Raw genomic sequence first — 144,179 nt, 5'->3', positions numbered from 1 at the left:
TTTCTTGAAATGTGGAACCTTTACCACACTAGTCTTTGATTATTTTTTAATCTTTTTTTTTTTTAGTTATGTTGCTTGCCCGACCTTTCAGGTCGAAATCCAGTCCTGTAGTAAGTTGCAAACTCTCTTTGAATGTACTGAAGATCGTTAATATCAATAAGTATTACTGGATTTCATCCACTTGCAACTGCTTGTATTGACTTCCCTTACATTTCAATAATCCTCCTTATATCTAAATGGAAGTCATTAATTTCCATTAATTAAGCCATTTCTGCCAGGAATTTGAATTAGTTTCAATAACATACCCAATTAATGTGTGTTATCTGCATTTCATCTCCATTGATTCCAACAAGGCAGTGGTGTGCCTAATTGCCACCATAGCAAATGCAGGTTCACCATAGGGTCTCCATTTAACACCAACAGAGAGCCACACATTCTAATTAATCTTCTATTTGAATAAGTGACATTTATTATGAATCAGTAGGAGAAACCAGTGGTACCCCGAGCCTGCAATGCAAATCAATGCTCACTATAGAACTCAATCAGGACTGCCTGGCGACTTTGAGAGCCTTGGCACCAATGGATTATTTAAGCATCCTCTCTGTGCTCACTATAAAACATTTGATGGGACAAAATCAAATTGCATTAAAAGAAGGTGTCCACTAATACAGCTCATCCCTTTTATTTTCCCAGTCTGTTCTAGTATATTTTCTGAAATTGGTTAACTTTGGGGGGGGACAGCTGGCTAGTCATTTGAATCATACTAATTTTATTCTTTTCAGTAAGACATATACTGTATGAAGTTTTCAAAACAAGTATACCACAACCCAGATATTGTTCAGATGCTTAATATCTGAAAATTGGATGGTCTAGGGGATCTTTGGTTGCTCATGTTTTATTTAAGAAAGCCCAATGTTCATTCAGAATTATAGAAGAGCAAAAGTGTTCTAAAATTGGATATTTACTTTTTTCTTTTTGTACTTTATAAAGTGAACATTACTACATTTAATCTTTTGTAGAGAGCAAACTATAAACAACAGAAATGAACACACACAGAGAATCGTCATTGTTATGTCTATACAATACAGGCATATTTTCATTTAAATATTTTAAGCAACACATTAATCAGGAAGTCCTTATTTCATTTATTTTCCTTTTGGTGTAGGTAAGGAGTCATGCAGGTTGTTGACTGAAATGTAAGCTATAAAGTTGGATATTTTATTGGTATCTATTGTTCCAGCACACAATGAACAGAGATAATATTTCCATAAATCTGGTTGTTGATCATAGGTTTTCCTACAGCATGTTAATGTAATTAGTGCCACAATAGACAAACATTCTTTTTGAGGCATGGAGACGAGAACTGTATAGAGTGCAGTCACACAGAGATTTGTACAAGAGCATCATACCAGCAATTTTATTTCCAGTCCTTTTCCTTAAGATCGCTAGCATGAAAGTCATCATTTTATTGCCTGTTCAGTTTGGCGTAATTGTTTGGGAGCTCCTCATAATCCCCTTTTGTTCTTACTACCCTGAACCATTTAGTGTCATTGGCAAAGTTGGCCATCTTACTACCCAACCCTAAGTCCAGGTCATTTCATTCACATATACTGTATATATATTCAACAGTAATTAAACATACTTTTACATCTTATTCAAATTTTTGACTTCCATCAATCCTGTCTGAAAATTTTCCAATCTAATCTTTCAGTATGCATTTCTTATCTTCCCTATTACATTTCAAACTCATAACCAATATCTCTATCTTTTTCTACTTTGTAACACTTCATATATTTCTCCTTACAAAACTTCATATAATCCTACTAGCGTAATTTGTTGATTACAGTTGCTCTTTGAATAATTCATATACTTCTTCCAATCTTCTGTAAATCTCTGGTCCCGCAGGTTTCGAATCCTTCCTGTCATTTTGTCCAATTCTGCATAGTCCATTAATTTCGTCTGCCATTCTTCTTTCGTCGGAATTTCTTCTTGTTTCCATTTCTGGGCTAACAATACTCTTGCCGCAGTTGTTGCATATAAAAACAATTTAACATCTTGCCTATTAATGTCCTGACCTATAATACCAAGTAAAAATGCTTCTGGTTTTTTTAAGAATGTACCTATATTTCAACATAATATACATATAAATATACAAGTCCAGGTCATTTCTAAACATTTATGAACAAAAACACAGCTCTTTTGCTTTCTCTTGCAAGCAGGCTTGGATATATGTCTCATGTATATTTTGGTCTAGTTAGATAAATAATAACAACAGCAATATTACTACTGCATGCTGCAGTAGTTTTATAGCAGCCTTCCCCTACCTCCAAATGCTTTGTCCTAAGTCTCACGAGCTTCAGCTAGAGTATCTGATGTCTAGGAATGATGGATGCTGTGGTCCTAAAACATTTTAAGGGTACCAGGTTGGGGAAGCTTGTCTTAAAAGAACACAATAAGGCAGGTAAGCACTATTACACCTTAATTTAAGCCCAGGTCTCTCTAGTTCACCTTAAACTGCACTACATCAGCTTTCTTGGAATTCCTGAAAATTGTCCAGTTCTGTTCTATTCTCATTCTGTCTTTGTTAAATATTACACCAAGATGGGTCACATCAGATAAATCACACCTTTCCCCATAAATTCCACTTTGATGCATAGTTATGGTGCTTAGCTGAAGTTCCTACCTGTGAGAAAATGTACCGGTATATTAGTATAAGCTTTTGCTGGTCTTGCAGGCACTGCTGTGTTCCTGTGAGTTCATTAACTCTGACACCTCATAGCTTTTTGTTCCTGTGTCATTCTGACAACTGCCTATATATAGTTCTACCCTGAACTATTTTAATATTGAATGTTTGTTCTGATCAACATAGGCATTGTATTCTCACCTAACTAGTTGGTTAAGAAGTGCCATGAAATGCTAATCAAAAGCTGATAAATCAAACATTATGTTTTTAAGAATATTTTTTCTCAGTAGTAGTTCCTTACTCCTGTGTTAAGTGTTTATAGGTTTGTAACCTTACACAGTCTCTGTTTTGAGAATCTAGTACAGGAGTAACCAATATGGTATTCATCAGATGTTGTCAGAGTACAACTCCCACAATCCCTGACCATTGGCATGCTGGTAGGGGCTGATGGGAGATGTAGTCTGACCAAAATGTGGAAGGCACCACACAGGGGGTACTCCTGATCTAGCTAATTCTTGACATTGCAAGTATGAAGTTGGTATTTCAGCTCCCCATAATACACTAGTGTAAAGGTTGGGTTTCTAATTAGAATATACATAATATGTACAACTTGAATATAGAATACACACAAATTGTCAGAAATGGTCAGAAGTCAGAATATGCACTGATGGTCAATATATGCTGTGTAACTGTGAACTGAGACTTCTTTTAAGAAGGAGGAGGAGGAGGAGGACAACAACACAACTATTATTGTTGTTGTTGTTGTTGTCATTACTATTATTATTATTATTCCCCGCTGCAGTCACTCTGGATGACTCACAGCATATATAAGAACATACTAAAATATCAAACATTAAAAACTTTCCAATACAGGGCTGCCTTCAGTGAATTGTTTATTTCCTTGACATCTGAAGGGAGAATGTTTCACAGGGCGCATGCCACTACTAAGAAGGCCCTCTGCCTGGTTCCTCACTTCTTGCAGTGAGGGAACTGCCAGAAGGCCCTCGGAGATGGACCTCAGTGTCCGGGCTGAACGATGGGGATGGAGATGCTCCTTCAGGTCTACTGGGCCGAGGTCATTTAGGGCTTTAAAGGTCAGCACCAACACTTTGAATTGTGCTTGGAAACGCACTAGGAAGGCTTTATTTGTATGTTCTTTTCAATATTCACTGTGTCTTCGTGTTTTTGATCCATACAAATTATCTTTACATATGGATGTTTTCAGCCTCTGTGCATGTAATAAATTACTTGAAGGAGTAATATATTATCTGTATAGCATATTGACTGTTGAATGGTTCATTTTGAACAGAGCATACTGAGTGTCTTTCACACACAGGAAATGAAATCTAAAGAAATGGCAAATATTGACAAAATATAAAGACTTATTAGAAAGCAAGACCCCGAGGTGGTTATCACCAGTGGAGGCCAAGGCTCGGAAAAAACCCAATATGGAGGCCGGCTGGCCGACATATGGGGAAATAATAGAAAAAATTGGAGACAATTGGAGGTTACAGAGTTTTGAAAGACTAAAAAATAAGGTGCAAGATTGGTTTCATTATGCTCAAATCCAGGAGGTGTTTAAGATGGATAAAAAAACAGGTTTCCAGGTGGAAAAATCGAAACTAGAGACAGAATTGTTAGAACCAAAGACTAAGTTATTATCAAGAATGTATAACTTGCTGCTTAAATGGAATACTCAGGATGAGACAGTTAAATCAGCCATGATAAAATGGGCACAAGACATTGGGTACAACATTATGTTTGAAGACTGGGAAAAGTTATGGACCACCGGTATGAAATTTACGGCATGTAATGCCTTGAAAGAAAATATTATGAAAATGATATACAGGTGGTACATGACCCCAGTCAAGCTCGCAAAAATATACCATTTGTCGGACAACAAATGCTGGAAATGTAAGGAGGCTGAAGGGACATTCTTTCACCTATGGTGGACTTGTCCAAGAGTGAAGGCATTTTGGGAAATGATCTATAATGAGCTAAAAAAGGTGTTTAAGTACACCTTCCCTAAGAAACCAGAGGCCTTCCTCTTGGGCATTGTCGGCCAAAAAGTGTTAAAGAAGGACAGAACGTTTTTTATGTATGCAACTACAGCAGCAAGAATTCTTATTGCAAAGTACTGGAAAATGCAAGATTTACCCACACTGGAAGAGTGGCAGACGCAATTGATGGACTATATGGAATTAGCCGAGATGACTGCCAGGATCCGAGATCTGGGAGAAGAAGCAATCGAGGAGGATTGGAAAAAATTTAAGGACTATTTGCAAAAGTTTTATAAATTATATGAATTATAAGAATTCGCATGACTTGGAAAGATTAGCTCCAGCAATGAGAGTGGATGATACATGAAACTAAATAATAAATAATGAAAGGACCAATGTTTAAATGTTTAAAATGATATTATATTTGTTTTATAGAGTAAATTGACAATAAGTAATTTAAACTAAAATGTAAGTTTTTGAAAGCAGAAAAGAAACGCATGAAACAAGGTCATAATTTGCTGATATTTTTATTGTTAAGAATGCATTGTGAGGGAGATGTGAGGGAGAAGACTGAAATAAGCTTTGAAATGATTCACTTTTTTTCTTTCTTTGTTGTTAATGTTTCTTTGTATAAATTGATTGCATATATCTATTTGGAAAAAAGCAATAAAAATATTTATTAAAAAAAAGAAATGGCAAATATTTAGCACACCTGTTCACTTGTTTAAGACTTTACTCTTGTTTTAAATGTATTTGTTGTTTTTGTGTTTTTCATGGTTTTTAATTATCTTTTGTGTCAATCACCTTGAGATACTAGTTTAGAAAGTGAATACTAAATTATTTGTAATAATAATAATGATAATAATAAATTCAAAATACCTAATAGACGGCCACAGTGCTATTAGTATTTTAATATTATTTTGAAAACACCCATTAACATCCATAGAAGTATTAAAATAAATACATAATAACAATGGTTTACTGGTCCCCCTCCCATTTTAATTTGGAATAATGAGGATAGCAAAACTACTTTAAGTTACTGATTGGCCAGTTACAGATTGCCAAGAAAGCAGAAATGTATTGACAAAAATAAGGCACAAATATGCACAACATTTGTATGTGCAAAATGTATATGTGGAGATGCAAATTTCAACTGAAACACAATAGATCTTATCATAGCAAGGAACTGTGCCCAGGTGAGCTGTGTTCTTGCTCTGTCTGCTGCCCGGGTGCTACTGATGTGCAAGGCCCCTCCTCTCTTTGCCTTCTTATAGCTCTTTATCTTTAAATTGGACTTGGACCAGACTTCAAATAGAGGAACCTTACAAATGGAGAGCTATCCTATGACACATCACCATATAGAGGACTCTGTAAAAGTCAGTAGAACAGAGCATATGGCCACCCTCCTGTTGTTTCATGACTAGAATAACTAAGGCCAAAGGGTTTGCTTGTAGTGTTGTGGCTAAACATCAGCTTAAACAAAAGGTTCCTACTACCATAAGTCTCCACGTGGAGACTTGTGGCCCTCTTTCCTTGTTTTTCTAGCAGTTTGAGGAAAGGGTGTATTTTTTCAAATGAATACAGATCTGTTGTATTTGTTATTTTCCTCATTGGCCTTAAAAGAGATCTCCTTCAAAGGCATCCATTAGTGGGTGATCATGGTCAATCCATATTTCGCATTCCAAACAGGAGGAGAAATGCCAGAAAGTCCAAATTATGTCCTTAGCCACATGCGGCTTGACTCAAACATTACTGATCTGTCAATTTCCTTCTGTGACTGACACAAATGATAATAGTTGCAAAAGATTTATTCCTGTTAGACCAAAAGCATGCCTGGAATTTTATAAAGCCGTTGGAAAATTATAGTAGTTTGATCTGAATGACATTTTGTACTTTAAAGGATCACTTGCCTTGAGAGGGAGATATAAATAAATAGGTGGCAGAAAATTACAAATTTGGCTAGATCCAGTTCTGGGGAAATGGTAAAGCAGAGCACTTCTGTGGTTTAGGCTTTTCTTCTTGCCTCCCCCCCCCCTTTCACATTCCTCTTTCTGGTTTTGTTAATTCCAGAAGGAAACCAGTAACATTTCTAAATTGAGCTCAGCAATATTTCGCCTTAACCCTATTTTCTTTTCTTGTTTCAGCTCAAAAGCACCCACACATTTTTCGCTACCATCCGATATTCTTCAGAGTGAAGTGAAAGTATTGATATTGCCTCTCACTTTTACCCTTAGGATTAAAAAACTGAAATGGTAACTCCAGGTGGGCATACATGTTTCTCCCTCTCCCCTTTCAGCTTCACAACAATATTGCAAGGTAGATTAGCCTGAGAAGTGACTGGTCCAAGATCACCTAGTGATTTAATGGCTGGTTGTGTGGATTTGAACCCAGGTTCCCCCAGGTGTGATCTGACATTCTAAGTGCTACATCACATTGTCTCACTAATGTAGGAGGTTCCAAACCATTTAAAATTACTGCTATTGGAGAAAAATGCCAAAGGCTTGAGGAATCAGGTTGCACATATTCTGCAGATATGCCATGTTACTTGTATTCCACTAAGCACTGTATAGATTTCTTCCATACTTAGAAAGTCTATGGTTTCTCTAGTTTTTAATAGCAGACGTCATGCACTATACACTTTGCTATGGGAAAGGAGGAAACATGCTCTATATGATATATCGCAGCTGAAGTTTTACAAACGGTCCATTTCCCATAAGTTAGCTTAAAAAGATAGGTATCACTTTGGGCTCAACAGAATGCTCATAGTTAATAGTGTTTCTGGTGACGTTAATAGCTGCCATGCGCAGCTTCTTGAGCTAGCTTGATTCCAGAAACAAAGGTCCTCTATGATTTTGCAAGCAAAGTTACCACAGGCATTTACCAAACAATGTGGCCAAACAAACTAGATAAAAGGAGTGCATGGCCAAAAGCCCTCAAAGGGGCCAAATATGAATCTTACAAAGTCTACCAAGGGGTTTCAGAACTGGGTAATGTTATTCATAAATGGAACATTTGTTTCGAAGCTAATCCCGTCACATGCATGAGGCTGAAATGCATGGTTGGTGTGCAACCATGGGACACATTTTTGACGGACCTTTTCTATAGTTTTTCAAAGTACAGAGAGCTGCCATAGGCAGTTGTTTTGGGGGAGGGGTCTAACATAGCTAACATCTATTACAGTGGTACCTCGGGTTACATACACTTCAGGTTACTTACGCTTCAGGTTACAGACTCCACTAACCCAGAAATAGTTCCTCAGGTTAAGAACTTTGCTTCAGGATGAGAACAGAAATCGTGCTCCGGCGGTGCGGCAACAGTAGGAGACCCCATTAGCTAAAGTAGTGCTTCAGGTTAAGAACAGTTTCTCAGGTTAAGAACGGACCTCTGGAACGAATTAAGTACTTAACCCAAGGTACCACTGTATAGTCTTGTATGGTTTAATATACCTAATGCAGCTTTAATGTGGTCTATTATAGCTAACAGACAATCATACAGCAGATGGGGGTGAGCCTCAAACTCAGGAGCCAAACACAATCCTCCAAATCTCTCTCTCTCTGGCCCTCATTTCTCTTTCTGGGCCTAGGGCTGCCATACGTCCAGATTTTCCCAGACACTACCAGGATTTCAAAGGTGGAACTGAAGAAGAAGAAGAGTTTGGATTTGATATCCCACTTTATCACTACCCGAAGGAGTCTCAAAGCGGCTAACATTCTCCTTTCCCTTCCTCCCCCACAACAAACACTCTGTGAGGTGAGTGGGGCTGAGAGACTTCAGAGAAGTGTGACTAGCCCAAGGTCACCCAGCAGCTGCATGTGGAGGAGCGGGGAAGCGAACCCGGTCCACCGCTCTTAACCACTACACCACACTGACCTCTGGGAGGAATTTCCAAAAGGCGGAATCCTGGATCTTAGGCAAGTCAATCGAAAAAATCACATTTTGGGGACGTTTTTAAAGAAAAATGCTAAATCGGGTCATCCCTTAAAGAGGGCATGTGTTGCGGTGAGACCTGGCAACCAAACCCTGTGTTGTGGGTGGGTTTGATTGATTAGCCACAACACCCAATTGGTAGGTCCCTTGATGCAGGGTTTAATCAGGCCAATGGGACGCAGGCTGAACAGATCAAGGGACCTATATATACCCATGCACGTGACCAAGAGCTTCCTCTTTCGGTGCGTGCATCGGAACACCCGCCCACCTCTCCCTACTTTTAGGGCTTGTGTGCTTGACCTTGCTATGCCGTCGTGTGTCGTCTGTCATTGGGACAGGGACATGGCAGGAATTTTCCCCACTTGGCTGATTGGCTGGTGCCATTTGGGTTTGGCCTGCCGCGTAGCAAATTGTCACAACTTGTAAGGTTGCAGCTAGGCTCTGGTTCAGGTGATAGGGATGGGAGAACGCTCTCGCCATCCCTATGTGAAGGGTATTCCGTTAGGAATCCAGGGACTCGATGGTTTGGTCAACTCCTGAGAGGGGGTTGTGCCCGTGCCTGAGTACAGAGGGGCATTTGGGTGGTGGAGATAGCCTGTTCCTGGCTCTCCGCTTATCCAGGTGTTCACCCTAGGCTGACCTATGCTGGCGCCCTGGGTCAGCGCTACCTGCAACGGTGCAGGGAGCTAGTCGAACCAGAGCCTATGCAACCAGTCACTTTCTGTAATCAATAGAATTGTGGCCTAAATTCTGCCAAAAACCAAAGATTTGAGCCTGTCTGAATTTATTTAAGGGGGAGGTTTAAAGGTCTGAACACACAAACAACATTGGGGTTTTCCTTTAAAAGGCTCCACAATTTGGGGATGTGCTGGTTTTTACTTTTTGAAATATGGCAATCCTATCAGGCCCCTTCTTCTCACCAGCCTTGCCTCATGCCCTCCTTTTGCCAGTCTGCAAGGTATCCTTGCTTGGAATGTGGTTTTGCCTGGCTGGAAAACGTGGAGTGTCTATACAGCCACAGAGCCCCTGCCTTAGTGTTGCCCATTTGCCCTCCCAGACCTTTCCCATCCATTCCATTGCACCACTTTGGCAGAAAGAAGCAAAAACCACTGGAATTCATAAGACGTGCACATTCCCCTCTAAAATGCTATCCCTCTTGATCTTACTTTGTAAATATGTTATAGTGGGCTGGGAGCAGCTGGCCTGCATATTTGCATTTGTTTAATACAGAAGATTATAGGAAAACATCTCAGTGTAATCATTGTATCAATCATACTGCTTCTTACAACTACAGATCACTGCTTCATGAAATCATCCTTATTAATGCAAATCATTCAGAAATGATCAGAAAACTTTTCAGAATCAAGGAGTATGCAGACTAGTGAAAGCCCTGAAGCCTGCAGCTGTAGGTACGCTTACTTGGGAGTAAATCCCACTAAACTTACATTAACTGTAGAATTGTGGAGTTGGAAGGGGCCAGAAGGGTCATCTAGTCCAATCTCCTGCAGTGCCCAACTTGGGGCTCAAACCCACAATCCTGAGATTAAGAATCTCAGGCTCTACTGACTGAGCTATTGATCTGATGTGTTTAGGGTTCAGGTGGGCTCTCTCTCTCTCTCTCCTGCTGCTTCACAAAAATATCCCACTAAAACTGCAGTCCTAAGCACTTACATAAGCTACATAATTTTGCCATGGTGGACAGTGAGACAAATAACACTGATTTTGGCAGAAGATGAAGTGCAGCAGAAAAGAAACAGTGCTGCATGTGATAAATATGGAGTGGAATGGAAAATGATGCCTTCTTACATTCCAGGTTGACAATATATAGATACTTTTATAAATGTTTCAGTACCATTTTCCTTTTGGGTGACAGTGGAGAACTCAGCTCTGTTTTGGTTTGGTCCTCTGTGTCTGTCATTTGGGCTTGGAAGTCAGCTGTTTGTCATTGTCAGGGTTACTTCCAGATCCTAGCTCACAGAGGATCACGCTAGCCAGCGATCGTTAAATAAAAGTCTTTATTGAGTTACAGTCTCCATTCTCGAGCTGCTGCGTGCAACCCTACGTCTTATGCTTAGATCGGCGAAGCTCCGTCTGAGTCTCCGCCCCTTGCGCACCAACTTAATATCCTAGCCCTGCTCCACCTTTTCCGCCTGACAGTTCTCCTCTGGGTCCCTCTGCCCCCCTGGGTCTCTTCCTTCCGGGATTCTTCTGACGCTGACCCCCCGGACTCTCCTGTCTCCTTGCGCCGGGCTTTAGGACCTGGCTCCCTTTCCGGGCTGCCTACTGCGCCACCTTCCTGTGCATTTGAACTTGGCGCGCGCGCCCAACCTTCCACTTTCCGTCTAACCGTCACTTCGCTCCCCGATGAAGGTGTGGCCACTCCTGACTCGTGCCCTCCCTCCTGTTGCGAGCTGCCAGCGCTTGATCCCTGGCGCTCTTCCTCTTTCCTACTCTCTGGCGGTGACGCTGGTCCCGATTTCCAACTGCTCCCCTCTGAGTCCCCTCTGGCTCTATCTTCCTGGGGTGTCCCCCTAGTCTCCCCCCTTGCCCTGGCCACTGGTGCTCCTTTTTGTGAATCTTCTGATTCACTGGAAAGACTCGGAGATCTCGGGTCGTCGTCATCACTCATCCTTTCTTCTGCCTCCTCCCCCTCGCTCTCTGTTTCCTCCCTTGCCCTCGCCTCTGCTCCTGAACCCCTGACATCCATCCCCCCCCTCGAAGCCCCCTCTTCCCCCCTCCCCTCCTTCCGGTGCGGGAGCTGGGTGCTGCAGTGTCAAGGGGACGAATGTCGGGTACAGTTCGCTTCCCGTGGCGGGCCTCCATCTGAAGTCTTCCGGTTCTTCCTCCCCGCTCTCGTCGACGACGGTCACCTCTGCTTCCATCTCTGTGCCGCCGTGCTCGAAACCCTGGTCGTCCCCGAAAACGTCCATGTCCGTCTCTCCCTCGCTTCCTTCTGGAGGCGTTGCTCGTCCTGGACCCTCCAGCCACTTCCTGCGCCACTGCTCCTCTGGTCGATCATCCCACCAATACGAGGGTTCTGAAGCAGATCCCGAGGGTGACCCCTCCGGGGAACAGGCGTCTCGTGTCGGTTCCTCATCCGAGTCGAACCCCCGGAACGTGCTGGCTGAAAGCGTGGGCGTGAAAAGCCAGTCGTCGAAAAAGTCCGCTGGCATTGGCCTATGGGGGAAGAGGGCATGAAACTCTTCCTTGAGCAGAGGTTCATCTAAAGCGTAGCCCGGCACCCAGCTGTTGGCACTGGCCAGGGTGCCCTCCTTAGCGAGAAGGTATTCTACCCCCTCTTCCCCCCATCTGGAGTCCAAAATCTCCGTGACTTCGTTGAGGCGCACCTCCTGTGCCACTCCCCGTTGCCTGGTTCCCTCTCGGAGCGGACTCGGCGCCGTTCCGGGTTCCTGAAACCTGTGCAGTGCCTTGTAGGGAGTGAGCACCGATCTGTGGAACACCGGATGCATTCTGGAACCCTCCGGAAGCGCCAGCCTGAAAGCCACCGGGTTGACCTGCTCTTCGACTTGGTAGGGCCCCAGTTGCTTATGCCCCAGTTTCTTCTTGGCCAACGACCTGGCCGGCACTGCGTGGGCTGCCAACCAGACCCAGTCTCCCACATGGATCTCTTCGCCAACCCTTCTGTGTTTGTCCGCTTGTACCTTGTATGCGTGTTTGGCCAGCTCCAGGTGCCGCCGCAGCTGACCGTGGACCTCCTGCAACTCCGACGCGAACGCATCTGCTGTCTGCGGCTCCCCCTCCACCAGTCTTTCCAGCCCCGGGAAGGTTCTGGGGTGCCTCCCGTTGTTGGCGAAGAACGGCGTAACCCCCGTGGACACGTGCTTCGTGTTGTTGTAGGCGAACTCGGCGAGCGGCAGGTAATCCACCCACGTCGCAGGCTGTTGATTCGCATAGCATCTCAGGTACTGCTGCATGATGGCATTGACCCGCTCCGCTTGCCCGTTGGTCTACGGGTGTCTCGCCGACGCCAGGTTGATCTTGACGTTTAGGAAGCCCATCAGCTTCTGCCAGAAATTCGAGATGAACTGCCGCCCGCGGTCGGACAGAATAGACCGTGGCAGACCGTGAACCTTGAACACGTGGTCTATGAACAGTTTGACGGTTTGTTCCGCTGTGGCCACCTTCGCACACGGGATGAAATGTGCCATCTTGGAGAACAAGTCCACCACCACCAGCACGGCCGTCTTGCCCCTCGAGCTGGGCAGATCCGTGACGAAGTCCAGGGCGACCCTCTCCCATGGTTCGACCGGAGTTTGCAGCGGTTCCAACAGTCCGGCCGGCGGTCTGTGCACTGGTTTGGCCCTCTGGCAGGTGTCGCACCTCGCCACGTAGTCCGCGACCTCCCCTCTCATTCCGGGCCACCAGAAATCCCTGGCGACTAATTCCACCGTCTTCTCCTTGCCAAAGTGCCCGGCAGTGGGCGCGTCGTGCAGCTGATGCAGTACCTTGGCGCGAAGTTCGTCTCCCGGCACGTAGATGGCGCCTTTGCGGATGAGCAAACCATCTCTCAGCTGGAACCCGTCGGTCGCTGCCGTGCCCCTTTGCATCTCTGCCATCTTTGCTTGCGCGAAGGAGTCATTTTGCAACGCTCGTCGCACCGCCTCCAGGTCCACTGTCGCCGCAGCGCACGCCCACACTGTTGGTGCGAAGATGTGCATGGCGGCCGCTGGCGTGGCGTCCTCCAGATACTGTGGCTTACGGGAGAGCGCGTCCGCCATGATGTTGGTGTCCCCCGGGACATACTCTATTCGGAAGTCGAAGTTCGCAAAGAACTCAGCCCAACGTATCTGCCTCTGGTTCAGGAACTGTGCCGTGCGCCAGTGCTCCAGATTCTTGTGGTCCGTGCAGACCTGCACCGTGTGCTTGGCTCCAATCAGGAAGTGCCTCCATGCTTTGAACGCTGCATGAATAGCCAGCAACTCCCTGTCCCAGATGGTGTAGTTCTGTTCGGACTTGCTGAGCTTCCTGGAGTAAAACGCTCCCGGCCTCCAAACCCCCTGCGGGTCCTTCTGCAGCAGGACTGCTCCGACGGCCCTGTCCGAGGCGTCTGTTTCAACTCTCATCGGCCTGCTGGGGTCGACATGAAGCAGCTGCTCTTCCGACGCGAAAAGACGCTTGAGTGCCTGAAAGGACTGCTCCGCCTGCGCTGTCCAGATGAACTTCTTTTTCTTGGAACTGAGCGTGTCCGTGATGGCCGCTGTCTGCATGGCGAAGCCTTTGATGAACTTGCGATAGAAGTTCGCGAAGCCGACAAACCGTTGGACCTCCTTCCGGTTGCGTGGGCTTTTCCAATCCAACACCGCTCGAACCTTGGCGCTGTCCATGGCGAGCCCCTTGTCAGACAACTTGTAGCCCAGGAAATCCACCTCCGTCACGTCGAATTGGCACTTCTCCAGCTTGGCGTAAAGCCTATGTTGCTGTAGCCTGCTCAGCACTTCCCTGACGTGTCTGTCATGCTCCTGCTGCGATTCCGAAAAGATCAGGATGTCATCCAAGAAACAGACGCACGTCTTGTAGAGGAGCCCCGCCAACACGTGATGCATGAAAGCTTGAAAAACGTGGGAGCCATTTTGCAATCCAAAAGGCATAACTCTATATTCGTAGGTGCCCAGGGGCGTGAACATGGCTGTCTTCCACTCATCCCCTTCCCGCATGCGAATGAGGTTGTACGCCCCTCGCAGGTCCAACTTGGTGAACACGCTGCCCTTGCATACTTTTGCGAGGAGGTCGTCGATTCGGGGCATGGGGAAGTCCGATGGCTTGGTCACACTGTTCAAAATGCGGTAGTCCACTACGAGTCTTTTTTGGGGCGTGTCACGCTTCTTAACAAAGAATACAGGACTGCCCCCCGCTGCCTGGGAGTCTCGGATGAAACCGTGCTCCAAATTATGATCTATGAACTCTTTGAGTTCCTGCAGTTTGTCTTCAGACATGGAATACAGCTTCCCTTTGGGCAGCGCCGCCCCCGGCAGCAGGTCAATTTTGCAGTCATATGGTCTGTGGGGGGGTAGCTTGTCTGCCTCCTTCTCGCAGAAAACCTCCAAAAATTCTGCGTACTTGTGGGGAATCGCTTGCAGCGTGCCTAGCAGCAGCTGTGACTCCTCTTGCTCCCCTTCCTGCTGGGGCATGATGCAGTGTTCAGCACAAAAGGAAGAGCCGAAGGTCAGCTGCCTCTGGTACCAAGCCAGCGTTGGGCTGTGCTTGTCCAGCCAACTCATGCCCAATACGATAGGCGTGTCCGACAGTTGCGTGACGTTGAAGCTGATGATTTCCCTGTGATTTCCAAGCCGCAGCACCATAGGTGGCGTCTGCTTCACCACTTGCCCCCCTAGCAGCTCCCTGCCATCCACCGTGACAACCTGCAGAGGCAGCGTGGCAGGCAGCAACTGTATAGCGTGCCGGTCGACAAAGTCCTGCCCTATGAAGTCTGCATTGCTTCCCGAGTCGACGGTGATTGGCACGTCCATGGTGATTCCATTGGGTAGCTGGAGCGATGCGGTGAGCCTCACTACTGGCTTGGGCGGGAGGGGGTCCATGGGCGGTAAAATCTCTGGGGACTGCTTCACTGACACGTCTGGCTGGGCCCCAGTGCCTCTTCCTCCAGCCAGACATCGTCGTTTCCCTGCTGTGGTTCTCCGCGCTGCGTTGCTGCAGTCACCATTGCTGAGGCTGCAGTGTGCTTGTGGAGCCTCCGGGGACACTCTTTCGCCATATGCCCTGGATCCTCGCAGATATAACACTTCCTGTTCCCTCTAGGAGGCTTCGCTTTCACTGCTGCCGGTGCTGGGGCTCTGGCTGCTGACTGAGCCCTTGCACTCCCAACCTCCATCGGTTCCACCCCTCCCCCTGTTGGAGGCGTGGATTGCGCACGCGCTGCTTCTCTGGGAAGGAAGGAGGAGCCCCTGGCTGGTTCGCGCCCGCTGCGCCCTTCGTCCCTGCTCCACGGACGTTCTTCCAGCCGCACCCCCACCGCCAGCGCCCTCTGAACGATCTCCTGCGTGGTCCGGGGTCTCTCCCCCCTCGCAATCTCATCTTTAACCGAGTTGTGCAAGCCCTCCCAAAAAAGGTCTCTGACAGGAGCCGAATCTCTGTCCCATTCCAGGGCACTGACCAAAGCGAAAAAGCGGGCATGATACTGCCTTACGCTAGCCCTCCCTTGCCTTAGTCCATGCACCTCCTTTCGGGCAAGATCCACGTCAATGCTTGATAAAAAACACCCATCCATCGCTTTAATAAAGGCGTCCGCATTTTGGAGCGCAGGATCCTTATCTCTCCACAAATTGCGCAGCCATGCTTTAGCGTCTCCGTGCAAATGGGACATGACGAACCCCACTTTCTCTTGTTCATCTCTAAAGTCTTTGTGCAGCAGTTGCAGTGCACACATTACGTCTGCTCTAAAGTTGGGGTACTGTTGCAAATTCCCATCGAAGTGAGAGACCAGACCGCCTGTGCGTCTCCCCAACCCAATCCCCTCTGATTTGGGTGTCTGTTGCCCCTGCTTCGTAAGCACGTCCAACCTGACCTGGAGATCCCTGTAGGCGGCAGCTGCTTCCTCCTCTCTCTTCCTGGACGCCAGCGCCTCGGCATTCAGTCGTGAAACTGCTTCTCTGAGTTCCGTTATTTGCTGTTCGGCCGTCATATTGTCTGCCGTTCGTGAGCTCTCTTGTAGGCACCCGCTTTCTCTCCTCTCCGCGAGGCCGTGGATGCCCACAATTTGATGAGACGGAGCTTACTGTCAGGGTTACTTCCAGATCCTAGCTCACAGAGGATCACGCTAGCCAGCGATCGTTAAATAAAAGTTTTTATTGAGTTACAGTCTCCATTCTCGAGCTGCTGCGTGCAACCCTACGTCTTATGCTTAGATCGGCGAAGCTCCGTCTGAGTCTCCGCCCCTTGCGCACCAACTTAATATCCTAGCCCTGCTCCACCTTTTCCGCCTGACAGTTCTCCTCTGGGTCCCTCTGCCCCCCTGGGTCTCTTCCTTCCGGGATTCTTCTGACGCTGACCCCCCGGACTCTCCTGTCTCCTTGCGCCGGGCTTTAGGACCTGGCTCCCTTTCCGGGCTGCCTACTGCGCCACCTTCCTGTGCATTTGAACTTGGCGCGCGCGCCCAACCTTCCACTTTCCGTCTAACCGTCACTTCGCTCCCCGATGAAGGTGTGGCCACTCCTGACTCGTGCCCTCCCTCCTGTTGCGAGCTGCCAGCGCTTGATCCCTGGCGCTCTTCCTCTTTCCTACTCTCTGGCGGTGACGCTGGTCCCGATTTCCAACTGCTCCCCTCTGAGTCCCCTCTGGCTCTATCTTCCTGGGGTGTCCCCCTAGTCTCCCCCCTTGCCCTGGCCACTGGTGCTCCTTTTTGTGAATCTTCTGATTCACTGGAAAGACTCGGAGATCTCGGGTCGTCGTCATCACTCATCCTTTCTTCTGCCTCCTCCCCCTCGCTCTCTGTTTCCTCCCTTGCCCTCGCCTCTGCTCCTGAACCCCTGACAGTCATGAACTTTGATGCTTGCCTTCTGTTAGCCTTCTTTCCCTTGGAATCAGACACACACTTTACAGTATTGTTTGGAAACATATAAATAAGATATTAAGGTCAACTAGTACAAGTGAAGTTGTTCACTAACCTCATGTGTCCTGCCCCTGCTCAATATAAGTGATTCCATTGTGCAAGCAAACATGATGCAGACCCTAAAGATGGACTGAAAAGTTAAAATTTGACTGGCATGTGTTTAATGCAGGCAAAAGATATGCCTGGATAAAATATGTCTTGGCCATAAAAAATTATATTGGCCATTATCTTCTAAACATATTGTTGACCTTTTTTAAAAAAACAAAACAAAAAACACCATGCATTTCTCAGGGGGGCTCCTTTTACTAAAAGCAAATGCCTGAGATGTTCTTATCAGTCTCATCCAAATCGCTAGCTCCAATAGCAATTCTGCTCCAGGCAAAATTCAGTCTTCTCTCATCTCTCAGCTTCTGCTCATCCCTTTAAGAGTGTTTAATTAATCTTCAGTTAACTGAGGCTTCTTCCATGAATCAATGATTTCCTATCAATCCTTGTTAAAGGTTTTCATGTTCTTAAATGTTCTGCTTATTGATAAGTTATCAAAAAAGAGCAACCCCCGGCTGATTGTCAAATAAGTGTTAAATTAATTTGACAATCCAAAAAGAGATTGCGGTGGGGGAAAATAAATCTCTTTACTATGCGCCCCCATCTTCAAAGAGGGCTTTTAATCTGTTGCTGACATCCATTTGCTTGAGATTTGACAAATAAAAATATATCCTTTAATGGTCAATCCTAATCACATTTACTTGGTATGGTTATTATGAGTGTACAATTTAGGGTTGCTTAGCTTGGTTTCAGTTAAACCTATGGTATGAATAGAGGAAGTTTCTATAACCCAAGCCAGACAAGAGGTCCATCTATTTCAGTATTCTTTATGACAACTGACATTAGCTTTCTAGGTTTCAGACAAGAGTCTTTCTCAGCTATACCTGGAGAACCCAGGGACTGAATCTTGACCTATTTTTGCATGCAGATCACATGCTCTGCCTCCTCAAATGCAAGTGCATTTATGATCTGGCATCTAAGCCATCCTCAAAATTATGGATGAGACCGTCTATGTGTGTGTACCAGCAAGATATATATGTATGTAACATAGTGGAGGAGACAAGATCAATACAGCTAAGACTTGACTTAGGCCCCACAATTCATTGGTTAGCATTTGCGTTAAGTCCATAACATCTAAGGACCTTATTGTTATTGGTGTTAAAACTATTTCTAGACTGCATCACTGCAAACAGCGGATCACTCTTGCTTCCTTATAGCTGCTGACCTACGAAGCCATCATGTTAAAAAGAAAGGTTCAGCCTAGCCTTTTCCCTGACAGGATGTACTTCTCCATGTGCAAGCAAACTTTTCCCGGGGGAGTATTTCAACCTGCAAACTTTCACCTGCATGTTTGAAAAGGTACAGTCCAGAAAAGTTTTACCACTTGATTTGGCTGATTATATAAATTGGCCTTTAAAAAGCTAGTATTAAGAAGTGGTGAATGATAAACACAAATGCAGGCACGCAGACAAACACGCACACTAAAATAACAGCATTATCTCATAAAAGGCCACATCTGATCTTGTGCAAAAGGCATGTAAGAAATTCAGATTCCAAATTACCTTGGGTTTTCTACTCCTTTTGGAGAGTTCTTTGCTTTGGAATGTGGATGTGCTTAAGCATGTTTTTAGAAACTGTGTTAGCTAACCAGATGTTGACTGCAGCCTTGCGGTCAGCATGCGTTGGTTGGGATGCTTCATATGAAGTACTGGTAATTCACACAGCACTGCACTTTGCCTCCTGTCATGATGGTATATTAAATTGCCTGTTATTAAGTGACAATTTGTTTCTCTGCAATATGTATGGATTTGCTTGTCATCGTTAACATGTTCTATTGTTTTGGAGGAGTTGATGCACATGAGATGGTGAGAAAGAGGTCATATTACTTGTATGTTCCAGAAAAATTAGATAGATGCGCCCCCAGTTATAGCCTTTCTCAACTTTGGTTCCCGAGATGTTCTTGAACTACAGCTCCCATCATCCCTGATCACTGGCCATACTGGCTAGGAATGATGGGAGTTGTAGTGTAACATCTCGGGACCCAAGGTTGAGAAAGGCTGCTTAGGGCATATTTGTTGTGTAGATGAATGAGTGTCCCACTTTACGGAGGACCATCCTCTCTTTGAAGAGCTGTCTGATCTAAGTCCAATTAAAACATAACGCTTTGTATCTGTAGCTGAGCAAGCAGGGTTACATCCACAGAGTGAACTTATGTTTCTTCTCCTCTGCACACAGAAGGCTGGAGTGGACAGGAGAGGAAGATGCCTCATTGTGTGCACAGAAGTCTGTTACATAAGTGGAGCTGCAGTGTTAGATATGGTTGAAGAACCTTAAGAAGAAAGAGCAGAGGCCTTGAAGTTGACCATCAACAGTCAGAACCTGAACATCAAACTGAGCAGCCAGCATACAAGTGACCAGGTCACATTCTTTTTTAAAAAAAATATAATTTTTATTAACAGGCCAATCAAATCACATTACAGTGGTGCCCCACAAGATGAATGCCTCGCAAGACGGAAAACTCGCTAGACAAAAGAGTTTTCCGTTTTGGAGGTGCTTCGCAAAACGGATTTCCTATGGGCTTGCTTTGCAAGACGACAATGTCTTGCGAGTTCCTGCTGGTCCCCCCTTTTTCTAAGCCGCTAAGCCGCTTATCAGCTGATCCGATCAGCAGATAAGCCGCTAAAAGCCGCTAAAAGCCGCTAATAGCGCTAATCCACTAATCTGTCAATGGGCTTGCTTCGCAAGACGAAAAAACCGCTAGACGAAGAGAATCACAGAACGGATTCTTTTCGTCTTGCGAGGCACCACTGTAATTCCAAATTATACAGCCAGATTTTTAAAATTTTTGTTGGGGGTACCCATACATCAAGCTCCGAAAGGGGAGCAAACATCACTCATGTTGCTGCTTTAATTAAACAGTTCTATCCAGTTCTGTCCAGATAGTCCCTTTGTTACCTTCCTCATCTTCTTGTTGTTATCATATATTCCTTTCTTTGTGATCTCTGATAGTCTTCACAAGCGGGTTGAAAACAAACATCCTCTGTGTGGGTTTTACACTCTCCAAAAATCATATCACATAAAGAACAGACGCCATTTCCACACCTCCGTAAAGAACATTCCCTCCGACTGTCCGTTGATTTCCCCAGGCTTGCCAAACATATCTCAGGGGGCCCTGCCAGGTCAAAATCACATTCCGATAACCATACATTCACATTCCGATGACCCTGGTCCTCCTCCCCCTCGTCCTTCTATAGGCAAGCCTGTCTTAGCGAAACACCATTTGTAACTGTGTCATAAAACTTTCCATTCCCCGATGTTTCTACCAGTCCTCTCTTTGAGCATTTCCACACAGTTCTTGATCTCCTGCTTGTGATTAATAATTTGCAACGATTCTTCTCTCTGGAGGGGAGGGTTATTGGTACTCACATAAGATAAAAAAAGAAAAGTTCCCCCCTTTCCGTTTCACTCCAACGTACCAGTCTTTTAATGATAATTCTTTACTTGATTTATTGTTCAGCCCGTCGCTCCGCTCACAGAGATCCATTAATCAGCAGTCTTTACTCCCGATCTTCACTTGATGTATGTGCATTAGCTTCTTTCCAATTATATATTTCCAATTATATATTCCGAGCTAATGCGAACCAGAGCGCGAATTAGAGACAGCGTCCGGGAGAGCTGGCCTCACTCGAGGGCTTTGTGCCAAGTGCCCACACCCCCTTCTTTCGAATCCAGGGGTGAATTATGGACACCGCTGGCAAAGCAGTCCCCCCCATTCCCTTGGGGGGGGGTAAGGGAGGCTGCGTACTCCCATATCAGCCTCTTAATTACCTCGTGTGGGTCGGAGAGATGTTATTGTCGGCCATCTTCCAGTGCGCCCCCTGGTGGCCCAACTTGGTCACATTCTGTTCCTCTACCCCATTTGATGGTGAGATGGATTGTATTTCTATTTAAGTTACAGTAATTGTTTCTAAATTTGCAACTACAGTGGTGCCCCGCAAGACGAATGCCTCACAAGACGGAAAACCTGCTAGACGAAAGGGTTTTCCGTTTTTGAGCTACTTCGCAAGACGATTTTCCCTATGGGCTTGCTTTGCAAGACGAAAACGTCTTGCGAATGTTCCGATTTTTTTCCACTTCCCCCCTTTTTCTAAGCCGCTAAGCCGCTAATAGCCTTTTAGCCGCTAATCCGCTAAGCCTTTAATAGCTGCTAAGCCTTTAATAGCCGCTAAACCGCTAATAGCGCTAATCCGCTAAGCCGCTAATAGGGTTGCTTCGCAAGACGAAAAAACCGCTAGACGAAGAGACTCGCGGAATGGATTAATTTCGTCTTGCGAGGCACCACTGTACATCTCGAGATACCAGAGAATAAATCTGGGGTCTTCTGCATTAAAAGTTCTCTATCACTGAGCTATGGCCTCCTACAGAGAAGACAAATTTTTCTTCTCTGTATTTTATAGGCATGGTACACAACAACACCACTCTTCATGCTTTATAATTTACAATTTCACCTGCTGATAAGTGACATGATTTAAATATCGCCACCATAAACAAGCAGCAGTTAGTAGACATGTCATACTGCAATGTTTTGTGATGTTCTTGTGGACAAAATCATAACTTGAGTTGTGAAAAACATGCAATACTAATCTTGCTACTCCTTAGGTAGTGGCCTCCCATCACCTTTTCTCTCTATGTCTGATTAAAATCCTGACTCTCTGAAGAAAGGGAGGACAACATTTCAATGCCTTGAAGAAAGCCCAACACACAGTTAGCACTAAATACATATTAAACAGAAAGAAAGGAAGATAAGGAGCATGAAACTCATTCTTGATTTTCAATGTGACAAAAAATGAATCAGGCCATCTTTTTGACTTGTTCTTTCCAGTCCTTAACAGTCGTTTTAGCATACTGAATATCAAGGATTCAAGGACATCACCCAGAAATCTTCAATTGAGGTCTACCTCCTGAGGATTGTGGGTAGGAACTCAGTCTCACAGAAAGGAATAGAAATCAATCGCCCCCAGTAATTGAAAGTCAGTATGAAATGGCTAGACCTTTTGTCAACAAAGCAGTATAGTATACTTAGGGACGCGGGTGGCACTATGGTCTAAACCACAGAGTCTAGGGCTTGCCAAACAGAAGGTTGGTGGTTTGAATCCCTGCAACGGGGTGAGCTCCCATTGCTCGGTCCCTGCTCCTGCCAACCTAGCATTTCAAAAGCACATCAAAGTGCAAGTAGGTAAATAGGTACTGTTCCAGCGGGAAGGTAAACGGCATTTCTGTGCACTGCTCTGGTTTGCCAGAAACAGCTTAGTCATGCTGGCCACATGACCTGGAAGCTGTACGCCGGCTCCCTTGGCCAATAAAGTGAGATGAGCGCCACAACCCCAGAGTCGTCTGAGACTGGACCTAACGATCAGGGTCCCTTTACCTTTACCTTCTACTTACCACACAGCTCCTCAAGCCACTGATATCACAGTTTCTAATCTGGATTTAGTATGCCCATACCTAGATTTAGTATCCAGATCTAGATTTGTTATTACAAGCTTTTTACTTTCTCCTGAAAAAGAAAGCTATATGCAGATATTCCAGACACCTCATGCTTCAACCAAACCATATATTGTCTACGGCTTAACTACCAACAGTAGAATTATGAGTCTAGGCCCTCTAACTTTATAGCCAGATGCTTTGTTCATTATAAAATATCTGTCATCCTAATAATCATGCTTTAACAACATTAACTCCATTTTCTTGGCCAGCATTCCTTATCTAAGATACCCTGCTATCTGTATTACACCGGGATTTCAGGAATGGTCAGTGGTTAGAAAAATTAGTAAAATCTCTTAAGTACAACCATTTACAACCTGGAAATGATACTCTTACAAATGACAATGCCTGTGGGCTATCAGGAGAATGAAGAACCTAGAAGTGGAAGAATGTCATTTCAGTGGCACAAACATTTCCTAGTTATATTTTTTTTAAAGGAAAAGGTTTGCTTCCTGAGGCCCTTGGATGAAGAATCTTATTATTGACAAGCAGTGGGTAGCTGTTAGCATCTCTAAAGATTGGCCGGATGGTGCATACACACCAAAGTAAGTAATTAGAGCCTCTGCCCAACTTGGCCAAGAAGAAGGCTGCTCATTTTAACAAGGGCAGGGCCTTGTTACAAAGAAGTGATAATGGAGATGCGATTGACAACAGAGATATACGCAGGAGCCACAAAAATTCCTCCTTTTGTCTCCAGGCAGATCACAAGAACAAGAACTCATTCACACCAAGAAAGACACAATTGCCAAATGCTTGCAGGAAGTTCTCACTACTGAATTCTCGCTGGTTCAAACAAAAGAGAACCAAGTGACTTGTTTTTTTTAAAAAAGTGGCACCTGAAGATGCACAAATTCCACATTCACGCAGTTTCTCTTCCACAATTTCCTACTGGGTTTTTTCTTCCTGAGGTTATCCTAATGTCCTGTCAGATCTCAGGTCCAGCCTTTAATAAATAATAAGAATAATTCAAGTCTCTACATCATCTACATTTCTCATTTCCACCCACATTAGATAATTTCATATATTTTCCCACTTTGAGAGAAAAAATTCTCCCCAGTCCTAGCTGTCACTTTGACCTCTTTGGGAGGCCTGGGTAAGTTGTGAAAATTCTGGGCCACAATTCTTAAGAAGGAAACTTCAAGTTCTTTCCGCTTCACTTACCCTTCACATGTCTGAGGCAGTTAACGCGGCCGCCCCATAGTCTGTGTGGCAGGAGCTGTGTGCTAGCTGTGGCACCTATTGTTTGAATTTTTCCTCTCGTTAGTCCCCTTGACCTTTTATTGTCTTACTCCTAAAGTGTCAGGTCAGATTTAGTGTAAGGTCTCCCTTCACTAAGGACTCCTTTCCTTTCGTGGATCACTAAACAGGACAATTGCTCTATCCATCTTTTCAGGGCCTATTGTGGAACACCCCCCCCCTGAGCAGAGAAAGGTTTGATTCACTGGGAAACCATTTTGGTCAAACAGAAGCCTGACTATGCGTTCTTTAAAGAACTTTGTCTTAATCACTGACTTTTTTTAAAAAAAAAATCTAGGATATGAAGAGGATTCAGGAGATCAAAAGGCTTGGGAGTACATGGGTTTGACCACAATTTTCCTACAAATAATGGGGAGCCTCCGCTGAAAAATGAGCTCTGTTACAATGCCCAGACAAGGAGGAATGCTACATAGTGCTCTCAGAACTTTTAAAATAATCAGGTCTTTCCATGGGCGAAATAAATGGAACATTTCATTTGGAACTTTATAATTAATGGGCCGAACAGTTTCATTTGCTCTGTACATAACGTGAGACTTTTTTAAAAAGATGAATTGAGAAGTTGGGCAATCAATTCAGCAAACAGAATATTATTTAGATTGATTGTTTTATCCTATGGAGATATCTATGGCTATTCAGAATATGTTGCTATCAGGGAGACAATGAAAAAATACAGATGATTTCTTTTGCAGTTTTGCCTTCATCTTTCGCCTTAAAGACCACTCTTATAGATGAAGCGGTGTGGAGAAAGTTCTCCCTCTGTCAAAATACTAGAACCCAGGGCCATTCAACAAAGCCAAAGGTTGGATAATTCAGTACAGTGGTACCTTGGTTGTCAAACTTAATCTGTTCTGGGAGTCCGTTCGACTCCCGGAACTGTTCGAAAACCAAGGCGCAGCTTCCAATTGGCTGCAGAAGCTTCCTGCACTCAATCGGAAGCTGCATCAGACTTTCAACTTCCCCAAAACATTCGCAACCCGGAACATGTATTTCTGGGTTTGCACGTTTGGGAGCAGATTTGTTTGAGAGCCAAGCCATTTGACAACCAAGGTTCCACTGCACAGACAAAAGTAAGTGCTTCTTCACAACGTGCATAGTTAAACGATGGAATTCACTAGCAGAAGATGTTGTGATAACCACCAACTTGGACAGATTTAAAAGAGTTGTAGACAAATTCATGGAGGATAATGCTAGCAATGACCATGAAGGCTGTGGAATGCCTCCAGCAGTGAGGGCAGCAAGTGGGGAGGATGTTGTTGTGCTTATGTTGTCCTGCTTGTGGGCATTTGGTTGGACACAGGGCACTTGGTATGATCCAGCAGAGCTCTCCTTCTCCTTCTCCTCCTTCTCCTTCTCCTTCTCCTTCTCCTTCTCCTCCTCCTTCTTACAGTTTTAAATTATTTTCATGTCATCTAATCTATTGCAGAATACAGATTTATAAAAGAAAAGGTAGAACATGAAGGGTACAAGATGGCACTTTCCATGACCTTGTATGGGAGGTTCCAATCACCACTCACTGTCCCTCTTTGATACAAATGAACAGGACAAGGGCATATGATGTGGTCCCCTTATTGAAGTCAAGCAAGGCTGAGTCTGTGCAGTGCCTAGGTGGGACACAGCTGGCTCCCCTTTGTTCCAAGAAGGGTAGGATGTAATATGTTAATGAAAAAATAAACCACCATGTTCATTTTCAAGCTTCCTGCCTCTTTTGTTCCCCATTTTCTTCTTCTTTTATTAATTATTTTGTTACTTGTCCCTTCTTTTAGTTGTTTAATTGCTTAGGTTGGGAACTTATTCAAGTTCTAATTTTAGGTGCTAAATCAGTGCAAACAGCCTTAGTAATAAAAGAAGTAGTACCGGTAATTCTTGTCCTCAGCTCCTTCACATTGGGCTTCGGTGATACAGTTCCCGTTCTGTTTCTCCGGCCACTACTTACTTCTCCGTCCGTTTTTGGCAGCTCTTCATCTTCTGCATACCTCTATGACCACTTCCTTCCCTATGTTCCATTGCAATCCGGACAATGTGCCAAGAGTTAGTCCCTTGATGAGTCAGGCACTCTTTGTGTGTGTCAACTTTGGAACTCCCTTCTCCTGAATGTCTGCCAAAGCCCTAGCAGAGCGTTTCTGGAGGCAAGACAACTTTTTATAAAAAGAAATAAAAACAGGCAATCATTTGCTAGCCAAGAATAAGCTGATAATTATTTTTCAGAAGCCTTTCTACATGTTTTATAGATACATTTTTTTTATCATTTCAAATAGTGAAACTACCCTGAGGGCACAAGACAGGGAATCTGTTTAATTTAGTAATGAAGCACATCCACTCCAGATCGTGAACCTACAGACATAAGAAGAACTCTTCTAGTTCAGACCAAATGCTCATCTTTCCTGCATCGTGTTCCCATGTGCCCATCCAAACGCCTACAGGGAGCCCACAAGCAGGACCTGAGTGCCAAAGTAAAACCTTGTGATTCCCAGCCATGGGTTTTCAGATGCATGCTGCCTCTGACAGTGGAGGTACAATGTAGACGTTGTTCGGGTCTCACTGGGCACAGTCTTTTGCTATCCACTTTCGCTACTTTGAACTTTTCATCCTCCTTGTGCGCTTATTTACTCACTTTGAGTTTTATGTGGACTTCTAAATGTAAAAAGTGGACAGCAAGTTGTTCCATGAAAGAGTTGGTGCATCCACTCGTTGTGATTATAGGCAACTCCCCCAAATGTATGCTAGGGTGTTAGCGGTGTAGACCAATTTTTACATATTTGAGAGGTAAAACTTAAATTTGCTGAGCAAGAGTTGGAAAAGATATTTAAAGAAAGGAACGCCATATATTTAAACACTGCAATCAGAAAGAATTTCTGTATAATGCTCAGATGGTATAATACCTTCGAAGTTGAATGGAATCAATTCTGGAAGTCCGTTCGACTTCCAAAGCATTCGACTTCCAAAGCACAGCTTCAGATTGGCTGCAGGAAGCTCCTGCAGCCAATCGGTAGCCATGGAAACCCTGCTGGATGTTTGGCTTCTGAAAGAACATTCGAAAACCAAAACAGTCACTTCCGGATTTCAATCATTCGGTAGCCAAAATGTTCGAGAACTAGGCTGTTTGAAAACCAAGGTACTACTGTATTGTTATTGGTCATGATGGGTCCTTTCTTATGATTTATGTTGCTATAACAGAGGCCTAATTTGGTATCAATTTATATCTTAATGTGAATTTATATCATTTATATTTTTATGATTCTTTTCTTTCCATGTTTTAGTCATCTATTCTGTCTTTTCCTATGGTCTCAATTTCAACTTTTTGCTCTGTGAACAGAAGGATCTTTCATACGGAAAGAGTTGTGCTCATGGAAAAGGTCCTCCTGTTCTTAAAGCAAAAAGGGAGGACCCAAGTCAGGGGTGGACAACCAACAGCTGCTCCCACAATGTGACTTCTAGTCCTGTACCCTCAGCAACTCTGCTCTTGAAGATATTCCAACACACACCCTGTGCAGATTTTCAGGGTGCTTGCAAGGCTATAGAAGTTGGAGAAATCCTGTTGCGCCAGCACAAGTCCATTTCACTGGTGGGTGGCATTGTGGGATTCTACCCTATGTTTTCAGTCAAAATTATATCTAAACCATTTTATAGAGAAATTACAGTGAGACAAATCAGAGGGGAGGGGAGTAGAGTGGATGAAAAAAGAGAGAACACATAGTTGCTGACTTCATTCAAGGCATCTTTGACCTCCTTTATGAGAAAGATGGTCAACAGTGCATTCCATATTTTAACATAAAGACGTTTGCACCAATAAGTGTTAATTGCAGTTTTCTTTGTTAGTTTTCTTTTCATTTATATTAACATGTTGTTTTGAACTGTACCATAAGTGCCAGCTGCTATTAAAAACCGATTTGTTAATCTTTTTTAAGAAAGAGATTTTCAAAGAAGACAACAATAAACCATAGTACTGTAATGTGTTTCAGACAGGATCTGTAATGTGTCGTTTCTGCACACTAGTATTTCTTTTAAAAAAGTAAAAGTAAAAAACCATTTTATATTTATGGTGAGGATCAAGATTCAGTTCTTATTTTTGCTGTTTGGGCATAATAATTTGGGGTAACTCAGGTCAATATTCATTGTGTCTTTCATTTCATCCCATTTCCTCCATCCTTTCACATCTTTCAGCCTTTTGCAAACTTTTGCTATTGTTCAGCAGTTCTGGACCCAAAGCATGCTGGCGCTTATTTCTGGGAGGATGGGAAAAAGTGATCCAGGCATTTCCTATTGGCTCAGGATCCTAGAAACACCTGCTCAAATCATGTTGGCTGTGTTATGCTTTGACCTGCCCGTTAATGGAACTAAACACAGATTTACAGTGAAAAGTATCAAACTACATGGGAAAAATGCAGCCTCTTAAAATATAGTCATATGAACAGGCCTAATGAGGCCTATATAGTTGCAGCCTTGGAACTCCTGGAGAAAGAGCAGAGAGAAAGTTTCCGAAAAATCTTTAACTGTATGTCTGGGAAAGCCCTCTGGAAGGCACCCCCCTCCCCCCAAAAAATCCTCATGCAGGCCAGTTCTTCTGGTTTTGTTAAAAATCCTGGAGGCAGTTCACGCAGACAGTGGCGGCTGCTCCGTCCTAATAAGGGCACTGCAGATCATGAATTCCCACACTCCAGCAGAAGCCACGGAAGCCATATCATGCAACAAGCCCTCTAACCAGTGGCCACATTCAGGCAATCAAACTTGGCTTAATAAACAGCTGAGATACATGAGGGTCAGATAACTGAAGATAGCTGCTTCACTCCTGCCTTCGTGTAAGGGTCAATGCAAGCCAAGAAGCCATACTTAACCATAGTTTCAAATACCTCTGAGCTGAGAATTAGTGGCTTCCAATCAAGCCAAGATATTGAAATCAGCTTCAAACCATGGTTTCCTGTTCTGGCTTGTGTGGAAGCCATAACCGTTAGCCATAGTTTCCCAGCTCAGCCCTAATGGGAACCTATGTTTAACTGCAGCTTATTGATTAGTTTGCTTGCTTGCATAAAGGGAAGAGCAAAGAGGTTGTGTGCAGGTCCCTGAAGCTTGTCCAAACACAGTCACTCTACATGTGGTTGCAGCCAATTCCTACAATCGCAAGCTCATTTTAAAGACGCATTATGATGTGGAAATAAGGAGTGCTTGTGTGTGCAGTGATCACATACAGAACTAGTAACACAAGATGGTCTTGGCACAATCAGCTGATACGCAGAAGCTCCAAGGCAGCTGCTCACCTTCTTTACGCAGTTGCTGACCTGATCTTAGCGACATGTTAAGCACAGATCAAATAATTAATTTCTTTTTCTTCTTTTTTTACTGAAGTCAGTTAAGGGTTTCATGCGAGGAAGATGGAGGCTCAAGCAATGTTATAAGAAATCATTCACATTTATGTAGTTAATTAAATTGTGCCACTGAAGATGTTTTATTATGTTTTTAATATTCTGTTAGGAGCCACCCAGAGTGGCTGGGGTAGAAATTATTATTATTATTATTATTATTATTATTATTATTATTATTATTATAGCCCAAGGTGGTTAACAGCAATAAAAATAACCAAACAACAGCAGGAAAACAAAGTGGGAAAAGTACATCAAGGAAGTAGTGCACAATTTAACAAGTCTTAGTTTTCCACCCTAGTTTAAATGATTATGAGAAATAAAAGGGGTGTGTAGAAGCTTGCTGGCATGCCTTAAACAGCAATAATTAATATTTACATCATTTAAAAAGGTTATTCTCCCTAAATTGAATGCAACTAATCTGTACTGAAACACTCCCAGAGTGTTAACATATCTAGCCAGAAGTAAGTTGTAATGAGTTGAATGGGACTGACTTCCAGATAAGGGTATATAGGATTGTAGCCCAAAAGCACTCCTAAATTTATATTTGGTCTTTCCTAACCTATAATCTCATATGCTGAACAGCATCATTCCTTGTCTTTGAAGCGCACATGAAATGGTGCTAATACAGGTATGAAATATGGAGATTAGCTCTTCTTTTGACACAACTTTCCAATAAAATCTAAATAAATACTCTTTGGGCAGTTGATGCATATCCCAGAATAATACACCCTCTTCTTGGTCACAAATGTATAATGAGGGAAGGTTGGCATGTCTACAAAGTTGTTCCTTTTTTAAAAAGGGAGGCTCCTTCTGCTCCAGTGGCAGATGCATCACTTTGGGTTTCCCGTTCCAAAATGCCTTTGACAGGTCACTTCCTCAAGTCACATGCATTTATAATTGGGAATTCAGAGCTCGAAATCAGGTGTTCAGCTGATAAAAATGGCTGATGCTTGACTGAAGTCAACAAGATAATTCCGATTTGCACAAGCCAAATAAGTGATCCAAGGATGACAGCATTGTTGTGTTTTTCCAAACCTCAGTTCAACTGCTGCTGGTTGTACAGAAAACCCCATGTACAAGCCCTGCAGCTTTTAGAGTATTTAAGCCCTGCTTTCAAGTATAATAGGATGGTTCTTTTAAGAACAGCAACCTTTACGGATTTTATCTTTCTGGAAAGTAATTCAGAGAGTAATTCATGGGGGGAAGAAAGGTACAAAGCATCCTGGCTGCATACAACACAGCAGGGCTGAAATGATGCCATTCTCAAATAATCCTTTTATAATCTTTTCCTTTGCAGACATGTTGCTTTATAAACATGACCACCCTGGGCACCTTTTGGAAAAGCCTGTTCAAAGTTTATTTAACACTGACTTTGGGTTAGATTTACAGCTTTTGGGCCTGTTCGCCAGCAAATAACATAAGGGCTTTCCGTATACAGCTTTTAACATGGTGACATTGCCTTTCATTTAGCATAAGTGATTGTATACGTTGGACTGTCAAATCACTGCATGTAGTTTTTTGTGGTCAGGGACTTGTTTTATCATAGAATTCTGCTGAACCACTTCCAAACCAGAACTCCCATGTGTCTAATTATATTGTATTCCCATTATATAAACTTTATTTTTTAAGACCAAAAACATATGAAATAATGATGGGAATAAGCCCTTCCTAGACCACCGCCTCTTATTTGTGGGAAGAAAAGTTTACAGGAGGGACTCAAAGGCTGTCATTAGTGCACAGGTAGGATGGATGGACAATCATGTGATCACAATCTCCCAAGAACTTTGAAACACAACCCCCCCCCCTTTCTAGAAGGTTTTAAAGTTAAGGCAGGCAGATGAAGAGAATCTGTGCAAAGGTCAGGAGGGAAGAAGAAGCTTGCTCGAAATGCTTCACTTTCAGCTTATATGGAGATCAGCATCCATGGAGGAAATAAATATTTAGGTCAAGGCTACTTCCAGTGTAGCATTTTGCAATGAAGAATTCAACAGGAGATATGGCAATAGAAATGTACAGTACGGATATAAGGTCATTTCCATCAAGGGGACGGGGGTAGGGGGTGGGACCACCATTGTTGTTAAGTGTCATCTGCAGGGCTATTTCTGCTCTTCCCAAGTCAGTGATTTATTCCAATACTAAAAGTTTAACAGAAAATTCCCCCAAAGAAGGAAGCCTTAGACTTAGCTTGTTTGTTTGTTTGTTTGTTTGTTTGTTTGTTTTATGGCATTTATTAGTTGCCTACTTTTTTTTTTACAAAAAGGACGAAATAATATGAACATTTAAACCAACTAAGAAAACCAGGTCAAAATGAAAACCTAAAAACACATCTTTAATGTATATAATAAGGCAGGTCTAACAAAACCCACCTGACCCCAAAAATAAAATAAAAAGCATTGAAGAAGCCACAGATGTACGCAATGCCCTCCAAATTAAGGGACAAAGGCTTGACTAAAAAAGAAACAGTTTTGCCTGATTCCTAAATATAGATTACAATGGCACCAAGCATGCCGCTCCAGGGAGAGCATTCCACAAACAGGGTGCCATCATTGAAAAGTCAGTTGCGTAGGCAGTGCTGTACCTTGCTGTGGGTCTCTTCTGCTGTGTAGAGGTGGGGAAGGAGCATAAGAATTAAACATGCTGAATAAGCATAGGGGAGGGAATCCTGTGGAGGTGTATTTTTACAAAAAATGATACAATGAGGTTAAATTTTGAGCCTATCTGGCACTGAGGAGTTGGTCTTCTTGTTCAAAATCATTCATAAATGTCCATCAGACAAGATGCTTTCATCTTCTCTGAGAACTTAGTATGGATGACAAAAGAAAGAATAAAGACCATAGGAAGCTTTCTTACACCGAGTCAGGCCATTGGTCCATCACATTCAGTGCTGTCCACACCGACTCACAACAGCTCTCTGGGTTTCAGGCAGAGACCTGCTGAGACCTTTGTATACATAGGAAGTGCTCTGCCATTGCCTTTTTATTTTAAATCCTGAACTCCACAGAAGTATATCTTACTGAAAAATAAAACCCTCAAAACCAAGTCTGTAATCACTACAGTTCAGGAACAAGTGAGCAGATCAAAGCACACACCACCAAGCACATGAGTCATCCGAGATAAAAGCTTAAAATCTCTCAAGGAGAGCCAATGTAAGGTGATATGAAGCAAAGTCCTCAAGGTAGGCTTTGGCAGTAGCTCCCGAGTGGAACATTTCTGCCCCAACCTGTGTGAGGAAGAGGTTGAAGCAGGAGGGCAGCAGTTTACCCTTATCATTGGGCAGTCCCCTGTGTAAATCAGTTCTAGTCTGCAGGGCAAAGCAATGATAAAAGCATCTTGATTTCTTTCTCTCCCACTTCAGAACAAGGTACTCTACTACTATTTCCACAAAGTTAAAGGTGCAATGATACGGAGAGAAAAGATTTGTCTAGCAATCTGATTTAATATTCAGTTAAGGGGTTAAAAAAAGAAAGATGAAAGTGATTTTGTTTCCTGTTTTGTCCCAGACCTGTTAATGTGCAATTTGAAAGAAATTTGAAAAAACGTGCAATTTGAAAAAAAAATGATAATAGGATTGTTTGTTTCATGTTCCATTCAGTTGCCCTTGGACTGCAGAGAGGAAGGGAAGCCTCTATCATGCGCATGGGGATCAAGAGTCACTGGAAGGTCCCATACCAAGTCTTCTAGGAAATATATCTTAACAAGTCCAGCCTGGCCTCACCTATGGCTAAAGAAGGAGCAGCTACAGGGAGCTTTCTTCCACTAACCCTCCCTGCCAGGAAGAACACTGTTTTCCATATGCCAGTTCTCTGGGGCCTGCAAGGTACAAGGAAAGCATGCTATCAGCCAAAGGATTAAGGGCTCTGAATTTGTGAGTGCGCTCCCATTTGGGATTATTGTATTATTACAATAATTTTATTATTACAATTAGGGATGTACACAAAACACAAGATTTAGTTCAGATCCCAAATCAGTACATCATAAAACAGCCTGATTCAGCTCGGACTAATCTGGAGGGTGCTCAATTTGTCTTAGGGAACAATTCCCTATTTACTATTGGGAAAATCAAAAAACAACTGTGACATTTTCCCCTGTTCACAGAAATGGATGGAATTTGCCGGCACATGAGCCCTACCATAGTAGATAAACCTGCTAAATTACAGAGGAGTGGGCCTGTAAAAGCATATAATATATAATATATCCATCCAACACTCTTAAGCAGAAGTATTCCAATGACACTATTAGTTCCCTTTGAAATCAAGGAGGCTAAACTGACTTAAATCACAATACATCAGATTAACTGGGAAAGGAGCTGAGTGTTCAGTAGGATAAACAGCACTGCATATTGATACCCATCATACTTTTTCTTGGGGCACTTGCTAGCCACATCCTACCTGCTGATCATGCTCTCCATTCAGCAAGCATGCGTAATGGGCAAATGCATGTAGACCCTGTCTATGTATTTACATCAGTATCACATGAGGTCCCTCCTCACACTCACCAAACATGCAATCCCCAGAGGAAGTCCATAAGTCCCTTGACCATTCTTTTAACACATGACAGGGATGTCCGAATCATCCCTACAGTTTTGCAACACTGGAGTGAAATATATTCCGCTATGCAATAATACATTCATGATTTAAGGAAGCATCTCAAGAGTAATGCGTAGATTCGAAGAGGCAGACTCCTGTATACTACAACATTCATAGAATCATAGAATTGTAGAGTTGGAAGGGACCCCAAAGGACAAAAAGTCCAACCCCCTGCAGTGCAGGAATCTCAACATTCTAACTGTGCAATCCATAAAGCATGTTTACCCAGAAGTAAGTCTCAGTGCATTTAATGTGACTTGCTTTCTATCTGGTATTTTTCTTTCTTTCAGAGTGCTGTTTATGAGTCATCCCTCACATTTAACTATTCTACTTCATAATCCATTAAGAAGTTGATGGATGTCTTATGCCTTCTATGTGCCTTCATAACATGCATTTTGAAGAATGTCCTTTCAATAGCTCGGCAAACATTCAAAGAAAAAGGATTGACTGGAATGCAAATGTGCACATCTGGAAACAGACTATGATTAAGGTGTTTTTTTTACAGTATGTTTATGTTTTCAGGAGTTTTATATTATGCATGCTTTGTCTCCTGGAAGGCATGTTTAACCCCAGCTTCTCGGTAATAGAAAGACATAAGGGGAAATACAGGGTTCACCTACAAAAGTCATTAGGTTTCAATCAGAGATGAGATACCTGGTTGGACTTCGATAACCATCAGCCCAAGCCAGCATGGGTAATGCTGAGGGATGATGGGAGTTGTAGTCCAACAACATCTGGATGACCACAGGCTCCCCAGGGATGACAAAAAGTAAATTGAGTGAATAATTGGGGGGGGGGTAGTCAGAAAAATTAAAAAAAATCACTGTGATTCATATATTGGTAACTTTGTGATTGGACTTCTGTAATGCGCTCTACGTAGGCCTTTCCTTGTTCTAGAAGTTGCAGCTGATTCAGAAAGCTGTGCCCAGGTTGTTGAGTAGAATACCTGAGTGCACATATATAGTACCTATGTGCTATGTGGAGGGAACTGCACTGTGCCTATCAAATGCTGGACCATGTTCAAGGTCTTGTTGTTAACATTTAAAGCCCTGAACAACTCAGAACCAGGTTACCTGAAAGACCTCCTGCCACAGTACAGATCTGTAGAATTACTACAATCTTCATGTGGGGAAATGCTGCCGGTGAGATTGACTCAAAAGTGGACATTTGCTGCTGTTTCATCAATGCAATGGAACACCCTCTCCTCTGCCATATGCGAAGCAGCAACCATCAGTTAACCTCAGATGTCTTGTAAAGACTTACCTGCAGGATTTACCTAGACCATACAATCAGACCCCTGGTTTTTTATTTGCTTTTACCTGTTTTATTATGCTGCTGTTGGTTTTAAGCGGCATTTTGTGTTCATGCTGTTGTGTCCAGATCAAGGGAGCAGGACCCAAAACAGAAACAGCTCCCCAGGGGGGGCAGAGCCACAAAGCTACCTTCCTGGCAGGTGAGTCATTGTTGCTTCCTGGGAGGGAGAGGCCAGCATGGTACAAACAATGGCAGGAGTGTGGGATTTGCTCTGCTGGTGTGTTTGCACTGCACTAACCTCCCCGCTGCCTCACCTCTCCCCATGTTCCTCCCGGTAACCAATAGTGACTCACCTGCCAGGAAACTAGCATGGTGGATCAGCCCCATCCTCTCTCTCCTGAAATCCTTCCCAACAAGATAGTTGATGCTAGATGGGTCAGTGGCAGTGGCGTAGGGGGAGGGTATGCTCCGCCACACAATTGCTATCAGTCATCCAAAGTTTGAACTTCCCCAAGAGTCACAAAGCAAAATATCTCTGACCGGTGCTCTAGTCCTTGTGTAGAGCAATGGGAATTAGCGATCAAGCAGCATGTCCATGATTAAGAATGCTTTCATGCATCTCCACCTGCTGGCTGGCATTTCATTCATTTCAGTCCTCTCGACCACGCGGCTCTGAAATAAAACACGTTTGTTGAAAACAAAGATTTACTGAATGAATAAGGGCTATAATAATACAGAGTATGATAGACAGCACTTTAGCTTACCAATAAATGCAGTGGATCTGCTTATACCCATGGTTAAAGCCTGCGACAAAAAAGCAGAAGTCAAACTAAATCCTTACAACTCCTATTGTTATAGTAATAGATGTCTAAAACAGAGAGCAGAGTGTTTTGCAGCACGTTGTCCTGATTTCCAGATTCCAAACAGCTGCTCCTGTGGTTCCTTTTACTGTCTACTTCCTTTTGCTTGCTATTTTAATAGCACCTTTTAAATGGTCTTCTGATTAGAAAACAAGAGAATGGGACCTTCACAGCAGAGGATTGCTTTATAGCAGAATACAGGACTCTAGTTTCATCAGGTGGGATTCGATCACACACAGGCAAATTTAGGATGGGCAATGTTGATTTGATGCTCTTGTGCAACAAATCTGCTTTCCTCTCCCCCCCAAAATGGACTTTTTTCAATAAGGAAACAGGGGAGGAATGCAGTGGAAAGTGTGGGATAGCAGTTGTTTGACACATCATCATATAACCTCCCTGCAAATAAACAGCCAACATTGTCTAACTTCCCCAGAAACTTTATGTAAATGAATCAGGGTGAATGCTCAGTAAACAGGTAGCCTACAAGCAAGTACCAGTCCAGTTTCTCTATACGTATCTGATTAGGCAGAAAGGCAGGATGCAAACGGGGAGAAGGGATAACCATAACTTTAAAAATTGCTGGGGAAGATAAGCCTACTAATGAAGGAGTAAAGAATGACATGAGCTGGGCACGGGATGAGCAACATCTACTGGCCTCTTGGCTCACCCAGGGCCAGCCCTACTATATGACACACTGCAGCAGCCACCTCTACTGGGCTGCTGGCCTCAAGCATGCTCTCCCATTGCCAGCATTGATGTAAGACTCAACCACCAGCCTAATTGGCTTCTGAATATGGAATCAGGTGTGTGTGGCTGCCAACTTATCCTTTGCCTCAGGCAGCAAAATGTCTTGAGCCAGACCTGGACTCACTTCTCTGGCTTTCATACTCAAGCAACCTAAAGGACCAGTTCCTGGGGATATTCTTGTTAGACTCTGTCCACCCTGTAATTTATGTCCCTTGGGTACATTGGTCAAATGAGAATGCAAATCCTAACCCCACTTAACTGGGCATAAGCCCCATTGGATTCAGTAGGCCTTACTTCTGTATCAACATAATTAGGATTGTGCTGTAAGTTCTAAGAGAAGCAGATGCAAGAAGCAGCCGCAAGTGTTCTCTGCATATAGCTGCTCATTAACTTATACAGCGAAGAAGAGGGTCTGTTCTTTACATGCAAAGGAGCATGTGAGGCACAGGCCGTGAAACCCATTTCTCTGTCACGTCTTACCTCACTGTGCTCCACTGCTTTTGGAAACCTTCTCCCAGACTGGCTTGCTTCCAGTATCAGAGCCAGGTTGGGAGAAGCGGCTTAAAGCAAGGAAGCTTCTCCTCCTCGTGGACGCTCCTTTTCATGTAAATAATCGGTTTTCCCCACCCCACCCTTCTTTCCAATTCCCACTTTATATGTCAGTGGAGCAGACACAGGCAGATGGCTGTCCCATCATGTCGAGTTTGGCCCCCAGACTGGAACTCCTACATTTTTTGGCAGCTTGACGTCAGAGCCATTATTTGCTGTGTCTGTTGGTGGAGAGCTTCAGCATTTAAACTGCCTTTTGGAAATCCTCAATGATTTACACTAGCTAAGGGGCTAGCCAGCTGTTCGTACACATCTTCACATAAGCAACCACCCAGCGCTCAACTGGAGATAAAGGCTGTTTTCCCAACAGCATTAGAAACAATCCAAGGCATGAATTCTTTTGTAATAGGAATGTCAAGAGTTCAGTTACTAATGACTTGTAACCTTGCTGGGCTGGGATCACTCTGTCTGGGGCAGGTTTCTTTATCCTAGTCAGTTTGGTAGGTCTACCAGAAGTACCACAGGAGAGATATGCAATGCTGTCCACTCCTCCATGGCTAAACTACTTTGTGACCTTTCCAAAAGTTTCCTTTCTCCTTCTTTAGTTCCCCACTGCATTGCTTAAGGGCAAAATCACTTTAAAAACACTGTTGCACCTATCTCTGAGGGGTGCGAGATTCCAGGGGTTCCAGGCTCTTACCCAGGTTTTTGTGTTTCCTTCAGAATGAGGTACAAAGGAGACTGTGGTATCGTTATGATATATGGTTTATTTGCACATATACATAACCTGAGCCTGTGATGGAGGGGCTCACAGCAGGAACACTCCAAGAGGGCCTTGCTTCCCCCATAGCCACAGCCTTGGATTCAAACATCGTTCTGACTCTCTGACTTCTCAGCCTGTGGCTTCCTGCTCCTAGCTCACATCTCTCAACTCTCACCTTTGTCTTTCTAACTAGCAGCCACTTGAAGGAGGGCTCCCAACCCCCAGATCACCCAGCCCACCCATGTGTCATCTGGCACAAATCCACTTCCTTTGTTCCCCTTAATGGCCTGTTACCTAGACCAGGCATAGGCAACCTTCAGCCCTCCAGATGTTTTGGACTACAATTCCCATCATCCCTGACCACTGGTCCTGTTAGCTGGAGAACATGGGAGTTGTAGGCCAAAACATCTGGAGAGCCAAAGGTTGCTGTCAGGGAACTGACATCGGAGGAAAGGGAAGTGGTAGGGCTCCCAGAGACTGGGAGAGAGTCAACAGCCAAAGCAGGGACCAGCAGGGGGAGCGCGGGGTCTCTGGAGGAGGATCTCAGTAATGCTGAGAGAGACGCAGCAGCCCAGGCAGGAAGCAGCAGGGGAGAGAAAGGGGTGAGAGACACTTCGAGCGAAAATAGCGGGGAGGTGTCAGAAGCAACTGCAGGGAGACCTATGCTTCGCCGGAAGCTGTCACGTCGTGAGTCCAGGAGACGCGTTTCCGTTAAGGAACTTCTTTGCTGGAAGCGCTTCCGCAGACAGCCACTGTCGGACTCTACAAGTGACTAGAGCAGACATGTCTGAGGAGCTCTGTCACACACAGAGGTTTGTGGGGTCGCACAAACTCTGAAGGGGCACTATTTTAAGCACAAGCAGCTAATCATCCCCTGATAGCAGTCCGACAGTCTCTGTACGCTGCCTGTGCAGGAGAAGGCATCATGAGCGACCCAGCAGGAGCCGGAGCCGCAGGGGGTGGAGCTGGTCCAAGCTTGGAAGACAGATGCCGAGCATTGGAGGTCCAACTTGCGCTGCAGACGGCGAGGCTCGAGGAGAGGAGGGCTCAAGATGCAGACAAGAAGGGGAGAACCACTCAGTTCCCCAGAAAGGTACCAGGATTAGTGCAGAAGTTTGGGGGGGACCCCAAGGATTACCATGCCTTTAGGACTGAAATGCAATATGCCCTGAATGTGCAGTTTGATGAGTTCCCTGATGAGGAATCCCGAGTTGCTTTCGTAATTGGGCATCTTGAGAAGGGGGCGCGAGATTGGGTTCGACCCCTGATGGCAACGCACAACGATATCCTGAAGGACACTATGAAATTCTTTCGTGCAATGGATATCATGTTCTCCAGCGATATTGAGGAGGGGGTAGTGCGCAGACAGCTAATGGCTTGCAAGCAGGGAAGCAGATCTGTCCGTGAGTACTGGACTGAATTTACCATGCTGATTCACAGATTGGGGTGGGATTTATCGGCAGCACCCATTCAGATGCTATTTGAAGAAGGTCTTTCTTCAGCTGTGAAAGACGAGCTGGCCAGGAGCCCCAGGGCGGTGTCTATGGATCAGCTGACCAAATCTGCGCTGACCATTGGAGCGCGCCAGGAGGCAAGAGCCTTGGAGAGGCGGGAAGGGAGAGGGGAACGTTGGAAGGAGTTACGCATTCCAGACATTCCTGAGCCAGCTTTCCCGCCGGCAGAGCCGATGGAAATCGGAACAGCCCGCGCGCGCGCAGTTTCAAAGCCCAGTGAGGGGGCGAAGAAGGAGGGAAAGGGACCCCGGAAATGCTATCTCTGCCAACAGCCAGGCCACTTTGCCAGAGTCTGCCCCCAGAGGAAGGAATGGCAAGGGATGGTGGGAACTGTTGAGGGGGAAGAGCAGGGAGAAACGGAGCAGGTAAAAGCCAACGCCTGGTTGCCAGCAGGGCACTGCAGCCAGGCCAAAGAGCAGTGAAAGTGCCCCTTCCCCAAGTGCCAGTGCCAGAAGCTCCTCGACCTGCTCTAGTGATTGAAGTGTCGCTAGAGTTGCAAAATGGACACCCCCTAAAAATAAAGGCGCTGTTGGACTCAGGCAGCTCCTGCAATTTCATGAGCAAGGAGTTTGCTGCTGAACACCAGATACAGACTATCCCCTTAAGCAACCCCCTGCAGGTGACCACGATCGATGGCAGAGAACTGTTGGGAGGAGGCGTCAGCTTGCAGACCATCCCAATGATAATGAGGGTGGCAAGGCACACAGAACTGATAGCGTTTAATGTGGCCACCTTGGGAGGCGCTCCCATTATTTTGGGAATGAGCTGGCTAGCCCTACATGATCCGCTGGTGGGCTGGCATCAAAGAGTGGTTTCCTTCGGTTCCGCACATTGCTTAGAACACTGCAGGGGGGAAAAGGGGTCAGCAGGGGCCCAAGCCACCCTAGCAGGGACGGAAGTGATGGAGAAGGGGAAGGTGCCATCACAGTATGCTGATCTCAGCGACGTGTTCAGCGAGAAGGAAGCTGACCAACTACCCCCGCATAGGCCCTTTGATTGCCAGATCAATTTACTCCCTGGAGCACAGCTTCCTGTAGGCAGGTTGTATGCCATGTCAGACAGGGAGATGCAGGAGTTGCGAGCGTTCATTGACAAGAACCTGAAGAGAGGCTTCATCAGAGAGTCCAAGGCAGCGGGGGGTAGCCCAGTGTTTTTTGTGGATAAAAAAAACACGGACAAGCCGAGGCTGGTATGTGACTTTCGGGCCCTAAATGCAGTGACAGAGCCGGTGGCTTTTCCTATGCCCAGGATTGATGATATTTTGACACCAGGGTGCGAAAAGGAAAGATTTTTACAAAGCTGGACCTAAGGGGGGCGTACAACCTGATACGTATAAGGAAAGGGGATGAATGGAAGACCACCATGTTCACCCCTTTGGGGGCATTTGAATATCTCGTTATGCCTTTTGGATTACAAGCAGGCTCCGCGTGTTTTCAAGCCTTTATGAACCATGTACTGGGGCCTTTGCTCTACAAGAATTGCGTGGCCTTCTTAGATGACGTGTTGGTGTATTCGGAGAATGAGGAGCAACATGTGAGAGACGTCAGAGAAGTGTTGAGCAGGCTGCAAGCCAACAGACTGTGGGTGAAACTGGAGAAGTGTCAGTTTCATACCAAGGAGGTGGAATTCCTGGGGTACCGCTTGTCAGACAAGGGGTTGGCCATGGACCCCGGCAAGGTTCAAGCGGTGCTGGAATGGAAAACACCCAAGACTAAGAAGGATGTGCAGAGGTTCCTAGGGTTTGGAAACTTTTATCGTAAGTTCATCCGAAACTTCGCTCACCTGACGGCGCCCATCACGGACTGTCTCAGCAGCAAAAAGAAGTTTGTTTGGACGGGGGAGGCGGAGCGAGCGTTTGAGGAACTGAAAAAGGCCTTCGCCTCTGACGAACAACTTCTACATGTGGATTTACAAAAAAAGCTGAGGGTCGAAACAGACGCTTCTGACAGAGCCATAGGGGCGGTGCTTCTTCTGCAGCCGGGGAAGGAGGGGTCCGAGTGGCGACCGTGTGCCTTCTTTTCGCGAAAGCTGAACAAATCTGAGAGAAACTACACGGTGTACGACCGGGAACTTCTTGCGATTTATGAGGCCTTCCGGAGATGGAGGCACCTACTAATTGGTGCACAACAGAAGGTGCAAGTGCGCACGGACCATAAGAATCTAGAGTATTGGAGAACTGCGCGAGTGCTCAACCAACGGCAGTTGAGATGGGCCCAGGAGTTCTCCAAATTTAACTTTGAGATTTGTTACGTACCAGGCCCGGAGAACGTTAGGGCGGACGCTCTCTCACGCAAACCTGAATATTTGGAGGGAGAGGGTGCACCCGAAGAGACCCATGTCATTCCCGAGGACCGCTGGGTGTGTGGGGCGGCATTGGTGGGGCTAAGGGAACTGATAGAGGGAACGGTGCAGGATGAATATGCCCAGGACTCAGAAGTCTCAGGAGGGAGGGAGACAAACCCGGGGGTTTTGAGGAGAGAAACGGGGCGTTGTACTACAAGGGAGCGTTATACGTACCTGAAGGAGAATTGAGGGAAAAGGTACTCAAGCAACTGCACGATAGCCCCACAGCAGGGCATTTTGGGCAACACAAAACCATGTGGCTGGTTACCAGGGAATTCTGGTGGCCCAAGGTCAGGGAAGATGTGAGGGAGTATGTGAGAGGGTGTGACCGATGTCAACGAGCCAAGGGGGAGAGGCGGGCACCGGCAGGTTTATTAGAACCACTACCCACGCCGGAAAGACCATGGGAGGCAGTGGCAATAGATTTTATGACTGATCTGCCCAGGTCCAAAGGGAAGACAGCCATTATGGTTGTGGTAGACCTGTTAACCAAGATGGCCCACTTTATAGCCTGCTCACATGCGGTCACAGCAGAAGAAACCGCTAAATTGTTTGTGGAAAATGTGTTTAGATTGCATGGTGCCCCCTTGAGGGTGGTTTCGGACCGAGGGAAACAATTTACTTCCAGGTTCTGGAGGAAGCTCATGAGCTTATTGCATGTAGAGGTGAATTTTTCCACTGCCCGCCATCCAGAAACCAACGGGCAGGCGGAAAGAGCTAATGGTGTCCTCCAGCAATATTTGAGGTGTTATGTGAATGACAGAGAGAATGATTGGGTGGAGAAGCTGGCGTTGGCAGAATTTGCCTATAACAATGCGGAGAACGTGTCCACGGGAATGAGCCCTTTTTTGGCCAATCACGGGTGTCATCCCCGAGCCTTCCCAGGGGGGGAGGGGGAGAACTGGAGCGTTCCAGCCGCAGAACAGTTCGTTGAAGAAATGGAAGCGATCCATCGCCAGCTCCAACTTAATTTAAACAGGGCGAAGGAGGAATATAAGAGGCAGGCAGACAAAACCAGAAGGGAAGGAGAAAGCATTAGGGTGGGGGACCAGGTGTGGTTGTCCACCCAAGGGTTACCATTTAAAGGAGGTTGTAAGAAGTTAAGACCCAAAAGGCTGGGCCCATTTGAAGTCACGCAACAGGTCAACCCAGTGGCTTTCAGACTCCGGTTACCGAACCACATGAAGTTGCACCCAGTGTTCCACAGATCATTGCTGTCACCGTATATAGGGGACAGAGAGGGGAGGGTCAATAGGGGACCAGCTATGGAGGAAAAAGAACACAGCTACCATGTAGCGGAGATTCTCGATTCCAGGTGGAGGGGAGAGCAAGTAGAGTATTTGGTAATGTGGGAAGGGGAGCCGGAGTCGGAAAACACCTGGGTCAGGGCAGAGGATGTAGATGACGAGGTTTTGATTGAAACTTTTCATCAGAGATTCCCTCGGAAACCCCAGCCAGTGGCGAGGTTCCGGAGGGAATACTTCGCCACCACCGACGAAGAAGAAGAGTTGGAGGGGTTCGCTGATTCCGAGGTGGAGGAGGATTCAGCGAGTCGGAACGAAGACCGATGGAGGGAAATGTTCGAGACGTCGGAAGATGAAGAGGATTCTTTTAGGGGTTTCAGCTCCTCACCGCCCAGAGGAGAGAGTAGGGGCGGGGGAGAGGGGGGCCCTGGAGGGGAGGTGGATGTCAGGGAACTGACATCGGAGGAAAGGGAAGTGGTAGGGCTCCCAGAGACTGGGAGAGAGTCAACAGCCAAAGCAGGGACCAGCAGGGGGAGCGCGGGGTCTCTGGAGGAGGATCTCAGTAATGCTGAGAGAGACGCAGCAGCCCAGGCAGGAAGCAGCAGGGGAGAGAAAGGGGTGAGAGACACTTCGAGCGAAAATAGCGGGGAGGTGTCAGAAGCAACTGCAGGGAGACCTATGCTTCGCCGGAAGCTGTCACGTCGTGAGTCCAGGAGACGCGTTTCCGTTAAGGAACTTCTTTGCTGGAAGCGCTTCCGCAGACAGCCACTGTCGGACTCTACAAGTGACTAGAGCAGACATGTCTGAGGAGCTCTGTCACACACAGAGGTTTGTGGGGTCGCACAAACTCTGAAGGGGCACTATTTTAAGCACAAGCAGCTAATCATCCCCTGATAGTTGCCTATGCCTGACCTAGACTATCACCGCACCAGGAATTCTGGGAATTTTAATCCTTGCTTATATTTTAACACTTGCGAGAGCCCAGGATTGGAAGGGTATCAGCACACAGCCTACTCCGACTTGCCCGAATTCTTAACAATACACAACAACATCACCCTGTTACACTACACCAAGGGTTGGATCCAACGAAGTTGTCCTGTCAGCACAAGGTCTTCGGTTTACACATTGGCACTGCCTCTCCTCCCCTGTGCACCCTCCCCCAACAGAACTGAGGGGTGAATTTTGCATGTAGTTTTCAGGCAAATATACTATCTGTCCAGAAGAGGACAGATCTCATCATGACTTCAACTTCTAACTCCCCATTAACTGGAATCATGATCGGTTCATGCGTCAAATCCACTTTCTGCCACTTACATAAATTACCATAGCCGTTAAATGATCGTTATGTATCGTTTATTATTATGTGTGATCATTCATACAATATAATATAAGATCTATAATGCTTTTGCTTTTACCGCTGGTACGGTTTGTGTAATGGTTCAGCCACAAAAATTCTTTTCTCTGCCATGTGGCTTCTTCCACTCAGGGATCCTGTCTGGGATAAAAGAGTTTAAAGTAGGGAAAGAAATAAAGGTCTGGTAGAAGGGACTCGTAGGGGAGGATTAGCAGGCATGTGAAAGTTTAAGCTTCCCACCTCTGCTCTCTCTGATTATACTTGTCAAATGCTCTTCCCAGCCACACATTAGCTGTATGAGAAAACACAGGTCCATTGGGCCCATAAAGCATAGAGCATCCTTTGCAGGTAACTTTGGAAGAAATATCCATGATTAGAAACTGAAGGAATTATGCCTTCAGCTCTATGTATAGGGTATTGCCAGGTTCTGCTGATAAGATCATTCCTTTCCCCATATTTTTGCATCACTAGGGCACTAAAATAAAGCATTTTGGCAGATACAGTGTTCCTCATATAGAGTAATGGAGGTGGTACATCGCCAAAAGAAAGCATAAAAGGACACCAACTGGAATAGAATTTCCTTGTACTAATTTATATTAATATGATCATTTATTTATATACATTTAGTTATATGCTTAATGTCAAGATGACATCTAAGTGGTTTGCCAAAAAAAAGACAACAATTGCACAACATTGCACAGAATAATTAAAACTACACCATAATTAAAATACATAATAAGGTGATGCTATCAAAATGTTAAAATATAAATGTATGTGATTAAGATATGCTGTAAAATAAAACAAGTATAGCTATTTTGTATCTATATGTATATACACATATTTAAATTTAAGTTTTAATAAAGAAATGAATACTATGCATCTCACCATAGTTGGGAAAGACCATGACCAGGTGTGTGCCTGCTCAGTTTGTTTCCCAGGTACTAACTGTTGATGGGCAGCTTCAAGGCCCATCCTGTTCCTTCTTGTGGTTCTTTTATCTTTAAACTAGACTTGGACTGGCCAGCCCTCTAGACAGGGAAACTATTTGCTTGAGAGCTATGAAACCTGGGATCAAATCTCTTTTTGGCTTACTGGATGGCTTTGGACCAGTCATAAACTCTTGGCCTCATTTACCTCAGACTTCTTTCCACCACCCACCCAAGAATCACTCAGAGAAAGAGTGAAATACAAATGAATATATATGGAGAAAGAGTGAGTGAGAGAGAACCTGGAAAATTAAATATTAAATTAACACTTAAATTTAAATTAAGATCTTCCCCTTCCTGAGGCTCTCATTTCCTGAACAGAGCATGCATTCACTCAAGGTACCAAATTTTCAAGGCTTTAATTTTCAGAAAGTGTTGAACCATCTACCGTATTTTAAATTCTATCTTGGAAATCCTAATTTCTTAATAATAAAAATTAAACCCCAACCTTGAAGTGCTTTAAGCAGACATAGAAACAATGAAGGCATCCCAGGTCACCAGTCACTTTCAACAATCTTGGGCTAGGATCATTATTAAAGAGAGACCTCTGCTGCATTTTCACGTTATCCACAATAAGCTCTGATTACAATATTGCCCACGGCCATTTGAGTCATTACTGTACACTTCATGAGAAATCGAAGTATGAGAGCTATGGAAATTAAACTCCCTGACCTGAACACATTTTTCCCTCTTTGATGTCAGTCTGAATAGCTGTTTTGACTGGGATATAATTTTACTTTCTAGGCATACAAGCTCTCATGACAGCTACAACACTTGACTTTTGGAACCTTAAAAGCCACGTATTGTTTTTGGTCCCCTGAATGACAGGGAAGTCAGAATAGTCACAAGAATTTTGTAAATGCTGTGGTTCACAAAACTGTTCTTGTCAGACTTCTGTTTCTCAGAGGTAGACCATACTACCTGTCAATGCCCAGGCACCTCAAGAAGGATGATACTGATGATGATGATATAGCTGCTAGGAAAATTTCATGGTTTTATTGTATAATTTACCACTGAAATAACCGAACATTGATTTTCCAAAACTCCTTTATATTTGTGAATGTTCACACAGTATTATACTCTTAAAATTATGTTCCTGTGGTGGTGGTAGGGTGAACAGATGGACAATGAAAGCGGACCCCGAGATCTCTCATGTTTGCAAGGAGATTTATATTGCGAGCCTGAAAAGATAAACATTCACATCTACTTTTCAGTCTCTGACGTCCTCACTGCCCTTTCTACATTTGAACATATACATTTAATCATCCATCTCCTTTAGATTCCTATTTGGACACATGGACTGTCTATATTAATTTATATTTTTAAGCAGTTATTAACTAATACTCAATATTTGTTATCAGATGCAAGTCTTAAGAACCACAAAAGCTATAATAATTGGAAAAGGTTTATTGAATATATGGAAAATAACTGTGTACTGCTGAAAACGCATCAAGGTAAAATCAACAGGTCAAATAAGTTTTGATGGATGCAATAATGGAAAACCGATTGGTATAGTTTTTGTAAAATATGCAGGGATATAAGATATGTAAAATGAAGCATGGAAGAGAAGTCATTGATATCTTAGGTATGTAAAATGTTTATTTGAAATTGTAAAACAGAAAATTTAATTAAAATATATATTTTTAATAATAATAATAATAATAATAATAATAATAATAATAATAATAATATCAGTTTGGGAATATATTCTTAGTTATCCTGGAAGCATCTTACAAAGAACAATTCAAATTAATCATATCATTTCTTCATATTTCTTTCACACTGTCACATAAACAAATATTCTGATGCACCAAAAAACGAGAAGAAAATGGGGCCATCATGGCAACAGGCACTACCATTAGGGAAAGTGAGGGAGCTGCCTCAGGCAACAGATGCTGGGAAGCAGGGAGTGGTGGGGAGGTACAAGAGGGTAGTCATGGGGCTACCCTGCACCTGCTAATCTAGCCTTCTGCCCACCAGTATGGTAAAAAGCACTGTCCAGTTGCCACTGCTGAAGCAAGCTTCAAGCACCAGTCCAATTGGCTTCTATACATAGAATGGGGGTGGGGAGGTGACCATCTTCTCCTTTGCCTCAGGCAGCAAAATGTCTTGGACATTTTGTATAGGACATTTTCTTGCTCTCATTGTCAATGAGAATATTTCATTACCAAGCTTTTAAAAGTTGGATCCACCCAAGACATCCATATACGGTGGTACCTCGGTTGGAACAGTCCGGTTTAAGAACGATTTGGTTTACAAACTCCACAAAACCGGAAATAGTGTCCTGGTTTGAGAACTTTACCTCTGTCTAAGAACGGAATCCGAATGGTGAAAGAGCACCGGCGGCGGGAGGCCTCATTAGGGAAAGAACACCTCAGTTTAAGAATGGTTTCGGTTTAAGAATGGTCTTCCAGAACGGATTAAGTTCGTAAACCGAGGTACCACTGTACTCTCCACCCCAATATTCAATTGTACTGTAGAACATCTGCAAGGAGACCCTGCACATGGACAGCAGTATTTGTGCAAGTCCTCCTTGCCAATGTTTATACTGATTTTGTAGATCTCAGAAGTTAAGGCCAGAAAATGCATAGACATGGAGGGTAAGGCCAGTGTGAACAGTCGCACTCCTCCTCCTTGGCTGTGGGATATGAGTGGCGAGCTTGTGAACAGCCCATTAGTGCCTGCTTTTTTTTCAGGAAATTAGGTTCCATGGTCTTCTCCCACACTAAACATCGCTTTGTTAGTTTAGATACTGAGAGTTCACCCAGTGAGCATCATGGCTGACTGAGGATTTGAACCCAGATCTCCCTGGTCACAGTCTAACACTCAGAGTAGCTTTCTGTGGGCTGATCCATGCCTCTAACCCAGTTTCATGCAGTGTTTGTTTATCTTCAGAAAGGTATGTGGAACCTACCTGAAGTGAGATACAGACCATCATTCATAACATCTGCGCTCCCAAGAACATCCCCACTTTGGAGTTACTCAGTTTCAACATGTTATTGAAATATGTGCCATGTTCCCCTCTCCACAAGCGACTCGGCAACCTCGAAAGCACAAGGAAACATCACAACCCTCTAATGCAGATATTCCAAGTAAATGAAACCTTTTTCAGTGTGGTTGCCTTTGTAATAACAGCCTTCTTATATGGTAGATACTTACATAACAGAAGATGAAAAGACATTTTATAGCCTTCTGGCCAGAGGACTGAAAATTAACGGCATACCTGTGGCTATTCAAAGCCAGGGAGGGAGTCACTTTTGGGCCATGGGAAACTCCAGGCGTTTTGCTTCTTCATTCCTGCTTCTTGACTAGCCTCTACTATTTGCATAGGCCTGGTTTATTTTTCATGAAGCTGATACATTTCAAAGTAAAACAAATCTCCCAACATCTGGATGGTAAAACAAATTCTGAAGAAAGCTTAACAATGGATTTAATTAATGAATTAATGAATTAACCTTATGTAATGCATTTTTTTAAAAAAAATACACAATTATATGAATAAAAACTAATTTATAAAAAATATTGAAGCTTCTCATCACATGTCAGCCCAAATAGTATGTGTCAGATCACTGGGAACTAGAAAGCACTTGCATTTTGAAAATGGCATGCATTGTCATGTGTGATGAATGCATTCACATATACTTTGCTGCTGAAAATATATAACAGGAATGGTCGGTGGCGCATCAAAATGGCCTCCCGACAGTAGCGTCACAGCTACTTACCAAGCTGCTGCTGCACCCTGAGTACTCTCTTATAACATGAAGGTAAAGTGGCTGACGAACATATTGTCGATCTTTTATTTTTATTGTTATTTTTAAAAAGCACAAAACACCTCTTTTGAACTGGGACAATCTTTGTCTCACCATCTTAACTTTAGATTTATTCATTTAAGGAATATATAAGCTGCCTTTTTAGGACAAAACCAACCCAAGGTGACTTCCAGCAGAATACGAGCAATATAGAAATATAATGAAATGAAGAAAACATGACGATGACTCAACAGGAACCAGCAATGACCTTAAAACACTAGGCCCAATAAAAACATACAAATGTAATAACCGAAGTAGAGATAAAAGCAACACCAATAATACAGCATTCCAATAATATTGTGAGAAAGTCACAATGAACAAATAAGTTTTTAGGGCCTGCTTAAAGGTGATGGCACCTGCCATCAAGTTTTACAAAATCACTAAAGGGTTGGATATGTGCAAATCATGTGAACAGCAGCATTCTGGGATAAATATGTCACCTTTTCGGAGGGGCAGGTGAGGGTGAGCAAAGATAGGCGAAAGGAAAAGAGAGGGCACTAGGAGACAGTGGGCTCTTACCCCTAATATTCCCAAGAGCCTCTATTAATTGTTTGGCTGAGTTGGAACGCCTATGTACATTGACACAGAACTATTTAGAAGGGAGATAAGGAACTCAGTTCACGTTTGGCTTCCATTTCAACATGCCTGTTGTTTCACCGGTGATTGGAAATTTTGCTTAGCCTTTTGACCATAGTCAAAAATGCTGTTGTTGTTGTTAGGGGTTGAAGAAGTATGTAAAGGTGTTTAACCATCCCTGATAAACTCTATTGCAAGAGTGTCTAATCTTCCTTTACCTGATAGTTCCCTGGTTAGGAATGCGCCTGCATGACCTCTCAAACCTCCCCAATTGGTCTTCTGTTTATCTCAATTTTGTGCAAAGAAGGTTGGAAACATTTTCTTTTCTCTTTTGTATGTCAAAATGAAGTTCCGTGCTTCCGGAATGGGGGAGAGAACGGGTGTACAAAACATATTAAAAAAGAGTAAAACTACTTTCCTCGTGAAAGGTCTTTTCAGGGCCGGCCCTGAAGACTGAAACTTGCTGCTACCACCAGAGTCACACAACCCCGGTAAGCAGGTTTCAGCAGGGGTGGCCCCTTCCCATTTCGCCTCAGGTGGCAAAATATTCCGGGCTGCCCCTAGGTCTTCTACACATATAACAATCACTACCACGATACATGTCATGTGCATTGGGGGATTCTGGGGCCTTTGTTCCTTTGACACTCCACTCCACCAGGAATGGAGAATGTGTGGCCCTCCAGATATTGATGGCTTCCAACTCCCCGCCCCCACCCCCAGCCAGCTTGGCCCATAACCAGGTATGATGCAAGATGAGGTCCAGCCCTCTTTATTCACACTGGAAAGTCATTCAACTCAAGGTCACGAGCTTGAAGGTCTTTGGATCAGTGAGTGACTTTCTCCAGAACCATGCCAGCTAGTGGGAGAGAGGTTGAGTTTCTTTGGGATTATAGGGCTGAGAATTCTTTGGGTGGGGGGAAAGAATGTGTTTTGAAGGTGCTTCAGAAGTATAGTGTGTGCATAGCCCAAGACTGCTCCTCCACAGGAGCTAAATGCTAGCAAGTGTTTCCCTAGGGCAAGAGTGGGGTACCTGTGGCCCTCCAGCTGTTGCCAACTCTAACCCCCATTATCTTCAGATATTATGACCCAAAAGTCTAGGATGATGGAAGCTGCAGTCCAGCAGCATTTGGAGGGCCACAGCTTCCCCAACCCTGCTGTACGTTATGGTACTGGCAACTTTTTAATGTACACATCAGACATCAAGAGGAGGAATTTTTTTTGGTCAAGCCTTAGTACTACAATGCTTACATTTCTAGAGTAGAGATTAGAAGCAACAATACTGTGCACTTGGGAGGGGGCTTTTTCATTCACATCTTGCCGTGTAAATCCCCATATTCTGCTCCTTTCCTGCTGGATTTCTGGTTTCATTGCAACAGACAGTGCAAGGCAAAGGCAGTCTTTTTCAGACCATAAATAATATAAAGCCAAAGCAAAATCTTACCTCATACTTCAGGACAAATAACTCCCTTGGGGAAAGCCCACGTTCTAGCTTAAAGCACATGCTGATATTTGAAAAGTCCAACACCCCAACCAAGTCCCTTTGTAATAAACTCTTACACTGCACCTTTAAAACTTAATGGTCTGTGAAAGTTATTATTGGATGTTTTTAGCATGACGTGCCATTCAGACTCAAGTTTATGAAGTGCATGAGGGCTGCTTCAAAATGACAAAGCTCTGTATGGAAAGTCCTTCCACATAGGAATCACTGTGCAGCCTAGGTGGGGTTGTTTGATGGCCTTATATGGACCTATTTGGGTATCTCTTTTAAATTTGAAATAAAATCCTGAATTGCCCAGAATAACCAATTTTCACTTATTAGGATGCCATGTGTGCATGTGTATCCCATCCACAAAATAATGTAAGTATTGTGATGTTTGCACATATAAGGGAATCCAGTTCGCAGCAAATCTTTGAAAATACAGTAGTTTTTCAGGATTTCAAGCAAAGCACACATACACTTTTCATTTAAAAAACCCCACACACAAATAAAATATTGTTTATCATTAAATAGAAGAATAATAGTGAAGTGAATAATTAATTAATGAATTTATATCCTTTCTCCCAAATAAGTCCAGGCCAGCAAACCACCCAGAAAAATGGTGTTACTGAGCAACCTACATAAATGGCACAAACAAACAAAATAAAATTATTATTATTATTATTATTATTATTATTATTATTATTATTATTATTACACTGCCTCTCAACCATATTCTCAGGTATTTGTACAAAGAATTTAAAAGTTGAAAATTGCTGTGGTAGATAAGCTAGAAATGTGTTTTTGAAAAAGAGATAGCTTTTGAAGGCTTCCATGCTAGAATGCAACCAAGTAAGTGGCATTTAAATGGATGGTGCTTCTAGACTGTTGATGTTTTTGGGTGGGAATTTCCTTTTATACCAGCAAATTTAAGTTGCACAATGATAGTTGATTGGGAGGTCTTGCGCAATGAACCAGCTCCACCCCAAAATTACCCCCCCTTTTGGCAATAAGGAAAGTGACAGGAAAATCCACTGGAAACTGTGGGCTAACACATGCTTTGGCCCAGCGTTGTCTAACCTCCCTATGAGGTAAGCCAACATCATTTAACCTCCTTCCAAACAAATCAGGATGAATGCCCAGGAAAACAGGGTGTCTAGAAGCACCCAGAGATTCGGCACTAGCACAGAATATAGTGCTATGTCCTCCAGCAGTGCTTTTGCCACACAAATCCTCCTCTGACTACTCACAAGGAAGTCCAGCTCAACAAAGGTCCTTTCCAATCTTAACTTAAAATTCCAAGGTCCTGTGTTTTGTTGCTTCCTGTTGAGCGTGGCTGGGGAATTAGTGATGAGCACTTTTATTTGTCTTTGGAAGAATCTCTGAAGTCTTATACACTCTTATCTGGGGGTCCCAGTGAACACAGCGGGGATTTCTTCAGAGTAGACCTGTATAAGATTGCACTGTTAATTGCCCTCACGTCAGTTTCTGGCCCGTAGGGAGTAGGCTTTAATTACTGATTTCCTCACATTTTTTCCTTGACATTTTTATATTGAACTAGCATACAGAACGTAAGGGGGAAACAGTAATTAAAGCTTCTCTCCGCTGATGCCTCAGCTACAACATATTCCCTAGGCTACAAGAAATTGGGCAGGATGTATGAACTGGAAGCTTGTTAAGGAAAGGCACAGCAGCTCCGAAAAGCCTTCAGAGCACTTAGCCTGTCCACAATGATGCCTACAACACATTTGATTGCAAAAAGAGAGACGCTAACCAGGTCTTTCTTGACTTTGATGCATGCAGGGGTAGCCAACGTGGTGCTCCCCAGATGTTGTTGGACTTCAGTTCCAGTCAGCCCCAGCTGGCGTGGGCAAAGGTGTTTTGGTGAGAGGTACTTTAGTGAGACCTACCTTAGGAGATGTTTGGCCAAGAGGTGAATCGGAAAATAGGAAAATGGAAAGTACCTCTCCATTGTATTTTTCATCTGTCTACCAGTGGCTGGCTGAAGGTCACCTCGTAAATTTCATGGCCAAGAGAGCATTGGAATCATACTCTTCAGGTCCTAGTCCAACACTCCCATAGCTTTTAGGGTTCTTGCCTTGTTTGTTTTTCATAGTTACTACCTATATCCCATGCTTCCAGTGAAGAACAGCGCTCAAGGCAGCTCACCCCAAACCGCCAGCAATGGAGGACGTAACATGAAAGAATGATAATCGAAGGACACAAAATCAGAGATGGTGATGGCAGGTCAGATAACTTCAAAACAAGGAGCAGCATTATTTAACCTTCCAACGGGTAGGTTAGAATGATATATAAAAAGAAGCCTGAAGTCAACAAGCTTTGTGGCTGAAAAAGGAATTCTGATCTTGGTCTCTCTCCCCCCCCCCCCCAGGTATAACAACACTCTGTTTCTTATGCCACACTATCATCTAGCCAGCTTGCACTTCAGCTGGGGCCCCCACTTTTCTAAGCGCCTCCCCTCAACTCACCCTGGCTCTTTATAGTTCTCCTCAGATGGGAAAGGGGTCTAGCATAATCACTGCTTACTAGGGGTGTTATTTCCAGAAAGAGGAAAGCTACGTAAGATAGTTGAGTACGGTTCAGTTTCATCGGATCAGAAGGACATGGACGCACACAACACTTGAGTAATGTATGCCCGCTGTGATCAGGTGCAAACTGCAAAGTATTATTATTTATTATTTATTGAATTTGTATACCTGGAGGTCTCAGGGCGGTTCACAGAACAAAATCAAAATATAAAACCATGAAATATATAATCAAAATAAAACAACAACCCAATAACATGCCCCCCCAATAAACATTTTAAAAGGGGAAAGGGCAATAAAATGTCTAGTCAGGCAGCATTTATATATTTTTCTTCCTATACTTTGAGCAATATGATTGAACACTTTACTCTAGTTATAAAATGGGAATAGTAAGTAACCAACACCACAGGACTGTTGTGAGAGGAAATGCAGTGAACACTGGTAATTTACGGGCAAACTGAAAATGCTGAATAAATGATTAAGTGTGGTGCAATTATTTTCTGGGTCTCATGTGTATTTTTAAAACATTCAGTTTCAATCCATAAGAAGTCAGCATTAAAGGGAGAATAAATGAGAGATAAAGGTTTGAGCATTTTAAAAACACATAAACAATGCACACTTGCGGATAGAAAGAAACTGAAGCCAGGGCCTGAAATGTTTTTGCTCTGCATTTAAAGTCAGAAACAGGAGCAAATTCTTTCATACTTTCCCAGACTATAGCAATGCCCTTGACAATCAGATAACCCATAGTCCGCAAAATCTGAAATATGTCATCAAGACTTTATTTTACTGCCCAATGTTCCTTGGCCCTGTTGCATCTCTCAGGCTCTGCTCACCCCCCACAAAGCTTACTAGACTATACAAGCAAAAGCTAAGCCAATGAGAGGAAGGGGTGGGCTAAAACATCAAAAGAAGATGCGGTGAAAAGGGGAGCAGGGCTACATACGCCACGGAATGGAGCAGTACAGAAAACAGTGAAGTAAAATGTGATGGAGCAGTCTTGTTTTTGCCTCCCACTTCCGTGAGCAATGGGAGGTTCAGGGACGCCTTCAGCAAGAGTCTGGGGGAGCGGATCAGGGAGAGAGCTTTGCAGACTTAGGATGCTTTTGTTAAAGCAACAACAGCAACACAATACTATTAATCTGAAATGTCTAAGTTGAAAAGTCGGAGGTGCAGCAGCAAGTATAGACACCGCTGGTCTCAGCCTATCGTTTCAAAGGCCAGCTACCTGAGCACACAGGCTAGACAGCTGTCTTCAACCCAGCAGCTGCCACAGAACTATTGTCCAGCCCTGTGGACAGTGGCAATACATGTTATGTGGAGCTACCATTGGGCTTGATCCAGAAGCTTCAGCTGATGCAACATATTGACAGCTAGACTGTTAGTCTAGTCGTTTCTGGTGCTTGCAGTGGCTGCTCATAGGCCAAGTTGCTGTTAGGTTAGGCTTTACTTGAAAATTTACATCCATGAATCAAATTAAATTATTAAGTAAAGCAGTGTTGTCTTAATGTGAGACAGTTATCTTAAAATTCAACAACATAGAAGGGAAGGTCCCCCCCAATATATGGTGGCTCACATTGCTCAATCCATACTTTCTATCAGACCTCTCTGAGTTGGCCCACCTCTTCACCATAGTCACCATTGCCCATTCAGTGACACACTCCCTCTGGGTCCAGTGTTCCCAGAAAGAACATCAGGAGGGAGGTGGAAGATGCTGTTCCAGCTTCTCACTCTTGCCACTGCTTGCCTGCCCAGAAAGGCAACAGTAGGACCAGGAAGGAAGGAAGGAAGGAAGGAAGGAAGGAAGGAAGGAAGGAAGGAAGGAAGGTATATGATTTTAAATAGTATACGCACATTACAAACAACAATTCAAAATCCAAATATCAAGATTATGCTGAATATCCTGACTTCCCCCCATCCCTTCCAGGGGTCCTGATGATAATATTTACACCTGCATATCAATATTTATCCAAATTCTTATCCTTCTAAATTATCCATACTTTCTGTTACTTTACAAGTGTGGTTGATATCCTGCCAGTGTTTTAACCTGCTTGCAGTGGTCTTGTAAATAAATCATAAACTTTTCCCATTTTCTTTCAAAGTTCATGTCTTCTTGATTTCTAAGCTTCCCAGTTAATTTTGCCATTTTGACATAGTCCATCATCTTGGTTTGCCATTATTCTCTGGTCGGGGCTGTTTCTTCCTTCCATCTCTGGGCTAGTAGTATCCGTGTAGCTGCTGTCGCATACATGAACAATCTTTTCTGGTCCTCTGGAATCTTGGTACCTATAATTCCTAATAAGAAAGCTTCTGGTTTTTTAACAAAAGTTATTTTAAACATTTTTTTCATTTCATTATATATCAACCCCCCCCAAATTAATTACTTTACATATCCACCACATATGATAAAATGTACCTTCTTTTTCTTTACATTTCCAGCAAGTTTTTGTGCTCATTCTTTACATTTTTGCTAATTTAGCAAGGGTCAAATACCAAGGAAACTCTATTTTTTCAATTATGAAGAAGAAGAATATGTATAATTTGGTACCCTGTTTTGTTGATCAAATAAAAAAAGGGTGACATATAAATGGTCCGTATGTGAGTTTCCCATATAAACCTTGTTAACCAAAATATGGTGTAATGTAGATGCTATTGAAAACTGGTACTCTCATCCCCCCCCCCCAATTAACATAAATATTCCTGCCTTTCCTTTCCTTTGTATCCCTAATCTTTTGTTCATTTAATTCACTGGTAAGTGCTAAGCAAGCAAGCAAAAAAAAAAGGCCCCACCTTCCCAAGTGAAGATTACCGAACAAAAGAAATTCATTTGGGCTAAATAGGAGGCCATTATCATACCTTGCATTCCCTGCTGTCACAAACTATATTTCCATGGGCAAATGAACAGGTAAAACTCCCCAGATTGGGGAACAAGGCACATCTTCAAGGACTCTATTGAAAACCTCAAAGTAAACAGCAATCTGGAATGTATTAAGGACAGTTTAGATGTAAATGGTTCTAACCTTCACAAGAACTGTATTTTATCTTTACCTGTTTTATTGGGAAGGTCTTTCAAATTATTGCATTAATATCCCACCTTCATTGACGGAATTCAAGGCAGCATACCCAGGTTGATGTACCCAGTGTTGGCTTTGCACCTGCAGAATGCACTTCCTCTCATCCAAGTCAAAGCCCCATGCCCACCACCAACTGCAGTACTCTGTGCCACCTTCCAGAGGGTTCACCAGCACACACAAATTGGGTACACAAAAATAGGTAGGAGAGCTCAGAAAAAATGGGATGCCTTGCCTTACATGAGTTGAAGCACTTTCTGCTAGTGCAAAGGCACCATCCATGGGTCCCAGGAGGTCTCCCAGCCAGGCACTGAGACACAGATCTGATGATTGTGAACCTAGATGATGTTCTATGCCTATAGCGTACATGGGATTTTGTTTGTACCTGGGATGGAGGGAGGGGAACATTGTTTGTCTACTGGCATATTCAAAGTTTCTTCCACAGATATGGCCACTGTTTCTTCTTTTGTTAAAAAACATATCTATTTAAAATGTATGTCTTGCTTTTCCAACTGAAGCTCATAGTAGGTTAGTGGAACAATCATTAAAATATTATAATAAAATATTTAAATAAGAAAACAAACATCTGTACAACCAATACAAATAAACACTAACCAGAATAGCTTCTAATGGTAAAAGGTAAGTCATTGCTGCTAATGTTGGTAACTTTAGTAATTGCTTCTAATCTGATTATGTTTTCTCATTACTGTATCTTACAAAATCTGGTACCCCACTTTGAAGGAGCAACCACACTTTAAAAGGTGGTATAATAATAATAATAATAATAATAATAATAATAATAATAATAATAAAAAAATTTATTTATATCCCGCCCTCCCCAGCCGAAGCCGGGCTCAGGGCGGCTAACAACACTAAAATAGTGCAACATTATAAAAACATCATAAGAATTAATTAAAATCAAAATTGATGGCAACCATAAACTAAAGTATTGTAAAGATTGCCAAAGGAGGGAGTCAGGCTGTGCCCTAACCAAAGGCCTGGTGGAACAGCTCTGTCTTGCAGGCCCTGCAGAAAGATGTCAAGTCCTGCAGGGCCCTTGTCTCTTGTGACAGAGCGTTCCACCAGGTTGGAGCCGCAGCCGAAAAAGCCCTGGCTCTAGTTGAGGCCAGCCTAACCTCTCTGTGGCCTGGGACCTTCAAGATGTTTTTATTTGAGGACCGTAAGTTCCTCTGTGGGGCATACCAGGAGAGGCGGTCCCGTAGATACGAGGGTTCTAGGCCGTATAGGGCTTTGAAGGTTAAAACCAGCACCTTAAACCTGATCCTGTACTCCACCGGGAGCCAGTGCAGCTGGTATAGCACCGGATGAATGTGGTCCCGCAGCGAAGACCCCGTAAGGAGTCTCGCTGCGGCATTCTGCACCCGCTGGAGTTTCTGGGTCAGTCTCAAGGGCAGCCCCACGTAGAGCGAATTACAATAATCCAGTCTGGAGGTGACCGTTGCGTGGATCACAGTGGCTAGGTCAGGGCGAGAGAGGTAAGGGGCCAACTGCTTAGCTTGGCGGAGATGAAAAAATGCCGCCTTTGTTATAGCTGCAATCTGCGCCTCCATGGAGAGGGAGGTATCGAAGATTACACCCAAACTCTTAACGGACGGTGCTGGCACTAATTGCACCCCCGCAAGAGATGGGAGTTGCCCCCTCAATCCCATATCGTCCCGTCCCAGCCAGAGGACCTCTGTCTTCGAAGGATTTAACTTCAACCGGCTCCCACGTAACCATCCAGCCACAGCTTCCAAGCATCTGATCAGTGTGTCTGGGGCCGAGTCAGGATGGCCATCCATCAACAGATAGAGTTGGGTGTCATCAGCATACTGATGGCAGCCCAGCCCAAAACTCCGGACAAGCTGGGCGAGGGGGCGCATAAAGATGTTAAAAAGCATCGGGGAGAGAATCGCACCCTGAGGCACTCCACACACCAAGGAGGGGCGGGATGACAGTTCCCCCCCAAGCGCCACCCTCTGTCCCCGACCAGAGAGAAACGAGCGCAGCCATTGAAGGACTGTGCCCTGGATCCCCACGTCGGCGAGGCGGTGGTCCAGAAGTTCGTGATCGACCATGTTGAAAGCTGCTGACAGATCTAGAAGAATCAGCAGCCCCGACCCGCCTCGATCCAGCTGTCTACGAAGATCATCTGTTAGGGCGACCAGAGCCGTCTTGGTCCCATGACCAGCGCGGAAGCCGGACTGGAATGGATCCAGAGCCGATGTTTCATCCAGAAACCTACCAAGCTGTTTAGCAACCGCTCTCTCAATCACCTTACCCAGGAATGGAAGATTCGAAACTGGGCGGTAATTGGATAGATCTAAGGGATCTAATGATGTTTTCTTTAAGAGCGGACGCACCAATGCCTCCTTCAGTTCCCCTGGGAATGTCCCGGTGCCAAGGGACAAATTGATGATATCCCCCAGGGGGCCCACACCTCGTCTGGACATGCTCTAATCAGCCAAGACGGGCACGGGTCGAGAGGACAAGTGGTGGGCTTTCCAGCTCGGAGGAGTCTGTCCACATCGGCTGGGGATATCCGGTCAAAGTGGTCCAATACTGGACCCGAGGACAGTCGAGGGGCCTCCAGTTCCTTTATTGTATCCAAATTGGCAGGGAGGTCATGGCGGAGCGACAGGACCTTCTCCGCAAAAAAGCTCGCAAATGCCTCACAGCTGTGTGTCGAATTGTTATTTAAATTTGGCTGTCCTTCGAGGGACGTTAAAGACCGAATTATACTAAATAATTGTGCCGGGCGAGAGCTAGCGGATGCAATGGAGGCCGAGAAGTAGGACTTCTTAGCGGCCTTCACTGCCATCTCGTAGGTTTTCATAAAAACCCTATAAGATGTTCTTGAGGCTCCGTCACGGGCGCCCCGCCATACTCGCTCTAGCCATCTGAGGTCCCGCTTCATTTTCCGGAGCTCCTCAGTAAACCAGGGAGCCCGGTTTCTGCGGGGTCGCAGAGGGCGCTTAGGTGCGATCTCATTGATGGCTGCCAGGAGCTGGGTATTCCAGCCCTCAACAAGCTCAGTCAATGAGTCGCCAGGGGGAGAAAGGTCCCGCAAGGCTTGACGGAATCTGTCAGGGTCCATCAGCCTCCGCGGGCGAGCCCAAATCGGCTCACCACCTAAGCAGGGTGGGGGTGGAACATCAATCCTGGCTTTCATAGCATAGTGATCAGACCATGGCACCTTCATCGAAGGAAACATGATCACATCTATACCGACGCCAAAGATCAAATCCAGCGTGTGGCCTGCTTGATGTGTGGGGCCCGAAACAAACTGGGAGAGCCCTAGTGTCGCCATGGAAGACACCAGGTCCAGAGCCTGTGAGGAGGGAGTGGCATCGGCATGGATGTTGAAGTCCCCCAATACCAATAGGTTAGGGAACTCCAAGGCCCAGCCGGCCACCGCCTCCAGCAGGCCTGACAGGGTGGCTGCTGGTGCGCTAGGTGGCCGGTACACCAGCCAGACAGCCAAGCTCACCTCGGAGCCCCACACTAGGCCAACACATTCAATGCCGGGGATCGATGGCGGTGGTAGAGCCCTGAAAGAACAATCTTCCCGGATTAATAATGCCACCCCTCCCCCCCGGCCCACAGTCCGTGACTGGTGGAGGACGGAAAAACCCGGGGGCGCCATCTCTCGTAAGGTAACAGTATCCCCTTCGCGCACCCAGGTCTCCGTCACACAAGCCAGGTCGACCCACTGCGAGATGATGAAATCTCGCAGGGTGGCGGTTTTGTTGCCTATAGACCTGGCATTGCACAACACCAGTGACGGAGGTGAGTAATCCTTGCTCACCCTACCCTCGTCTCTCGGGATGGGGCGCAGATTGGAAGGGGTACGAGCATATCCGTATCTCGATCCCCTTCGCCTATGCCATCTGCCCCCACCGCCATACCTCCCTCGCCCCTCCACAGTAGGAATCCCAAGCCTCATACTCGCCTCCATATACAAAATATAAAAGCAAAGAAACAAACAAACAAAAAAAAACAATTACACCAAAACAAAACCAATCCCCACCCCACTCAACAAACCATCCCACCCCAACCCAAAATAAAACAAAACAAAATAAAAATACATGGATAAAAACCACCGTTTCTGGTGGTACAACAAAGTAAAAAGTAAAAACACATTTAAAACACTTTAAAATATATAACACGCTTAAACATTTGCTGCCACAGCAGCAGTGTCCTTAGAGTTGTGGCGGTGGTGAGTATGGGGGCCGCCCCCAGGCCCAAGGTGGAGAATGGGCTTGCAGGGGGAGCGGTCCTCCCCAAGACTCATTGGCAGAACAACAGCAGCGATGTCCCGAGCCCTCCTTGGAGCCTTATATGCTGAGGTGGAGTATGGGGCCCGCCCCCAGGCCCAAGGTGGAGAATGGGCTTGCAGGGCAAGTGGTCCTCCCCAAGACTCACCGGCAAAGCGGCAGCTAATAGACAGACTAAGAGAAGTAAAGGAAATACTTTGCAAAACCATGTTTAACTTTCCATTCTAACAGCTAAAGGCGGCATGCACTAGCAAGTAAACCCAGGAAGCAAGTTTCACAATTGCAAGAGCGGAACAGAAAAGGCTAAGAGCAATGCATCATTGAAATACCTTACCATACAGGGGGTTGGTGAAGGGTGTCAAATGGGAAGATGCATGGCTGGTTCAGGCTATCCCTAGAAAAACTAGCATCTTGGATTTTGCCTGGAAACCAAAGTGCCAAAACATATCAGTGATATCCATCGCTTGATAACAATCAAATCAGTAGCATCAAGAAATACAGTAAGTTTAGAATCCTCAAGAATAGCCCCACAAAGTCCACATGTTACAACAATTTAAAATCCAGTATTAGAAATGGTTAAAGCAAATTACGGTCCTGGGAATAGGGTGGATCCTGTAAACACACAGTGTTGATAATCCATGCTATAAAAGTAGGTGAATACCTCTGCAGGGGCTGTAACTTGGCAGGTTATCAGACACACTTGTCCAAGGATCCTGTCTGCATCCTCTCAGGCAACAAAACCTGAAACTGACCCAAAACAATTCCGGTAAACAGGAGTTATGAGAAACCTCTGGCCCAGACTGCAGCAATGATGGAGTCCAAGCCACATCACAACAAACTCTGTCTCTTAACTGCCTTCAAATTAGGCACGGTCAGCAATTGAAAATATGCAATAGACAACAGTAATACCAGCGTGTAAAAGCACCCAGGAGAAAACAAGCTACAGTTCAGAAAAAGAGAGAATGCGCCACTTTCTTCCCAATGTATTTTATTTTGGGAGGAAATGTTTTCTCAACCCAATGCAAGACTTACAGATCTGGAAATTAGCTATGCATTGATTGTTAAGTTTATACAGTATAAACAAACTTTTAAACTCTCCCCCCACTCCAGATACTTTATTACAGCTGTTTACACATAATTACTATATTACATTTTTATCCTGCCCTTCCTCCAAGCAACTCAGGGCAACATACATGGTTGTGCCTCTGCCCATTTTATTCATACAAATACACCATGAAAGATGGTGACTGGCCTATAGCCACCAGTATGTTTCATGGCTGAGTGGGCCTTTGAACTCATGAGCCACATTGGGTTGGATCTGGTCTAAGGTTTCGGTGGCTTGTTTTCTGGTGGTGATCCTAACAGATTCGCAGCACAGGACTTCTAAACAAGGCAGAGAAAAGCATAGCGCTAAAGTTATGGGAAAGGGTACCTAGAAACAAATCTGTTGATACTGTAGGGGAGCTCCTCAATCTATGGCTCAGCCACAATAAATAGGTAGCTATCATTCTCACCTCCCAGAAAGTCCCCCAAACCAGTTAGCTCCAGATCATTTTCTCAGGAGATCAGGCGGAATGAGAAAGGCGGTTAGAGATTTCAAAGCAGTGGCTGGCCGGCCACCAGCCAGGGATGTTGTAGTAGTTAATTCCCTGCATTAGCAGGGACTTAGACAACATGACCCTTTAGGGTTCCTTCCCACTGTATAATTCTGCTTATGACAAAGTTAAATGGTGATTGCTGACCAGGTCTGTATATCTTGAAAGCTGTGATCTTATATACATTTACAAGTCCCGCTAAGCTTGAGTAGAATTGCGCTGCTAGTCAAAGAGTATTCAAATGCACAGGAAAAACATGCATGCGTTCAAAGGAAACTGGCACATTCTAGGAAACGCCACTCAAATTAAAAATTGGCCGTGTCTTGTTTTACATACAGTCAATCAATCAAATTCAAAAGCTGATTTTTCTTTAAACTATTTGGGTCAAATTTTTCTTCATGTCTCTTGTCATAGCCTAAGAAGACCTTATCAACACAGATGAAGCCAAAAGTTCCCTTTCTTCATTCAAAGAAAAGAGAGTTTTAAGTGTTCTTCAGAAGATAACAAAACCCAAGGTACTCTCCAGTCCAGTGTCCTTGTGCTGAGTCACTTTAACTATTAACATCCTGGCCTACATTTGTTGTTATTTACATTCTGGAATCACAATGCAATTAATGACTCTGCAGTGATGTCCAAGTGCCCTTCTCCTATAACTGCATGTCTGTCTTTTGAAGCATTCATATGCTAAAGCCCTTCACAGAAAGTGACTATTGTTCCTCTTTGGCCTTCCTTCATCTCCACTCAGGCTAGTCTATTTAAATGACAACATTCAAAAGGTTAACCAAGCCACCCAAGTGCCTTTTTTAAAAAAAGAAAATAAAGGAAATCCAAGTCTAGTAAAAGCAATAAAAAAGCAGAGTAAATTGCAGCTGGCTAAATGCCAGATGAAAATTAAGAGGGAAAATTTGAAAACCAATATGCAGCCAAGACTACGGAGGTGCGAGAAAAGAAAAGAAAGACATTTCGATTAGACTTGCAAATGTTCATAATCTTCCGGTGAAAGTTATACTTTTGCATCACTTCTTCACAAAGAATAGGGGGATAAAAAAAAAGCCATCCCGTCATAAAGATGAGATTATGGGGAAGGCGGGAGTGAATCAATAAAGGAGGCACTATGGAACAAACTCAGTTAAGGTCTTGGGGGCAATCTGGAGAATGTTAGGAAAAAAACTAAATCCTATTGAAATCAATGGAACTCACACTGGCATTTAAGTTGAAAACTGCTTCCCAAAGACTTGGTCGGCACTGATCTTTCCCCCAGATCAGTACTTTGCTAAATTATATTAATAATTGGGCTAGCCTTATTTAAGTTTGAAAAAGACCCTACATCATACTGTAACAGGTTGTGCCTACTGAGAGGCTCCAGTTCTGCTTGGGTTGATATTGGTGGCAAAATGTCTGTTACCACATACAAAAATAGGATCTAAACCAAGCACACGAAAGTGATTTTGTTTTTTTTTAAAAAAAAAGAAAATCAATTAAAGAGCTGCCACATTCCAGCTATTCTCTTTTAAGTACTAGAGAGCCAGTGTACTGTAGTAGGTGAACTGTTCTGAGTATCAAGTTTGAGGATATTGAGTAGTTTTAGGTTCAAATCCCCAATCACCTATGGAGTTCTCAGTCTGAGGTACCGTTTAGTGAACCTCAAAAGGATTTTCCAATAACAAACCACAGTGTCACATAAATGGTGGAGCAAATTTGCTTTCTGATGCTCCAGAGGTTAGGACCCAAAAGAACGGGTTCAATGAACAAGAGGATTTTGACTAAATGTTAAAAGCAGACTGCTTCAGAAACTGGTGGAAACTCATTGCTAGAGGTTTTTATGCAGAGCGTGAATGGCCACCTCTAAGTTATATTGTGTCTGATTTTCTGCATTGAACTATAGTCAGATTATCTCCTTTCCATCGCTATGAGTCTGTGAAATAGGCCATTCAGTAGTATTTCAACCATATACATATTTAAAGTTTTCATTTTCAATCGCATATACTGATGCGGTGAGGGAGAAGGGGAATTTTTACTTGCCCCATATTCTGCTGCAGATTTTATTTTACTGGGGGACAGCAAGGGTAGGACAACTCTGTAATTCAGACCAAATATTTGGTTGCACATTAGTTATGCATAGAATTTATCCAAAGCAACCTCTCCATTCCTTAGCTGCTTTGAGATGTATCTCACTTTGGGAAGCATTCACAAATTCACTTAACACTGATTAAAGGTAAAGGGACCCCTGACCATTAGATCCAGTCGCGGTCAACTCTGGAATTGAAGTGCTCATCTCGCTTTACTGGCCGAGGGAGCCGACGTACAGCTTCCGGGTTATGTGGCCAGCATGACTAAGTTGCTTCTGGCAAACCAGAGCAGTGCATGGAAACGCCGTTTACCTTCCCGCTGGAGCGGTACCTATTTATCTACTTGCACTTTGACGTGCTTTCGAACTGCTAGGTTGGCAGGAGCTGGGACCGAGCAACGGGAGCTCACCCCATTGCGGGGATTCAAACCACTGACCTTCTGATCAGCAAGCCCTAGGCTCTGTGGTTTAACCCACAGTGCCACCCGCATCCCTAACTCTGATTAATGACCCCTTATTGCTCTTTTGTTCACACAGAGTTGTTAGGATTCTTTGAAAAGCCTTTAGAATGCTACCTTTTTTTAAAAGGCAGAATACAGTTCTTCCTCACCCTTGCCAGTGATTGAGAGAACAATCCTACATTAAATACATTGTAAGAAATGGGGATGGGTGTGTGGGTGGGTGTGTGCGCGCGCGTGCGTGCGCGGAATTGGTAACCAATGCAGTCAGGCCAGGACTGGTGTTATGTGCTCAGACCCATCTTGCCCCAGTGAGCAACCTGGCCTCTGAATTCTGCAGTAGCTGAAGTTTCTGAGCAGTCTGCAAAGGCAGCCCATCTATAACACTGCAATGCGTAACCTAGAGGTTACCAAAGCATAGACAAAGCTGATAGGAGATACCGGTACTTCATGCCACCACAGCCACTTGAGCCTTGAGTAATAGATTCAGAAATACCCGCAAGCTACTCACCTGTTCCTTGCCCATCACAATATGATTTATGCAGGGACCAAGCAAATGTATTGACTCCCCATGAGGACTTTGCACCCACTTGGCTCCTCCTCAATCATTTTAGCTCTGTGTAGCAGGATTTCATCATGCAGGATTTGGCTTAGCGTTGGTCTGAACAGGATCATAATTAAGCACGCTCCTCAAATACAATCAAGAACAAGTCTTGGCTACAAATTGTGGCTGGGGAGAAGAGGGCTTAACCATGATCCTGTGTTTGGACAACATGCAGTGCCAAACCTGGGCTAAGCTGCCATGCTATGCTAAGCTAATGGGACCAGGGGAGGAGCAAAGGGGATGCAATGTCTAGGAGCCACCATGTTTGCACTGTGTCATGGTTTGATTTAGCTCCACGTGCAAATGGAGCAATCGAATCACACAATTCAAATATGGTCAGAGGCAGTAATGCTTTTGAACACCAGTTGCTGGAAACTGCAGGAGGGGGAAATGTACTTGCGCTCTGTGGCTACTGTGGGGACAGGATGCTGAACTAGTGGGCCTGATCCAGCAGGCTTCTCTTACATTCTAATGTTTATACTAAATAAACCATCTCACCCCTTGCTTTTTCCTGTAATACCAATTGCAGTCGTTAACAGGTTAACCACACGTATCAGCCAGTCACCCATTTCCACCACCCTTCTGAGTAATACCCCTCCCCACCCTCTCACTATATAGAAGGGTTGGTAACTTCTGTTTCGGTGTATCTGTAGGAAGTGTGCATGCACACAAAAGCTCATACCAATAACAAACTTAGTTGGTCTCTAAGCTGCTACTGGAAGGATTTTTTTTATTTTGTTTATACTAAATAAGTGTGTGAATTAGCTGTATTTAAGGCATTATGGTGAAAAGCAGTCCATAAATGCGATAAATTAGTAAAATAAAAATGTCTGCACCATGCTTCCTCAAGTTGCTCAGGATGACACACAAGCAGCTTTCCCACTTTCTCTTCCCAACCACCCTGTGATGGAGGTTGCACCAAGGTAGCAATGTGAGATGTTTTAAACATGTTTTGTTGAGAGTTCCAGGGGTTATTTGTGCTTGCGACAGCACTGAGGGTGTGCCCTCCTCTCCCCCAGTTCCAAGCAATGAGTGAAGGTTTGACCTCCACAGCTCACCTGGCACACTGATGAACAGTCATTAGATGCTATATATAAATTGCAAGTAATAGTAAAGTAAAGCTGGCATCTCCCAGGGACACGTTAGCAGGCTTGCACATTTGCATATATGCATCCACACATTTTATCTTGACACTGCAAACCTGGGGGGAGGGGAAAGAAATAATCACCAACCTTTCAGAAATACTGATGTTATCAAGTCCTGGAACAGCTGAGTCACAACTGGTGCTTGACTGATCAACTCTTCTCAGCTATCTGAAGTATTTACAATGCGTCATCAAGATGGTTTTGGTCTTTCCCTCTAAATGCCAGTTACTTAGTGAGTTCTTGTTATTCCTCTCTACTGGCGTGTTTTACTGGTGAGTTCAGGTTTCCTACCTGAGTGTGACATGGATCAATAAAGGGACTTTCTTCAGCAGAAGGTACAAGACTTTTCATATGTGGTGGGCATGTGAATGGGTGCAACCATTTTGGGAAGGGATATTTACAAAACAGAAGCAAAATCACAAACCAGGATGTGCAATGCAATCCATGCCTAGGTTTATGAACAATCTTCAAAGATATTCAGCAAGGAACTCACCATTTTTTCTTCTGGTAGCAGCACGATTACTTATAGCAAAGAACCAGAAAGGACTTGATCACTTGCACATCACACAATGGAAACAGAAGATGATATGGACAATTGCTTTATCTGAGATACTAACTAACAGAGTAAAAAGGTAAAGGTACCCCTGACTGTAAGGTCCTGTCACGGACGACGCCCTCAATGACGTATCCAATATGGACAATCCTGTTGGATTATGGCACCCTTTTATACAATATTCAAATGAAAACCCTGATGATTGGCAACAGTCAACTATGCATTTATGGGGAAATTTGATGCATTAGTCTTCTGTTTGGGGGGGGATAGGAAGGGGGGAAATCAATTGTATTGTTGTTGTTTATGTTTATGCTCATGCTCATATTTTTCTTGAAAAATTAATGAAATTAAAATAAAGGGACTTCTAAATATTCTCTCTTTCATTTAGAGGACAGAAAAAGGAGCAGGGGACAACCATGGAGTTTTCATGGTCCGTGCCGGATAGGATTCTGAATGCATTGAGGCTGCAATCAAATGCAAACCTTGTAGGAAGTAAGTCCTACTGAACTCAACGGGACTTAGTTCTGAGAAAATATGCTTAGGATTGCACTGTGATTGTCTCAAGGGTCTAACTCTAGAAAAATGTGTGTGTTAATGACAGTAATTTTCTTGGAATACGAGGGAAGAGAACCATGTTGAGCTGCATGTCCATTTGAAGTGTCACTTTGGGGCCGTGGGTGTAGGTGAGCTGGTTGAATTCAATCCAAGATACAACATTATGATTCCTTTTTAAAAAAAATAATATTTATTAATTTTCAACAATTTAAACACAACACTACAAAAAACCAAAGAAAAACAATACAACAATACAATACCGTACAAAAAACACTACACAACACTAACACAAACAATTAACAAAACAAAACAAAAACCATTCAAAACACAATCCAATTTCAATATCTTATCTTTCATTCACATGTTTCCACGACCTCCTCACACCTCCCTTTTTGTCTTCCACTTCTATTAATTGTTTCAGTAATTCCTCTCCATCTTCCTCTATTTTCTATCCTATAATTATCTTAACACATTCTAACCTTATTTTTCTCTTTAATACCCTATTAATCTATCTATACCTAATTCCTTATAACATTTCTACTAAAGCCATATAACTTCATTCCAACATTTTTCTAACATTCATTAATTTTACAGTATTTCTGTAAGTAGTCTTTAAACTTTTTCCAATCTTCTTCCACCGATTCTTCTCCCTGGTCTCGGATTCTGCCAGTCATTTCCGCCAATTCCATGTAGTCCATCAACTTCATCTGCCATTCTTCCTGTGTGGGTAAATCTTGTGTCTTCCAATACTTCGCGATAAGTATTCTTGCTGCTGTTGTTGCATACATAAAAAAAGTTCTATCTTTCTTTAACACCAATTGGCCGACCATGCCCAGGAGAAAGGCCTCTGGTTTCTTCAAAAAAGTATATTTAAATATCTTTTTCATTTTGTTATAAATCATACAACATTATGATTCCTGCCCACCTGTGCCAGGGAAGGAGGTAGGCATGCCTCCAAGGGAGAATGCTAGCAGTAAAGGAGAAAATGGCAGCAATTCACTTAGTTGGGCAAAAAGTACAGGGGTCTGCTCAGGGGCACTGTAAAAGCATGGTAAGGGGAACACAGGAATGTCAGACTATTTGGCCACGTGGCCAAGTATTGTTACTCTGACTGGCAACAGCTCTCCAGCAACTTTGGCAGAGGTCTTTCACATACTTTACCTCCTGCTTTTCTAACTGGAGAGGCCAAGGATTCCACCGAGACCTTTGGCATGCAAAGCATGTGCTCTCTTGCTGAACTATGACTACTCCCATTGCAGCACCTGAAATTGTCCCTGGATTGCCATCTTCTTCTGGCGGGGGAAGGAAACCTATTTTTTAGATATTTAGTTAGATATTTTTGCCTTCTTTTCAATGCAAAAAAATGGGGGCTTGGCAAAGCAGCTTACAATATTGCTTAGCTTACAATGTTAGCGAAAAATATAATTTTGGAACCGTAACAAATAGTACGGTATTACCAAATATACTTTATCTGAGTCCAGCTCTATGACTAGGTATTCCCCAGCAGTAGATCCTAAGTATGCCCTAGAATGTTCATAATGGGAGCCTCCGAGAACTGAAGCTGCTCCAACCCAGGTTTTGGGGTACTTTAGAACAGCTGTGAGGGACCCTGAGTCCCTCAGCATGTTGCTGTATGCCAATTCCCATAATGGCCAAGGATCAGGGAATGATGGGAATCGGAGTCCAACAACATCTGGATTCAATGGCACCAGACTCCCTGTCCATGTATGGCAAAAACACAACCCACAATATTGTATGCAATTGTATGCCTACAAGATTTGTACAGTGGACACTCGGATTGCAAAAGTGATCCATGCGGGATGCACATTCGCAACCCGCAGCATTTGCAACCTGCAGTGGCACGTCTGTGCATGCGCGGGTTGCGATTCGGCGCTTCGGCGCATGCGCAAAACGCGATTTAGTGCTTCTGCGCATGCACGACCACCAAAACCCGGAAGTAATCCGTTCCGGTACTTCCAGGTTCCCGTGGTCCGTAACCCAAAAAAATGCAACCTGAAGCGTCTGTAACCCGAGGTATGACTGTATACTGCTTGGCATTTACTGTACTCCCTTTCTGATTCACAAGCACAATTAAGTAAATAGCGCTTAACAAACTGGTCAGGGAGAGTACAGCACAATATGTGCATAGGGCTCCTTTGCCAATGAAAGCGGCAGGAAGACTCTTAGTGACTCCTTCTGTATCAGGGAAGATTATTACATTCTCTTCTTCTACGCCCCTACAATTGTGTTGTTCAGTTTACTTCCCAGTCCAAATCCTAAAACTTGTATTTTAAAAATAATAAAGCTTACTGCTCATAAGCAAAGCACCGGGCTCTATTACAGCATTAGCAACAAAAAAACTGACCTTCCCTTTAGTCTTAAAAAAACAACAACACAAAACTATTGTTGGAAAGTTTTCCAAGGCTCTCAAAACAGCAGCTCCTGCGGTGAAAACAGCGAGCTGACGTGAATCCCTTTCACAGTTCCGACGGGTCCTCGTCTTAGAGACATTACGGTGCGCGGTGGTGATAAGAGAAACCATGTGGGCTTGTTAACTTAGGCACAGGCAGGAATGATAGGAATTCGCAGCGCTTCCATTTAATGATCAGAGCACAGAAGCCTCAATTAAAGCGATATCGCCCAATATTTCTCCCAGCTTCGGGTTCGATACAAAGCCCACAAACCTTGCCTAACCTACGAGCCTCGGCGTTAACTTTTAACGCGCTTAGGATCCCTCCCGGTTTAGCGTGGGAAAATAAGGAGAACCGGAGCATTAAATGAGCAGTGTCTTTTCTTATAAAAATACAGATGCTATTCAGCGCCCCCCCCCGCTCTTAAAACACACACAAAGGGAGCAGACTACAGATGTATCGTATATTAAACATCTCCAAAAGCACTTTGAAACCGGTAGCATCCCCTCCCCCCCCATAGTTTCGGAAATTATCGAAAGAGCCCAGAATTCCCCCCCCAACTCCGCCGCAATCATCATATGCATTATCCGGTTGCATTTTGATCCATCTCTTTTATTCAAGTACAATGTAGGCAGTGGCCCTTACGTAAGGGGGACCCTTTGCTATTTTGCTTTTTTAAGAAGGAATGCGCAAAAGAAAGCCCAAGATTATGTAGCTTCGCTCGCCAGACGAGAAAGCTGAGAGAGGAAACTCGTCTTAACCGCAACTCTCCAGCGCAGCAACAGATAACTTCTGCTTTCTTGCTTGCATCCCCCTGATTGGAAGAAGGTTGCATATACTTTTCTCCTTTTTTATTTTTTGGAAAGCGAGGCGGAGTGAGGGGGGGGGGAGAGAGACACAAGAGGAAAAATGTTCATTACATCATGAGAAAGTGCCTGCAAGATTCCTCTTCTACACACACACACACACACACACACACACACACACACGTTTCAACTTCCTGATGTTGCTGCTATATCCATTCCAAGCAAGATCAGGCAGAATTTCTCACAGCGAGAGCGGGAGAAAAGCACTATTAGAGGGCGGCGGGAAGGGGGTGGCTGGGTGGGTTGAGGATTTCACGCATTAAGCACGTCGCTGGGGTCGGTTTGGGAGGCAATGCCTTGCGAGAAGCGCGGCTGGCCAAGATACACGATGCTTGCAAACAATTGCAGAGGCAAGCAAGACGCAGCAAGCCTCTGGCAAACGTGCGCGCCGCGGTGTGGTAGGTAAACCTCAGGAAGAGTATGCGCCCCCGCGCAGCCTGGCCAAGGTACAACAACCCATGCGGCGCTGTGCACCGACAGACACAGATCTAACCACGGGCCCTTCCCAAATATGTGGCCGGTTTTGTTTCGTTTAGAATGCCAAAGACCTTTTCACATATAAGGGGGTGGGTTTTTTAAGGGACTCAGAAGACGCTTGCCAGAATCCACAAAGGGGAGGGGGTGGTTAGAGAGAGCCAGTGTGCGTAATTGCAACATTTTCCGCCGCTCGACTGGTTATTAATGTCATCTGCACAGACGGCAGTCCTTTGCCCCCTTACCTAGGAGCAAGTCGCACTGAGCACGAGGCGGCGGGGGGGGGGTGAAGCTTACTTCCGAGTAAACGAGCCTAGGAGCCCGCAGCACATGTGCCCTTAAGGGCGCCTCTTCCTCATACGCGCCTCCTCGGAGAAGAAGACGAGCGGAGAGGAACCAACTCCGAAGCCAATGCAGGCTGGAGGGAGGAGGCGAGATCGCCTGCAGCAGCCCCTAACAGTCGCACCATGTGGGGCTCTCTTTGACTCAGCGCCCCCACTCCACCTCTCCTTCCGAGTCCCTCAGGAGTGATACCCCCACTCTTCTTCCTAAGTTTTATTCTAAAAGAGACCCACTGATTGCAACCAGTATTTTGGATTTGGGGGGGTTGACAGACCGAAATATCTCGCCGCCACCTCCCGAGTTGCAACTACGAGGTGTGTTTTTTCTAAAAACTTCGGTAAAGCTGTCAGAACAAACCTAAAACTTACGTGCCTTTTATATTCCAGCTCTTGATTATTACTCCCCCCCCCATCAAAATCCTGAGTGAAAAATGAAAGAGGGGTGCGCTTTAGCCAACACCATGTGAAAACGGAACGTGAGACCTAAAAGGAGCTGCATTTTTTAATGAGAGCCTTGGAAAGATTTAACAATGGAAAACATTGACCGAGCGGAGAAAGCGCGGAGAGGAGGGGGTGGAGCGGAGGGGGCAACGAACTCCTTTAAAGTTGCCGATCAGGTATCTCGCTCAAGGTGAGATTCCACCTACACATGTGGGAAGTGGTTTGTTTAATTTATGGCATTCTTACAAACAAAAGAAGGCTGGTTCCCGGCGCTGGGGATCGAGGGGAAAGTGCGCACATTTGAAGGGGCAGAAATGCCGGAGCGCATATGCGAAGCTGGTCCCTTTTCCAGTTGAAAGGGCAATCGGCCCTCCTACCGTGGAAGACAGCAAGGTAATCGCTGATTTGAGTAATCCCAAATCCATGCAGGGAATGGGCAAAGGGCGAATGTCCAAATACGAATCTGTGTTTCATATCTCATACATAACCACCTACCATCCCCACGCGCGCGCACCCCAAACTGCGGTTGCCCTACACTTTCCCTTTTGCGTGATCTCTTAAACCAGACACGTGCACTACAAAAGCCCCCTTCCTGGTTTCAACGTCTGCAAGGCTGCCAACGCTTTCGCAATTATTATTCGCCATTAAATAAAGAGCATCTCGGCTCTCTCCGTTTTTCCTTTTGATCGTTGACCAAGCGAGGAAGTGCAACTGTGAACGTGAGAAAAAAGCTTCCATCAAAAGTTTCCTGTTCCCCCCGTTGCAACTCTAGCGTTCACGTTTTTCTTCGGCTCTCGCACTTTTGCCTCAACCCCTTTTGTCTTGTCAGAGAGAAATCAAACAAGTTCCTAGTTCAGATCTGCCTGATCCGCCTGGTAACAGATCTATTCCCCCATTGGCTTATGCTAATTCCAGTTTCCTCTTGTATTGGAGCCCAGTTGGGGAAAGGGGGGGGGGGTTCCCTCCAGGAATTAGAGCCAATTTTGTTTTAAGTGGGCGATCTCGCTCCTGCAATATTGCCACACGCAGCAGAAGCCGGTCTTTCTGTGCAGCCGTCTCAGCTGGAGGGTGGTGGTACAAGGGGGGCTCCGGAAAAGCTGTAGCTGATACTGCTCGGTCTCATAAATCAAGGGCTCCTGCCACACCGACGCAGATTTTTATGAATGAAAAAAAACAACAACATTGCTCTCGTCGTGGATCCCCCCCCCGCCACTTTCCCCCCTCCTCTTTAAAGGACTGGAAAGGGGAACCGACTTTACAAAGCAAATATTGTTCGGTAGAAAGGGAGTGCGCGCAGCTGGCCACTGACCCGAGTTATATTTACTAAACGCAAATTAAGAAATAAAAATGTGAGTCGCAGATAAGCGGACGAAGAGCTTTTAAAACGAGGACGGAGACACTCTTGACCATCTAACGTTAGCGTGCTTTAGAAATAAGGAAAGCGAAGAGACCGCGGGGGGGGGGGGTATTCCAAAAGACTTGGGAAGGTTATGCAAAAACACATCCTTTAAGTTTGCATATCAAGGCGTGCCTGGAATTTGCGGGGAGTTTACTTAACGTTTCACAATGCCAGGCTGCGCTTCAATTAGAAGGCACCCTGGAGACAGAGAAGCTGCACAGGAAATATATATATACATACATATCCGTATATACACTCACGTATGTCAAACAGCGATGTACTCGAACTTTGGGCATGCGCAGAAAGCGGGGGGTTGCAAATTCTGCGCATTTACGCGGGAGGAAGCTCCAATGACTGGTACAGACCTTACTTCCGAGTAAACAGGACTGGGCTGTTAGACCTCCTCCCTAGGGTTTCTCCATTATATCCTCGAGTCTTATAGAACCGTGTCCGACGGCTCTATCTTTCTTACTTTTGATGAGCCCCATTGAAGTCATTGGGACTTAATTCTAAGTAAGATTACTTAAAATGCGGTGATAATGCCTTATTCAAAGCAAACAGCAGCACATCCCCATACCTAAACGTATACCACATTTGGATGTTGAAGTGAAAGCCAGGGAGCCAGTTTTTAAAGGCGGTTTTGATAAGCGTCATATTCAGCAGTATTGCTCAATAATTGTGGCTGTGTACTGCAATCCTATATGTCTGTTCAGAAGGAACCTCCAGCGGAGTTCAATGAGACAATATCTCCCCAAAAGTGGTTGATAAGGTCCTACTTTTCCCTCTCCAGTCTGGAAGGGTTTTTAGTTTTCCCTAGATGATGATGATATACTGTATTAGGTTTTGGGTGGCGTGAAATATTTCAAATGGGTTGGAATCCCACGCCTACTTACCACGTGTTTTATGATGAAGGCGCAAAGGATTAGATGCATTTAAATTAACAGTTCAAAGTATCTTTCCCTCGACTACAGCAATGACATCTAAATTCACTCTGAAAGGGGGGGGGCGGATAGAAAAGTGCACTTCCCGTCCCTTCTTTGGGTTCCGGCTAAGCACGTTGGAGGAAATAATGGCCACCATTTTACTTGTGCCATGCTCATGGCATTTCTACGGCAGGCTACCAAAAGATCTGCCACATCTTACGGACGAAGGGCTTGCCCCACTCCAAAATACATTAAATTGGAAACCCCATTGGCTGCAAGTTTACTTCCAAGCAAATGCATGCAGATGCAAGGCTGTATTATTATTATTTTTTACAGAATGGTCAAGGGAAGTTGGAGACTGCAATTCTATATGCAGCAGCACTTAACCTGGGACTAAACTCCATGGACAATAATGAGACTCACGTCTAAGTAGACGTAATTTCGGAAGTCGCGGAGCCTTTGTCGCGCGTAATGAGTTTTGACTCAGGCTGCTTGGACTTCAAAATTAAACGCCAGAAATAATTTGGATCGTCTTTTTATTATTGTATCTTCTCTAGTCAGTGGCAATAACTTCGGCCCTCTGTGCAATCCTAAGTACGTACATACTCATACAAAGAAGCCCAATGTGCTTACTCTCTAGAAAGTGTATTTAAAATAGCTGCCCCGGATTCTTTTCCTAACTTATCCAGAAAATGAGCTTGCCTTCTAAAATAATAACTTAAAAAATAAAACAAAAATAAACACGGCTAAGAATGCTGGTTTCCTAGATGGATGGCCCACGACGCAGATGATATCTTCCAAACCACCGTAGTGGCGGTGGGGTCCCTTCCTTGGAAAAGGAGCCCGAAGCCCCTACTGCCTGCCCGTGTCTGTGTGTGGCCTAGTCTCATTCATCATTCGGCTGCCGGAGCCCTCTCCATTTTTAAAAAATTCTGCCTGATCCAGTGGAAAGACAATTTGGGCTTCCCCCACCACCTCTCTCTGTCTCTGTCTCTCCCTCCCTCCCTCCTTCCTTCCCCCGAAAAGGGGAAAAAAAGAAAAAGACAGAAAGCGAGCCCTTGTCCTCATTTGCATTTGCATTAAAAGCCCTGCTTCTGTCTCCGCTAAGCAAAGGGGGAAGGACTTGCAGCCTATGGGATGGCTTTAGGGCTCTGCCCCCTGCTTTTGGCTTCTCTCCCTCTCCCTTCTCTTTCGCATTCTCCCCGCGCTTTGATCTCTGCTTAACAACAGTCACGTCACGGGGGGACTCATACAGGAGAGTTTTGTTGGAAGTTAGAAAGTTTTGCAGCCTCCAGAGGGCTGTAGCAGCAGTAGCAGCAGCAGCAGCAGCAAGCAGCATCAGAGGGACTCCTGGAAGGGGAAGAGCCAGAGAATCTGACTCAGTCCTTTGGAGCAAAGCTGCGCCTGCAGGAGAAGGAGCAAGGAGGAGGCGGAGGCGGCAGACATGGAACATCAGCTGCTCTGCTGTGAAGTGGAGACCATCAGGAGAGCCTACCAAGACACCAACCTGCTCAATGACAGGGTCTTGCAGACGATGCTGAAAGCAGAGGAGACCTGCTCGCCCTCGGTCTCCTACTTCAAGTGCGTGCAGAAGGAGATCTTACCATATATGAGGAAAATAGTGGCCACTTGGATGTTGGAGGTTGGTAAACGCGCTTTGCAAAAGCTTGCGCTTTCTCGCAATAAAACCATTCCGGAGTCCCAGTGTCTCTCTTCCTCTCTTTTCTGTCTTTCTTTACCCCCCTCCAATTTCCTGCACCCTAAAACATACTGTGAAGCATTGATTTCTACCCCCGCCACCCCCACCCTCCACGCCTTTCCCCTCTTTCCTATAGACTTGGGCTAGATAAGCTAGAATGCAGCCTTTACGCTGTCACCAATAACGGGGGGCTTGTCGAGTTAGTATATAGAGTCAATTCGTGCAAAAAAAGAGAGGGGGAAACGAGTTTTGGAAGTTTCAGAAAGACGCCCCCCTTCCTCGTGCCTCTGCGGGATCCTAAAGGTGGGATCGGCAGATCCCTGGAGCATGCCCCCCTCCGGATTCTTCGGCAGCCCTTCAACCTTGCCATGAATCGGACTAGGATTTTATTTTAAATTAATATCCATGGACACGTATGCAAGTGTTCCCCGTGCCAGTATTATGCGCCATCTTTGTTCTTTTATTGCAAAGGCCAAGTGTTTATTAATAATTAGAAAGGCAGGAGCCCGCGGGAGGGGGAAGAGAGGAAAGTGGGGTTCCCGGGGGGACCCCGGGCAGAGGGGATCGGGCTCCTGGCTTGCAGATCTTGGGGAGTTGCTGCTGGAAACTTTTCTTTGTTCAGAGAGCAGAAGGAGCCTCTGGGCTTCCCCCTTGGAAGACATGCTTCTGCTGCACGAACTTGTCGGCAAGGTCGCCCGGCAAAAACCGGTGTGGATTTCGCCTTCCGTCGGCGACACGTGTTTGTGGGGGTTCCCATCAGGACCAGGGGCGTCTGGGCTACATTTTCAGCCCTTTTGCGAAGACCTGCGGGCTTGCGGTCTATTTTTAATTAATTTTTGAAAGCCGGGGCGCTGGCAAATGTCGCACGTTGCTTCCTGAGGGAGAGAGAGAGAAGAGGACTGGGGAGCCCTGGAGTTTGACTTCGGGGTGTCCCCCTGGAGAGTCCCCCGGGTCTCATCCCAAGGGGGATCGGTAAAGGACCCCCGCGGCGGTGTTTTCAGACTCTTTTGGGGGCTCTGCAGATTTTTTAAATATTTTTAAATATTTTTTGAAAAGATGACGTCTGGGGAAAAAGGCTTGCAGCTGCCTCACTGGACGCCACCTTTGTGTCTCGACGAAAGCGGGGGTCGGCAGCTCCCAAGTCAGGGGGAGCCAATAGGGGGCATCTAGGCCGTGGCCCCCAACGGGTTGAAACCCCCTTCCCCAATTTTTTTTTGGGGGGGGCTTGCCGTTCAATAGGGCTCCCCTCAAAAGCTCCCATTTTCTTTTCTTTTTTCTTGCCCGAACGCCGACCACGTTTTTGAAAGCCACATTTTGCTCAACTTGCGACTTTCTCTTTCATTTCTTCTCTTGCGCCGTTTCGTCGGTTTATTTGTTTTTATTCGAGGAAATTCACTTAATTTGTTTTGTTTTTTCCCCTTCACCACCTCATAGCCACTGAAAGCAAGTTGGTTGCCAGAAGGCATGGGGAACTCCTTGAGGGTTTTTTTATTTTACTTTTTAAAGTGCTGGTTTCAACAGGCTTTCTTTCCCCCTGCAGGTTTGTGAGGAGCAGAAATGTGAAGAGGAGGTTTTCCCCTTGGCTATGAACTATTTGGACCGATATCTCTCCTTCGAACCCCTCAAGAAAACCCGCCTGCAACTGCTGGGAGCTACCTGCATGTTTGTGGCTTCGAAAATGAAGGAAACCATTCCTCTAACTGCAGAAAAACTGTGTATTTACACTGATAACTCCATTAGACCCAACGAATTACTGGTAATTTCCTATTTAATTTCATCAGGGAAACAAAGCTATAAACCTCAGCAAAGAAAAGAAATAGATTTATATCCCCATCATAACCCACACCTCACATTTGAGGTTTGAGAACTGTGCCTGGCTTTCCCCGGCTTGCGCTCTTCCCGCGTTACCCAGACAAACTTCTAGACTGCCTGAATGGAAATAACAGATATGGCCAATATGGTTCTTGAGATTTCTGAATGACAAAGCCAGGGGTGCATAATATCCCTTCCACATTCCTTGTGGGGCGTGAGCCCTATTGAACTCCTTAGGATTTATTTCCAAGTAAACATGTGTCAAGGAGACAGACTTGCTGAGCTGCAATCCTAAGCACACTTTTCTTTCTTTTTTTGTGGCGGGGAGTAAACAAATATTTTTAGCAACGGTGTATAAAGTCAACCTCTGGACGGCTGCAGCCCATATTGTGCAGTAGATTAACTGAATGAAAATTCCCTAATATGTTAAACCCTTATTATTAACTCACAAGGAGGAGAAATATAGTAACAAGATGGGGGAGAGGCGGAAAAATGGGTGGCTGGCGCCCTCTTGCGGTAGAAACTCATCAGGCCGGCCGCATGCCTGGTTAATGGAGCGCTGGTTCAGAGCAGCTGGGTGGTGGGGGGGCTGGAGTGGGGGGGGGGAGGGAGGGAACAGAATTATGTAATTTTCCTGTGGAAAGGCACCTTTCCCGCCTGCTTCTGTTCTCCTCCGGTGGCATTATGGCTTCTGCCATGTTTGGCAAGAGCCCATTTTCTGCTGGCGAGGCTCGCCCTCCTGCACAAAGCAAGGCACCTAAAGTGAAGCAGACTTTAGGATACAGTGCTAGGACAGCTACTCTGCCAGCAAACGCTGCATTTCCAGGTGCTTATAAAGGGAACTTTGTAATCACATTTTTCTCTCTTTCTCTCCTTTCTTCCTCCACCCCCTCCCCCTTGTAGCAAATGGAACTGCTTCTGGTGAATAAGCTGAAATGGAATCTGGCTGCCATGACCCCTCATGACTTTATTGAACATTTTCTAAGTAAAATGCCTGTGGCTGAGGACAGCAAGCAGATCATCCGTAAACACGCCCAGACTTTTGTGGCTCTATGTGCTACAGGTATGAGCCTTGCACTCTCCAGAAGGCGTGTTGTGTGTCTGTGTACCCCAGCAAGCACACCCTCCTCCCTTTACCCGCTGCCCAGAATCCCATAGGCGCACCCTTTAAAACTGGGCACTAAATTTTCAGCTTAGCTCATGCACTAAGCAGGTGTCTCCTTTTCCAGAACCCGGATTACTTTTGCCAAAGGTGAGTTTGCCAGAAAGAGGCATTTCCTCTCTGTTTCGAGGCTGAAAATTGCTTTGCGGAGTGTGGTTCAGCCTGGGGGAAAGTGGCTAGATTAGTTGTCCGTTGCAGAGCGTCGTGCTCTCAGAGGTCTGCCCAAGAGCTTCAGGGCTGGATGGCCTTGGAAACCTGTTTTTTCCCTCTCTTGTTGTTGCTGTTCTTGCCATTTTAAAGTCATTGGGGTGCAGGATTTGTGTCCGCATTCTCTGGAACATTTAGAATTGAACCTCTTCCCGCCCCTTCCCAATCCTTAAGTGCTGCTGGCAGAGGGCAGGAGCAAAGACATAGAAGTGGGCCCAACGTAGAAGTTCTCTGGCCAAGAGCTGAGTCTTTGCTGTCCACACCCTGCTGACCACGTGCTGTGCTGAAGCCATGTGCGCTCGAAACCGCGGGAGGAGCCAGAGACTGACAAAGCTCCAGGATTTCATAGAGAGGGGACTGGTTTTTTGTTTCAAGGGCAATCTTTGTGTGTGTGCGTGCACATGCCAGCGCTTTTAAACACTCTTCCCCCGCCCTGCCACTTCCCTTGTTGCCGTTTCATTTCCTTGATTCCTTATTCCAACCACCCTATTCCTATTCCTTACTCCTTTCACCTCCTAAACGACAAGCAGGAGTCTGAGATTGGAAATGTGTTGTTGCATTCCTGATGTTCAGGTAGCACAGCTGGTGCTTTTTTGCAGCTGGGGAAGGGGGGGGCATGAATATTAAAAAAGGGAGAGAGAAATTAGTTTTCCTCCAGTGTGGCAAGAATGATTTGGAAATGGCTAAAGGACAACGAAGCAAAGGTCACCAATGCTCACGTTCCTTTGAATGGAAGCCTGCAGTGTTGACTCTTGAGGATCAAACCGGTGCTTTTTGCATACATTCTGGGAGTGTTTATATTGGTGGAATGCGATTTGTCATTTTCCCAGGTAGGCACGGGACAATTGAGCTTGAATAGACTTCTCTGAGTTTGGAAACTTGAATTGCATTTAAAATCCAAGTTGATGCTTGAGGTTAAAGCCCAGCAGTTTGTGATGTCACACCTGAGAGGTATTTGGTGAAAAGATCCAAGAAAAACAACAAGCAGATTTTTCAATCTCGCCTTTCATCCTGAGCCTAACTGTAGGACTGTATGCAGCTCAGGGTTTTCTAGAAAATGCATTCCTCACCATGCTCTTTAAAAACATTAGGGCATTTATTTGTTTTTTAAAAATAGTTTTTAGTCTTAAGCACAGTTACCTGGGAGTAAGCACCACTGAATCCACTGAGACTTGCCGCTGAGTAGACATGAACAGGAGTGCTCTGTAAAAGAATCAAGTTTTGGGATATAAAATAGATTTGTTTAGAGCAAGCTAGCAAGTCCCAATGGTGAGACAAGCCTTGTAACCACAGAGTGGAGTTTCGAGCCTGTTTGTTTGTTTGCTTGCTTCTTACCCCCAAACAGCGTCCTCTTTTGGATATGGGGATGTTTAACCTGGGTTATTGCGCTGGCAGCAGCAGTTCCACAGTGATGAAAACAAGAATAGTTCAAAGGTCGGAGGCTTGCAAAGAGCCAAGTTCTTTGATCTGCTGTCAGTGTTGTTACGTTTCTGGTTTAGAAGGCACGTCTAGAGGCCTATCTTAAACATTGTTCTAAACGCCATACGTAGAACCGGAAAATGAATTGGTGAATGCAAACCTTGTCCAGAAAAATGTTCTATGCAGGCTTTTAAAAGAAGTGTGTGGAGGTCAACAAGGGAACCCCCAATCCTAATGAAGTCAGTGGGAATTTTGCCTAAGTAAACAGTGTTTAATAGGGTTTTATGTTGGTGAATTTATCCTTAACAGCCACATTTTAGAAAGCAAGAAAGAAAATTAATTGAGGGCTGCTGAGACAGAGATCAGGAAATGGATGCATGGCCTTTCTACAGATAGGATTGGTTTTTACTGTTTCCTCCTTCTGCTATTCTAATTTGCCAAGCTCCCATCTGGATGAGTTACAAACCCTGTTTTATTAACTACTGCTGAGGCTTCATCCAAAACCCCATTGAATTAAAGGTCCGATTGGCCATTAGAGCACAACTTCCACTTCATGCGGAATAAAGGGGGAAGGTTCCTAGAGGACTTTGCAATAGAACAACTTACTTTTAAACAGTGGGCGAAAAAGTTTAAATGAGGTGAAGGCAAGGTAAAACAAATGTTTGAGGATTTCTAGAAGTGTGGTTTTGTTCTAGATATAAAGAAGATTACAAGCAAAGGTGATGCTAAAAGGAATTCCCTTTTATGTTCCTCCTTCAGCTCTCTGTCTAACCAGACTGGATTTGCCTTGCAATTTCTCTCTCTCTTTCACATGTGTGTGTGTGTTGTTTTGTTTTGTTTTGAATATGTTTTCTCCAAAGACTCCTTTTGTGTGGTGGGAGGCTTGGGACGGAAGAAGAAGAAGGGGGGAAATTACCACGAGTTGTTTAGCCTAATGAATAGGGCCCTGGCATGGCCAAGGAAGGCACAGATCACACAAATGAAGTGAGCTTCATTGATCCAAGCTGAGACCACTGCTTAGGGAAAAGGCCCTGCTCTAAACAAGTAGAACGATTAATTGGGACAAATATTGGGAGATTCGGGGTTTCATTCTGTTCCTCCGGCTGTCTAAACATAATTGGGTCTGCCACTGCTGCTCCGCCCCCCCTACACTTTTCTTCCGCGGAGGATTATTATCATTATTTAATGTGATTTTGCTGGAGAAAAGCCCTCCCTTTGAAATGCGTTTGCCACAATTCGCCTATTCTGCGAGCCTTTCTAAAATTGGAAGTCTCAAGGTATGCGACCAGTTGAAACCTGTTGCATCTCGCAGCCAGTGATTTATGTTCGGAGTTTTGATTTGCCTCAATGAAAAGATTTTCATTCATAGCCCCCAGCTCTCCAGACGGATGGAATTGCTGCTCCATTTAAAAAGGAAAAGGGGGTGACTTGCCTTGTTAGGAATTTTTTTTTTTTAAAGCGCTACAGCGCCTAGATGCCTGCTTTGTCCTCCCTTCAGGGTGGCTGGCATTCTTCTCTCTCCTCTTTCCTCCCCCCACCTCCTCTCCTTTTAACAACACTGAAGTTGTTTATTCTTTTTGGATGAAGTCTCAGATAGGCTACTGGGGATGTGTGCTTCAATTGAGGGGGCCCCTTCCCCATTGTAGCTGTGTCAGGTCTAATTCATCTCACCGAAGCCCCCTTGTTCCTGAGCGCTCAATAGCGCAAGATGAGGCAATGGAGGCTGACAATGATGCCACACTCTTCCCTTGGGAGCATCCAATTACAGCCGAGAGGGGCCCCCTGATTAATATGCTGAAATTAGTGGTCTCTGCCACAAATAATTCCTTGTTGTGTCGCAACAAAAAGTCTGTCCATGCCGCTTGTCTAGAGTGGTTATAGGGACAGGCACAAACCGGTCATTTAAACTTCATTATTGCTTTTCCACCTTGGGAAGAAAGAGGGTGTGACTAGGAATTCCTCTTCCTTTTTCTCTCGCCACTTTAAAAGGAAGTACTTTGTGCATTCCCAAACTTGCTACTCTTTGAATGATCTCATGATCACTTTGCCCATTTTGGAGTTGGGGTTTTGGTTTGGTTTGGTTTGGTTTTAAAGGTGGGGCCTTCATTCCAAATTGGAAAAAAGCAAAGTTTCCAAGATTAGAAAAAGAATCGAATCTGGGTGGTGTAGAAGTCAGAATGCCAGATAAGGGTGGTCATTTCTGTGCTTCTTCAAAACCCTTTAGAAGCTGTACAGCAGTTAATTGGTTTGATGTGTATTCATCCAGGGGGGCTGATGCTGAAAATTTATTGATGCCTAGGCACAGGCCTTTGTAAAATGAAAAGTAGGAAGGTAATCTCAGGCAACATGGCATAGTGTTTAAATAGCAATACATATAGTCCATGTCTTAGGGGATCATTTAAGAGTTGAGGCTTTGAGCATTTAAATGTGTGTTGCTCTGCACCGCAGTGTGCAGATGCTCCTGAATTGTGATTTCCCTCAACAACAAACCTGAGATTGAGTCTCATGATCTACCATCTATCTCTCATCTCCCAATATTTTAAAAGGGCATATTGCCCTACTGTCAACATTTTAAATTGGAACAAGGTGCCAATATTGGGTAGGGATACTCACAGTAGCCCTATTGAACTTAAAGGACATGACAAACAAGGTATTTTCAATGGATCTACTCTTAGTAAGACTTAATTGAATGCAAGCCATTACATTTAAGAAGGAATGCGAAAGAAATGATTTTCGCATAGCCCCGGAGGTGATTTTGCTTATTCTCACACTGGTTTTCCTGAAGAGCGGCTGCAAATCACAATTTAAAATATTTATGATTTTAAGAAAGTGTTCAGCACAGTAGACTATTGGAAGGGAAATTGCAGTTCTTCAGATGGTTTGGGGTTTGTAGGTGAGCAGATGAATTGCCTCCAAGCTGCTGGGAGCGTTTCCTAAGTTGATGTACATAGGTTGGCATTTTCTGCTTTCATCCTGACAATCAGATATTGAAACATGTTCCCCCTCTCTTAATTCCTGGTCATGGTCAAATGAAGGCATGAATCAAACATGCCTGCTTAGAATGAGCCTTAGCCTCAAAATGTAAATGATTGCTTTTTTGTTGGCTGTAACATTCTCTATGGCAGCTATAGGCCAAGCAATCATGGGAGTGGCTTTGCCGCAAGACCTACAGCAATGCAGTTTGGAAGTGGGCCCAGGCTCTTGTCAGCGTGGTGTCATATCAGAATGTAGCTTATTGTCTGCCAGTTCTTGGGACCCCCTTACACTAAGTCCCCATTGCCCGGATGGAAGGCAGTCGCAGATAAGGGAAAGGTTGAAGCAAAACATTTACCGGAGGAAGTGCCCATTTACATCCGATTTCTCTATTTCACTGTAGTGGTGAAGTTCTTGTATATGTGGTGTTCAAGTTTCCACCTTTATTTATTAGAAAGAGTAAAATTTTTGGTCAGCGTATGTGGTCAGAAGTATGTTTAATGGAGGATTGGAACCTTGAACTGCAGTCCCACTCACTTCAGAGTTAATCTCCTTGGACTCAGCAGTGCTTTTAAAAAGTACTATACATTTGGGCTGTTGGATGCTGTTCTGCATAGATTGATTATATGAAACCACTTGAACAGAAAATTAGAAAACCTCTAAATGTGCTCTCCCTGAACAGTGTTGAAACCAGGATTCTATACTAGCTTTAAAAATTATTGGGGGGAGGGGAGGATTCTATACTGGCTTTGCTTGCAAACTCATGGTCTGATGATGAATGCGTTCTTTTAGCTGCCGGAGACTGAACCATCCTGAAAAACAATAGAATGCAAGATGGTGGTCCAGTTTCAAAGGAATTGCTACAGCCTTTGGTGCAATAAAGCACCACAAAGCCCTAAATCTATGCAGCTACATGGGATTTGAAGAGGAGCTCTGATGGATTAGACCAAAGGACAATTTAGTCCATCAGCATGTTCTCACAGTGGCTGGCCATATGTCTATGGGAGACTTGCAAGCAGAACATGGATGCTAATACCAACACATCTTGTTGAAGGAAACAACTGCATGGGTGAATTTATATGCAGGTTGGTTTTCATGGGACTGTTCACAGAGCTGGGCCAAAAAATGTTCCAAGAGATGCTGTAAGAAAAGCAGTAAGCCTAGATGCATATGGACACGCTCTGTTAAGCCACCTTAGCGCCTGCCCATTGGAAACCTTTGTGCACTGGGTCAGCCGCCTTTATTTGCACCCATGAGCGTAGGGTGGTATGTATATGCAAGCTCACTTCTATTTCTTTGTTTTCCCCAACAGATGTTAAGTTTATTTCAAATCCACCTTCCATGATTGCAGCTGGTAGTGTGGTAGCTGCTGTGCAAGGCCTTCACCTTGGAAACACCAACGCTTTCCTCTCTTACCAATGCCTCACACATTTCCTCTCGAAAGTCATCAAATGTGACCCGGTAAGTGATGCTTGATCCGTAGTCCTGGTGCCTCCTGGGTGGCGGCATCTAGTCTGTTTGTGGGCCTCAAATCAAAGCAAGGCTCAAAAGTTGCTTCACATCTGTCACCTTCATCTTCATCTTCACATTAGTACCCAAAAGTCTCCTTTATGTATTGTGTGGGCTGAATGCTACCACTAGTTCCAAGGCTTTCAATGAAGAAATACCAAGAAAGGAAAAGAGAAACTCTTAATTTAAGAGGACAAGTTCAGAGACTGTATTGCTCTATAGATAATTAAATCGTGTGGACAAGTGCTCTTAAAAGTAAGTCAAGGAACTAGTGATTGCAGTGAACAGAGCTTTCTCTTTTTTTTAACCACGCCTGAGATTCTTTATATTGCTAAATTATGTGTGGGGAAAATGTTAACAGAATTTTAATGGTTTACAACAAGGTAGACCTGCACAGTAGATCATACTGAATTCCAAGCCCTCCCCATCCCAGCTGTTTTTGTTTTGTTTTTTAAGTGCCCCATTATTTCATGAAAAGGTAGATGGTCCTCATAGGACTCTTCTTTTTGCCCCGCAGCTTCCTGGAGATGCTCATCAGTAACTAGTGAGCAATAAACCTTTCATGAATGAATGGGCAGGAAGGGAGCCTACAAGGAAGACCTAAAGTCAATGATCCATGCCCTAATGGTGTGTGAAGTTGGGGCAGAGTTTAGCTTTGTGCTGGAACAATGTGAAAGCCCAATAAAAAGATGCTTGGAAAAAGGTTCTTGTGGGGTCTCCAAGCACCAACAATGAGTCAAATAAAGTCAGCCCTGAGGCTTGCAACCAAATCTTGGCGGCATGGCTAAAACATTCCTTGCTTCATATGTCCCTAAATATACAGAAAATATAAGAGTGCAGAAACGAGAGCTGTTGCAATTACAGTGAGGTTCCGTAACATCCTGAGACTTCATAATGAATGGTACATTTGATTGCAAATGCTTGCTTCACTGCTGCATTATACATGGGTTCATGATGTTATTTTTTTATTTGTCTTTCATGCTGCCAAAGTTTTGGCTATAGGCAGTCTTTTTTCAGGATTGGATGTGCTCAGTCAGTGCAAGCAGCATAGATGCCTGCGCTGATCCATCACCTGCCTGCATAGCAAAAGAGAGAGAATAGTGAAGACACTTTGAGAAAAGCAGCCTGCAGAAGCAATATTGGCACTAGGTTCTTTTAAATCACATCCTGCCTACTTTTGATTTGATGCCAGATTAGGAGCTGAAGGAAGCACCACAGGGCTGTGTCTTGTTTTGTAGAAAGAACGCTTCATTGAAGGCAGTGCTAACTTACATTTAGTCTCAGGGTTGCAGGATGCAGTTCACCTGAGCCTGATCTACTCTCCTCATTTTTCGTGAAGCCTTTGCAGAGCTCACAAATGATCCCCCTGTTGTCTTGAATGAAGGATATGTTTTGTGGTAGTGCTACGTGGATTGAGTCACCTGGTCATGCTCAAAACTGGTTGATTTCAGTGGCACAACTTCAGCTTGAAGACTGTACCTGAAGCGCTTCAGTGGCACCAGGTCTAAATTCACTCCTGAAGTCTTGGCTTCATTTCAAATGTTGAAACAAAGTGGTGTCAGCCTTACACAGATGTTGAACTCACAAATAAGTAGAACGTGTGAATGAGGAGAGCAGGGATGTGCACACTTGCTCTAGCCTTTCCCAGTTGCTCTCTACAAGTTTTGAGGGTGGCTGTCAAGACATGGAGGCTCCCTCAGCATTGTACAACGTCGATTTTCCAGGCTATACATTGCTTAGGGAGTGTGCCTAGGAAGAGCAGGGTCTCTACTGCAGCCTGTTGACCTCAAACTCTTGAAGCCCAATGGGGGTTAGAGTTAGTGCCCTTGCCTCTGCTGTCTCTCAACTTGTGCGGTAAACTTAAGTTGGCTTTAATACCTGAATTGCAGTCTTGTCTACCTATGAACCAAGTAGGGTCTCCACTGTACTTTGCCTCTGTCCAGTGCAATACATTTGACTTAGGGGTTCCACAGCAGTTAAATGACCTGCTATCCTGCACTGATCGTGATTTTAAAGGAAATTATATTTAAGGATATTTTCATGCATAAGATGGAACTGGAGTCTATTGCATTGTGGTCTTCTGAATCATGTGAAACAATACATTCTTATGTGGTTTGGTCAATATTTGAGCTTTTCTCAGAAAGAGGGATTTTTATAATTGAAAACTGGTTTGGATCCAAAGGTCCTCTTCTGAAGAAGCTTTTTATACATCACACTGGAGTGTTACACAGGAAATAGGGGAGCGGGTGGCGCTGTGGTCTAAACCACTGAGCCTCTTGGGCTTGCCAATTGGAAGGTTGGTGGTTCAAATCCGGACGACAGCGTGAACTCCTATTCCAGCTTCTGCCAACCTAGCAGTTTGAAAGCACACCAGTTCAAGTAGATAAATAGGTACCACTGCGGTGGGAAGGTAAAAGGCGTTTCTGTGCACTCTCTGGCTTCCGTCACGGTGTTCTGTTGTGCCAGAAGCGGTTTAGTCATGCTGGGCACATGACCCGGAAAGCTGTCTATGGACAAAACGCCAGCCCAGGTCCCTCGGCCTGAAGCGAGATGGGCACTGCACCCCATAGTCACCTTTGACTGGATTTAACCATCCAGGGGTCCTTTACCTTTTCACCTTACACAGGAAATATAAAACCTAAGATGCTTGGTTACTTGCTGAAAATCTTGCACAAACGGAAGCACGAGAAAATCTATGGAGCCTAGTACCTACAACACGGTGCAATTTCTTTCTGTTAGCACTTGTCCAAGCCCTTGGGAATAGCATTCACAGCTGCTTTACAAAGATTTTCTCTTCTTTGGATTCAACCCACCAGTGTCTTTCAAAAGAGCTATGATCCAGAGAACTCTGTTCAGTATGCACTGGGACTAAATTTTCCTGACCACAGAAAGGAGGTGAACCTCAAAAGGTGCTAGAGAAAATGGTTTGTGGTTTGTTTATTTACAGAAGCACTCAATTTCTTGCCTCATGCATTTTGAGTTACTATGTTCATCATTAGACACTGTTACAGACAAGAGTGTGATTCAAGCAATTGTATTATAAAATTTGGCACATGAACGTTATGTAGAAACACATTCTTAAAAATCTCTGATGTTCCATGGATGTTCTTTTGTAAAAAGAAATGGCTTGATGTGTCTGTACATAATTCCAGTTTGCTAAATTTTATGTTTTCATACTTTTGAATTGTTTTTAGGTGTCTCCAAGGAGTATGGTGTACTAAAAATGCATTGGACAAAAGAAAAATGGGGTTCTTCTGTAAATAAACCATTTTTATTAGCTATTGAAGCTTACCGCCCTTTGGCAGTAGGGGCTGAATGTCAGTGAAGCCTCCCGTTTTCAAGCTCAGTTTTTATCTAATAGCAGCTTCTGAACTGTAGGAACATGGCAACCTGCCTTTAAGCAAGTCAGACCACTGCTGCATTGTCTGCACAGGGGACCAGCTAATTTGTGGCCTTCCACAGCTGCCACCATTCCTGGCTGAGGCTGATGGTCCATAATCATCAGATGGATGGGAGTTGCAGTCCAAAAATCAGGGCACAAAAATCCCAAGTTTTTCTGGGTTGCTTAAAGTGCTTAGAATTTGCACTTTATCTTCTACAAGTGCATGGGTTTTCATAATGTGTCACACAGTCGTCAGCTTTAAAGTTTAAAAACCACAGAGATCAACATTTCATTTCATTTGAACATCGTAAAATATACTTAAAATTCTTGGCTGGAATAGATGAGCTAGAGGATTAAAAAAAAATAATTTACGGTTAATTTTTTACTTTTAACCACGAGAAAGTAAAAGCTAAAATTAATAGCACCTGACTGAAATTCCTTTACGGTTCATTTTGGTAGGAGTCCAATTTCCCATTTTGCTTTTGATCAGTGGTAATTAGAAGTCAGATAGCCACCATTAGACTCTTGGGCTGTCTTCCATCAGCTCTGTTCCTGACATTCATTTCAAGGCCAGAAAATTGCTACATTCAATTTGTTTTCGATGCTATCTGTTAAATACATTGGAATTTGTTTGGCTTCACACTGGGAGCATCTTGTCTGTAACCACAGTGGACCAGGCAATAAATATTGCAGGATTCTTAAGTTGTCTCTGTTACTTTCTTTGATCTCCAAATCCCAAATTGACTGACATACAGCCTGATCACAGCTTAGTTATAGTAAAAAGATATGTCTTTATGTTAGTAGAGCACACTCATTTGCTCACAACTCTCAGGCCTGGTCTGAACAAGCTCTGAGTAAACTTTCCCTAATTTGATGCCCTCTAAAGGTTGTTGGACTACAATTCTCATGATCCACAGGTTCCCTGTTTTAATGTCATTATCGATTGATGGTGCCAATAATTCAATACTAGTCAGTTGTAGCCCAATGCAATCAAATATACGTTAGTTTCTAAGGAACAGGATTCCAAAAACATAATCACAGAGTCAGCACTGTATTTCTTCCCTGGATGCCTAGTGCAAAGTGAGAGCTTTTGGCAAAGTTGTTGAGCCTGCCATACATTCCAGTGATTTCCACCCGGACAGTTTCTGACTGCCGTATTCCGGCTATGCCCTGGAAATTATGGACGTATGGCAGCCCTACACTTCACATGAGGCTTTGGAGAAGATGGGATGCTGGATGAGTTTTGCTTGCTACTTTTGAGATTCCACAGTGTCTGGCACATGGTAACTCCCTTGACGTTCATGTCAAGCATTGAGAAGGGAAAGCCAGAAACAGCAAGGTTCTAGTTGGTTCCAAAGCTCAAAATTGAGTTTCAGACATCAATACCAACTCTTGAGTTCCCTGCATCTGCTGAAAGATTTGCCAGTAATCACTGGGGAGAAAAAGCAGCGTGGAGCTAAAAATTGGCATGTCCCCTCCAGTGACAACGAATCTTTTGGTCACAATCCCTAAGACCATATGTGCTATGCACCCAGTTTTGTTTGTTTTTACAAATCTTGTGAGTGTCTAATCACCCTCTAGCCAGCTTGATGAGCTTCAGCATTCCTCCAGCCCAAATCCTGGGAAGGTGTTGAGGTATCAGCTCCACAATTGGACTGCACTTTGGAAACTCAGCATGACAAGAGCAGGCCCCAGCTGGCCTTTGGAGCTGGAGAAGGGAGTAGGGATCCCAGTATGGAATTTGCTCCCACAAGAAGCAGGGGTGGCCATCAACTCAGATGGCTTTAGAAGACATATTTATGGAGGAGAAAGCTTTCAGCAGCAACTATCCCTGATGGCTGTGTTCTACCACCACTGACTGAGGCAGTATGATTTTAGGACGGGGGAATGTTGCTGTGCTCAGGTATCTGCTTGTTTCCCACAGGCTTCTAGTTGGCCACTTTGAAAACAAGATGCTAGGCAAGGTGGGCCACTGGCCTATTCCAGGAGATCCTTCCAACATTGCACTTTGCTTCAAAGGCATCTTCTGGTGGGCATGTGTTTGTGTGTGGCGATTTCCAAATCCAAGAGCAGAACTGGGGGCTACATCACACTGTGTTTTCAAGTATCTTCACAGCATGAGTCCCCGTCAGGGAAAAGAGCAAAGGATAAATAAATAATAGTAGTAGTGGTGATGACTGCCGAGACCATTGTGTTCCTTACCTCCAAGCTTAGAAGAAGAGTTTGGGGCTTGTCTCTGTCAACACCGTAATTGTAAGATGTGACTGCCATATTGGAAGTGTGTGACAGAAATGAACTGCATGCTTACTGTGCATAGAGACGGGAGGGGGCTGAGGATTGTCCCTGATGTCATGCTGAGTTTTGGAAACTACAGCATGAATTTAGGGGTAAGACCTTGCCCCCTTGGAGCAGCTGGAATTTGTGGACGCCAGAGGTCTTGCTTTGTTTAGAACTCTGACCACGTCTATAGGTTTGATAATGCTTTCTCAGTTGTTAATTTGTGTGTACGTGTGTGTGTGTGTGTGTGTGTGTGTGTGTGTGTGTGTGAATATGAGTTCCTCTTAAGTGTTATAGGTAAGCCTTCCCCAACCTTGCGGCCTGCAGGTGTTTTGGGACCACAGCTTCCACCAGTTCCATCCAGCACAGCCCTACAGACTGGGGCTGATGCGAGTTGGTGTTCAAAACACCTGGATCTCATCAGGTTGGGAGCGGCTCCTGATAGGTGGAATTGGTCTGGCCACTGAGCTTAACAGAGTCCCAACAGGGGACCTTCAAGTGATGAGTGTATCATGGGTGGGTGGCCAGCATTTGAATATGAGAAAAAATATAATATGCTTTCATTCAGTATGGAGTTGCTGACTATACTGTTCAGTTATGGTTGAATCAAACTCACAACTTTACCCAAACTTTCTGAAAGTGATAGAATTTGTTTTTAAAACCCTTGTGAAAATGCCTATATATTTCTTTTTATATTCCTTATTTGGGTTAAATAAGAATGTGTGAGATCAGAGTAGGTATGGAAACACCATATTCGTATCTATTAAGAAAAGCCAGCGCTGTGTAGGGTGCCTGTGGCATAATTGCTTTAGGATATAGGGTGTTTCTTTTTGCAATTTAAAATACTGTCTCTCTGTGAAGAGGAAATATTACACTAGAGTTTAAACCAGTAAAGGTCGAAGGTTATTTGTTTTCGGTGAGCTGTAACTGATGGTCTGATCTGCTTAGAGGCAGGATTAACCCCCCTCTCTCTCAGAAGAGGCTTGCAGAGAATTGTTTGCTTGGGTTTTTAATCTTATTTTACCCCCCAAATGCCATGTGGTAGAGAAGGTTCTTGTGGCAGCGGAATCAGTGAAAAGCTGGTAGGTCACACAAGAAGCTTCTGAATGAAGGCAGAATTGAAACAGGAAAATAAAGAAAACAGCAGGCAGGTCACCATCTCAGGAAAACAACATTCATTCTCAGTCATGCACATCCTAACACTTTTGACGGCAATTTATCATGGAAGACTGGGTTCACCGCAAGGGCTAGCACATGTCATAGGTTAAATCAGAAAAGGCAATCCCAAAAGGAAACTTCAAAGTTCTTAATACACAGAGTTAAACATATTGAAAAAAGCTTCTGCAATGTTTGTTAGAAAGACAGGAGTAAACAGTGAGCCAAAGGAATTTCGGCAGACTGCTGTGGGATTGTTTGTTTTGCCTATTTAAAGCACTTGGCACTGAAGAAGGTATCCCACCAACACACAGGGATGCATGTGCTGGTGATGAACCAGGTCTCATTCCAGTCTTAATTCCTAGTTGGCATGGCTGATCCTTTTGGGACCAATTCCAGAAAAGTAGCCATGTTAGTTTGTTGCAGAAACAACAAGGAAGAGACCTTTGGCACCCAAAGTTCATGCCGCAATCAATTTGTTACTCTTCTTAAGATGTCAAAACTCTCCTTTTTGCTGTTCTTACGCTGTTTAAACGTTTCCGAATCTCCTAAAATATCCTATCTCAATGCATTTTCCTTGTAGACAGTGTGGATGAGTACTTAGCGGTCGCCATATAAAATACAATAAAGGGGCTCTGGGTAGTATTTTGAAAACAGAAAAGTTTGCCATATTGTCAGAGTATGTTAAGTTCGTTGAGCTGCTTTTACAATGCCGGCATTTAACAAAATAGCTTGGTTCATCAGCTATGATGTACTCTTTAAAGCCCTTCCTGTAGTTAGACATCAATGGATGCTTACCATTTAACTACTGGCAACCCCCCCCACACCCCTATATGTTAATAGCTTTCTATACATTCTGACCTCTGTTGCATACATGAAATGACCTAGTTCATGTTGTGTATATGAAATCCATAGTATTCAGCCATTTCAGACCAGAAACCTACCTATAACTCAAACATGGATTTCTTAATTTTTTACTATCTGTTTGCTTCTGCTACTTTAGATCAGGCCATACTCTGGTACTCTGTCCCTACCCATATATTATAATAGCCATTGAATGGGAAACTAAAGATGGCTCTGGGCTTCATGCAGAATTATTTAATATGCTTAGTGTCATGTTAAGTTTTCACTTCAGAATACATTTGCCTGAAAAAGCCTATATCTGCAACGAGCATTTAAGGCTGGATCACACAGCAAATATGGACAGTGATTCAAAGTTCAGGCTCTCAGATTTGTTTATTGACTGGGTTGCGCACTACGGGGGGGGGCGGGAGGAGTGGTCCTTCAAACATTGCTGGACTATAATTCCCATCATCTCTAGCCATGAGCAATGCTGGTGAGGCTGATGGGAACTGGAGTCCCAACAGTTCCCTATGGCCTGGAGGGCTACGAATTTCCCACCTCTACTCCACAGGAAGGCTTCTTTACTCATTTAGTTGTAAGTGCAAAGGAGCTACTTCCTTTGAACTGGCTGGAGAAGCCCAGATTGGAGCGCCCTCGAAAGAAAGACAAAGCCTCAAAACCCAGCTGGTGAATCTTCCAGTGGTTACTTCATAGCTGTTGATGATACTTCTGTCCTGTAAGGAGACCTAGAGAAGATGCTCCAGTGGTCTGCTTGCTTACTGGCTTTTCTGTTGAGAATAATAACTGTGGACCATTTAGATTAATTAGTGGTGACCTTTTATTGAAAGGAACACTCGCACCCTCTGCCTTGGGTGATACTTGCGTCTTCAGCCTTGGGTGACTTGGAAGTTATATGTGCATTCCGCAACTGGCAACCAGCCTTTTGCGAGGAATTGGAGACATCTGGGTGCCACGTTTGGCACTTAACATCTCTTGACTGGCTGGCACGGCTGCAATGCCACATCAGTCAGCTGTTATGTGGGACACCACAGAGTTAAAAAATACATGGCTTTTGGTGCTGCAGGGCCCTGCGAATCACCTGGCTTGCGCCGCACCAAAAGGAGCACACATATCAGGCACGCCCAAAACAGTTGCTACCTGTATTCATTATTTCAATATTTTGTGTGAATTGAATTGTTGGTTGTTGGCTGCTTTGGGCTTTCCTTGGGGAGGAAAAGCAGGATACAAGGAATAAAGGAAATAATAACAAAGTGAACATCAGGGGCCAGGGTCACCAGGCATTCTCCTGTTTCTTCTACCTCCAAATTCATATCTACACATGCATTGGGCTTTTGAGTTGGAGAGCACAGTGGTGGCCACTTCTGAATTATTATGGCTTCCTTATGACTTACACTTTTCCATTTGTTTATATGCTTTCTAGGGATAAGCTGTTTGGCTGTGCACACTTCTCTCTGTTTTGCTAAAGAGTTTTCCCCTTCTCTTTCGCAGGATTGTTTACGAGCCTGCCAAGAACAGATTGAATCCCTCCTTGAATCTAGTCTACGCCAGGCACAGCAACACAACATATCTTCAGAAACAAAGACTGTTGAAGATGAAGCTGATCTTTCCTGCACACCCACTGATGTTAGAGATGTGAATATTTAAGGAGGACTTCTGCAGTTGGGTTTGCTTGGCAGTACCAGCAAACAACGAAAGGGCATCTGAGAAGGAAGTGGAATCAGGATCTTCTCCCCCCGCCCCTCCCTCCCCCCACCTAGGAAAACCTTTTCTCCAGGACTTTTTATACCAGAAGGGAAAATGTCATTCATTCTTTTCTTCGCTATTCCTTCCTACCCTTTGTGACTCTTAACAGACAACCCCCCCTTCACTCTCAACCGTCTTAAAAAGAAAAAAAAATAGTATTTGCATGATCTCCAGGGGTTTGTGCTACAAAAATAGAAGATTTTATACAATAATAATCAATTAGTTTTTTATATATTAAAGTGTTTTTGTCTTTATGTTGTAAAAATAGGCATTAACACACACACACACACACACACACAGTCTCTCCAGGGGAGGTATTAGATTTGATTCTTGCATATTAAAAAGCCAACCATTTTTAAAGTAGAAGAGGGTGTGTTTTTTTAGATAGGTTATATGTGTTTTGGGTGTGTGTTTTTTTCCTTTAAAAAGCATAGCTTTAATGCAGTTCTAGGCTTTTCTGTATCTTGCTTGCTTATGCATTTAGTCACTTTATAATTCATCTGTAAATGTTTATTTTATCCCCTTAGGTTTTTATCCTCTTCACCTTATAAATGGTTTTAATGTAACCTTTACGTTAGTATATGTTAGCAATCAGCATTATTATATGTTAATCTTCTGTGCCTGTGGATTACCTGTGTGTAAGGCTTCTAGGGGTTCCAGCTTAGCATGGCCAGGAAAAGATCCGACATTCTGTTCCAACATTAAAGAGAAGTTCCAATAGCTATATAATATATTTTTGTAACCTTCCTATTTTTGTAGTGTACAAAAACATGCTGGTTTCCACCCAAACGATACACAGCCTAATTATATCCAGGTTGAATCCACAGTTTTATCTTCTTTTTTATTATTATTATTGTTTTAAAACCATTCCATTTCAAAGCACTTTCAGTTCATTAGGTATAGGAAATACTTTCTTTTTTTGTGTGTGGGAATTTTTTTTTTCTTCAAATGGAATGGTTTGGAAATTATATATATAAATATAAATATATATATATAAAGTGCTTGTGTGCAAACTCAGAATTGCAAAGCAAGTGCATTTAACTATGGTGTGAGGAAAGGTGGGGTTGTTGTTTTTTTCTGAAGGGTTGTGTTCCAGTCAGAGAAATTGCATTCACAAAATTGCCAGGATATCTTCCTAACCTTTTCAATAGAAGAGATGTTTAGAAATCTTTTGGTGCCAATTCATTTTTTAAAAAAAATATAAATTTAGGGGCCTGAAAGGTTTACCTATAGGACACATATTTTGAGAATTGTCTCTAGATGTTGTACAACTGAAGGCTATTAAACACTAAAATATATAATTTATAGTTAAGGCTAAAAAGAATATTTATTGCAGAGGATGTTCAGAAGGCCAGTATAATTTGTAAAATAAATCACCCCCTTGATTCTGAGAAAACAAAAAGATCTTTCTGCCCTTGATGTTGCAGTTTTAACTCATCTTACTAAGAAATGAGGACGTGTCAAAATAGTACCACATTCGGCCCAGATGATTCCAAAATAACCACAAGAAAGCGCCATAGTTAAAAGTGTAGAATTGGTGTACTTGAAAAGAAAAGAAAAGTTCTTAATCCAGTGTATTTCCCCTCCTTTTTTTTAATTTAGCTACGAATAGAAAATTTGCACATCTTGGCTATGTATCTTTTTTATTATTATTGTAGAAAGTAGCTGAAGGGACGTGGACATAGCTGTTGAAGTTGATGCTTGAGGAGAATGTGATGGCAAAATGTATGTGAGAAACTGCCGCTAAGGTGTTGATTGTAAAAAACAAAAAAAAAAAGTTTTAAAAAGGAAAAAAAAAGGAGCGGACGCTCCCATTTTTTTTATTGAGCTGCTATGGATAAATTCCCAGCATGAATTGAAAAGAAAAATTAACATTGCTTTTCTGTATCTTTGTCATTGTGTTTTGCTGCTATTTTGTGGTCTTTTTTTTTTTTTTTTTTGTTATACAATGTCATATACTGCCATGTTATAGGTTTTAAATTTTCTCATAGAAAATTATATTATTGACATTTTTTGGTAGATTTTTTTTTTATGTGATCAATTTTTACTTAATGTGATTTACTGCTCTATTCCAAAAAAGGTTCCTGCTTCACAATACCTCATACTTCAGTTAACCGTGTTTAGATCAGGTTTTAATGTTCGTTCACAATGCCTCATAGTTCTACTGCAAGCTGAAATGCATTGGACATTATTCTGAATGGGTCTCGCGATTTGCAACTAGTTTGTGCTAATGTTAAAACAGCAGACATTTCAGAAGATCGAGTAATGTCAGGTTCTTTTGGTTATGTGTTTTTTGTTTTGTTTTTTTTATAAAGTGGATTCTTTTTTTCTGATCTGGGGTTTATTATCATAGTAGTTTTTAAGCTGTGTTATTAGCCACATTTGATATATGAAAGGTGCATTATAATATAACTCTTATATGCCCGATGCTTTCCATCACTGGGGAATCATCATGCGGTATGATAGGTTATCTTCTGGAATTTAAGTATTGTGTGTGTTTAATCTGTTATGATATATTAGGGTTTTTGTTGATGTTAATTATAGCATAATGCTAATTTAAAAAAAAAAATACAAACAACAACCTGTAAATCTCATTAAGTAAGCCAGCTAACAGAGTTGTATGGTGAAGAATAATCTAGTTGCCTGTATGCTGCTAAACCAAAACAGAATTAGAACTTCATTTTTGAGGGCAAACGCAGTTAAGATCCTACCTAAGCTTATTCAAATGGAAAAGGACAGCAGGCTTGTAAGGCTTCTAGCATTCGCAGGACCCACGAGGACTGGATTCATTCTGTCCAAATTTCAGGAACATTTCTTACTGCTTACCTCATAGACATTTCTGTTTGTGGCATCTCTGTGTCTCTGAACCAAACAAGATTATTGAGTTAGTGGTTGTTGGTTATATTATGTTTTGCTCACTGAGAAGCGGCAGCGTGTACTGCAAAATTTTAAGTATTGTATGTACTAAAAGGCCAAATGCTGATAAGCGGGTTCACGTGCCAACAGAGATGCTTTATTTGTCACATTGTTATAACGATCTATAGAAAGCAAAACAAATCAGATTTGTATCTTTAAAAAATAATAATATTGTACTTATTGGCATCACTGGTCTGAAATGCACATGTTCACCAACAGACCTGTAACAGATAAGTTTCCAGCAAAAGAAAGAAGAATAAAGACCTCCCCTAAAAGTCTAGAAATAAATTTGTAAAACCCAATGCTTGTGTCCTGTGCTTTTATTCAGTGGGAACGGTTTGTGAACCACAAATCTGCTGCACTCAATTATCCTTTATTTTTAGAAGCGTTCATGGTTCTGTATAGCTCAGTTTGGTATCTGTTCTATAAAGATTGAGAGGTTGAGTAATGTTTTCACACATTGCCAGAATAAAGCAATGATCAGAATAAAATTCAAATATCTTTAATACGGTCAATGACCAACTAGCAATTTATAAAATAAAATATGGCAATATAAGTACTATTGTACTACAGATAACAGTGGAGATATGGCCAAATCACAAGATTGGTACTTATGTTTATGACCAGGTTACGACTTTTAAGGTTTTGAGGATTCAATTCAAATGTCACTACTGTTTATTATCGTTCCTTCGATGTTTGCAATTTGAACTCCGTTGCTGTCATCATTGCTCGTCTTATTCTTGTTGCAATGTAACAGTACTTCGCCACAGGCCTGTTGATTTCGGGGTCTTTGTCAGCTAAAAGGTGTCTGATATAGATGTCGCCTGTACTACGAGGTATTTTCCTCAGAATCGGCTCGATCAGCTCTTTTCTTGAGTCTCGATATAATGGGTAATATGAGATGACATGCCCGATGGTTTCTATTTCGTTGCTGTTACAGGGGCATAATCTTTGTTCGATCGGTATTTTGTTGTATCTTCCCTCTAGAAGAGCTGAAGGGAGAGCATTAAAGTGGGCCCTGGTAAATGCCCATCGGTGTTTGGCATTATGTAGAACTTTAAGATAGTTTGCTAGATGGGGACTTTGGGAATCGAATAGGAGTTTATGAGTTATCGGAAGTTGACTAAAGTCATTTTGGGTTTCAATGTCCTTGAGTCTTTCTTTGATTATATTCTTGGCCCTTCCCCTTTCTAAACTTAATAAATGCTCTGGGGAGAGACCATATGTGGCCAGTTTTCTAAGAGTGCCCTTCAACCAACTAGATTGGAATTTGTCAAGAAGCATCAGGGAAAGTAGTCCAACCGGCGAGTTGTTAAGTCTTAGCCAAGTGCATAAAGTTCTTATCCATACTTTGGTTTTGATGCTGTATAAGCCCGCTTCCAGTCGTAGGGCGGCGTTTGCCAGAATAAAGCAATGATCAGAATATATTCTTGGCACAATCCTTCCCAAACTCACTAACACAATGCAAAGTTTCTATATAATGGATCACATTTTTAAAAGAAGCCTTTATTTCATAAACATGATGCATTTACAAGGTTGTCTCAGTCCTTGACAGTGTTTTGCAAAGTTCCTAATGAAATATATGGGCCAGCATTTTCTTGCAGTTTGTTAAACATGACCAAAAAAAGCTTTCACTTTTCTATTAAGTGTAACACTAGATTCTCTACCTGCTCTGACTAATTATTTTAGTTTTAACATGTGGACCACATCCCATACCTTTACAATACAGTGGTACCTTGGGCTACATACGCTTCAGGTTACATACACTTCAGGTTACAGACTCTGCTAACCCAGAAATAGTGCTTCAGGTTAAGAACTTTGCTTCAGGATGAGAACAGAAATCGTGCTCCGGCGGCGCGGCAGCAGCAGGAGGCCCCATTAGCTAAAGTGGTGCTTCAGGTTAAGAACAGTTTCAGGTTAAGTACGGACCTCCGGAACGAATTAAGTACTTAACCCGAGGTACCACTGTACAGTCTTCTGATGTCTAGGTCCTTGTGGTTCTCTTGTGTGCCTGATTCTGTGAGTTACAACAAGTCCTGATACTATGATCACCCTATGTTGGTGGGCAAGAGTCTCTCAATGGAGCTCCCTCTCTGAATGGGCCCTCCTCCCCACAGTTACCACTGCCCAGTCATTTTCTTTGTGGAGTCCACACAATTGCCCATTGGAAGGTACTGATCGATCTTGACAGCAGCAAAAGCCAGGGGACTCCAGGAGGTATGGCAGTGAGGACCCAGCCCTGGTGCCATCTTGGAAGATGCCAAACAATGCCAACCCCTGGCGCTGGTCCTGCGTTTACCATCAAGACACCTTTGCAAGGTGAACATAATGGTTGATCAAGGATTTGAACTTGGATTTCCCTTGTCCAAACCTAACAAAATTGGTTCCAAATTTAATCCTCCAAGGCCATGCAACATGCGTAGGCTTAAGGAGGGATCCATTCAAAGCTAAGCAGTTTTAAAAGTCTTCATTATTTCAGTGTGAGAAAGTGGAGCATGTACTGGACTTGCAGCTGGACTTAAAAGTTAAAAACGATTTGGACTTTCCTCCTGTTCAGTATCTGAATGATAAGGCATTAGAAATTGCACATACAGAAACTAACACTAGCAGAAGCCAATGCAACAAGTCCTGCTAGCACAACTGGACTCCTGTAGTTTTATGTTGCTGATACACACAGGCCAGCAAAAATATATCCACTTTTATTCAAATATCAAACAGAACCAGAACAAATTGAAAAGTGCATGATTAAGTGGGCACAAATGACAGGAGAGCTCTTGGTAGAAACGTACGGGAAGCGGCTCACAAATTTTCTTTGAACATAGGCATAAGGAGGAAACTATATAGTAATGACAAGATGGTATAGTACTCCAGCCAAGGTACATAAAATTAGTAAGAGCCACTCTCCCTTACGTTGAAATTTCAAGAAGAGACGGGGGGTTGTTCACATGTGGTGGAAGTGCAAGATGGTGAATAAATATCGGAAGATAATAAATCACAAATATGTTACCTATGAAATCCTGTTATGCCCAATTATAAAAAGTATGTCAAACAGTGAGATCAGAAGACAAAGAATTTCCTATATAGTAGCAGAAAATAGACAAAATAAGCTTTTGCCAAATTGGTAGAAATTTATATACAATACAAAAAGACACCGTTTGGGACCATGTAAGTCTCCTGGGCTTACAATATATTAATATATTTGGGTAACTGAATTAATGCAAATCAGATGTTAACATATTGGGTTCATTATAAGAAAGGTTAATGAATGTTTGAAATGAAGTGTTAAACCTTTTAATAGATCAAGAGATTAAGATGATTGGGTTAAGAAAGCTCTCTGTTAGACTTGAGTTTTTATAGATTGAATATAGTTTTTGTTATGTACTTGATTTATTTTTCGTTTGTATATGTCTGGTGATATGGATTCAACTGTAACTTTTGGAATATGGATGATTTGGATAGAGCTTCGGTAATCACTCGTAGCCGAGTAAGATTGTCTTCCATAAGCACGGTTTTAACAATGTGTCCGTAAGTGACTGTGGAGGCCAATTCTGGACCCACATGTCCTTCCACAGTGGGGACATTGGTTTCCGGGCAGGAGTTGATCACGGTGTGGATTTGCCAAGCGTGCCTTCCTCTTAGCACATTTCTCCCTTTGGTTCTAAGTTGGAGTGTCTTCAAAGTCCAGAAGAAGAATGCACTTAATCTTTTTACGTGTCTCTTTAGGTCTTGCATGAGTAAAAGCATATTAAAAAGTTCACAACTCTCCCCTTAATTTTTGTTGATACGCTATAGCAATGAGCATTCATCCTGATTTGCTTACAGGGTGTTTACACACCTTCCTGTCAATAATTCATTCATCCCACACTTTTTGATGCATCCATTGCATTTTTAATCACTTTCCAAATTGTTAAAAGATCGTTGTATGTGGTTTTTATTTTTTAAGTAGATTTATTGCTCTGGGACATGCCCTATAATTCACTTTATTTGTGCAAACCCATGTGCTCAAATCCCTGCTACAAAATAGTGACACAAGTCTAGCAGCAGCCTCTCTTTGGATTCTCAGAGATAACCCTGGAAGATCATTCCATCCAGCCTGACTGAGGAGATGCTCCCCAAGTGGTGCCAGTTAATTCCAGTGCTTCCTAGTATCCTTCCTGGGCAGTGAGAGAAGCTTGTTTCCCTTGCCTTAGGCTTGCCACCATGGACCCTGCATGGACAGCAGTAGCAACAAACGAACAAACTCCAGAGAACCAGAGGCATTCACTCCCCAGTCCCATTCCAGCATATCTTTTGCTGCCCCTGCCATCAAGAGAGGAGTTAATTTGCTTTGTCACAATCTGCTGCAAGGTGCATTAGGGAATCACCAGACTGAAATGCAGGGTCCATATGTACCTTAAAACGGAATAAGTGCATAATGAATTGGCTCAGTTTTTGGACTTCCGGGTTAGCGCCTCCGGCAAAGGCGGATTTCCTCTGATCGGGAGGAATCCGCTCCGTGGAAACTAGGGTCTGGACCGCCACGGTGAGGCAGAGACCCATTAAAAACCACAGGCGGGAGAAGCCTGTGGACGTGGGATTCGGCTGGCACCTTTCGCGCCTCCCCTACTCGCGGGGAAATCCGGTTTCGGGGATCCAGAGCGACATGGGGTGAGTGGCGCGGTGTTCAAATCGACTGCTTTTTTCACGGAGTGAAGCTGCGTTGCTGTTGCCGGAGAGCGCTGACTTTTTCCTGTGGACAATTGGACTTTAAACAACTACCCGTGAGTAGAACGGAAAATTGGATCTCTAAACTTCTTAATTTGGCATCGAAACGGGAAGGTTTCAAACAGGAAGTCCGCCTTCCTCTTTTGTAAATAGATCAAAGCAAAGACGTTGCAAGCTAAAGTCTGGAAAGTCTTTTGTAAAGGATTAAATCTCCATCAGCTAAAAATTTCTAAATCCCCCTTGGAAGCAGGAGAAGAGGGGGGAAATTCTAGATCATTTAAGTCTGCAGGAGAGAGAGTGAAGAAAGTTAAATCACCACCGTTTCGAACCTGGGAACAGGCTGCCAGTAAAATTGACGTTTTGGGAAAGTTCATTGACTGTGAATAAAACGTATTTTGACAGATATTTGTTTCCATTGTTTCCTTTTGCACTTAAAAGGAGCAAAAAAAAGTAACTGAAAATCGAAACTAATTCTGCCACTGGATCTGCGTTTGATGGATACAAATAGAAATTGTTTCTCCCTAGAGGGAGCTTTTGAAACTGTTGCAGGAGTGGAGCTGGGGAGTTTTCCAGCTGCAGAGATTAAAGAGCGTGAGAATCAGAGTCTGACCTTGGACAAGAATGTTGACAGAAGAAGCCTTAGTGATTGCATTTTGCAAGGCAAGTGCTTTATTGGAACAGCTTCATGAGAAGACGGATGTGTTGATTAATAAAATTGACAATTTGGGACAAAAAATGACTGAGTTGGGACAAAAAGGGAATATCTATACAGAAATTACTCAGGAATTGACCCAGGAATCTGTTTTGACATGGCAAGCTGTGGAGAAGACGAAGAAGAAAGTTGTTGTTGAACCTCAAGTAATTCAAGTGGAGAGAGCCCCGGCCTCACAGAAGCAATTTGATGATCATAAGCCGTTGCCCTTTATGATCGAATCTAGAGAAAGCCAGATTTGGTGGGATGGAGCCCTGCTTGGATTGGAGAAGGAAAGTTGGATAGATCCTCCAATGCAGGGATGCTCTGGCCTTTGGGATCTGGATTTGGGTCAGGGGAAGAGTGGTGCTTTGAAATATCTTTTGGACTTTAGTTTTGACTATGCAGAATGGGCTGATCCGTTGAGAAGGAATAAAGAAATTGCTAGGTTGGAGTTTCCCCAAGATCTACTCCTCAGTGCCAAAGAAAGGAAATTAAGAATAAGATCAGCAGAAGATAAAGTAAAGTGCATGTATAAATATGAAGAAGATCTGCAGAAGGGACATGGAAGAGAGTTAAGAGCCTCGGACAGAAGGTCACCAGGTTTTTGGTATTGATAGAAAGGACTGACAGAATCCAAGACCAGGGAGAAGAAACGGTGGAAGAAGATTGGGGGGAAAAGTTTTTTTAAAAAATTATTTAGAGAAATGTTGCAAAATTAATGAGTGTTAGAAAAATGTTGGAATTAAATTATATGGCTTTAGTAGAAATGTTATAAGGAGTTAAGTATAAATAAGCTTTAGGGTTTTAATGGTAAGATAAGGTTAAAACAAATTAAGATAATTAAATGACAGAAAACAGTGAAAGATGGAAAGGATTTGCTGAAATAATTAATAACTAGAATACAAAAAGGGAGGTGTGAGGAGGTCGATGAAACAAGTTAATGAAAGATAAAGATATGGAAATATTGGATGTATTTTTAACTGTTTTTGCTTTTGCTTTGATGTGTTTTTTGCTTTTTTATATGTATTGTAATGTATTGATTTGTATAACAGTATATTGCTTTTATGAAGGAGAAAATGCATTTCTAAAACATGCAACCACATAAAATATTATCTTATTTAAAACAGATTATATAAACTCACAGAATTTTTTTTTAAAAAATAAGTGTGGTCCGTGTTTACATTTTACAGATTGCATCACATGGCATAGCTCTTGCGGGCAAAAGATACGCTGGAGAGGCAATGTCAACAAACCAGTTATGCCATTGTTGCTATTTTCTAGTTTATGAGTTGGGGGGCAAGGGGAGTAGGCTGTATGCAGAGACCTTCCTGAGCCCTGGATCCAGCAAGTGTTAAAATAGAAGTCAGGTTAGCTCCCTGATGAGGTGATCGCCTGGGTGATGGGCCATTAAGGGAACCCAAGGAAAGGGGCTCTGTGTGAGATGGCAAATGGGAGGTGCCCCTCCACCAGCTCATGGTTAGTTAGCAGGGAAAGCCATAGTTGAGTTGCAGTGATGGTGGATAGAAGAAAAAACAGCAGACTGGAGACAGAGGCAGAGCAACATTTGATTTCTGTCTGAATTCAAGGCTATGGGAGAAAGAAGACCTTTTTGTGGTGTTGATGTTGTACGCTCCATCTTGCGCTCAGGTGGTATATATGTGTAAATAAACCTTATATCATAAAGACACCACAGTCTCTGTTGTGCCAAATGGAAACATGAACTCTTGGTAAGTGCCTGGAACCCCTGCAATTTTGGCACTGCTCAGGGATTAGGGTGGCATGTTACTCTATTATTGTCAAATCTTGACTGAACGACCATAGAAAGATGCAGTCTTGCATTACTTTCAGGGAGTGGGCTACCTCTCTGGTAGCTGTTCACTATGACAAAATGGTATATGTGGCTGCATTTGCTTATAAAAATAGTAAATTGGGCCTTTAAAAAAGTGTGCCTATACCAAAATTTGTGTTGGTTTTTTTTTTTTTTTTGAAAAAAATATTTAAAAGCCAGTTAGAGAACAATGTAGGCATGTGTTTTTAAACTACTGTTCGTGCAGTCTGGTCAGGACTGTGTGACACAGTATACAGTGTTTTGTCATCCAAGGAATGTCTTTGATCAAGAGTTTATGCAAGAAGGGGGGAGCCATGAAACCCTAATCCGTTCCCACAGTCCAGTAAACGTGAGCTGGACAAACACTGGACAATAGCAGTAAAGCTTGCTGTTGGAACAATAGCACCAACTAAAAAAATTAAAGGGCTGCTGACTCACAGTTCCTACATTCAAGAAAGATTCCATGCAATATTGATTAGTCCCCAGATTCAGAGGGGGCCGAAAGATTTAAAACTTTCATTATACCTTCAGATTATTTGAAGAAAGCACTCACTCATGCTCCAACGAAAAGCAACAACATATGCAATCGATCTCCATTTTGTACCAATGCTAGATAAGGAGGCTGTCTAGGCATCACACAATCTTTTCCTCAACCAGGGCCCTAAAAATAGGCAGACCCATTGGAAAATATAATTGTTGTGTCTGCTATGAAATCATTGAGCCCCAGTATGAAACACTTCTAAATTCTATTCAGCAAGACAAAAGATAGATGCTGCTCCCAAAATGTATTCAAGCAGGATTTATAGTTAAGAAGCATGATGGGACATTATTTGGGGAAAGGAAAATGAACGCTTCGGGGGAAACCAGGTACAATTAAAAACAATAAGAAATGGTTGTTGTAACATTTCTGCTTTTAGCACAGTCTATCTAAAATTGGTATTCCCAAAATTGAAAAGGCTGAGGGCTACTTTGTACTTGATAGCTTCCTCTGAAGTGCAGAGTAGGCTTTTTCTACCTTACAAATACCAAGTAGAGAGCTGACATGTGCAACACTGTTTGTTGTACTCACCGTCACCTTATAATTTTTAGTTTATAGGAATTCTCTAAACAGGAAGTTGACATTTCTCAAGAGTTCTCCCGCTTCATTTCAGAGGCAGTTGAGTATACAAAGGATAAGTTTGTTTTCATTGGCAGGTGACATTGCCATTCATAAGAAAACTGTGTGAAGATGTTTTCATACAACCAAGCTATCGCTAGAGAACCATAATCATTTTATGAGACGTGTGGTTTTGTAAATGATGGTCATGGCCATACGAATTCTCTCATCCAGCTCTTTCAGAAACATCCCCAAATGTCAGGATTTGACACACAAACATAGCACCTGTAACGTTTTCAAACTGAGAAAGTTACTGTTAATTTGCTGACAATTTCTAGCTGATTATGTCATACCATACAATTGTACAGCATAAAAGCATGTTAAGTACACATAGAGGGTTACCTAGCTGATAATTTCTTCCTCTCACTTCAACTATCTATAGGACCATACCAAGACATTTTGTTGCCTGAAGTGAAGGACAATATGGCACCTCACAAGTTTATTTAATTTTATCGGAACACCGGTGATAGAATAGCACCCTCCACCACAGGACAACTGGTTAACTTAGTGACACACACAGCTTGGCCCTTCAACGCCTCAGGACCATTCATTATCCCCCAATATCTGCTGCCTGAGGTGGCCCTGGGCTCTGCATTATAGGAAGAACTACAAATAGGTAGAAGATGCTTTGAGGACACTGAGAAGATTTAGGGATGAAAGCAATAGTAGTACTGGTAATAAGCATATTACAAGTGGCAGGCACACTTGGTATATGGCACACTAGCAATCCTTGTAACAGCTTTGGGACAATATTTTTGTGAGGGTACGGTGGTGTTGGGAGCTGAAACTGCACACTACATTTAAAGCAGCACCATACCATTTGAAGCAGTCAGGGCTTCCCACCCCCCAAATGCTGGGATCTGCTGAGAATTGCTAGGAGACCGCCCCCCATAGAACTGCTTTTCCCAGAGTACAGTGGTACCTCGGTTTACTGATGCTTCAAGTTACAGATGCTTCAGCTTACAGACTCTACTAACCCAGAAATAGTACCTCGGGTTAAGAACTTTGCTTCATGTTGAGAACAGAAATTGCACAGTGGTTGCGCGGCGGCAGCAGGAAGCGCCATTAGCTAAAGTGGTGCCTCAGGTTAAGAAGTTTCAGGTTAAGAACAGACCTCCAGAACGAATTAAGTTGTAACCCAAGGTACCACTGTATGTTAACAGGGAACTGTAGCTTTGTGAGGGGAATAATAAAAGGTAAAGGACCCCTGACAGTTAAATCCAGTCGCGAACGATTGCGGCACTCATCTCGCTTTACTGGCCAAGGAAGCTGACGTTTGTCTGCAGACAGTTTTTTTGGGTCATGTGGCCAGCATGACTAAGCCGCTTCTGGCAAACCAGAGCAGCGCATGGAAACGCTGTTTACCTTCCTGCCGGAGCGGTACCTATTTATCTACTTGCACTTTGACGTGCTTTCGAACTGCTAGGTTGGCAGGAGCAGAGACCGAGCAACGGGAGCTCAACCTGTCGCGGGGATTTGAACCACCGACCTTCCGATCGGCAATCCCTAGGCTCAGTGGTTTAGACCACAGCACCACCCTAACAACTTTCAGCCCCCTTAACAAACTGCTGTTCCCAGAATTCTTCGAGGGGCAGCCCACAACTGTTCTAAGTGGCATATTGCAGATGAAATTTTCAAACTCATATACCTTATTTCTGGCCTCTAAACTGTTCCCTCATTTCTCATAAATTGTTTATCTTGTATTCACCATATTCTTCTGGTCATTCTGAATATTTTTATTTGCTGCTGTTTAAAAATAATCATGAAATAAAAACTGCAGCAATCGTATTACTCCCCTGCTGTTTGCTTCCCGCCTGGACTACTATGTGAAAAATTAATATTCAAGCCCAGAAACCAGATATTAAGAACGTCTGCAAGATTGGCTCTCTGCTCCTACTGGTATTCAAATGATGCCCAGAGATCTCTTACGCTTATCTGATTTACCCCCACAGCCCTTTGAACTACAAGGAATGTACCCTCACAGTTTAAACTCCGGAATTCAGGAGGCAGGAATTGGCCTCAGAGAACAAATGCTCTTGGGGCAGGAATTCACTGAACTCAGCCTCCAGATCTACTGGATTCTTTAAACTATGAGGGAGAATGTTCCATTCATTTTACCTCATTTTACCTGGCAATTTACCTCAGAATAAGATCCACTAAACATAGGACAGGTAGGTAACCTAATGCCAGGAGGCTGGATGGGGCCCAATCACCTTCTCAAACTAGCCTGCAGACAGTCCATGAATCATTGTGTTTTTACATGTGTAGAATGTGTCCTTTTATTTAAAATGCACCTCTGGGTTATTTATGGGGTCTGCCTGATGTTTTTACATGAGTAGAATGTGTGCTTTTATTTAAAATGCATCTCTGGGTTATTTGTGGGGCATAGGAATTTGTTCATATTACCGTATTTTTCAAAATATAGTCCGGCCTCCCACATGGTCTGAGGGATGGTGGACTGACCCATGGCTGAAAAAGGCTGCTGACCCCTGACATAGGAGGACTCACTTCTCAGTAAACATACATAGGACTATGCTGTTAGTGAACAAGTGAGCAGAATATTGCCACCCCTCATACGTCCATATGCAAAAGGTCCAGAGCCACGGTTCCCAACGTGGGGCACACGCCCCACAGGAGGGCAATTTTTAAGGGGGGCAATTTGAGAATGAGTTGTAAACAGCTAATGGCCTTTTAGGCTTCCTCCACATGAATAGTTTTTGAAAAATAAGAATTATATGTCGGGGGGGGATCAGGATTTTAGAGATGCTGAGGTGGGGCATGGCCAAAAAAAGGCTGGGAACCACTGGTCTAGAGGTTTATGTTAAAAGGGGACACAATGTTCTGCCCTAGACTCATCGTCAGGAATGGTGGGCTAGAAGGCTTTTAAATGAAATAAATAGCTCACCCTTAGGTACCACTGAAATCAATATGTGTAACTAACACTCACCCAAAAATTGTGATTTTATTCATTTTGGGGTGAGGTGTTGTTTTTTGCAGCTACCATGGATGGTTATTTCTATAGATGTCGGCTGTGTGTTTTTAATGTTATAAACACTCTTGAGGGCAGGATTGAGCTACTTTGGCAGGATATAAGTGATTAAAAAAATATTAAAATTAATTAATGGTCCGTTTTAAGGAATGTGAGCAATGAAGCTGCACTTGGGCAAAATTGCTATAAGGTCCTATTATATTTGCACTTATGAAAGCTATTGAAGTTATTTAACTCGTAATACCGAAAATTACCCCCCCCCTTTACAGGCTGCAATCATATATACATATACCTGGGGGAAAGCTCCATTGACCTCAGTGGTTTATGGTAAATACATGGGGGTGGGAAACCTCAAGCCTAGGGGCTGAACGCAATCCTCCCAGACAGTGTCCCCTTCCAAGGTCCTTGAACTGTAACATTATCTTGCTTGCAAGGATGGTGAGTGGCGTGTGTCCAGCCACAGATGTATCCAGCAGCCATAATCCCCAGAAGGCTGCCCATGAAGGAATGCAGCCCTTGGGCTGAAAATGCCCCCCCCCCTCTCCTAGGGTCACCCTTTACATATTAATGCATTTATTTACTAACATTTTTGTGATCTTTGGTTTGACTACTTTGCCAACTGTATAGACCTACATCCCTGCAAGGAAAGTTCACATGGCATTCTAACTAATAGTCAAAAGGACCATCAAGCCAAGTGGCATTAACGACGTTTAAAGTCTTCTAAACCTCAAGCTATTCTGCTCTAACCATTTTTTAAATAATCAAATTAACTAATTGGCAGAATGGGTTGCAGACAAGGAAACATAAAAGGCAGCATGCTACTTAGGATCAAAGCACAAGGGTCATTTTTGTCTGTGTCAAACATGAGTGTAATATCTTGTACAAGGGAGACATTTTCTTATATATTTTAATGGTCCAGGTTGTGTTACTCCTAAGTGTAGAGTCTTTGATATAATTAAATCTTCACCTTAAAAGCTGCCGCCTAGAAAGAGACATTCCACACTTGGCATGGTGTATATTTAATTTGGTAGTACTGAGAACAATAGGCGTAGACATAAAAGAGTTTATGGATCTTAGGTTTCAAAAACCTTGCAAACCGAGATTAATCTAATCTCCTTTGTGTAAACCAGATCCCATATAAAGGAATCAACACCTTTCCTAAGCTAGTCTGTAATATTAGGGGGCAGGTGGATTTGTTGCTAATTTACAACCATTCCTCCAAAGATACACACTATACAGCTGGACAATAAGGAGGTCACCAAAGATTTTTACATACATAGTCATCGGCTCTTAACAAAAATTAATCTAATGTAAAAGTCTCAGTGGCTAACTTCCGAAGCAGAGGAACTCAACAAATGTCTCTAGACAGAAATCCATACGCAAATTAACTCTTAATGGATAAATTGCACACGAATCATTTTGGAAATAACTTTAAAGTTACAAATAAACTGTGATCCTCGGATGAAGGGCAGTATATAAATTTAATAAATTTAAATCAATAAACATGTCTCTTACGAGTGTCAATTTGTACCTTTATATTTCCAAAATTGGTGTGTGCATTTATCGCTCCTACAACATAAATCAGACCATCAGATTTAATAAACTGATGATCTTCTTCTGGTATAGTGGTCCTGATTAGGTGGGGGAACTGCCAGAGGATCCCTTCTAAGCCCTCTCATGGTGCTCCAACCTATAGTCCCTTCTCACCTGTTGAAGCAATACAGATTTCTGTCAAGGAGGCAGAGAAGTCTCTGCAGTTGGCCATTTCTAGAAAAACAAAGAGACAGCTGCCATATATAATGCAAGGTTTTTTAGCCAAGCGTACAATATTTTATAAAACTGAAAATTAAGTCTCTGGGCAACAAATGGCCGGTCTCTGTTACTGCACATACATGCTTGGATTCAGAAATGTGCAACTGGAAAGTCACTCAGACAAAGGAACTTGTGTGTCTCTTCCTCCCCACATCAGTCCGTTGCACCAGCCAAAAATATTCTCATGTGGGGTTGGAGCATCTCCAGAGTGGCAAAGGTGAGGCATAGGAGGTTGCAGTTCCACTGGTGCACATCTAGCTAGGTTGGGAAAAGGCAACATGTTGTTTGTGGGCTCTAAAGCCCATCAACTCTGAACACTGGCTAGATCCATGCCCTTGACTGCAAATCTGCAATATTATTTCAAGCTCCTCAGCCATTATAATTAGGTAAATGTGTTGGAAGAATGGCAGATGAAGCTGATTGACTGTATGGGATTGGCAGAAATGACTGGCAGAATCCGTGACCAGGGAGAAGAGTCGGCAGAAGAAGACTGGAAAAAATTTAAGGACTATTTACAAAAATATTGCAAAATTAAGGAATGTTGAATGATGTTGGATTGGAATTAAGTGGTTTCAAGCTGTAACTATGATAAAATGGTTTTCTTTTTCTTTAAGTAAGAATTTGAAGTTATAATAATTTAAGATGTTGAGATAAGGATTTGCTGTATGAACAACTTAATCTGGGGATACAAGAAGGGGAGGTATGAGGAGGTCGGGGAAATAAGCTATAAGAAAATAGGCTGTGAAAATTATGTGTTTTTTCATATTTTTACGTTTGTTTTTTCTTTTTTGTTTGTATAAAACTGGAAACTTTAATAAATATCTTATAAATATATATATAATTAGGTAAATGTAAACACATGAACAAATGCTCTAACTCCATTCCCCCATTGCCATTTTCATTGCTTTCCTACTCAGAGCTGGCAAGCCTCTGTAGCGGGGAACCTTTTGTACCGGTGGAGGATTCCCATGTGGTTTAGAACCCTAGAAAAACCAGGATTTTAAAACAGGTAGTGATGGGGGAGCCTCTATGAATTGGGAAATTAAAAGACTGGTGATGGGAGTGGGAGAAAGCAAACATGCTACCAGCCTATGACCTGGTTGCATTAGTCTATTGTAACTTTTGAAGAAGGCTTATGTATACTGTTTTTCTCAATTTTACTTAATGGGGCATATAGCTAAATTACTTCTGGTCCCCTTGCTAGAGACTCCTCCCCCTTCATTACGCCCTCACATTAGTTTATTTTAGCTAATTTGTGTCCCCTCACAAAAATCTGACTAAATTAAGTGGGTTAATAAATTCTCATGAATCTATACTTTAGATAGTGAACTGGACTGCCACAAGAGAGAATATGAAGAAAAAGGTTTTAATACAAAGAAAAGGATATTCCAAAATGACATCTAACACCAGACAGTGGACACAATACAAAACAGGCTGTGGATGTGACCATCTCATGCAGTACATTTGAGTTCCACGATCAGCATTACAAACAATATTAAGAGGTGTAGTTATGAACAAAACGTGAGTAAATGGTTACAACTGAACAATCCACCATGGACATGAATGAAGATTATCCTGCATCAGAACAAATGTCAGGGAAAAGAATATTTGCTTGTTTGCAATGGAAAAAATCCTGAAATCTCATTGAAATGAAAAGGCAACGCTGTAAATCACTGTACTGCATGATACAATGAAGCTGTAAAAACATGGAAAGCTGTGTAACATAAAAATGGGTCTTCGGGGGGGGGGCTGGTTTCAGTACAGTGGTGCCCCGCAAGACGAATGCCTCGCAAGACGGAAAACCCGCTAGACGAAAGGGTTTTCCGTTTTTGAGCTGCTTCGCAAGACGATTTTCCCTATGGGCTTGCTTTGCAAGACGAAAACGTCTTGCGAGTGTTCCGATTTCCCCCTGCTCCCCCCTTTTTCTAAGCCGCTAATCCGCTAAGCCGCTAATAGCCTTTTAGCCGCTAATCCGCTAAGCCTTTAATAGCCGCTAAACCGCTAATAGCCGCTAAACCGCTAATAGCGCTAATCCGCTAAGCGGGTTGCTTCGCAAGATGAAAAAACCGCTAGACGAAGAGACTCGCGGAATGGATTAATTTCGTCTTGCGAGGCACCACTGTATTTTATTTCCCCAAAGCAGTTTAAGCATACAACGTTCCATTCATTTTGGAGGTTAGGTTTTGAGGATTACATGTCTACATATGAAAAAAGGATCTCTTGAAAAATTATCAACCGCCTTTGGAATTTCCAGTGAAACAGTTTTACATCTTTACATCCAGTGAAAGCAGTTTTACATCTTTATTTCCTAGATGATATATTTACTTTCCCCACTAGGTGGCCAAACTAGCAGCTTGCTTACGGAGATCTATTTGGTAGCTTAAACAGAAAGGATACCTTTCTCCTTGCATGGATGCAGCACATGTACATAGAGCAAAATAAATAGGGGAAAACCAGAGCTATGGGTCAGCTTCTCCTTTGCCCTGTCCCCAGCAAACATGCATGGGTTTTGTTGCTGTTGCTGTTGTTTTGGGGGGAATCACACCTAAACTGAGTTATTACATAATCATGTTCACAGGCACCAGGAATATCACCCCCTCCATTTAAAAAGTGAATATTCCAAGTGCAGAGATGCTGAGATTAAAAATGGGTAGGGCAGAAAGAGTCAACACTGTCAGTGGGAATCTCAAAAACTGCAAGGAAACACTGGCTTTTGCAAGCAAACCATCCAACTTCCTTTAGCTGAGCATGTATGCTGGTCTCATGTTGTCAAGTAATGTGGCAACAAAGAATAGAGTGAAGAAATAGATTTTCCTAGCCAGAGCTGAGAGTTAAACTGGTACTAACTTTACTGCAACCAGTTAAGGGCACAGGTAGGAGGAAAAGGGGTACGGTGGGCCAATTTGTTCCCTTCCCAAATGGATCCTTTAAAAAGCTTAAAGAACTGCAGCCAGGGCAGGTGTGTGTGTGTGTGTGTGTGTGTGTGTGCTGCTGGCCCACAAAGGCACTTTCTGCAAAGGCTCCCACTTCTATTTCCTTATTTTGATGAGAGTCTAATTGTATTTTCTAGAAAATGCATTAAAGCCAGGCTAAGTCATTTCCACATCTCAGTACTGAAGATATTTCTTATCTCAGTGTGTGAGATATTTCAAAGGAAAAGTGGTGTTTTGGAATGAAACATTCTTTGAGGGCCAGCAGGTCAGATATCTATTAAAAAGTATGCTTTCATCTGTGAACTGTATCACTATAGTAATATCAGCTGAGACTGCACAGCATGTGGGGGGACACACACAACTACATATACGGATAACATCTGTTTTACAGATTAGGTTGCTGCATTTCTTGCACTAATATAGTGCGATATATCTTTACACACATTGCCAGCAGAATGTCAGGTTTACAAATGAAATTTTGAAAGTGTTTACAAGACCCAGATCAAAGTATCTGAAGTCATTTCAAAGTTACCTACTCAATGCAAATGACACCACTATATTAACAAGCCACTGTGTTGTAGTCCAATTTCCAATATTAATTTCCCAAACCAGTACTATAGCTACTACAAATCACCATGGAGTTTACTCCACATACTGTCTGCTTTAAGCAGGACTCTGCAAACTGAACTGGCACTGCAATTCAATCCAATCCAATCAACATATAGACTTATTTATTGGTTCTATTCCTGTGAAGAGTTAAGACTTCTTATCAGTGAGTAAAAAACACATACTTTCCAGCCTCATTTTCTCTACTCAAGATTTCACCACTTCTTTATTAGCCTGATGGGAGTTTGTTTCTCCATTTGTGGTCCTTTTCAGAATGTAAGCGCAGATCCTTCAGCACCAAGTCTAACACTAGAAGGAATATGCAGCAATGAACGAACCTAAAATGAAAAACAGAAATTGTAAGCAATGGTTTTCATAGTTATACTGTGCATTATCCTCAAGTGATATAGAATGTCAGTCACACTCAGAACAGATCCATTAAAACCAATGAACCTAAGCTTACTTAGTATGATTTAGTTGGATATTACCCGTTAGTTAAGTTACATTGGGCGACATCTTACTCAGTGCTTTTCCCCCCTAGAAAAATAGGTGCCGGTATTCACCATGTTGTTACAGTAAGGGCCACAATTTTTAACATCAACAAAAGATGTGCCGGTACTGCGTGCCCCTTGAGTGCCCCCTGACAAAAAGCATTAATCTTACTGTGTCCATACGCCTCAGGAATGGCTTTTTGCAGTGGGACTTTCCCATCTTTCCCCCTGAGCTACAGCACCCTGCACACCTCCAAAATCTGTTCCATATTCTCCAAAGCAGATTTTGGGAGACATGGGAAGGTATGGAGGGGGGTGGGAAACAGGGGGGCGGGTCTGCTCATGCAACACTGGATATCAGCTATGATGATTACATTATTATTCCATGGAAATAGCATACAATTTGAATACAGCTGAAATGAATACTCCTTTTATTCCAACACTAAAATCAGTTTCTAACCTGTTTAAACCGTCCTCTGATTTTCTCCAGGTCTTCCTGAAGTTTTTCATAGGCTGGATCCTCACAAGGAAATGTCCGAATCATCTCTATTAATGAGTCTAGAGCTTTTATCTTTTTACTGAAAAAATAAGACCATTTTATTTTACAAAGAGTATTTAATAATTTGATGTATTGAAATACAGACTTTGGTCACACAATTCCTTCAAATGTATTTTTGCTACTGTTGTTCATTTCAGCATCATACCACCAAGATGGACAACTCACAAAAATCAAAGCTACGTTCACAAATATCTACCACTGAGATGTGGGACCCACTTTGACAATGGCCGTGGCATCAATAATACCTGTAAAGGCAAATCACGCAAGTCAGACTGTGATACTCAGACCAGCATTGCCTCTTTCTAAGGAATTGCAACAGAATTTATTTTTGCCCCCCTTCTTAGATCAGCATGAGATGCAGCCATGCTACCCTAGAATTATATGTAGTAATCCATTTGAAAACCTGTTCTTCTGAAATAACTTCAAAACATATATAGATAGTAGCACACTTTGGACATTCAAATTGAATGTGTGAAGAGAGTACCTTTTCTCACCTCCAGTGAAATGCTTTGCAAATATGTCTGCATTTCCATTTTGTCTTTTTTGCACAGGATCTTGGCTGAAGTCAGAAAAAGCCTTCCTGCTTTGTGCTCACAACATGGTGCCCATGAGCGCCCAAGCATACATGGCAGCCTTCCCTAGCATTCATAGGGTCTCCTCTCCACTGAAAATAGGTTTGAAGTAAGCATTCTACTGTAGCCAACAGAATAGGTAAGAGAGCTCATTTTCTCCAGTTTGCATATGGGCCCCCCAAGAGAAGCTTAATCAACCAACTGATTCCTTAAATCAAATGGCAACCCTAAATTATTTCCTGTTCCATAGATGGGAAGATTCAGTAACTAAAAAAAATGCTTGAACAAATGGAATTTGAACAAAGATGTTCCACACCTGTATCTTCTACCTGTATGCGGAACAACACCAGCTCAGAAATTTTTTTTCATATACCTCTTAAAGAATTCATGTAAACACAGGTTTTCAGCATGCTTAGTGAGGGCAATTCAGCAACAAATGCAGCAGAACAAATGACACGGGTTAGGGCCACAGGTTACATCATGTATGCCGTGCATTAGACAAAAAATACTACATTTCAGTTGTTTTTCAGAGTACTAACTAGCAATGCAATCAAAACTTTTAAATAAACATCCCTATTTAGCAATCTGGCACTTGCTGGGTCAGAGAGGCATCCATTTGCCAGGCAGCGAGCCCAGAAATGCTTGTCTATATATATAAAAAACCCTGATATCCTACACATGACCTCATCTCTTAATGTCTAGCAGTGGATTCCTGCCAGTTAACAGTCACCTCTGTATCTGAAGGAGGAATGGAAACTGCATCCACATGATATTTAGTGGTGGTCATTGCCAAAACACTTAAAAATACAGAGGTAATCCAGCCAGACCAGCATGAAAGCATGCTATAAAGAGGTGGTAGAGAGAGGAGAGACACATGGTTTAACGTACATCCCTTTGTTTCAGAAGGTAAAAACATCTGTACTGCCCAGTGAAAGTCAACCGAATACCATGCTTGAGCATTGCTAAATTTGGAAAGCCAGAATGTTTTCTGAATCCTGATATAGATGTAATGTTGCTGAACACAAATAAAATGGTACAATGTACGATACTGTGCTAAGAGTTATTGGTATGATATAGGTGTCACATAATACTCGCTCCACATTTGTTAAAACCCAATCACTTAGTGTGGCAGCATCTACACTTTGGAACTGTATTATTTTTGGCGCTAGCTAAAAAATGTTCTTGTTTACTCAAGCCTACCCAGTTGCTTAGAAAAGCTGATGTGAATTTTAAACCGTTTTAGTATTTTAACTTCTTGTATGTTTTAATATATTGTAATTTCCCCCTCACTTTATGGTTCTATCTTTTTGTAAAATGTTTTGAGGGTGTGTTTTTTTACACAACCAAGCAGTGTATAAATTTCATGAAATAAAATTAATAGATATTTGATGCTTAAATCCTGGTCACTCTTAGTGACCAGCGCTGCTACCTCCCCAGTTATTTTATTGTTGGTGTTATGGTCTTATGGTGTTACGTTCCCTCTCCTCCTTCTACTGTGATATTATCTGCTCTCTCACTCTCTCTCTTTCTCTTTTTAATCTGAAGGAAACAAAGAGAACCAATGCATGATACACTGGCTTTATTTTTTTAAACCTACCTGTTTTTCTCATCAGAGCCTTTATGAAGCAATTTCTGCCATGTCATTGCAAAACCAAGATATGATCCAATCTACAAATTTGGAAAGAGATAATTTAATTTTCCTTGTTATGCCAATTATGTCTTTTTCATTTAAGAAAATCTCAGATATGTATTTAACGGGACTTACTTCCATGTAAATATACTTAAGAATGAAGCCTAAACGAACCTGTTTGAATCTAGGATTGTTACTACAATATGAATTTTGCATGGAACTTGGATATGTCCAATAACAGAACAGCAGAAACAGTGATGCTCGCTTTATAGATGAATATACATTAAGGCTCCAAGAAACATAGATTGTCATGTTGCTTCTTTTGATCAAAATGCTCATTTTATTTTTTAACACATACTTCTAAACCAATCTTTGCACCTTGTTGTATGCCATATTGCCTTCCTTCAAGGAGTCCAGCACATGTTCCTTCAGCATATCCTTCCTGATAGCCTTCACCATGAAATCTGAAATGAAAGATTTGGAAAGAGCTGTTAGGCTGAAGCAGCGAAAGAGTGCTTGCACCTTGGAGGCTAACAGCCCAATCCTATGCATGTTAACTTCAAAAGGAGTCCCACTGAGTGTTAACCAGCTTGAATGGGATTAACTATGTGCAGCTGATTTCTTCAAGTATGACCAAACTTTGCTACATCATCTTAGTGCTACATACTTTTTATTGGGTGGCATACAAATAAGGCAAATAAGAAAATAAAGTTATACAGTTAAGTAAAGCCATCTAGCTATATGGGCCCCCCCCCCAAAGTAATAACTCTTTGTCTTTGTCCATGGAGTTTTCTTGGCAGGGATACTGGAGTGGCTTGCCAGCTCCTACTCCAGGTGGATGACGTTTGGTCAAAACTCTCCACTATGACCTGTCCATCTTGGGTGGCCCTGCACGGCATAGCTCATAGCTTCTCTGAGTTATTCAAGCCCCTTCGCCATGGCAAGGCTCACTGGAAGGACAGATCCTGAAGCTGAGGCTCCAATACTTTGGCCACCTCATCAGAAGAGAAGACTCCCTGGAAAAGACCCTGATGTTGGGAAAGATGGAGGGCACAAGGAGAAGGGGACGTAAGAGGACGAGATGTTTGGACAGTGTTCTCGAAGCTACGAACATGAGTTTGACCAAGCTGCGGGAGGCAGTGGAAGACAGGAGTGCCTGGCATGCTCTGGTCCATGGGTTCATGAAGAGTCGGACACGAATAAACAACAAGATTTCATATTTTGTTGAATTCATAAAACCTAAGGACAGGACAGAACTTCTGGGAAAAGAGCTTCAAGGGGATCCAGCAGCAAGCCATACTTTTAGAAAGTCATCTTAAGCTTCTTTGAGGCAGTTCCCCCAGCAAGCAAATTATATTACAACTGAATTCCCTTAGTTTAAGTCAAGTATTTATTTTAGGTGGTGTTGAGTATATGGTAATGCAGAGGCACTGTACTAATTTCCCACACTTTGAAAGTACTTGTCCATGGGCAGAGAGGTGGTCAAAGTTATACAACGCTATGTTCTAAACATAGATGGAAGCTGTTAGATGCTCTTTAGGTGACAGGGTTGCACTTTTAGCCCAAACTGATTCAGGTCACACAAAAAGTGTTCAAGCTGCCAAGGTTATAAATGGTTTAATAGATTTAAATTTTCTAAGTTGTAAGGCAGATAAACTGGTATGGCAGATATGAGCCTGTGAGTACTGGAAGACTAGCCTTCCAGATCTTTTCCCATCTGGCCTGACAGAGCAGGGCCCTGACTCTGCAAAAAGCTGCAAAAGCTGAGGCTGCGGAACAGACTCTTGGGCTGGAGTATTATTTAGGGGCAGGGTCTTTGTTGTTGCTGCTGTTATTTGTTTGGGGAGTATCTCTACTTTTAGATCTTATGATTTATGTGGAAATTGTTTCAATCTGGTTGTGTACTTTTTAATATGTTTTATATGTATCATTTACTTACTTTTGCTATGTTTGCATTCACATAATTGGTTTCATTCACAATTGAGCATTGTTTTAACTATAGAATGGCAGCATATAAATAAAGTGATGAAAATGAGCCAGAATATATGCATTACAATTTTATTGATATATGGTCATACAGTGAAACTTGACTGACTAGCCTAGTGCTCTTAACGCTAGTGAATATGAACATACTTTGTAAAAGCTACTATTCTCATTAGGGTTCTAGGGGAAGCAAATACAACATTAAAGTGAAAAGAAACAATACAATCACACAGAACAGCCCTTCTAAGGCAGGTCACATTTACTCTTATTTTACAAACTAGAGAATGGAGGAAAAGTAAAAACTGGCCAGGCCTACCCATGAGCTTGGAGCGCGCGCGCTCTCTCTCTCTCTCTCTCTCTCTGTGTGTGTGTGTGTGTGTGTGTGTGAGAGAGAGAGAGAGAGAGAGAGAGAGAGAGAGAGAACCACCACCACCCCATCATTCTCTGTGCAATCTCATATTTTTAACAGTGACACAACAGGCAGAAATCTAGCAGGCTAAACTTTCCTCTGGTATTGCATCTCTGGGAGGATGAGAAACTGCATTTCTAACACACAGGTGTTAAAATGACAGCAGCCACGGGGGGCATAATATAAGTTTATGACATTCTAAACTCTCTCATATAACACTAGACCTCTTGGGCAGCCAACGAAGCTGAATGTTGGATGTTTCAGGAGGGGCAAAAGAAAGCACCTCTTCAATCAAACCACGGAACTCGCTCCCAGGAGCCAGCGAGGGCCCCCAACGCGGACGGCTTCCAAAGAGGACTAGACAAATGGATGGGAGGAGAGAGGGCTGCCGATGGACGCAGCTGCGAGGCATCAATGCTCCCGAAGACCAGTTGCTGGAAAGCACTGCAGGGGAGCTTGGATGCTGCTTGGCCGCTGTGAGAAGAGGATGCTGGGCGAGATGGACCGAAGGCCTCATCCAGAAGGGCTCTTCTTATGGGGCCGAGTTTGAGCCCAGATCTCCCAAGGCGAAGGCAGTTCCCCTGAGAGAAGCAACAGCCTCAGGGTTCCTCCCCGAGGGGCCTATGAAGCCAGGCTCAGAGCCACAAGCCTCGTCAACGAGTCCAACGGGGCCCAGGGACGCCGCGCCTCTCTGCCCGATGCGGGCAGAGCTCCCCACAAAGGACGCCCAAGGCAGACCCGGGAACACCATCCGGCCCTACCTCGTCTCCGCCATGACAATGGTATCGAAGGCGTCCGGCCCGCCCGCGTCAGCTTCCATGGCATACGACGGCTCCTGCCTCACCGGCTCCCAACCACCGACTGGTTCTCTCACCGTGCGGCGACGTAAGGGAGCAACGGACGGCAAGCCGGCGGGGCCAAACACGATCGCCCTCGTCGCGCATGCTCCAAAGGACTCGGGCTTTCCCTCGTGACGTCACAGCCCGACTGGCTGCAGCGCCGCTCTCACGGTGGTAGTTTTGGGCCGTTTTCCTCAAGCGCCGCGTTTCTTTGCTCCTCCCCAGGTCAGCCGCTAGAGGGCGCCGGTATTCTTCGCGAAAACGCCTCGTCTCTTTAGAGAAGCTGAATCTGAGCGCGCCGCCTTTGACTGCTGTTTATCACGAGGATAAGGGCTTCCCCTTTCGCTGTGACGCGTCGGGCGTTTTCACACGTGACGCGCAAGGAAGGATGCAAACTTTCTGCTTTCCGGATTTCTTTTTCTCTGATATATAATATGAGATATTCCAATTTAATTATCGTACTGCTTGAGTTTATTGAGAACTATCCGACACATTTTTATTTTTAGAAACTGCATATGTTGCATTTGGTTTAATTTCGTTTTGCACAAAATCCCCTTTCTAAACAAAACAACAACCGCAAGCCCCCTCCATCTCTTCTCATCTGTGGTTGGTTAAAGACTTGTGCTACCAATATTCATGCATGTATTTGCTCTTTCAAAAATGGCACAAAATGCGAAAACAAATTGTGGCATTTTGAACTGCATTGGCGTCTTTTACTGTGTTCTACTACGCTGGCAGGGTTGCTGTGGTTAAAGTATGTATAATAGTTTGGAAGTATATGAGAGTGATGGATTAGAAATATTCTATAGTGAAATGTATGAGTTCCTTTTCTTTTCTTGGCTGGTTAAAAATTGACAAAAGATTTTGGACAATTTTTGAGCAGTTTTTCAAGTACCGAGTGACCCAGACATGGTCATTCAAGTGCAGCGCTGAGACATCCATCTAATCTTCCCTGCTGAAACAACAGAGCAATTCCATCCAAAGTTATCAGTCAAAATTTCCTTCTGTAAACAGTCATTTCAGCTGCTAAAACACATTGTTTATGGGGAAACTGGGAGAACTAGTAACTTTCACAGGGTGACACTGAGCAAAGAGCAAGGTCCAATTTAGTTGATTCTCTTGCAGCCTCCGACCTAGATGCAAGCAACACGTACCAAGAAGTACAAGATACTGGCTTTGATGCCTGAATGGGAAAGTGTTAATTAACATTAAAAAAAAAACTTATAAACTATATTTGCATAAGAAAGAAACAATCAAAATGAAATGGTTGGTATTCACTGAGTATTGGGAAAGGGCCATAGGTCAGTACTACAGCATCTGTCTTGCACGCAGAATGCCCCAGGTAGAGTTGGGAATGTTCCCTGTCTGAAATTCCAGAAAGCCATTGCCAATCAGTGTAGACAGCAAGATGGACCTAACTCTGTATAAAGCCATTTTCTATGTTCCCCCAAGGAAACCATGCTCATCAGCTGATGTGGCACATACAGTGGTACCTCGGGTTAAGAACTTAATTCGTTCTGGAGGTCCGTTCTTAACCTGAAACTGTTCTCAACCTGAGGTACCACTTTAGCTAATGGGGCCTCCCGCTGCCGCCGTGCGATTTCTGTTCTCATCCTGAAGCAAAGTTCTTAACCCGAGGTACTATTTCTGGGTTAGCAGAGTCTGTAACCTGAAGCGTCTGTAACCTGAAGCATCTGTAACCCGAGGTACCACTGTACATTCCATCTGTTGTGATTTACGGTGATTTCCAACTTATCATCTATTATATTTCTGTGTTTCTGTTTACAATCATTATTACAGTTTGTTGTTTGTATCTTTGAATACTTGCAGTCACTCCCTCTAAGTCGAGTGCCAAAAGGATTGGAGACAAGAGGAAGGTGAGAGATGTGGAGAGGGTTATTGGCTTGTTCTTGTTTTTCATGTATTTTGTGTTTTTTCATCTTGTACTTTTATGTTGTGAAGTGCCCTGAGATCTACAGATGAAGGCCAATATACAAATTTAATAAATGATAACAATATGATAATAACATCCTTGAGGTTTGCGGAAATACATTTATTTAAAAAAAAAATCCTGAAAAAAGCCCTTTGAGGACTGAGATTGCTCAGTAGTCATGGAACATTTGGTAGCAATGGAGGGTGGGGAAGAATAAAATATAAGGGATGGGTGATGGAATTCCCTGTTTAAGAAGAGCCAGGCTGCTTGGAACACTCAATGGGGAGGATTCCTGTTAGGAGGTGAGGAACTACTGCAACATTTTGTTGCTGAACCCACTATGACGAACATGCATCAATAAGATAGGCTTGTTGATTTCCACAGAGCTTAGGCGCCTGTAAAAGCAGCTGTTGTGTTGGCAGCTATGTAGCCCATTCCTGCCCTTGCTTTAGCTGCTGCAGTGCAAATGGGCAAAACAGTAACAAAAATTGTAATCCTGTGCATGTCTACTCAGAGGTAAGCCTCCTAGTGTTTAATGGATGTGGATGGGAGACCTTCTGGTAACGATACCACCTTGGTTTCTATGATGGAAGAAGTGTGGGATAGAAATGTAAATAAATAATACTAACTTTTGGTATAGAATAAAAAGGACAGCTATTTTCCTGAGAACGGGGGCAGTTAAAAAGAGTCAGACTGTCTGTTTAAAGGAATCAGTTATTTGATTAAGGCAGGCATAGGCAAACTCGGCCCTCTTGCTGTTTTGAGACTACAATTCCCATCATCCCTGACCACTGATCCTGTTAGCTAGGGATGGTGGGAGTTGTAGTCCCAAAACAGTTGGAGGGCCGAGTTTGGGGATGCCTGGATTAAGGAAATGTAGACTACCTATATATTATATCTAGGGTCACAGGAAGACACAGCTAGTGCATTTTTCTAGTACATCAAAGGAAGTTAAGTGATGAGTGTTGCTCAAGGACAGAAAGAAACTTCTCTTCTGCTGCAAAATTCCTTACTGGTAAGGAGAAATTTTCTCCGTGTTGTATTGCACAAGTGACTGATCCATTGTGGATGCTCCTGGGTACCTTTGAAATGCAGTCAGGTGACAGTGAGTTAAACTGACTAGACTGATCTGGTATGATGTTAATCTATAGCTGCATTCCTACACACACACACACACACACACTGCACACCTGCTTGGCAGCTGAGTCTATGAAGTCAATAGAATCTATTACTACGTTTTCCCTCATATGTTACCACAGGAACATATAGGTGTTGTTTTTTTATCTCCTCTAACTGGAATGCACAGAACACTGTAAGAATCTCTGTTTTCATTTGCAAAAACCAAGCTTCTATCTCAAAGGCTGCAACAATAGCCTTGAAACAATAGCAATATCAGACAGAGAAATCTGAGAAACTGGATAGGGGAGAGATACCACAGAATTCCAGTAATGAAGGGGTATGTTTTCAGAGTGCTACATAGTTCTTTAGCCTCTCCTTAGCACTGCCAGGAGCAAACTTAGCAAATATGCACCCTTTCGATTAATGCACCCAGGACACAAATTCCAGGGTTGTTTTTTTCCTTGATGCCACATATAATCACTCTGAGTAACACCAGTACAGACAACAGACAACTGAACTTTTTGTTCTAATTAGGTTTTTATTAAAAATGTTACATGCTAAAGCTACAGATTTTACACTCACAAACATTTTTACATTTCATTTCTGCTCACCCTTATAAAAATTACAAAGCTTTGCTACCTTTGGCCCAGACTGCTTTTTGTTTTAAAAAAAGACACTGTTGGAGTACATAAATAGAAATTTAAGTATAAATATGGTAACAAAATAAATGGATGTATGTGTTTAATAAATTAATCATAAATATTGTGTTGACAAGGAAGTGCTACATCAGGAAAATAATTATTTACAGAGCCATGCTACTATATACATACAAAACCCTTTGGGAAAGAATGTTATCCCATAGTAAGCTAGTTATTCACTAGAGGAAAATCTAACGTTAGTAAAAACTGCTATTTACCAAAAAAAAAAAAAAATCCATGAAATAATACTCACAATTATATTTTTTAAAAATTCCATCATGTTAGTCTATAGAGATTTAAAATAACTGAATTATACCCAAAGCATCTCTTACAAGTCATAGGTGGCATTTATCCATTAGGTCAAGGTGTGGAACCTCAGGCATAGGATTTGGCCCTCTGTGCCCCTCAGTCTGGCCCTTGCCATCTCCTTGGGCCACGCCTTCTCTCCCTTGGGCACATCTCTCACAGAACTTGCTTCACCCACTGAATGTTTTTGTCTGGTTAGAATGTGAGCTATGATGATATCTGCCTGCCTGATCATCACAAATCCTTAGTACTAACCTTCTAATCAAATTCAGCCAGCCAGCAGATATATGATACAAAAAGTAACCTATCAGAGTTTTGTTTTGAAAGTATTTTAGTTACATAAAATTCTGGGTCAGGCAAAATCAGCCTCTGGTTAGAGAATTGGTTACCTGTTCAATTGTTTTTACTCACTCCAGAGATTGCAGCCTTATCATACTTTTGCTCCTTCAACAAATAACGTTTTGGAATTGTGCACATGTTCTGCCTGATGCAGAACCTGTGTAAATTGAAGGTTGGCATACTCTTTTGGCAACCATCATTCAGGTACTGTGAACTTCAGTTCACTAAACACTCAAAGGGGCAGCACAGCAAAGAGGATGCTATTTTCACCCCATTACCATTCTGGTCACTCTCTACAAGTTAGAGGGCAAATGTCCAAAGTGGGGAGCCTCAATTACTAATGGAGAACGCCCACTGTGTGCTTGAGAACCTTGGAAAACCATGGCTCTAAAATGTAGGGGGGGGGGAGCCTCCATGAGCACAGCAGACTCCCCACTTCAGATTCCTGGATGGTAACTGGAATGGTGTCAGGGGACAGAGCTAGTGTGCATAGTGTTTCCATATGTTTAGTCAACTCCATAGAAGAAAACCTGAAGAGGCTTGCTAGAACACAACTGCTTGTTAGTTTCTTTTGTCCCATTCCCTGTGGTTCCTGTTACCTCCTGTAGGGATCAAACATTCAAGGACAGAAATTGCATTTCAATAGCTGATCTTCTGAAAACCAGTAGCAGAGGTTTGTGAAAAGATTGTGTGTTAAGTTACTTGTTTAGCTTCCTTTAACTGGCTGCTCCTCTTTAATTTCTGACACTGATGTGTTTAAGGGTCTTGAAGAGAAGGACTTATCCCTCTTTGAATGAATTGCATTTGTTACATCTGTCATCAGGCCTCAGAGGTGAAGGAAGGAAGCAGTAAAGCAAAATATTCACAATCTTATCCCTCCAAGCATCCTCCAAGGCAGAAGAAATACCTGCACGCTACGCATTTTTGTCATTCCTGAATTAAATGGCATATTTTTGCCTGTGTGTCTGTAGTCTTCATGGTATTCGTATTGCCGTTTGACAAGAAAGGGTAGTGCCGCATCTGAATGTAGCCATGTGTGAAATATCACTGCTAGAAATAATATCCTGCTGGCATTGCTTTTTTTATGGAGCACAACTAACGTAAGGAGCACTCGTTCTCATTTCCCAAAACTAAGGCTTTTCACGGATACATCTGAAGTGATGCCGAAGGGATCCATGCTGTCAGTTTCAAGAGGGGGACTGAAAACTCCGGATTGCAAATGCTGCCCAGTGTCGCCGTAATCTCCAAAATCGGTTGACTCCACCGGCACAGTGTTGATCATTGGCAAGAAATGAGACAGTGGAAAGTCTTTCCCTTTATTTTGTTGCCTTTGCCTGGCAGTACTTAAGGACACCAAAACTCCATATTTCTTGGACTTGTAGATGTTGTAGCCATCTGGGCGCATCTCCTCTTCAAAGGAACAATCCTCTGTAGAATAACTGAGCTGAGAGGAAGTGAAAAATATTACACATTGGCTTTATACATTTTTTGCACTCTTAAATGGCATATGATGCAACAGTGTTTAGGGAAACCACCCGTCTTATGTAATGATCTATTCAGTGTGCTCTACGTGGCACTATCTTTGAAGGTGACCCGGAAACTACAACTAATCCAGAATGCGGCAGCTAGACTGGTGACTGGGGGCATCCGCCAAGACCACATTACAACGGTTTTGAAAGACCTACATTGGCTCCCAGTACGTTTCCGAGCACAATTCAAAGTGTTGGTGCTGACCTTTAAAGCCCAAAATGGCCTCGGCCCAGTATACCTGAGGGAGTGTCTCCACCTCCATCATTCTGCCCGGACGCTGAGGTCCAGCGCCGAGGGCCTTCTGGCGGTTCCCTCATTGCAAGAAATGAGGTTACAGGGAACCAGACAGAGGGCCTTCTCGGTAGTGGCGCCCGCCCTGTGGAACGCCCTCCCATCAGATGTCAAAGAGATAAACAACTACCTAACATTTAGAAGACAACTGAAGGCAGCCCTGTTCAGGGAAGTTTTTAATGTGTGACACTTTAATATATTTTAAATCTTTGTTGGAAGCTGCCCAGAGTGGCTGGGGAAACCCAGCCAGATGGGTGGGGTACAAATAAAAAATTATTATTATTATTATTATTATTATTATTATTATTATTAACCATTCTTCCATAGAGCTAAATTTGATACAGACTAGTGCAGGAAGATACAAGGAGTCATTTATAACCCAAACATGGAGAATGGAAGCTTTTATAGATTTACGCAGTAAGATTCAATTTGATTTCTCTTACTCTGCTAACTGGTTGTAAAGCAAGAACTGTTTTGAAGCCACAATGGCCCATCACAGCAACCCACAGTTCCTAGCTGAGAAGGCTTGTTTTCGCTATGTAAATATAGCAAAAGCATTGCAGCTCAATGTGCACTTGAACCAAAGTTTACTGGAGTTCATGAGACACCCCAGGCTACCAGAAGCTAAAGGCAAATAACAGGGGAAAGGTTCACGGTAAAACAGATTGCTGCATAGTTAAAGCAACTGTCATACAGGTCTTGATTCTGATGAGGTTGCTGAACAGGCTGCCATTGCCAAGTCCTGACTGGACAACCTACCGTATTTTTTGCTCTATAGGACTCACTTTTTCCCTCCTAAAAAGTAAGGGGAAATGTGTGTGCGTCTTATGGAGCGAATGCAGGCTGCGCAGCTATCCCAGAAGCCAGAACAGTGAGAGGGATTGCTGCTTTCACTGCGCAGCGATCCCTCTTGCTGTTCTGGCTTCTGAGATTCAGAATATTTTTTTTATTATTGTTTTCCTCCTCCAAAAATTAGGTGCGTCTTGTGGTCTGGTGTGTCTTATAGAGCGAAAAATACGGTAAGTTGTGTCAACCTATCCCAGCTATGCCCTCCCAAGTTTGTGGTGTTAGATTCTAGGCGGATTTCTGTGTTTTATTGGAGTCCTAGGTGTCCTCTCCCATTTACCAGAACCTGATTTGCCTCCTTATATACTAGGGCAATGAAGCAATAGAGTTGACAACTAGAACACAAATGGAGAAAGATCTAATATGGGTTCGCCAAACAGACTAAACACTATTTTGAGACCATCTCCATGATGATGGTGACAGCAGAGCACTTTCATCTCCATCGCCATTGCATCGGCACAGCACTATCCAGACAACATTTTTCAGGGTGTCCCTTCCAGCATTATGTGAGAGAACCATTGATATTTTAAAATATAAAATTTAAATGATAAGCATTTTTAAACAGTGTGCACACAGTCCCTGCAATGTGGCCGGCATTTAAAAATTAGACATGAACCATGTTTAGTAAGCTAATTTAATTGAAAAAATCCCTTTGACTTTGACAAAATGAGGATTTGTATTTTATAATGTCACAGAGTAAGAATTGGTCATGTAGTGTTAACATATATTCTGAGTATTGGAACCAAAATATGTGCTCGCTAACACAGAAAGACATAATAAAACAAAAACAAACAAAAAACAAAACAGGATGGTGATTTTAGTCTGTTCCAGGTCCTCTGTGTCACTGCTCTTTTTCTTAAAACTCTGGTACTATTCTGGTTCGGTCATTAGAGGTGACTGAACTCTCTGTCAACTCAGAAGTATCGTTGATTGCGTCTGGGGCTTCGATGATAAGAGAAATGGTGTTCGTGCATGAACTCTTTACCTGCCAAGTCCCTGTGTCATACTTTCCTCCCTACACGTGTAACATATTATGCTGACAATCATCATTAAGAAGTAGAAGAGGCTAGAGCAGAATTCTCTTAATGACTAAATAGGCTTAAAGTGCAGCACTTCAGATGTGGACTGGGCTATCAGGCATGTGGAAAAACATGTTTTTGGTTTTTGTCTAGATTAGGGAAACATCTTGAGATGAGAGACTGCTGCCATGCAAGTCACTTAACTGCCTTTAACTGTTGAGTTAATTCATTAATTTTCACACAGTCACAATGCAGAACAAAATTCAGTATGGCAATAACAGTTTGACTTGCAAGGCAGTCCTCAGGCATGTTTACACAGAAATGATTTCTAAAGTGTTCAGAGGGGCTTATTTTCAAGTGCAGCCTTACTTTTTGTAATGTGAATGATACAGATCTATACAGAAACTATACAGTAGTACCTCAGTTTTCAAATGTCTCCATTGACGAACATTTCGGTTTTTTAATGCCATAAACCTGGAAGTAAATGCTTCCATTTTCGAATGCACCTCAGAAGTCGAATGGCTTCCGCTGAGGTACCACTGTATTTTTCTCAATTTTCTCTATTAAATTTTCAGGCCGCCCTTTGCATCTCGGTTTCCAGATGTTTTGGAACTCGAATGATCTTCCGGAATGGATTGTGGTTTACAACAAGTTCTGTCACTATTTACAGACAGCAGCTTGAATGAGACTAAATTTAAAACCCATTATTTATATCTGTGTTTACTGTTGAAAAATAACATTGGGGCATGTAAGATATGCACGTTAGAGAGTTATGAATGGGGATGGAGATACTAGTGTATCCCAAGGTCCCTGTTAAATTTCTACATCCTCATCTGCTGGAAGACCACATAAACAGCACTTTGAAAGCATGCTAACCTGATTGGACTAGATAACACTTGTGGTCCCTTCCAACTCTACAATTTGTTGATTAGCTAAGCTCAAGTGAAAATAGCTGCACTGCTCAATATGCATTCACATTTCAATGCACTGATTTCAATAGGGCACAACCATCTATAAGTGTGATTTGAGCTGTTGTGCTGGTAAGCAGTTATATGATTATTGGGCTGGAAAGGGACCTTGGGGTGAACCAATCCAGCCCTCCGCAGTGCAGGATCTGTAACTGCAGGATGCAATGGCGACACCCATGACCAATGACTCTTTCGTCTCTGCTTCATACCCTCCAGTGAAGGAGAGACCACCACTCCCCGAGGCAGCCTGTTTTGCCATCTTAACATCTCAGGCCATTAGGAAGTCTCTCCTAACGTGTAGCAGAAATCTGCTTCCTTGCAATTTCCACCCCTTATTTTTAATCCTTCCCTCTTGAGCAACAGAAAACAAGTCTGCTCCATTGTCTGACACCACTTCAGATATTTGAAGAGAGCTCTCATATCTCCCCTTAATAGTCTCTAAACATACACAGCACTTTCATGCCTTACTCATGGGACTTGATGTCCAGACCCCTCACTATCCTGGTTAGATTAGGCTGATTGACCTACTTAAAACTGACTCAACATCAATAAAACCGCAGCAATCCACCTCGCAACAAATCTGGTTTCCCACAGAGCAGAGTGCCATATATTCTTAAATTAGTCTCCTTATGAAGTTAACTAAATAAGAATGACACATATCAGACTTTGAGACCTGATGCTGGTTATCTAGAGTGATTTTTCAGCAGCATCTCAGTTCTCAGGTATACAAGGGCAGGAAAGAATACATTATCCTCCAAGTAGGTTATGCAGGCTTTTCAATCCGAATGGGGATTAGAGCTCTGTGGACCTTCGTGATATAGGCTGCAATTCAAGCCTGTCCCCTCCTGGTGGCGGCACTGAGCAGTCACCCTATCCACAGCCCTGCTGCACACAGTAGCGGAGGCAGAAGCTCGGGGACATGAAGATCACTGTGCCAACTTGAAGTTGCTCATGCAGCAATGTGGCCCAATGCCGTCATGCTACAGCAGTGAGACTGGCTCAGGGTTCAATGAATCATGGGGTGGCTCAGCCCTGCTTGAAGGAATCCCCTCCCCCAGTGGCACTCCTGCCCACATGACTGGTAGAAGGCTGACTGGTAATCTGTTATCCTGGGCACATACACACCTTGGAGTAAGCCCCACGGGGATTTTCTTCTGAGAAAACATGCCCAGGATTGCACTGTTAGAGACATTCAAACTAAAGGTGCCGTAATTGATTTTTGGAAATCCAGGCTTCAGTCCTGCACCCATTTCCCTGTACGCCTCATTGAACTCAATGGGAATTACTTTGGGCTAGACGTGTGTAGCTTTTGGGGTGCAGTCCGTGCTCCACTGAAGGCCATGGCCGGACTGCATCTTCTGTCCTTAGCTCATGGTCTAAACATGGAAACGCTGTGTATCAGCTGAATGAAAATGGGTTGTGTAGAAGAGCTTAAGAATGCCCCATTACAATTGTAGCGGAGAACCTGTAGATCTGGTGAAGGCAAATCAGGCAGCACCCCGCCTATCTCAGCCTGCCCGTCCCCCCGTCCCCCGCTTTGCCTGCCTTTGTACTTTGAACTGGTCCATAGGGTGACCTTGGCTTTCGGCTTCTCCTCCTTAGTCGCTCTGTTGCCCTTTTAGGGCTTGGCAGGGAAGAGGATGAGGACAAACCCAGAATTAGCTCTACCTGGCATTAGCTCTGCATCTGCCTACCATCAGTCTCCCTGCCTTCCACCCAACAAGTCTCTGTGGGCATTGCATCAGCTACCACTGTGTAGACCAGCTTTCTCCCAACCTGATGCTTCTCCAGATGTTTTGGAATAGCTGTGCTGGCTGGGGCAGGTGGAAGTTGTAGTCCAAAGTGTCTGGAAGTCACCAGGCTGCAGACACTATAGACAAACTTTTGAGTCCATCACAGGTTCCCTCAACTTCAGCTAAGAAAGCAACAAAAGGCGCCGATTTCCTTCACCAATAGCTATATTTCTATAAAACCACAGCTAGAGTGGGGAGGAATACAGGAGCAATCTCTGGCAGATTATCTGCAGAATGACCTGAAGAGCAAGAAGATTTTGTGCTAATTTAGTAATTCCATGCAATAAATATTTGGCATATATCCCAGTCCAACTGGAGAAATTTAAGCCCATGATTAACTGTCCCATCAAAAATCACTGGAATTTATAAGTCCTTAACTTTGACCAAATTACACCAAGTTATTTCACACCAAGATTCAATAATGCCTTTCCTAGCTTCGAACATCGGGAATCATGTGTTGGTGCAAAAAGTTACACCTTCACATGCATGATCCTAATCAAAAACAGGATAAAAAGAGTAAGAAATTGGAGCTGGAACAATATGTTATGTAATAAAGATCTCAGGGTACAAACACCTTCTGTAATGTTATGGGTGTGATGTGCTGGTTGTATTTTGACATGGGAAGCCCTGCTCAAATCTCTGTTTAGTCGGGCAGGCTTACTGGGTGGCCTTGGGTACATCGTTATCTCTCAGCCTCACCTACCTTAAGGGTTGCTGTGAGGACAGAATGAGATAAAGATCAACCATCCAGCCTGGAGCCCCTTTAAATAGTTCAGAAAAGAAATCTAAACAAATCGTAAATCTTAGTAGTCCAAATTCTGGAATGCTGCTGGTTCTGCCACTATTCATAGAGGGAAAAAATACACAGAGTAAGTGCAAAGAAGAAGCTATTCCTCCATTTCCTCTTTTGTTCAGTTCAAAGTTATTTGTTATTACCTTAATGGTTATTTTATTACCATGCTACCTTAATCCTATCCAGCGTGGACTCTTCCCTTTGCCTGAACCTTACCATCAGCGAGACTGGAGTTCCCAAATTACCTCGTGATTGGATTTTTAAAATTCTTTCTATTGCCTAATCACAGAGCCCAGAGCTTAACTAATAATAATAATAATAATAATAATAATAATAATAATAATAATAATAATAATAGGTTTCCTTCCAAACCCGTTTAAGATCGTGGCGCGACGTGTTTAGACTGCTTTGTTGTGTGGGAGTAAAATAAAATTGGCCAGGCTGCTATTGTTTTGTCTGGCCCGGGAGCACCGGATACAAATCGCCAGGAGCCGTTGTGGGGGCGCATGCATGCAAAATCCTTTCCCCCTCGGGGCCCGGGGCATGCCTAGGTCGAGGGGGTCCCCGCCGCAACTTACAAGCCCGCGCAGCCTTCCCTCCGCTTCCATGCAGAGGTAGCGAGAGCTTTCCACGCCCTTGATCGCCACCGTACGAACGGACACGGCTCGGATCTCCAGCAAACCTGCGCAGCGAAACAAAACGCAGCGTTAGTACACGGTGAGGTGGAGACGGGAAAGTTGGCTCTGCGGGAAACAACCTCTCTCTCTTGCGCGCGCGCAGCTTTGCCGGACCGTCGGTGTTTTAGATCCCTGTCCCAACTGTACTCACCTATCCCCCTCCCCTAGATACACGTCAAAGACCCGCACATTGGCATAGCCAGGATTTATTGGGGGGGGCAGGCCACCCACCTGTCACTATCCGCTGTCCGGCTCTGTCTAGCAGATTCGGAATGAAATATCTCAATAGCAATTGTTTTAAATTCTTTTCTTTTGTCCCCAAGTGCTCAGAAAAAAATGTATCAAAATCTTGTTACTTTTTTTTAAACATTTAGTTAACTATTTATTTATTTGATCTAGCGGGGCCAGCTGCCCCCCCCTGCCCCCGCCCCCGCCCATGGCTCAGGAACCGAAGAAGAGAAGTGGCCCTGCAAGATTGCGCGGCGCTTTGGCGAGCGCGTTTACTTACTATGCAGATTCTGGGCGCTGGCGCCGTCCACTCGGCCGTCGCTGTTGATCCTCAAGAAATAGCTGAACGAGCTGTGTCTGCCGGCGGTGTAGAGGTGCCTCAATCTTATGGCCTCTCCCCAGCCATAGTTGACATGTGGTCCAGCATCGGTGAGGGGCAGGGACCGGGCGAGCGTGACCAAGCAAAGCCCCACCAGAGCCAGGAGCGCGCCAGCTTTGCGCAAAGTCGGCCACATCTTTAGCCGAGGAGAGGAGTTCCACCGCAGCGCAAACGCAGGCAGAGGCGCAAAGGTTCCCGCGGAGAAGAAGACCGAGGTGGCCAAAAAAGACAGGGCGGGGTGGTGGTGAAGCTCAGGGCTTTGGGAGCGACTTGCTTCAGGAGCGATTGCAGGAGAGGCAAAGCCAATCCGCGGCCTTTTATAGGTCTCCTTATCAGCCCAATCGATAAGGCTAATTCCAATATAGACACTGCTCCATCGCAGGACTAGGGCCAATACCCGCCCCGCTGGATCGATAAGGATTACATCACAAGCCCCGGGACACCCCTTCGGGTTGCATTTCTGCCGCGCGCTTTATTTTATCGCCAAGGCAATTCGCTGACCGCTCTTCCAGCGTGGCTTTAAAAAACGCGCACGACGAGCAAAGTTTTCGGAAGACTAACGAGCGTGCTTCCAAAGCTAGGATCAGAGGGAGGAGAAATGGGTGCGCGGGAAGCGAGAAAGAAAACCTTGAAAAGCCGAGTGCACCCGGAGGCGCGAAGAATAGGACGAGCGAGGAAATCAATGGAGAAATGGAAGTAAAAGGAGAGATCAAAGGCAGCAGAATTCACCCGAGACGTTCCAAATTCTTTCCGGGAGGAAGGTTTGGGTGGGGGGCGTTGACCCTCCCTCCCCCTCAATCTGTTCGCTTTCCCCAAAACACATTCCCACGACCCACTCCTTGCAAAAATGCAAGCAATTTCATATGTGTTGAGAAAGGGTTGCTTTGAATTTCGCCCCTTTTATGGACGAGAACCCCAGCTCTTTTTTAAAAAATACCCCTTCCCCGTGCTGCTAAGGCAACAGCAGATCATCGTTTCGCCATTGGCATCTCTGGAAGTGGCGTGAGCGAGGCTGGCCCGGTCGCTCATTGTATCCCGCCAGAGACCACAGAGCTTGAAAAAAGGCCGGCTGGAGAAAGTCTAAATCTCAATGGAATTTACTAATGACCCGGAAAATCGCCCACTTAGGGGGCGGGGAGGTTGCCTCGCCTTTGTTCCACAAGGTGGCCAGAAACGCGCTGGCTGATGCAACGCCTCCCAAGATTGCAAAGCAAGGGAATCCCTACATGCAGCCTGGCCCCCTCCTCATCTCCGTGCCTCCGGGGTGAAGGAAAGAGCAAGCAGCACGTACTTGTATAGATGTCTAACCTCCTTCCTTCCTTTTCTTTATTGCATTCATATCCCACCTTTCCTCAAAGGACCCCTCTCCTCCCAATTTACAACAACCCTATACGGTAGGCTAGGCCCAAATAGTGACGGGCCCAAAGTCACTCTCAGTGAGAATCGTGGCTGAGGAGAGACTTGAACTGTGGCCCTCCAGGTCCAAGGCTACCCTGCTTTAAAGAAATCTTTTCATTAATATGCTTTTTATTAATATACTGTAAGTCATAGCATAACACCACATATCTCTGTATCTAGTTTATATTGTTATTATTATTTTTTACGTATTTATCTTAAAGCATTTCCAAACTGCTTAATATTTAAAAATGTCTAAGCTGTATACAAAAAAATACAGCATTAAAGACTTTTTTAAAAAAGTTTCATAAAAACAGAGTTGCAACATAATAAACCAGCAAAACAGTATTCTAAAAACAGATAAAACTGGGAATTCAGTAATAAAACAGTTAACAAGTTAGTAATGTAAACAAAAGCAATCAGAGAGTCTCACAGCACCTTAAAAGATGAACACATTGTTTTCATGGGCTCAAGCCCGCTTCATGGGATATGGGTGAAGTGAAATCGTAGTTGGCAGGTAACTCAATAAAGGAGAAAATGGGAAGGTGGGAGCTGGAAGGTAATGAGATGCAATTTTGCAGTCAGTGTGATAATGATCTGACAAAGTGGGTTTGAGTATGTGGAAAGCATATGCCATTATAAATTTGTTAGTCTTGAAGATACCACAATTATTTTTTTGCCATTGACTAGCACACTCTGGATGTACAATGGTACCTCGGGTTACAGGTGCTTCAGGTTACAGACACTTCAGGTTACAGACTTTGCTAACTCAGAAATAGTACCTCAGGTTAAGAACTTTGCCTCAGGATGAGAACAGAAATCACACGATGGCGGTGCGGCAGCAGTAGGAGGCCCCATTAGCTAAAGTGGTACCTCAGGTTAAGAACAGTTTCAGGTTAAGAATGGACCTCCAGAACGAATTAAGTTCTTAACCCGAGGTACCACTGTATATAGAATGTGTGCCTACATAAATGTATATGCATATGGTACAAGCATACACAGTGATGTGTGTGTAAAACTGTTATGTAAAAGTTACATAGTAAACCTCTGGGTGGCACTCCAAGGCCAATAGGCAAGGACTTCTCAGACCATCTTTGGTTAACTTAGCATTCCACCCATTCCCAAAGTTCCTAGGCTGGACTGTCAAAACAGAGGTGGAAGCGCCGATTAGCTTTGTCTTTTTCCTAGTTAGATTCCCTGCTCTAGGAGCCACACAGTTGTTGGGCTTCCAGGTATCATGGGCCCAGCTCCCTTGTCCTGACAGAGGATAGTGCAGGTCATTTCCTAATGATGTACATTCAGGAGACTTTCTTCAAAGCCTCTAATGTCACCTTTCACTCAGTGCTAAAGCTCTTTACCTGGGAGTAAACCCCAAGAGGAAGTCCATGGATTTCAGTCGGCCTGCTCTCAGGATGAATTCATTGAATACAGCTCTCTGTTCACTAATGAGTTCTATTGATTTCAGTGGGACTTCCTTCCTGACAAATATGCTGCAATGACTGTCCTAGTCTTATAGTTTTCCTAAATAAAACTATGCTTGAAACATTTCGGTACTTGACTTTTACATATTTATACGCAAAAATGTCTATATCTCCAAAATTAAGAACAGCATAATATCAACATCAATCTCATAAAATGAGTATAAAATACATGAGTTCTTGGCAATTTTTTGAGCAAATTGTTTTGCTTTTTGCAATGATTGGAAGCTGTCAATAAATGTTTGAAGACGACCTGTAGGGCTACACCCTTACTGTTCTGTTTCTGTTTTTGTTATGTATTTTGGTGCTGGTCTTTAAAGCCCTAAATGACCTTGGCCCAGTGTACCTGAAGGTGTGTCTCCACCCCCATCATTCTGCCAAGACACTGAGGTCCAGCTCTGAGGGTCTTCTTCTGGTTCCCTCCCTGTGAGAAGCGAGATTACAGGGAACCAGGCAGAGGGCCTTCTTGGTAGTGGCTCCCTCCCTGTGGAACACCCTCCCTTCAAATGTCAAGGAAATAAACAACTATCTGACTTTTAGAAGACATCTGAAGGCAGCCCTGTATCAGGAGGTTTTTAATGTTTGATATTTTTATTATTTTTGTAGGTACAGTATGCTGTAAGCTGCCCAGAGTGGCTGGGAAAACCCAGCCAGATGGGTGGGGCATAAATAATAAAACTGTTGATGATGATGGTGGTGGTGACGATCATGCTGTGTTCTGGCCTGAGATCTTTGTTGGAAGGATGGTATATAAATTTAATATATAAAATGAAATAATGCATTTGTGTGAGACCATATCCTGCTGAATTCAGTGGGGCTTATTTCTGAGTAAACACTGAGAAGTGTTCTGTACCTCTTACCCTTTAGAGATCCAATTCGTTAATTGTACAAGGGCTGCTTCTTAGTTACATTGCTTTTTACCTGCATGGCCTGCTTGCATAGGAAACAGTGTACATATAAGCACCTGGCGCTGTCACATACAGAGTGTTGTGCAAGTCTTGGTTTCATTACTAAGACCAGGTGGATACAGTAGAATACTTGTAGCAAGATAGAATGCTTTGCTGCATTGGGGATTGAGCCCATTAATTTCCCCATGAGAATTAATGGATCTGCATTTGGGGAAAATAGCAGATCAAGTGTTCCAAGGGCTTAGAGAATGACAATACAGAGATTATTTAGCTTTATAGGAAGGCTCTGAAATTAGATACATCTATGATGAATGGATTTATTTTGGGAATGGATTTATTTTGACTCAATATATGTTTGGTATTTAGGGACCCATCTGGCAGAGGCATGCTCAAATTCTGCAGCTAACCTTAATTCTTTGTTTGGCCACAAGATGGCACTTTAAGCCGTAAGACTTCTCTCCCTCTTTCTGATTCTACAGAAAGCAGTGCCAGTTTTGAAAGTGCCCTGTAAGCTTATTGCGGCTGCCTTCTCAAATACTTGGCTTTATGTTTTGTGTAGCAGAAGCTGTGGACACTATCATTGCCTCTGCTTTAGGCAAGACAAAGTCCATTAAGACGGCTATGTTAGAGCTCGTTCATTCACAAAGGGTCTGGTTCTCGGGGCATCAATTTCATTCACAAAAGTTTCCATTAATTGAAGTCAGGGGTGTTGATGGGCTATTTATTAATTAAAACATATACACCTTTGAGCATAAAACCCCCCTCAAAGTGGACTACAGGCCCCACCATCCCTGTCCAGAAAAAGCTGACCAGTGCAACTTGGGAGTCCCAGATAATGGGAGTTTATTAAAGGTGAAATAATGAATTTAGGCAGAAAGAGACTTAGGCAGGAAGCACCAGCTGCACAAATATAAGATGGGGGACCTGGATTGCCAACAGTACATGTGAAAAGGATCTAGGGGTCTTAGTGGACCACAAACTTAACATGAGTCAACACTGTGATGCAGCAGCAAAAAAAGCTAATGCTATTCTAGGCTGCATTAACAGAAGTATAGTGTCTTGATCAAGGGAAGTAATAGTACCTCTCTATTCTGCCTAGGTCAGACCTCACCTGGAATACTGTCTCCCGTTCTGGATGCCACACTTTAAAATAAACTCTGCAAGGATATAAATAAAGGATTCCATTCTATGTTCTAACAATGTGAAAAGTAATATTCTGCTCTGACCACAGACCGGAATGGCATTTCAATCTCTAGTTACAGATGTCTTTCAAAAATCAATACAATTAGAAAGCTAATTTTAAGCGCAGCTGATGAAAAGGCACTGACAGATATTTTACGTAATGGATTCTTAATCACTGCTGGTGTATATTCCTAAGAGACGCACAATTCTTCAGACTTCTCAGAAACTCCGCTAATTAAAAAGAAAGGGAGCAGCTTTCCCCAAGCAATCAGTTTCAGAAGTCATTGGGACTATTTTCATTTTCTTCTGGGTGTTTTGATAGCAGGGCTTAATTGAAACAAATTTCACAAGGTCAAACATGATTGGGGAGAGGACCATAGCTCAGTGGCCGAGTATGTCTTTTAGCCTCACCTACCTCACAGGATTCTGGTGAGGACATCCAGGTAGGACTGGAAATCCCTGAAGAGATGTTGTCAGCCATTGCAGAGCAGATGGATGGATTAATGGCATGACTCAGTATAAGACAGTTTCCCATGTTGCTGTTTGCTTGCCCACTCACCATTCATTCCTACCCTAGATACAAGATGATGCAATTTGAGGAACGCATACATAAGTGATACAAATTTATTTTTAAGATCGTTTACCCCCTCCCTACATACACATTGTGGACAACTTCGAAATACATCTTTAAAAAAAATCAGCTTTAAAAGAATCAGCTGATTTTTAAAATTTATTTTTTCTCATTTCATCATCTTTTAATTGTAAGTTGACCAAGAAAAAACCCTGCGAAATCTTTCTGTAAAAAACATTCCTTGGTTGGGATCTCTCTTGCTACAGAGAAAGAAACACAAAGAACAAGCAGCTGTACTGTTGTGTCACTCATTTTTTAAAAAGTCACTGGAATCAGTTGACAAAATTACTTTCCAATATTATAAATACACTGGCCAAGATTCCAAGTTTCATTAAACCAGTTGCATAAATCTACTGGTGTTTAGACTTATTTCCTCAAACAACATTCCCCTTCATACACCTCTGCTATACCCCATGGCAAGCTGCTCTTGAAAATGAAGGGATTAGATCTGATAGATGATAGATATAGATATAGATGATATAGATATAGATAGAGAGATAGATAGATAGATAGATAGATAGATAGATAGATAGATAGATATAATAATCTTCAAAGACATTCCAGTTAGGCTTTTAAAACGTAGAGACGCTTACAAAGAGTTAGTACAGATACTAAAAAGGAATAACATCGAGTATAAGTGGGAGTTTCCGGAAGGAGTCTCTTTCACATATAGGAGCAAAAGACAAAAACTGACAAATCCAGGAGAAACAGACAAATTTTTAAGGAAATACAAAGAGTTGAAACCGCAAAAGGAAGTGGGGGAGGGGGGGCTGGGTTCGGGGGGAGACTTGGGGGGGGACGGGGGAGGAGGGGGGAGGGAGGAGGGTCTGAGGAGGAAGTCTAAAAAGAACTAACAGTTGTTTCCCTCTTCCTCTTTCTTTCTTTTTTTTTTTCTATCCTTTGCTCTCCTTTAATTAAATTACAATGGTGCTAAAGATATTTAGTTGGAATGTTAATGGGATGAACGATAAGGGGAAAAGGAATAGAATCGAACATATCTTGAAGAAGGAAGGATTAGATATTATTTGTCTCCAAGAGACACACATAGCGAGGAAACATAAAAGAACGCTAATCAATCCAAGATTGGGGAATGAGTTTATATCTTCAGATCAGAGTAAAAAGAGAGGAGTGGTTATCTATATAAAGAAACAAATTGAAGCGAAACATCTTTTCAAAGATGAAGAAGGAAGGATAGTAGCAGTACAAATAAATTGGCAGGGAGAAAAGATTATTATAGCCGGAATATATGCGCCCAATACAAACAAGGCAGAATTCTACGGAAGGTTGGAAGAAAAGCTATTTGACTACGCCGATCAAAAAATCATATTATTAGGTGATATGAACGGAGTGGTGTCGCTAGAATTGGACAGACTGAGGGACATAAAAGGCAAAGAAGGGAAGCTACCCAGAATTTTTTTCTCTCTGGTCCAGAACTGTAACTTAGTGGATATTTGGAGGTTTAAATACCCTCTAGAAAAGCAATATACCTTCCACTCAGAACCTAACAACTCATCCTCAAGATTAGATCAGATATGGGTCTCAAAGGAGCTAGTCTTAAGATCTCTACGGGTGGAGATCCAGGCCAGAACTATTACAGATCACAACCCAATAAAAATGGAATTGAAAGAGCAGGAAAGCAGACTATTAAGATGGAAATTGAAGGACTACCTGCTGGATGACCAAGAGGTAGCAGAAAAGGCTCAAATTAGATTAAAAGAATACTTTGAAGTCAATTGGGGAAATAATATAAAGCCTAAGGTGGCATGGGACGCAGGAAAAGCGGTAATGCGGGGATTTTTCATCCAACAGAGTGCAATCAAGAATAAAAGAAGGGAAAAAGGGAAAAAAGAAATAATACAACAACTAGCAGAGAATGAGCAGAAATTAATCGAAAACCCAAAAAATAAGAAAATAAAAGAGAATATTAAAGTTTTACAATCCCAATATACAATGCTGATAAATAGAGAGATAGAATGGAAAATCAAAAGACTGAAACAGAGGAATTTTGAATATGCTAACAAAACGGGGAAGATATTAGCTTGGCAATTGAAAAAAAGAAAGGAACAGAACACGATAAATAGGATAGTGGTGGAAGGAGAAGAAATAAACAAACCTAAAGAAATCAGGAAAGCCTTTCTGGCCTTCTATGGAGAACTTTTTAGAAATACAGGAAAGAATAAAACGAAGGAAATAGAGAAGTATTTAATATCCAAGAACATAAACAAGATCCCCGCGACAGACAAAGAGAAATTAAACGCTCCGATTGAGGTGGAGGAAATAAAAGCAATAATAAAAAACTTTAAAAATGGGAAAGCCCCGGGTCCAGACGGGTTCACCAGTAGATACTATAAAGAGATGGAATCGATCCTGCTACATCCTCTACAAGAAGTAATGAACAATATTTTGAAGGAAAGAGAAATACCGGAGACGTGGAAGGAGGCACTGATTACATTAATACCAAAGCAAGATTCAGAATTAGAACAAATTAAAAGCTACAGGCCGATCTCCTTATTAAATGTAGACTACAAGATCTTTGCGGGAGTTATGGCAAGAAGATTTAAAGCCACTTTGATAAACAGTATCCATAAAGACCAAGCCGGCTTCCTGCCGGGAAGGCAAATGAAGGACAATCTAAGAAATATTATAAATATTATAGAATATTTAACAGAAAGGTGCGACAAACAAGGTTTACTGCTATTTGTGGACGCTGAAAAAGCGTTCGACAACGTAAGCTGGGAATTTCTATTGAAACAACTGGAATATATGGAAGTAGGTACTGAATTTTCCAACGGCATTAAAGCAATATACACGGAACAAAAAGCAAGATTAATAATAAATAATGTAGAGACGGAAGAAATAACAGTAACTAAGGGAACAAGACAGGGATGCCCACTGTCCCCACTATTATTCATAATGATATTAGAGGTACTATTAAAAAACATCAGAGATAACAAAGAAATCAAAGGCATCAGGGTTGGTAAGCAAGAGTACAAAACCAAAGCTTTTGCAGACGATCTGGTCGTAACATTGGAAGAACCATTAGAGTCAATAAAAAAGGTACTTAGAGAATTTGACCAATTCGGGGAGGTAGCAGGCTTCAAACTAAACAAAAGAAAAACAAAAATAATAGTTAAAAACATGCAGGCAGCCGGAATTGAGGAATTACAGAGAGAAACAGGAATAGAGGTAACAAAGAAGGTGAAGTACTTAGGGGTATGGGTAACGCCAAAAAATATAGATCTTTTTAAATATAACTACGAAACAGTATGGAAAGGAGTTAAGAAAGACATAGAAACGTGGGGTAGGTTAAGACTGTCATTTTGGGGCAGAATAGCTACAATCAAAATGTCGGTATTCCCAAGAGTTCTGTTTCTCTTCCAAAACATTCCGATTATTAAAGGTAATAAGATATTCAAAATCTGGCACAGAGACATCTCCAGATTTATATGGCAGGGGAAGAAGCCGAGAGTAAAGTTCAAAATTTTAACAGATACGAAAGAAAGGGGAGGCTTCGCCCTCCCTGATCTCAAGATATATTACGAGGCATCTTGTCTATGCTGGATAAAGACATGGATAAAACTAGAAGATGGGGAAGTGCTAGACTTAGAAGGCCATGACAATAGATATGGGTGGCACGCTTACCTATGGCACGAGCGGAAGAAGAGCCACAAAGGATTTGGGAATCATATATTTAGGGGCCCCCTGTTGGAGGTCTGGGAAAGATACAAGGAGTTGTTAGAACCCAGAACACCCCAATGGCTATCTCCATTAGAGGTAATGGCCATCAAAAAGGTTAACATGGGTACTAACTGGGTAACGTATGAACAACTGCTTATGAAGGAGGAAGGAAAATGGAAAATGAGGCCCTACGACCAGGTTAAATCTCAAGTACATGATTGGCTACACTATCACCAAATAAATGATATGTTCAGGAAAGACGCAAAAGAGAAAGGCTACGCCGATAAAAGTTCTAGGTTTCAAACTGAGATTTTAGGGAGCAATACAAAAATATTATCAAAAATGTATAAGTATCTATTGGATTGGAACCTAGCTGACGAAGAGGATAAGGCGGTAATGATCCATTGGGCCAAAGACCTTGGCCGTAACATCTATTTTGAAGAGTGGGAAAAACTCTGGAAACAACACCTAAAATT

The 144,179-nt window shown here is 43.3% G+C and overlaps 4 protein-coding genes and 1 long non-coding RNA gene across 7 annotated transcripts; 2 read left to right on the top strand and 3 right to left on the bottom strand.

The window, feature by feature from the left end:
* Nucleotides 1–54,200: 54,200 nt before the first annotated feature.
* LOC309534824 (uncharacterized protein) lies at nt 54,201–72,942 on the bottom strand. Of its 2 annotated transcripts, XM_082227235.1 has the most exons (6): nt 72,796–72,942; nt 62,018–62,103; nt 61,691–61,778; nt 57,320–57,464; nt 56,865–56,986; nt 54,201–56,303 (listed from the first exon to the last, which is right to left on the bottom strand). In XM_082227235.1, exons 1-5 carry the CDS (start codon nt 72,837–72,839, stop codon nt 56,888–56,890), a joined length of 462 nt encoding a protein of 153 aa, XP_082083361.1. In that variant the 5' UTR covers nt 72,840–72,942; the 3' UTR covers nt 54,201–56,303; nt 56,865–56,887. The 2 variants fall into 2 exon arrangements, 1 of the variants encoding a protein (XP_082083361.1); XR_014220871.1 differs by lacking the exons at nt 56,865–56,986; nt 57,320–57,464; nt 72,796–72,942 and adding an exon at nt 67,314–67,874.
* A 3,386-nt stretch (nt 72,943–76,328) lies between these two features.
* CCND1 (cyclin D1) lies at nt 76,329–98,609 on the top strand. Its single transcript, XM_082226717.1, has 5 exons — nt 76,329–76,831; nt 78,429–78,644; nt 79,604–79,763; nt 85,774–85,922; nt 95,137–98,609. Exons 1-5 carry the CDS (start codon nt 76,634–76,636, stop codon nt 95,290–95,292), a joined length of 879 nt encoding a protein of 292 aa, XP_082082843.1. The 5' UTR covers nt 76,329–76,633; the 3' UTR covers nt 95,293–98,609.
* Nucleotides 98,610–110,701: 12,092 nt separating this feature from the next.
* LOC309535060 lies at nt 110,702–113,747 on the top strand. The gene is made up of 3 exons (XR_014220999.1): nt 110,702–111,876; nt 112,336–113,242; nt 113,604–113,747. It is a non-coding gene; the product is annotated as an uncharacterized lncRNA (long non-coding RNA).
* Nucleotides 113,748–113,967: 220 nt separating this feature from the next.
* LTO1 (LTO1 maturation factor of ABCE1) lies at nt 113,968–121,594 on the bottom strand. Of its 2 annotated transcripts, none has more exons than XM_082227378.1 (5): nt 121,435–121,594; nt 118,640–118,745; nt 118,249–118,319; nt 115,981–116,098; nt 113,968–115,367 (listed from the first exon to the last, which is right to left on the bottom strand). In XM_082227378.1, exons 1-5 carry the CDS (start codon nt 121,491–121,493, stop codon nt 115,299–115,301), a joined length of 423 nt encoding a protein of 140 aa, XP_082083504.1. In that variant the 5' UTR covers nt 121,494–121,594; the 3' UTR covers nt 113,968–115,298. The 2 variants fall into 2 exon arrangements, with proteins under 2 accessions (XP_082083504.1, XP_082083505.1); XM_082227379.1 differs by having other exon boundaries at nt 118,660–118,745.
* Nucleotides 121,595–126,888: 5,294 nt separating this feature from the next.
* On the bottom strand, nt 126,889–135,347 carry FGF19 (fibroblast growth factor 19). Its single transcript, XM_082242235.1, has 3 exons — nt 134,333–135,347; nt 133,726–133,829; nt 126,889–127,351 (listed from the first exon to the last, which is right to left on the bottom strand). Exons 1-3 carry the CDS (start codon nt 134,565–134,567, stop codon nt 127,025–127,027), a joined length of 666 nt encoding a protein of 221 aa, XP_082098361.1. The 5' UTR covers nt 134,568–135,347; the 3' UTR covers nt 126,889–127,024.
* Between the last annotated feature and the right edge of the window lie 8,832 nt (nt 135,348–144,179).

Source organism: Podarcis vaucheri (assembly GCF_965113315.1).
Source record: "Podarcis vaucheri genome assembly, chromosome: 1".
Taxonomy (NCBI): Eukaryota; Metazoa; Chordata; class Lepidosauria; order Squamata; family Lacertidae; genus Podarcis; species Podarcis vaucheri.
The sequence above is the reverse complement of the archived record's forward strand: the minus strand, read 5'-3'. Positions and strand labels throughout refer to the sequence as shown.

What these genes read in the sequence shown, in the direction of transcription:
- LTO1 (XM_082227378.1), bottom strand. Translation starts at nt 121,493, where the DNA reads ATGGAAGCTGACGCGGGCGGGCCGGACGCCTTCGATACCATTGTCATG. An exon ending in ATTGTCATGGCGGAGACGAG is followed by an intron (nt 118,746 to 121,434) that starts GTAGGGCCGGAT and finishes CTTTCATTTCAG; the next exon opens with ATTTCATGGTGAAGGCTATC. An exon ending in TCAGAGGACGGTTTAAACAG is followed by an intron (nt 115,368 to 115,980) that starts GTTAGAAACTGA and finishes TTTTCATTTTAG; the next exon opens with GTTCGTTCATTGCTGCATAT.
- LOC309534824 (XM_082227235.1), bottom strand. Translation starts at nt 72,839, where the DNA reads ATGGGGGGGGGAGTAATAATCAAGAGCTGGAATATAAAAGGCAC. An exon ending in AAGTTACAGCCCCTGCAGAG is followed by an intron (nt 61,779 to 62,017) that starts GTATTCACCTAC and finishes TTTGGTTTCCAG; the next exon opens with GCAAAATCCAAGATGCTAGT. An exon ending in CAGAAAGTGCTTCAACTCAT is followed by an intron (nt 56,987 to 57,319) that starts GTAAGGCAAGGC and finishes AATACATTCCAG; the next exon opens with ATTGCTGTTTACTTTGAGGT.
- FGF19 (XM_082242235.1), bottom strand. Translation starts at nt 134,567, where the DNA reads ATGTGGCCGACTTTGCGCAAAGCTGGCGCGCTCCTGGCTCTGGTGGGG. An exon ending in CAGCGCCCAGAATCTGCATA is followed by an intron (nt 133,830 to 134,332) that starts GTAAGTAAACGC and finishes TTCGCTGCGCAG; the next exon opens with GTTTGCTGGAGATCCGAGCC. An exon ending in AGGGAAGGCTGCGCGGGCTT is followed by an intron (nt 127,352 to 133,725) that starts GTAAGTTGCGGC and finishes ACTTCCTCTCAG; the next exon opens with CTCAGTTATTCTACAGAGGA.
- CCND1 (XM_082226717.1), top strand. Translation starts at nt 76,634, where the DNA reads ATGGAACATCAGCTGCTCTGCTGTGAAGTGGAGACCATCAGGAGAGCC. An exon ending in TTAGACCCAACGAATTACTG is followed by an intron (nt 78,645 to 79,603) that starts GTAATTTCCTAT and finishes TCCCCCTTGTAG; the next exon opens with CAAATGGAACTGCTTCTGGT. An exon ending in AAGTCATCAAATGTGACCCG is followed by an intron (nt 85,923 to 95,136) that starts GTAAGTGATGCT and finishes TCTCTTTCGCAG; the next exon opens with GATTGTTTACGAGCCTGCCA.